The following is a 144,179-nucleotide window of genomic DNA, read 5'->3' on the forward strand; positions in this document are numbered from 1 at the left end:
AGCATGAAGGCTTATGAGTTTTCTCCAAAATGAATCTTAACCTCACACACAAATGAAATTAAAATAAAGCAAATTATTTAATCATTTTTATTACATTTCAATGCTTTCTTAAAATAAATATGATAATATATCAAACATACAGTGAGAAATAAAGTAGAAGAATGAAAAGCATGGTAACAGAAACATTCACTCATAACTTTAATACTTAGCACTTTAGAAATCATAAAGCCTTTAGTTATTTACAGTACAAGAAACCAGCTAGCCCTAAACACAATATATACAACAATGCAACAAACTACAATCTTTTTCTTCAAGGGGCTGAGAAGACTGCAATAAAACCTGCAGTTGTAGTGTTTTATTTTGTACCATATTTTCTCCTTTATACAACTTACCTTTTTTGTCTTTAGGTTTATGTAATAATTACACTTGTGTATTTTAGAGAAGTTTTTTTTTTTTCCTTTCTACTGTTCTATAGTGCCCTCTTCAGTACAAGATAACTATACATAAATCCAAGTAACACTTCCAAGTAAACATGTGCAAACCTAACAAATGCCTTCAGGCAATAGTGTCAAATCAAGATGCCATAGCAACCAGTAAACGATTAAATAGGCTTCAACTACAGAGCTCCAGATGTACACATAAAAATACAGGTGCTGAAGGAAATTGTAAGTGCATAAAGAAGGAAATCAAAATACAAGTTTACTCCCCAAATGATTTTATCTGCTGGAAAAACACTAAAAGATATTTAGGATCATAGCCAAAAGATTTAATATTTCAACATGAAAAGAATCCAAAGCTGTTTCATTTGATCAGACTTTTCAAGCAACAGCAACTCTCTGCTTTAAAAATTTTAAATAAGACAAAACAAAATTACTGTATCACCCTAAATTAATATTAGTAAAAAAACTGCACATACTCTGTTCAGAGCATGCTACTCCTTCAGAATAGAGACAGGACAAAGCAAATAGAATTACATGTCATGACAATAAAAACAGTAAAAGGATTTAAGATCTTAAGTGCACCATCTTATATGAGGAACGTGCTCAGAATGAAAATATCTTCTGCCAAAATATGTCTTTAATAAAGTTAACAAACATTAGAACACTACCTAAAACTTCATCAATGACGGTTTTCATTCATCTTGCCTATTAAGCAAGTACTAGTTTGTAGCACCTATGGTTTTTTGCGTCCTCATGATTGTGTTCCAGAAGTAGTCATCTACAAGTGTCATTTTAGACAGACTTTGCAATCTTTCAGTGCTTTTTGTTAACTAATATTTGTCAGTAAAATCTTTTTTTTCTGAGTCACATAAGTTGGGGATTTTTTTTTCATAAATCTGAAAACTGGAATTAAATGTTGGCAGTAAATACAATCATATATCATACAATTCCTCAAAAGAAAAATTAAGTCACCAAATAAGAATTTCTTTTTCTATATACATTCAGAAACTCATGACCCAAAAATCAATTCTCATTTCTTCCATTGCAAAGTGGAAGAGGGGAAGGCAGGAAAAGCAAATTAAATCATTTCCAATTTGTACCAATAGAGAACTTCAAGTAAAAGGAAATTCACTGGTTAAAGATGCACAGTCCCTCATTTGAAAACTTCAGTACACTACATGCACAGTCCCTCATTTGAAAGCTTCAGTAGTTAGCATGAAATATAACAGCAGATTTGAATCGTTAAAAAACACTGGCATTGTTCCTTCATTCTTTCTGACGTGTGTGTGTGTGTGTGTGTGTGTGTGTGTGTGTGTGTGTGTGTGTGGGTGGTTGGAGAGAGAAGACAGATTTTATCAAGAAGCCTCTTTAAAAAGTTTTACAGTTTTGCACATTTCGTACCCAAATTGAAGAAAGTGGTAAATATTCTTCTTTCAGCACAATCCCCTCAGATATTTGTCCCCCAAACCAATGTCATTTACGAGTCTGAGTCTTCTTTGGCACTGCTGGCCTCTTGGGTTGCCACAAATGGTTATGAATAGTGAGAGCATCCACACTGACAGACATGGTTTTAGCTGGAATCAAGTTAAACTGTTTTCTGTCTGAGCTATATTTATAAAGCTTGTCAATCATTTTCTTAGTGATGCTCTTTGGCCCAGTGCCTGTTAGCTTGTAGATTTCTTCAGTATCAGGGTAGTAGCAATAAAGTGCCCTAAACTGGCATCCAGCATCACGAAACAATATAATGTAGTGATTGGCATCACACTTCTCCAATTCCTAAATCAGAAAGAAACAGCAAAATTAACTATTTACAACAGTTAACATAAAGAGCAAAATTAGTTATATTTAGAGAGAGATAAAATAGATTACATATAAGCAAAGAAAAGTTATTTTTAAAGAGACAAAATGAACTTAGTTATCAAAAATGTTACCCATTATTTATGAATTCTATTTTTAAAAAATTAGTATAGTCCCTTGGATTTCAAACCTATAAATTTATAGTGTTTTAGAAGGCCAGTTAATTTACAAGGTTCAAATTGTACAATATCTACTACCTTGAAGAAATGTACAAAAAATTAAACCTAGGAATTATGCAGCAACCAGAATCAAGGAGCAAAAGAATTTTATCTACCATTTACTATGAAATTCTCCAGTAAACTGCTAGATCAGACCAAACTTAATCACAAGGACCTTGCAGTGGGTTAATCATCCTGTATTATCAAGACTCACTCCCATCACAAAAGTAATGGTTAAGTAATCTCCATATGATACTTTTAACTTTTATCATAGCAAATTATTAAGTGAGGATAAAAGGACTTTTCTCAGAGAAATTTTTTGGTTGAAGATAAGTTCTTTAAAATTAAATACTTCTGAAAAACATGTGCCTACAGTTTGTCAAGTATTTGGAAAATGGATATTAAAACCATTAAGATTCAAGATCCATTCTTTCTTTTACCTTTGTAGATTATTTGTCCAAAATTGAACATGATTCTTTTCTGAAGAGACAATTTCTTTCGCAATTCCCTACCGCTGTCAATGGAAATACCATTTCCCTAGGTTCAAAACCTAGAACTCATTTTTAATAAAACTGTCCTAACAATTCTTTTAAGCAAATTCTGAATGCTATCAAACTCATTAAAACATTAAGTACTGAAGATGGAGGCATGAGAACAGCCTTTCCTAGAAGTTCTCTCAAAAATATTCTAAAAACCTTAAAATCATGGCTCTAACTAAATTTTCAAGAGACAGAACCCATAAAAAGATCCAGTGAGGCAATTTTCCAGCCCAAGATAACCTGGAAGATCATGGGAAAGCTCTGTTCCCCAGGAGTGGAGGGGGAAACAGCACAGCTAGGAATATCACGCCAGAATGAAGAAGCTCCAGTCTTCCAGAAAAGCCCACTAGGTACCTGGGTCCCAGAGAACACCAGCTTCTGGCAGCAGAAGCAGTTCCTGACCTGCCAACACAGGAAACACCAAGCACAACTTGGAAGATCAGTGGGGAAACATCTGCCAAGGTGAGTAGGAGCCAGCGTGGCGATGAGTGTGGCCATGAGTGCAGCCACGAGCCATCAGCATAGCTGTGACACTCAGTGCAGCCCAGATTCCAGGAAATGGAAGCAGGCCTGGCAATTGCTTCCAGAGCACTCAGCCCACAGAGGGTAAGGGAGTGGGGGAGACTACTGAGATCTCTCCTCTGGCCCTGGGACAGGACTCTTGTGCTTTGTCCATATTCAGACCCTGGTCACAGTCTAGAAACCCCCACTACCATAGAGCAGGGACCCTCCTCACAGCTCCAGGGCAGAGGGGTGTGCTCGTGGTCATCCACAGACCAAAGCACAGACCAAGAGAGCAGTCAGAGCCTCTCATAAGACCTTGAAGGAAATGAGATCCTTGCAGGATGTCCCAATACTACTCAAAAGCTCAGGAAGCACCCCAAAACCAGGCACAGTCTGGGGAAATGAGTGAACAGAAAAAAGGAACCTGTCCATAGACAATTACTTTGGTTCCATGGAGGACCTACACATACACTCAGAAGATGAGAAAGTGACAGCTTCTGCATCTAAAGACTCCAAGAAATATATTAGTTGATCTCAGGCTATTTCAGATTTCAAAAAAGATTGTGAAAATCAACTAAGTAGAGGAAAAATTGGGAAGAGAAATTAGGTAGATGCAAGAAAAACATGAAAACCAAGTCAATAGCTTGGTCAAGGAGATCCAAAAAGATGCTGAAGAAAATAGCATACTAAAAACCAGTTTAGGTCAAATGGGAAAAAAAGCGTTCAAAAAGTTCAAAAAGGAGAAAAATACCTTTAAAAAAGCAGAATTGGCCAGATGGAAAAGGAAATAAAAACACTCTCTGAAGAAAACTCCTTCAAATGTAGAATGGAGCTAAAGGAAGCTGATTACTTTGCAAGTATAATCAAGACACAATAAAACAATATCAAAAGAAGAAAAAACTAGAAGAAAACGTGAAATGTCTTATTGATCCAAGAGAGACAATTTTAAAAATTATTGGTCTACCTGAAATTCATGATCAGGAAAAGTGCCTTGGTTTCATTTTTAAAGAATTTCTGGGGCAGCTAGGTGGCACTGGCCCTGGAGTCAGGAGTACTTGAGTTCAATTCTAGCCTCAGACACTTAATAATTACCTAGCTATATGGCCTTGGGCAAGCCACTTAGCCCCATTGCCTTGCATAAACCTAAAAAAAAAAAAATTTCTACAGGAAAACTGCCCTGATATCCTAGAAGCAGAGGGTAAAATAGAAATTGAGAGAATCCACTGATCTCCTATGGAAAGAGATCCAAAAAAAATCCCGGGAATATTATAACCAAGTTCTAGAACTCCCAAGTCAGAGAAAATATTACAAGCAGCCAGAATGAAACAATTCAAATATTGTGGAGCTGCAAGTCAGGATTACACAGGACTTAGCAGCATACACAGTGTAAGGACTTGTAGGGATTGGAATATAATATTCTGGAAGGCAAAAGAGATTGTATTGCAACAGAGAATCAACTACCTAGGAAAACTGAACATCCTCTTCCAGGGGAAAAGATGGACTTTCAATGAAACAAGAGAATTTCAAATGTTCCTGTTGAAACAACCAGAGCTGAACAGAAAATCTGACCTTCAACTACAGGACTCAGGTGGAGCATAGAGAGGGTGGATGAGAAGGGCATTTAATGATGATGAACTGTGTGTATTCTTGCATGGGAAGATGATACAGGCAACACTCATATGAACTTTCTCATTAGAGTAGTTAGAAGGAACATATGTAAACAAGGCATAAGAGCTTTATTTGAAGGTATAATATACTGCAAAAATGGAGTCCAGGGGTAAAAGGAAATGTACTGGGAGAAAGTAAAGGAGTAGAACAGACTAAGATATTTCATTTAAAAGAGTCAAGAAATAGCTTTTGCAGTGGTGTAGAAGGGGAAGGAGAAAGGGATTAAGGGAGCCTTCATTCTCATCGGAAAGGGCTCAGAAAGGAAAACAACATATATTCTTAATAGGGCATAGAAATCTAGAAGAAAAAGGCAATAAAGGGGATGGGGAAAGGGTGAGGGGATGTAGGGGATAGAGGACAGGGTAGATCATGGGAGAGGATAGTCAGAACACATTTTCTTTTTTACTTTTTGCAAGGTGGTGGGATTGGATGGCCTGTCCTGGACCACAGGGCTGGGTGGTTGCTGAGTCTCTGGCAGGGAATGTAGGTTTGGGGCCTCTTGGCCCCAGGGCCAGTATTCTGTCTGCTGCACCACTTGGCTTCCCCACAGCACATTTTTGAAGAGGGACAGAGTGAAAGGAGAGAGAAAATATAATAATTGGTAGTGGGGAGAAATGGATGGAGGGAATCACAAGCAGCAATGATAACTGTGGAAAAATATGGAAGTAACTTCTGATGGACTTATGATAAAGAATGCAATTCACCCCAGAGATAGAGCTGACGGTATCAGAACACAGACTGAAGTACATTTTTTTCTTCTTTCTTTCCCTTTATTTCTCATGAGAGTTTATTTTTGTGGGGGGGAGGGGGTATTATGTTCACTCCTACAACAAGACTATTTTAGAAATGTGTAAATAAAGAAAAAATATAAAAAACCTTAAGTACTCCTACTTGCTGTATAATTACAAAAAAGGCTCTTTTCTTCCTTTCCCCCATCCATCATGCCTAGACAAATTAATCTTTTGTCAAACTACACTTTTTAACATCTCTTCACCTATTCTGCCACTATGACCAAAAAAATTAATTTAACTACTCTAGATTTACATTTTTCTCATCTGCAAAATGAGAAAAAATCTCTATAAGGTCCCTTCCAACTCTAGTCCAGATTCATTTTGGCATTCGGATTCTTCCATTATCTTCTCCATTTTACCTACATAACCTTTATTTCTCTCACTGCTCTTCAGCATATATTTTGCTCCAGTCTAATCTGTCTCAACCCTATTCTCTTTACACATACACATACATACATACACACATCCCTCAAGATTTATTCTTACCTGTATACTTCTGCTCACTCCTCTCCCTTGTTTATCTAAGTTGCCCAAATCCCAACTCTCCCATGAAGCCTTCTCTGTCAGTTATGGCCCATATCTCTTCTCATTGGGCATTTTTTCACTATGTAGTACTTTAAATAATTCTTTTTCATTTGTTTCAATTTTATTCTCAAAACGCTGCAAATACACTGAACTTCAAGGGTTATATCACCTAGTTCTCCTTATCTCCTCATACTACTATTAGCATTAATAGATACTCATTGAATGTTTTGCTTAATTGAGTTAAAATATAAAAATAAAAATTTTTTAATGTTCTTTATTCTTAATAATGGATAATATGGTGGTGGACTGGGGGCTCAAATAAAATCCGCCTCTGACACATACTAGCTATTTGATTACTAGCAAAACACAAAAACTCTCGGAGACTTCATTTCTTTATTTGTTAAATGGGGATAATATTACTCATAGTAATTAAACCTCAAAGTGTTGTGAAGTCCAAATTTAATGTGTGTAAGGCACTTAAGAGAGTATAAAGTGCTACCTAAATATCAGTTATTTTTAGTCATCTGAGAGAATTTCCATTGAAAAAAGATCAGCTATTTCTATTCAATCCCTTAAATAAATGAAACTCAGTAATGGCACCACTAATACTTGCCTCTAGTATTGAATTCTTGTGTGGTTCATTTACTTTTCCAGCCAGACAGCAATGGGATATAGCATTGTGAATAATTGGTTTGTTTGACTTGCTGCTAGGTTCCTTAAAGAGCTTGGGACCTAGGAGAATATAGCAAAAAAAATTACACACACACACACACACACACACACACCCCCAAATATTGTGAGATATGCAAACAATAGAAAAAAATTAAAATCACTGTGCTTTGAATCAAACTGTGATAGAGTTAAGCATATGCTATTTTAGGCATTCTGAGAACCAAAGATGCAACAAGAACAGTAGCTGTTACAATTCCTTTCATTATATGGTAAAAATATAAATCATAAATTTTAAAATATAGTAGCAGCAGTCAGCAATTATGTCCCCCTCCCTTAACAAACAGTCACAAAAAAAAATGAGCATGAAACTGACACAAAAATATGCTATCAGTACATAATTATTTAGAACAAGTTACAATTAAATAGGACTTGCAAAAAAGATTTTTGAAGTAGGGGCGGCTAGGTGGTATAGTGGATAGAGCACCGGCCTTGGAGTCAGGAGTACCTGGGTTCAAATCCGACCTCAGACACTTAGTAATTACCTAGCCATGTGGCCTTGGGCAAGCCACTTAACCCCATTGCCTTGAAAAATCTAAAAGATTTTTGAAGTAAACAGATTAAAGTCAAGTACTGAAATTTTAAGCCTAAGTTCATTTCTTCTTCCACAGTTTAAAGAAAGAGGGTATTGAGAAGAGGACAAGTTTAGGATTTACTTTAAAAATTCTTATCTGGTAAAAGAACATTATAATCATGATATTTTCAATTAATGAGACTGAAATGACAAATATAATTTACTTGAAAATGCCAATAGTCTAAAATAAGGAATTTAAACCTTAATGGAATTTATATTCTTATTGTAGAAATATTCTGTACCTGTATATTCTGCCACAGATGCAATTGAAGATGCTGTAGAAGCATTTTCCCAATCTCTTTCTGTGTTCCTGCTAGGATTCCTGCTTAATATTGGCAACGATTCCATGGATTCAACTCTAAAATAGAAAGGAAAAAGAGAAGATGAAAATAATTAAAAATGTCATATTTCTTCTAGTCTTTGTTATTTTTCATGTCAATTCATTCATTAAGCTATAACAAGCTTCATTTTTAATACAAAAATTTCTTCCTTTAAGTCTTTTTTACTTACTTATTAATCACATAAGTTGCTAAATTCAAAGACATAATCATAGTCTGATTCCCCCTTACCGTTGGGAAGGAGTGCCACCAGAATGAACACTTTCAGGTTCTGTTGTTGCTGCTGATGCCAAAGACAGACTAGAGCCAGATTGAGCACTACTTAAATTATCAGCTGTTAAATGAGAAGGGAAAAAAAAAATTTTTTTTTTAAAGCTTGCAGGAGCATCTGTAACTTTAGATGAATTGTGAATAGGTACACATCTATACACATCTCCCCACAATTATAAATAATACAGCAAAAATAGCTTACGAGTTGAAGAACATTTGGTTCCTGAATCACTATATGACTCTTCCCGGTGAACAGATTTTGGCCGTGGTTTTTTTGCTTTTGATTTTGGTTTACCAAGTCCTTGCTCTTCTAAAATCTGTTGTTGTTTTCTCCTCAAATACTCCTGTTTAATAAGTTCTCGTCGAGCTTTTTCCTCTTCCTTTCGTATCCGGTCCTCTTCAGCTTTTCGGCTAGTAAAAAAAGTCAATTCCAAAAAAGAATCATTTGTTAGCACTAGTAAGAAGAGGCAAATTACCCAAATTCTTCCAGAATTATGTTTTTTTTAAAGATTTTTTTTTGGCAAGGCAATGGGGCTAAGTGACTTGCCCAAGGTCACACAGTTTGGCAATTATTAAGCATCTGAATCCAGATTTGAACTCAGGTCCTCCCAACTCCAGGGCCAGTATTCTACCTACTGTGCCACCTGAGTTAATTATATTTAAAAAAGACCTTTGGAAAAGTTTCACAATCTCTTCATCTAATATGGTCTTTGGTAAAGTCTGATTTTCTACAAGTGTTTTACACTCAATATAAATTTGCCATGAACAAGTATTAGGAGCCTACTTTGTGTCTTGATAACTTATTATTTTTGTTTCTTTCCACTTCCTTCCATTCTAACCTCAGAAGAGATAAAGAATAAACTGGTCAACAGTCTCTTTTTAGCAACTAATTAGTTATTCTGACACCAATTTCCCTTTCCCAAAACTTTGTATCACTGCTTTGGTTCTGTTATTTTATATTATTTGTAACTTCGGGCATAAGGCTTCACACACAACTATTTTATCACTAATGGCCAAAAGGTAATAAATGTGTCTCACCGGGCTTCATCTCTTTTCAGTTCAACTTCAGCCTCTAGCTGTTGCTTCCGTACACGAGCTTCTTCAGCTTTGCGCTGCTGTTTTAAAAGGAATGCAGCCCGTTTCTTGGCCAGTTCATCTTCAGCTTTTTGTTCATCCTGCAAAGTTTAACTTAATATCAGATATAACACACACAAACAAAACATTGAAACCAATAAAAAAATTTAAACTCAGCAGAAAAAATGATTTAAGCAGGCATCTAGAAAAATATACTGCTTAATCCAAAAACACTGCTCATTTTCTAATAGTAGACATAAAAATAATGGGGGAAAAAAAGCCCAATCCATTCATAAGACACCATTCAGAAGCTGAGTTTACTTCAAGTGATGCATTACTAAAATTAGATTGGTTTCAATGTAATAAGATATTATTCAAAACTTTTTCAGATAAAAAATAGCTCACAAAGGGACCTGATGACTAACCTAGAAACAATTTACAGGCCCAAACTGCACATATTAAGCCATATAACATTACACTAATGTTATTTTTTTTGCTTCTCTTTTAAAAAGATCTAAGAGCTGTTTATAGTATCTCAATCATTTTTAAAACATCACGTAAATAGATATTTTACAAAAATAAGAAAAAGCTCCCTACCCTCTCCCCAACTTCTTTACCCCCTTCTCCCTTTCAAAAGTAAATGAAAGTATGGGAGATAATGGAAAAGGTTTAAAAATATTTTCTATGTCCACCTAAATTCTTCAAGTAAAAGCTCCCTGGCAATACAGGCTTCTTTGGGGAAAAAAGAAAACTCTGGGTTAAAGGTTAAATGATAAAAGGATTATTCATCACCAACATGCAAAAATATTACCATCATGTACTTACCTTAAAGAAAAAGCCTACACCAGGCTTCTGATCACATTCACTAATTAAATCTAAAGAGCTATCATGGCTTTCCATTTCTCCTTCTTCATCTGGTGCTTTCAAATCTGAGAGGTCTACTTCAATGAGATTACCCTTGCTCCTTAGTGGTTCTTCTACAGGAACATTTTCTTTTCCTGAGACATCTGAAGAATTTAGCCCTGATTCATTTACATTATTATTCAAAATTTCCTTGCCCATTTGTTCAGAAATAATGTTTGCATCTTTGGATGCAGACAAAACAAATGTCCTCTGGTTACTCTCATCATGAAGCCTATAACTATCAAAGAGAAACTTTTCTTGAGAGTCATTTCCATGGCTTGTGGCACTTTCCAAATATGTTTCTGTGGGTGTTCTAGGATGATTATTAGGAGGAAAAGGTCTTAAGTGAGGAAGAGTCTCTACACTTGGTGTTGGAGTTTTAATACGAGCAGAACTCTGCTGTTTGTCTTTAGCAACTTTTAACTCAGCTGGTCGTGCAGAGCGAGGAGTGCGTCCTTGACCAAGGCGAGGGGGTTTACGATGACTATTCATTCCAGTTGGAGAGAGAGGCTCAACAAAATGAATTGATGGCTTTACCTTCTGGTCCTGGGAATTATTTCTAGTACTGGGTGTTGCTACTGTAGGAGATTTCATAAGAAGCTGCTCTTGTTGTTGAGAAATCTTTAATATAGCTTGCTGAAGTGTACTAATAGTTTCATTTAACTTTTCAATGGAAACATCACATTCATTTATATCTACAACTTCAACATTATCCTCTAAAAGAGCAGCAGAGAGCATTTTATTTTTCTCTAATTCATGTATAGCAACAGTGTCTTTTGTTTTGTGCTGGACGAAAGCCACACTTTCCTGTATTGTTACTTTTGTCATTTCTTGAGAGTCACTAAGGAGATCTTCTTTATCTTCTTCTTTTACAAGAAAATCTTCAGTTTTAGCAATTCCATCATCCAATTCTTCTCCATTGTGCCGAGAATATTCTTTTGAAAAGTGTTCTGGTTTAAGTGGTTGTGGAACAATGTCCGTCTTCCCCTTTTTAACTACATGAAGGAAGGCTGCTTTGCCCAACTTGAGTCGCTGCCTTGCGGACAATGCCTCCATTTTCTTCTTTTGTGCCTCGATTGCTCTGCGTTTTTCCTCCAACTGCATATGAAGTTGAACCAGCTCAGAAGCCAAGAGGTTAGCATGATCTTTGTTTTGCCTGTTAGGACTCTGCTCTCTCTTTTGTTTCCATGTAGTTAGTGGTGCTGGACAGCTCTCTGATGCATCAGGTGTGGTTTTCTGGGAACTGCTTGTACTAGACTTTGCTTCATAACTATTAATTCTTTGGAGTTTTCGTTCTGCAAAACTAGTCATTCTAACACTTCCACTAGCCATAGACACACTGCTAGCTTGAGAAATGGTACTTAAGCATGGACTTGAACGCCCACTTGCATCATCTTTATCTTCATGCTCCTTCACCTTCATGTCCTCTTGTAGCTTTGCAGATTCTTCTTCGCCAACATATTTAGTAATGACTACAGGGGGGCCCTCTCCAATTAAATCCTGTTCAGCTTCTTCTAGATCTAGAATATCTGAATCAGAATCTTGCCTAATTATAGTCCATGTTGTTTCTAGACCATGTAAATCTGTACTTTTTGCACTATCATTAATCCTACCTTCTGTATCTTCATCAGCCTTGGAAATATGAAGGAAAAAACCTTCAGCAGATTGTTCTTGAGATAATTGATCAAAACCACCACTAGCCAATGACCTGTAAGTTTCTAATGAAACCTCTGTTGATAGTCCCAATCCTATTGAATCAGTAGTAGTAGAATCCATAGCTGAAGGAAATTCTGAACTAGAAATTGGAGTAAAAGTCCTATTCATATCATGATCAACATGATTGCTATTAACTTTTTTCCTTCCCAGCAGCTGATGTCCTTCACTGAGCCTTTTAGATAAAACACTCCTTTGCTTCCCTTCTCCACATTCATCTTCTTTATTGATAATCTGTTTTTCTTTTGCTGGTTTAAGTACTGCAGGCATTAATGGCTCTAAAAAAAAACTATCAGGCTTACTTTCTAGGGATTCCAATTGTCTTTTAGGAGAACGAGAATGTGTCATTAAACCTGAGGCTCTGGAAGATGTACTTTGCAATTCTAAGTCACTACAGCTTGGAATTTCATCTGCTCTAATTATTGCAACAAGTTCTTCATCTTCATCCTCAATATCAACATTATTCAGCAAGCTTTTCCCATTAGTCTTGATAGATGTGGTGTGAGGTTGATTTTGGGGAGTGAGGCTAACAATATTAGATGCTAAACTGTCTTTGCTAATTGATCGAGCCAAACTAACACTATCACCAGAACCAGGATCCACATCACTACTTGTGGCATGATGAAGAGCAAATGGTGTTGGCTGAGACAGAGGCCTAAAAGAAGGAAGGAGGAAAAAAAGTCAAATTGTAATATACTTTGATGTACAGTTGACAGAATTTAAAATATCAAATGACATGGATATTCATTATGAATATAGGATATCTTAGGCTTCAAATCCTTCCCTCAAAGTAAAAGAAGGCCAGAGAAGGCCTCAAATTAGTGTAATCAACATGAGATTCCTAAGCCTTCTGAAAGCAAAAGCTATGCACATTTTTTTAAAGTTTATAAGATAAACATTTACCTGGGCCTTTTTTCTGGCCATGCAATGATTGCACCACGTGGCTGGCCATCAACTCGAGTTAATGAATTAGAACGATGACGCTGATCTACAATTTGGAAAAAGTGTACATTAACTTCACAATATGAAATATCTGAAATGCAAATCAATTCTTCAGAACATAAGACTAACTTATCAAAGCAAGAAAAATGGCCTATAAGCATAATATGTCCTTTTCATTTTAAGTCACAAAAAGAGAAGAAAATATTGAAACTTCAAGTCATATCATAGCAATTTAGAATGGGTTTTAATACAGTAGTAATACATGATACATTTGCACTCTTCAAATTCAACCCAAGCTGAAATAGCCCAGACTCCTTATTTTATAGGTGAAGAAACCAAAGCAAAGAAGGACAAAACAAAGAGATAGATTAAGTAATAGGTTATACAAAGCCACAGAGTAATCTAGTGGCAGAAGACAAGAGTCTGCAATATTTCCTCCTATTCAAGGTTTAATTAGTCCTTAAAATATATTAAGCAAAATATTCAGTACCACAAGTAAAATTCAACACTCAAAAGATTCTTTCTTAGCACAAGACATAAATTTTAATTAATTTTAAGAGATCAGAATTTAATGAAAATTGATCAAACAGAACCATGGCAAATATTGGCTATTTACATTTTAAAATATTGCTCTCCTTATAAAATATGACAAAGTAATAAACATCTATAAAAATTAATAAGAACAATTTATTCTTCATAAAAATATATCAACAAAAATAAATTCAAATTAATCACAATGAAAAATATCAAAATAAAGCTATATAATGAGAAGAAAAAGATAAAAAACAAAGTTTACCCTGAGTGTCCTCCCCCTGAATTGTTTTCTGCTGTTTCTGTCTCAATGGTAATAAAGGATGAGATGGGCTAAAGGCAGGACTCCCTTTCCCACTAAATTGGGGGGGGGGAGAGGGGAAAAAGAGAGAATAATCATTACTGTGAAGTTTTATTTTGAAATATAAGAGTAGATTAAAAAATGATGGCAAGAAATATCAATTCTTGTACTGTCACTTAAGTTGAAAACAAACATGAATATAAGCATGAGTCCCTATTTTCTTTTTATCCCCCTAGGTTTTTTTTTTTTGCAAGGTAATGAGGTTAAGTGGCTTGCCCAAGGCCACAACGGCTAGGTAATTATTAAGTGTCTGAGGCCGCATTTTGAACTCAGGTACTCCTGACGCCAAGGCCAGTGCTCTATCCACTGCGCCACCTAGCCACCCCATGCATATTATTTTAGTAATGAAGACTATATCTGGCTCTTGTACTGAAAAATGACTCAACAACAACAAATTTAATTTTTATCAACTCTAAACCTCTATAAACCTGTTTCCTCATGTGTAAAAGGCAGTTGGATTAGGCAATTGCCAAAGAAGATCCCTTTCAGCATTGGCTCAATTTATGGTTTTTGTTTTAAAGAAATCCTATGATTTGTATTTTCTTTTTTTTTTAGGTTGTTGTGTGTGGTTTTTTTTTTTTTTGCAAGGCATATGGAGTTAAGTGGCTTGCCCAAGGCCACACAGCTAGGTAATTATTAAGTGTCTGAGGCCGGATTTGAATTCAGGTACTCCTGACTCCAGGGCCAGTGCTCTATCCACTGCGCCACTTAGCCACCCCTAAAATAAAACTATTCTTAAACTTAATACATTCATCTACTTCCCTACAAACATACAACTTTTAGAAAAGTGACACCATAGATGGTTTCTACTGTGTAACTATAGAAGCTAAATATCTGTAAGTATAAAGCATGTTAACTTTAAAATTCTTTCCACTTTTTAAAAACATATAGAACAATAAGGGAGGAAAGTGTTCTAACAATCAATTTTAAAACCATTTAAACATTAAAATTAACTGCATTCAAAATGCTAACTAATCTTTCACATTCTTTCCTGGTCTTCCGGAATCCATCTGAGCTGTTTGGTTGACATAGGAATTGTCAATTCTACTGCTTCTAGTGAAATGGAGGACCATCAGGTCTTGTCATTTGACCTACCATTGCCTAAGGTTCTCCTTCACTGGATGCCTCCTACACCTTTAACATTAAAAGATTATTATGTAAAAAAAAAAAAAAAGTACAATAAAAATCAAGACCAGATAGGATCTCCTACATCCACCCTCCCCCCACACACTTGCACTTGACCTAATGATATAATTTAAAGAACCTCTGAGCCTTGTGATTCACCATTCCACAGCACCCATAGGATATCTGGCCATTTTCATTTACCTTTCAGTTAAGATTTCTTTTATATATTGTGTCCAAAAATAAGAAGAGATCCTAGAAAATAGATACGGTCTTTTTTTTTTATTTTTGTCTTCAGTATTTAGCACAGTGTGTGGTATACATTTTTGTATTCAGTCATTAAATGATTTGTTATACTGCTAGAGGACCTGACCCACATCATTTTGGCATGTTTCTTATAAATGAAATTTTAAAAAGTTTCAGGTAATTGCATAGATAGATCAAAGGTCCACCTTTCAAAGTAAAAGAGTTAATGGAATTATTTTCATTATGTACTGAAAGACATTAAGAAGCATCATCACTAAGTAATGAGATAGTGTTCATGATAAACATACAATATATAAACTGATACATAGTTAACTTCAATGTTAAGTACAATTTCAAGTACAAGAAGACAGGATAAAACTGCCTGAAAAATAAGATTCTAGAGGAGCGAAACTTCAGAGTTGTCTTGTATGCACTATTCAAGAAGAAAATGAAAAGATGAAGGACATGGCAAGAAATGAACAGTAGTCAGAAAATGGACTGACCGTGCTATTGTAAATTTATTCTCATCAAAGACAATACCAACATCTTTGAAGTCTACTTCAGAACTTGACATATTAAAAGAGAGTGATTCAATCAAGTCAAGTGCACATAGGAGAAAGCCCTTTGGAGGAGATACATACTCAATAATATTCAAGATTCAAAAATATCTTTATTTTTAATAAGTATCAACATGTACAAAGCAAAACAAAAATGTGTAACTAGTGGGGCTCAATTAATGGAGATACTGTTTTGTTTCTAATTCTGACCTATCATAAAAAGTATTTCTATAATATTTTGGAGCATATGGAGATCTACCAAATCTTTAAGATCTGCAGAGGTGATCAACAGGATGGCCTCACAACTTCAAATAAAAGTGCTAAATATAATAAATTTGAATTCCATAAAATAGAACTTGCTTCATTTTCCCTCACCCCCCCCCCCCCAATCACACATACATACCACTCAGCTACACACACAAGTCAATTCCAGAACCCCTTTACTATATAACTGGGACACAAGCAAATTATAAGGCCTGTGACTAGGGATCCCTTATAGTTTGAATCACTTCCAACAAAAAATAGCAGATCTTGATTCTGCCCACTCCCATTAAGAGAAGGAGGGATAAGGTAAGCTAAAAATATGCCATACAAAATGGTACAATTAATCAGACTAGAGAGGGACAGTGTTCGGCAAGTCAGTTGACTTCTGACCTGAGTAACCTCCGCAATCTCTGGCTACTGTACAATTTCAAAGAACTAAAAAAAAGAGTAAGTAGAGCAACACAAAGGATACTAGAAACTTTGGGAAGATTTGAGTAAAATCTCCAAGGGAAACCAAAATATATTAAGCAAACAGTATAATATGAAGAAAAAGTGAACCAGTACTTCTTGTTAAAAGACAGAAACTATTCCCTTCTACTTTAGTTACTCTTTTACCCAGCCACACTTGGTTCCTTTGCTGCTTCTTGAACATGACACTTGATCTCCCAACTAGGCCTTTCATTGCCTAGACTCCTGTGCCTAGGATGCTTTGCCTCCCTATCACTACTTCTGGTTTTCATGACTATCCAAGACTCAACAAAAATCCTACAATATACATGAAGCATCAGTTCCTTCCATATACACTACACATATTTTGTATTTTCTTTGCATGCTGTTACACATACAAACTCACCATAGAATATGAGTTCTTTGAGGGGAGAAAATAGGTTTTTGCTTTTCTTTATATCCCCAGAGTTAGCTTAGTGCCTGGTAGTGAGCACTTAATAATGCTTGATGCCTAACTGAATGAAAGAATTCTTGTTAGCACTGAGACTACAAAGACAAAAAAATGAAATAATCCCTGTCCTCAAGCAACTACTGCAAAAAATTACAGAAAGGTTCAAATAAAATTCATTCAAAAAAATATTCTACATACATTTGGAAAGCATCCTTGATGACAATATGAGAGGGGAACATTAGACTTTTACAAAAAAAAATTTCTACACAACTGAGTAAATGAGAACACAAAATCCCAATTCTGAGATGACAAAACTGAACTGAGGATAAATGACTTGACTCCCTAAATCAAAGATAGTTAAATAGATGATTACCAAGAAGTTGGAATATATTCAATCCTATTATGTAAAGCACAGTGGGTGTCAGGAAGCTAACAATAACAACAACAAAATAATTGCAACAACTAATGTTATAGCCCTTTAAGATTTACAGTTGTTTTTTTCCTTCACATTATTGTGTGGTAGGTTATATCAGTCAACAAGCAATTATTAAATGTGACTAGATGCCAGGCACTGTGCTATGAACAGAAAAACAAAAATGAAATTGTGTCTTCCCCTTTGGAAGGTCAAAATCTAACAAGGAAAACATGTTGTTATGAGCTCCACAGAGATTCTCTGGGCCATGGGCCCAAAACGGCCCAAATGGCACAGTTAGAAATTCAAGGTCCACAGGCGAAGGTCCCAGACATAGTTAAAATAATAATGAGTTAAGGAACAAGAAAATTAGTAGAAGAGTGCTTTTTTGTGAGGACTTGAAGAGAGGGAAGGGAAGTACAAATGTCTGTCTACAAAGAGGTAAAATGCCCGTTTCAAGTCCATAACTGAAAAATGACTGCAGGTAACTTATGGTCTATTGAGTGGGTCAATCAGTCAAGAAATGTTTATTAAATGTCTAATATATTGTAATATATTGTCAGGCGCTGTGCTAAATTGCCAGGGATAAATTCATAAAAGGCAGGCTTGGTTTCAATGACCTCACAATCTAATGCAGAAAGACAACACATCAAAGGAAACTTAAGAGGGTTGTGAACTCAGGAGTAAAGTGGATAACTCAGAGAACAGACATGTCCAAAGAAATGGAGTCTCTTCTAAAAGAATAAAGAGGGTGGGAAATGAAGATATGCCTGGTCTAAAAACCCTCTTTAAATGGAGGATATGAGTGATCTTTGCTTTGCCCTACTACCCTCCAAAGAGAAGGAAGCAGAAGAGACTGAGAATACTGATGAGATATGAGTGCCAAAGATCCACAGGATATTAAGTTTATTGATAATCAAGTTCTTGTGCCTGTGACAGAATCCAGTAATGGATAATTCTGATTGTTATAAAATTGAAATTTTTTGCTCAAAAACCTAATGCACGGAACTAAAAAAATTAGAGAAAGAGCAAATTACAACCCCCCAATTAAATATCAAAATAGAAATTCTATAAATTAAAGGAGAAATAAAATCAAAAGCAAGAAAACTATTGAACAAATAAATAAAACAAAAGAGTTGGTTTTATGAAAAAAAAACAATAAAACTGATAAACCTCTGGCCAATTTGATTTAAAAAAAGGAAAGAAGAAAACCAAATTACTATTATCATAAATGAAAAAGGTGAACTCACCACCAATGAGGAAGAAATTAAAGTAATAACTTGAAATTATTTTTCCCAACTGTATGCCAATAAATTTGATAATCTAAGTGAAATGGATGAATATTTACAAAAATATAAGTTGCCCAGGTTAAATGAAGAGGAAATTAAACACTTAAATAACCCTATCTCAAAAAAAAAGAAATTCAACAAATCATCATTGAACACGCTAAGAAAAAATCTCCAGGGCCAGATGAATTCTATTAAACATTTAAGGAACAATTGGTTCCAATTTTATATAAACTCTCTGGAAAAATAAGTGAAGATGGAACTCTGCCTAACTCCTTCTATGACACTAATATGGTGCTGATGCTGATACCTAAACCAGGAAGAGCCAAAACAAAGAAAGAAAATTATACACCAATTTCCCTAATGAATATGGATGCAAAGATCTTATATAAAATCTTAGCAAAGTGATTACAGCAAGTTATCACTAGGATAATACATTATGACCAAGCAGGATTTATCCCAAGAATGCAGGGTTGGTTCAGTATTAGGAAACTGTTAGTATAACTGACTGCATCAATAACAAACCTAACAGAAATCATACGATTATCTCAATAGATGCTGAAAAAGCCTTTGGCATAGGAATAAATGGATTGTTCCTTAGAATGATAAGCAGTATCTGTCTGAAACCATCAACAATCATTATATGCAATGGGGATAAGCTAGAGGCATTCCCAAAAAGATAAGGGGTGAAACAAGGATGCCCATTATCACCACTACTATTCAATAGTGTATTAGATATGTTAGTTCCAACCAAAAAAAAAAAAAGAAGAAGAAATTTTAGCTTCAGCAATAAGAGAAGAAAAATAAATTGAAGGAATTAGAATTGGGAAGGAAGAAACAAAACTCTCACTCTTTGCAGATGACATAATGGTATACCTAGAGAATCCTAAAAAAGCATTTTAAAAACTATTAGAAACAAATAGCAATTTTACAAGGTCACAGGATATAAAATAAACCCATATAAATCCTTAGCATTTCTATATATTACTAGCAAGACACAGCAGCAAGAGTTAGAAAGAGAAATCTCATTTAAAGTAACTTCAGGGGGCATAGGTGGTTCAATGGATAGAGCACTGGCCCTGGAGTCAAGAGTACCTGAGTTCAAATTCAGCCTCAGACACTTAATAATTACCTAGCTGTGTGATGTTGGGCAAGCCACTTAACCCCAATTTGCCTTGCAAAAAAAAAAACACCCAACAACAACAACCCTTAAATAAATAAATAAGTGAAAAAATAAAGTAACTTCAGACAATATAAAATACTTGGGAGCCTGCCAAGGCAGACTCAGAAACTCTCTATGAAAACAACTATAAAACACAATTGGGAAACAATTTTTCACAACTAGCATTTCTGACAAAGAATTCATTTCTAAAGTATATAGAGAACTGAGTTAAATTAAAAAAAAATACAGGGGCGGCTAGGTGGTGCAGTGGATAGAGCACCGGCCCTGTAGTCAAGAGTACCCGAGTTCAAATCTGGCCTCAGACACTTAATAATTACCTAGCTATGTGGCCTTGGGCAAGCCACTTAGCCCCATTACCTTGCAAAAACTAAACAAAAAACAACAACAACAAAAAAAAAAACCAAGCCATTCCCCAATTGACAAATGGTCAAAGGATATGCAGAGGCAATTTACAGATGAGAAAATCAAAGCTCTCCATTGTCATATGAAAAATTACTCTAAATCATTACTGAAATGAGAATTAAAGCATCTCTGAGATACTACTTCACACCTCTCAGATTGACCAATATGACCAGAAAGGATAATGATCAATGTTGGAGGGGATGTGGGAAATTTGGGACACTATTACATTGTTGGTAGAGCTGTAAACTAACTAATCCAACTTTTCTGGAGAGCAATTTGGGATTAGGTCCAAGGGGCAATAAAAATGCGCATACCCTTTGATCCAACAATACAACTATTGGATCCCTGAAGAGATTATGAAAAAAGGTAAAAAAAAAAAACATCACTTGTACAAAAATATTCATAGATGTTTGTGGTAGCAAAGAATTGGAAATCGAGTGAATGTCCAACAATTGGGGAATGGCTATAAAAATTGTGGTATATGTATGTTATGGAACACTATTGTTTCATTAGAAACCGGGATGGAATTTCAAAGGAGCCTGTAAAGAATCGCATGAACTGATGATGAGCAAGATGAGCAAAACCAGAAGAACACTGTACACTGTTAACAACAACATGGGGGTGATGATTAACTTTAATGGACGTGCTCACTACAACAGTGCAATAATTAGGGACAATTTTAGGATATCTGTGATGGAAAATACCATCTGTATCCAGAGAGAATTGTGGAGTTTAAACAAAGACCAAAGACTATTACCTTCAATTAAAAAAGGGGGGGGGCTAGGTGGCATAGTAGATAAAGCACCAGCCTTGGAGTCAGGAGTACCTGGGTTCAAATTCAGTCTCAGACACTTAATAATTACCTAGCTGTGTGGCCTTGGGCAAGCCACTTAACCCCATTTGCCTTGCAAAAAAAAAAGTTGTCTTATGTAATAATTTTGCTATCTCTAATATTTTATTTTTTCAAGGATAAGATTTTTCTCTCAACACATTCAATTTTGATCAATGAATAGCATGGAAACAATGTAAAGATTATCAGACTGCCTTCTGTGTGTGGGGGGATTGTAAAATTCAAACTACTAATTGTATATAATTGAAAACAAAATATTTATATAAAAAGGTAAAACATTAAGAAAAAGACTCTAAAGATAAAAAGTTAGAAGGGAGGGAAGATGAAATTGAGAACTAAGAAGACAGAGAATATGACTAAAAGAATCATTAAAGAATCATTTCAGTGGAAACATTAAAGGATATATTTATTTCTGTATTATGCAGTACCATGTGCTAGGACACAAAGTCTAAATAAATATGTATTTTTTAAAAAACATAATACCAAAGATAATAATTTTTAAACCACTCTGTTGATTCTATCAGTATAGGAAATTCAACAAGAGGAAGTTCCTCTATCAAAGCAGATTAGTAATTTTTTATGCAACTGAGAATCTAAAGACAGTTGCCAACAGATATGGCAAAGTTATGCAATTTGCCCAAGGTCACGTGGCCAGAGTTAAGTCAGATGATGGAATGAGAATGTCTTCCTGACTCAGAGGCCATCTACCACATCACATCTCAATAATGGAATAAAAACTATTAATTAATAAAAGAACAAAAGAAAGCAATACATACCTAAATTAAAACTTTAAAATGATATTTTCAATAATTAGTGTACAAAAACCACACAGTAAGTACAATCAGCAAATGAATGGTGATAATGATGATGATGATAATAATAATAATAATAATAATAATAATAATAATAATAATAACATTTTATGCCAACACTTCAGGATGGCAGCTAACTAAATGCTAAGGAAATAAATTGTCACAAATTATATTGTAAAAAATAGAAAAAAAGGGGAATTAAGGAAATATGTAATTAAAAATTATAAAATCAATAAAAAGAAACAAAAATGTTTAAAATTAGAAGAGTAGATAATCTAAAACTAAACAAATAAGTCTATAAAAAAATTTAGCTAACTTGGTTAAAAAGGTAGGAAAAGGAAATAGTCAAAAATTTTAAAAGGTAAAATCACAATAGAGAAGAAAAAGAATTTCTTGAAGATATTAACTATGATAAAACTGAAAATTCAAAGGAAATTAAGGATTATCTACAAAAATAAACAGATCATGAAAGAGATTTTAATCCAATTTCAAAAGAAGAAATGGAACTAGTTTAAATGAAATATACTCAAGGAAAATAGGGTGGGAAATCTAGTCCAGACAAATTTACAGGCAAAATACTTTAAGAATACCTATACTATATAAATTATGCCCACAAACTGGGAAAGAAAACATTGTTATATTCCTTTTAGGAGATAAACAGTTCTAATACCTAAACCACAAAGAAAAAAAAGAACAAGACTAACAACCAATTAATTCAAAAATTTTAAATAATATCTCAGTAAAAAGACTATAACAAAATATACCTAAATATATTTATTATGACTAAGTTTGATCAAATGACCATCTTTTATTAAGTATTTCTTATGAGACTGAAAAATGACTCCATATAAAGTTTTCTTGGAAAGAATATTGGAGTGGTTTGTCATTTTCCTCCTACTCATCTTAAAGATGAGAAAACTGAGGCCACAGGGTTAAATGACTTAACCAGGGTCATACACCTAAAAAATGTCTGAGATCAGAGTTGAACTCAGACAGATAATAAGTTCTCTGATCCTGGTCCAACACTGAGTCAACCTTGCTGCCAGATACTTTGCTAATGACTGGAAATACAAAGGCAACAAAAACAAGAAGCATTAGCTTACTTTCTAACTGAAAAAGCAAAATGTAAATAAATAGGCAAATACAAGATACATAAAGAATAGAAGGTAGGTTACATTAGGAAAGGGCTTAAGTATCTCAGAGGGTAGTTTTGCAAGGATGGTTAAACACTGATATGGCTGGGGAAAGGAGAAATTAGGTGGCACTGCAGACTGAGTACTGGGCAAGGAGTCAGAAGACTCATTCTTGAGTTCCAATCTGGCTTCTGACATTTTCGAGTAGTTATATGTCCCTGGTTTCATTACTTAACCTGTTTGCCTCAGATTCCTCCTTTGTAAAATTAGCTAAACAAAGAAACAGCACAATTTCTTTACCAAAAAATCCTAAATGGGATTACAAGTCAGACAGAACTGAAAAAAAGTGAACCACAAGGGTTAGGGATGATTTCATTGGTAGAGGGAACTCCCAGGAAAGGTAGTCAGTCAATAAATATTTATTAAACACCTGAAGTTAAGTCTGGGGACACAAAGACAAAAAAGAATGAGGGAAGAAAACAAAAAAGTAAGCAAAAGTTTGGGGAGGGAGAAGAGGGAAGAGTGAAAGAACATGTTAGACAATTCCAAAGTAAAAGAAAATCTCCCTCTACCAATGTTAACCATACCTTCTCTGGGTGTTCACAGTCTTTGGCAATTGCCTAGACCATTCAGTGATTTACTCAGTCACAACACTAGTCTGAGTCTTATCAAATAGTTGGAAGGATAGTAGTTGCTGCCAATAACAAAAATTAACTTACAAATTTAGGGCTATCATGATCTAGCAAGGGAATATTTTATAGGGCTAGACAAAGTAATTACTACACATTTAGTGAAAAGAAGGATGTGAAATCTCAAAGGTAGTAATAAAAAAAAAAGTAGGAATGAAGGGAGAAGGTATGGATACCTTAAATCCTTTGTAGAGATAGACTATCTGAGTATAGGTCACAGAATATCATTTCTGATATATTGGTTAGTTCCGCTTTAGCAATTTTTTCTCTCTCTTAGTATTTCTTATAAGTATAGTTGTCTGGGGGAGAAAAGGGGTTTTTGGAACATGTAGGTAAAATAAAAACAAAAGATAATAAAAATTTGTTTAAAAGAGAAACAATGAATATAATTGAGATAAATGAGAGATGGCATCAAATCGATATACAACAATTTAAGTAAAATAATTTTTTTAAAAATGCAATTAACTGAATATTATTAGGCACAAAGAAGAAATGAGTTACCTTCTTATTTCACTGGAAAAATGAGGGATGAGGGGAAGCATGAATGTGGAACATGACATTGTCAGATTCAGTAAAAACAGTTCTGTTGAACTACAGTATTTTTTTCCCTTCTCTTTTGTATTTTTTTGTTTTAAGAGAAGATTCATTTGAGTCTTGGGAAATGGAGAGGAATATAATCAGAAATAACAGTGATGTAAAAACAAAAATAGTAACAATTTTTCAAAGTTTTTAAAATAAAGATCAATGGTAACTTTGGAAAAAACAGTTTCAGTAGTGAGATAAGCCTAAATACTAAATTTCAAAAAGACTGAGAATGAAGAGGGGAAGAAGTGTAGGCAAAAGAAGTTAGACGATCTTTTCTAAAACAAGTATTTTTGAAAACCTCAAATATAGGGGCAGCTTGGTGGCACAGTGGATAGAGCACTGGCCTTGGAGTCAGGAGTACCTGAGTTCAAATCCGGCCTCAGACACTTAATAATTACCTAGCCATGTGGCCTTGGGCAAGCCACTTAACCCCATTGCCTTGCAAAAATCTAAAAAACAAAACAAAAAAAAAACCCTCAAATATGAGAACTAAAAAAATACTGGATTGCTACAGAAACACAAGTTAAAAACTATCCTCCAAAAAGGGTCTCAAACATATGTAAAGATCATATAGAAATTCTTGATAAATATAATCACAAAGAGATTTGATTCTTAACATCAATGGAGGCACGATACAAGGAGATGTATGTTTACCATACATGTCCTATGCTGAGCCAAAATGGGAGAAGGTGAGACAAGGATCTCTACTAAACTGTCTTAGCAGCTCTTTATAAATGACGTTGGGTCAAACTGAGAATTTCTCAATTACATCTGAACATCATAGAAAATTTACTCAAATCTAAAAATCTACACAGGAAAAAACAAAAGGATGTCAAATGATTTGGGCCCATTAACCAAAAAGAATTAATGGAACCTACTATGTATCAAGCACTGTCTAGGTGCTAGAGATACATAAGAGTAGTAGTAGTAGTAGTAGTAGTAGTAGTAGTAGTAGTACTAATAGCAGCTAACATTTAAATTAAGTTTACTATGTGGCAGATGCTGTGCTAAATGCTTTAGAATTCTCATTTGATATTTACAACAACTTTAGGAAATAGTGCTATTATCCCCATTTTACAGGCAAGGAAACCAAAGCAAACAAATTAAGTGACTTTAAGTGACTTGTCCAAAATCATATAACTAGAAGGATCTGAGGCTAGATTTGAACTTGGGTCTTTCCTGACTTCAGACCTAGTACTTCTATCACTGTGATGGATATGATGAGCTTACACTGTGACATTCAATTGGATAATCAGTCCACTGATTAGTACTGTTAGGTATTATAAATATATAATAAACAGGAATCTAATGATGAAGAGAAAGAGATCAAACCAAATTGCATTTGGGAAATTCCACAATGTCAATAATTCCAAATTTCTACCTGAAACAAATAATTTTACTTTTAACATTAGTATTCTCTTATTTGCAAGACTTCCTAGAACTAATTCACAAATATTCAAAAAAAAATTCACCTAATCAACCTCACAAGAAAGACCAAAAAAATGAACTGTCAGGCACAGTTAGGGGTCACAGAAGATAGAGCACTGGCCCTGAAGTCAGGAGAACTTGAGTTCAAATCCAGCCTTAATTTCTTAATAATTACCTAGCTGTGTGCCCTTGGGCAAGTCACTTAACCCCACTGCCTTGCAAAAAAACAAAACAAAAAAATGAATTTTCTAATTCACAGATTATGAAATAGTCTGGTTAGACAACCTACAGAGTTTACACATCAACATGCACATGTGGGACAGACAATACAAACTGACAAACTGGATTCAAAATTAAACAATGCAGCAGAAAGCAACAAACCAAAAACCCTTCTTCAATAATTCTAAAGTTCTTCCAGAAATAATAGTTCTTTCAATGTTTTAGTGGTATTTCTGTATGGCTTTGAAACAGATTACAATGCAGCAATGAAGAGACAGAGAATAGCTGTTCTAAAAGAGAAATGTTGAAGAATAAAAGAAAAGGATGTTACTAGGGAAAAACAAGATCAAAAAAGAAATGTTGCTCTCAGTGTTCTACTGAGATCCTTGTGACCAGAGAACAGTGAAGCATATTGGGTGGACCCCTTGTAATGGATTTAATAAAAGACATGAATAAAGTAACACAGGATGAATGGTTTGCAAACTACATTGTTGGAGAAAAAACACAAAATGAAGAATTCATAAATCCATCTGAATATTCTCTTGAGAATGTTATATGGCATCAAATAATGGAGCACAACATCCTCTAAAGCATCAAAATTTAGCAGCTAAAAAGTTTTCAGCAACTGAGATTTGTGCACAGGACATGTAATAAAGATATCAAAAAAAATTATAGGTAGGTAGCCTGACCATGTAATGCAAGAAAACGACAACAGATGGCAGTATAAGTATTGCAGTAGTACTCAAGAAATGTTAAAAAACCAAGAGGAAGTAGTATGGCCAAATAGGAAGACTGACATTAGGACATTTCTGGAAGAATATGGGAATTTCAGCTAATAGGGCAAGGATGGATTTCAATATGAACTCTTGGAGATCATACATTAATGAAGTCCAAAACCACTCTAATTCTTAAGTATTTCAATAATCCAGTGTATCTGTGATCCTACTGATAAGGATGCCCCTTTCAAAAATGCAGTTCACAATTAATCCATCTTTTATCATCCTGTATGACTCATACATGTTCTCCTGTAAATCTGCCATAGAAAAATTCATCCAATGTGTTAAGGACTTTCCTCTTTTTCTCTTGATATTGCAAGGTTATCTCTTAGCCTATATAATCAACCTTTTTTTCCCTAGTCATCCATTTTTCTGATGACATCCTCAACTACTTCTCTCACATAAAATTTTTAGTTTGTAATAAATTTCAGTTTGTTAATAACCACAACATGTCTCTTCATTTATCTTTAGGTAAAATTCAATTTCACTTCTATTTTGCTACAACAATTCTTAAAAACAAGAACCTTCTGCCTGTCCTCAAAACTCTGGTTTACATTGTCATTCACTTAGAGATGATTCAAGGAAATTTTAATCCTAGTGATGTTTGTATTTTATATACTGTTAAGTCTTGCATTACAAATTAAACTTTTAACTAGATTTTTCAATACTATTTCTCTAATCTTAAATCATTATTATAGTTTCCCCTCATACATGCAACACTTCAAAACAATTTCAGAAATACTACGAAAAGGAAAATAAGGTAGTGAATTATGAGGGCAGAAAGACAGACTTACGGATAGTCAGATTCTTCAGGGTGCAGGTAATACCTGTTACAAGCTTCTGGTGGTAGTTGAACTGGAGGCTGAATATCTGCTTGACTGGAAGTACCCGGGCTTGACATGAAACTTCGTTTAGTTGCATTGGAAATAGGAACAGGGGGACGGCTGCTTTTTTGATGCAAAACTGTTTTAGCTGCAGAAATATTTTATAGTAATATTAGATTATTTCAAATTAAGTAAATTAGCAAGAAAATACTATAAAATGCCATGCACTATGCAAAATGCTTATTTTAAACATAACTTCTCTTTGAAAAATGTTAAAACTCAGTAGCTGAGTACCATATATAGCCACAAAAACCTAAAATATCTTTGATATAAAAAATCAAAATTATACTTCCTACACAGAAGAGTAACAGAGACCAATCCTGACTGAACAAATTAAACTTGGTTAGCACACTTCAAGCTTGATTTCTAACTTTCCTTCTATTCAAAGGCTTAAATTGCTCTAAAACTATTAAAAGTAGAGGGTGGGGGAAGGGAAGTAAGACTGGGGGGAAAATTGTAAAACTCAAAATAAATAAAATCTTTAATTAAAAAAAACTATTAAAAGGAAAATATAGGGGCAAAGCCAAGAAGGCGGGACTCCCATGAACTCTCACCCAAACCACTCCAAATTCTTTTATCTTTTTTGCAAGGTATTGGGGTTAAGTGGTTTGCCCAAGGCCACAAAGCTAGGTAATTATTAAGTCTCTGAGGCAGAATTTGAACTCAGGTACTCCTGACTCCAGGACCAGTGCTCTATCTACTGCACCACCTAGCTGCCCCCAAATTCTTTTAAATAATGAATCCAAACAAATTCTAGAGTGGCAGAACCCCCCCCCCCCAAAAAAAAATAAATAAAACAATTTTCCAGTCTAAGACAACTTGGAAGATCCACAGGAAGGGTGTGTCACACTGGGATGAGAAAGGGCCCAGGCCATGCAGGAACAAAGCGATTCAAGCCATCCAGGAACAGATCATGGGGCACCTGGGTCCAGCTTTGGTTTCCACATCTCTCAGTCCAGGGATAGACAAGGACAATTAGGAAGTCAGCAGGAAAACTCTGGCACACTAGGGTGAGAGTAGAACCTAGTCCAGGTCAGGTCTCAGAACAAAATCAGCCTCAGGGAACCAGAAGCAGGCCTGAGGAGCCACCTATGGATAGCAAGGGAGTCAGGGGAGACTGCAGAGGTCTCTTTGCTAACCCTGTGGCTTTGCTCATACTTCAATCTAGGTCACAATCTGGGGCCCCAATTTAAGAATAAGGAGCAGAAGTACAACAACAACAGCAGAAGAACAGGGTCTCTCTCCTCATAGTTCCAGGGCAGAAAGCAGTGCATGTGGTCACCCACAGACCAGAGCACAGGCCAGGAGAGCAGTCATAGCCTCTCATAAGACCTTGAAAGAATTGAGAACTAGCAGGTCCTTGGGGGAGATGTCCCTGAAAACAGCAGCAAAAACCCTCAAAAGCTTTAGACAAGTGTGTCCTCCCCATCCAGGAAGTAGTGACTCACCTTAAAGAGTTAAAAATCAAGACATAACGTGGGGAAACTAGCAAACAACAGAAGGGATAAAAAAATCTGACCAGAGATAAATCTAAATATACACTCATAACATAAAAACGTCAAAGTTTCTGAAGACAAAGCCTCCAAGAAAAATATGAATTTGTCTCAAAAAAAAGCTCAAAAATATTTTTAAAAATCAAGTAAGGGAAGTAAAGGAAAAACAGAAGCGAAATGAAAGCAATGTGGAAAAATCATGTAAACCAATTCAGCAGCTTGGTGAAGGACATACAAAGAATACTGAAAAAATTACATCTTAAAAACCAGTTTGGGGGGCAGCTAGGTGGCACAGTGGATAGAGCACTGGCCCTGGAGTCAGGAGTACCTGAGTTCAAATCCGGCCTCAGACACTTAATAATCACCTAGCTGTGTGGCCTTGGGCAAACCACTTAACCCCATTTGTCTTGTAAAAAAAAAAAAAAAACAGTTTGGGTAAAATGGACCCAAAAAGTCAACGAGGAGAAAAAGGCCTTAAAAAGCAGAACTGATCAGATCAAAAAGGAGATACAAAAACTCTCTGAAAAAAAATAATTCCTTAAAATGTAGAATGGAGCTAAGAAAAGCTGATGACTTTGTGAGAAATCAAGAAACAATAAAAACCCAAAATGAAAAACCAGAAGAAAATGTGAAATATCTCATTGGAAATACAATTGACCTGGGAAACAGATCTAAGAGAGAAAATTTAAAAATTATTGAACTGGGGCTGCTAGGTGGCGTAGTGGATAAAGCACCCGCCCTGGAGTCAGGGGTACCTGGGTTCAAATCTGATTTCATACACTTAATAATTACCTAGCTGTGTGGCCTTAGGCAAGCCACTTAACCCTGTTTGCCTTACAAAAACCTAAAAAAAAAAAAAAATTATTGAACTACCTGAAAGTCATGACCAAAAAAAAAAAAAAAAATCCCAGACATCATTTTTCAAGAAATTCTCCAGGAAAACTACTGACATGCTAGAAGCAGAGGGTAAAATAGAAATTGAAAGAATCCACCAATCACCTTCTGAAACAGATTCCAAAATGAAAACTACCAGGAATATTATAGTCAAATTTCAGAACTCACAAGTCAAGGAGAAAATATTACAAGCAGCAACTTAAAAGAATCAATTTAAATATCTAGAGCTACAGATAGGATTTAGCAGCTTCTACATTAAGGAATTATAAAGGCTTGAAATGTGATATTCCAGAAGGCAAAAGAACTCATTAAACCAAAAATCAACTAACCAGCAAAAGTGAACATCCTCAGGGGACAGCTGGGTGGCACAGTGGATAGAGCACTGGTCCTCAAGTGAGGGGGACCTGAGTTCAGATCTGACCTCAGGCGCTTAATTACCTTGCTATGTGACCCTGGGCAAGACACTTAACCCCACTGCCTTGCAAAAAGAAAAAAAGCCACAAAACTGAACATCCTCTTTCAGTGGAAAAGATGGTCATTCAATGAAATAGGGAACTTTTAAATTTTCCTGGTGACATGACCAGAGTTGAACAGAAAGTTTGATCTTCCAAATACAGGACTCAGAAAAGCATAGGGTGATGGGAAGAGCAAATTATGATGTTGAACTATTTGTATTCCTCCATGGGAAGATGATACTGAAAACTCATATGAACCTTCTCATTTATTAGGTTAGTTAGAAGATGCATAATATAGACTGGAGGGAGATGAATTTTAAGGTATAATATATTAAAAAGATGGAATTAATGGGGGGGAAGAAATGTAGTGAGAAAGGGAAAAGAAGTAGAATAAGCTAAGGTATTTATTTATAAGTGGGGAGTGAGTGACTCACTCTCATTAGAAGTGGCTTAGAGAAGGAATAACATACACTAAACTGGATATAGATATCTATCTTAACCTAGAGGAAAATAGGAGAGGAAATGAAGGGGTCAAGGAGGAAGGGGGGGGAATGTAAGTGAAAGAAGAGAGGGAAGCTTGTGAGAGAGGATAGTCAGATGCAACACACTTTTGAGAAGGGACAAGGGTAAAAGGGGAGAGAGAACAGAATAAATAGGGGTGGGGAGGAATAGGATGGAGGGAAATACAGCTAGCAATAGCATTTTCAGGGGGAAAAAATATTGAATCAATTTCTAATGAACTTACAACAAAGATGCATCCATCCCAAAGACTGATGGTGAATGAATACAGACTGAAGCCTTTTTTTTCCCTCACTTTATTTTTCTTGAGATTTCTCTTTCTTTGTGTGTGTGTGTGTGGGGGGGATTATGTTTACTTTCTCAACATGACTACTGTAATAATTTCTTCATGGTTACACATTTTTAACCTATACCAAGTAACTTGTTTTCTCAATGAGGGGAGTGGGGTGGGAGGGAGAGAATTTGGAACTCAAGGTTTTGGAACTAAATGTTGAAACCTGCTTATGCATGTAGCTGGGGGGGATTTAAAAATAAAATAAATTTAAAAGTAGAAAATATGATATATACAACTATATGGTCTTGGGGATCATTCAATAGTCCACACCAAATTTATTAACCAAAGCCAAACAATGAAGGATTCTATTTGCTTTTACTGTCAAACATAAAATGAGTTTGGTCTTAAGATGAACACAAGACTTAAGAAATTTTCTCTTTTTGGGGGGAGGGTGGTCTTTTTTTTTCCCACAAGGGAACTTTCAATAAACAACTACTGAATGAATCAATGATTGAATGAATGAAAGAAAAACACTGGCCACCTGTCAAATCCTGAGCTAAGCACTGAGGACACAAATAGAAAAAGCCCATAAATAAGAATGTGAAAAACCCAAAAGTACTACTTGTACAATGACAAAATACATGCCCAGGGGGCTTTAGATTACATTGGGAAACCAGAAGTTAATGTCTAGGAATCTAGAGAGCAAAGAGTCACATGCCCTCCATACTCTGGGCAAGAGATCGTGAGCTAATCACTTAACATCTGTCTACTTCAGTTATATGGTTAAGTACAAGACCAGGTACAGTTAGGAAATGTAGATTTAGGTAAAATAGTAATTCAAAAGTCAAAGTCCCTTTAAAAAATCAAAGTAAGAAAAAAAGAGAAAGAAAGGCAAAGAATAAGTCCTTGGAGTTGCTGACCACTGACAGAAGTCAGCAAAAAAAATATCAACAAAGAATACATTGAAAAACACACAAAAAAAGAAACTGAATAACATAGATCACTTTCTGTGGCAGTAGGTACTCAAGTGAACAAAATGCTACAATAAAAAGGTTAAGTAGAATAGGAAAAAAAAATCATCTGGTTAAAAGCCTACTTGTAGTTTTCAGAGCAACAGAATGAGAATTCAAGGAAATGGACTGACTTTTCAGAGCAAAGCAACTCCTAAAGAAACCACTCAAAGGGGGTGGATAGGTGGAGTAGTGGATAAAGCACCTGCCCTGGAGTCAGGAGTACCTGGGTTCAAATCTGGTCTCAGACACTTAATAATTACCTAGCTGTGTGGACTTGGGCCACTTAACCCCCTTTGTCTTGCAAAAAGAAAAAGAAAAGAAAAGAAAAAGAAACCACTCAAAAATGCCCAAAGTACAAGTAAACAACAACCAAAAAAACACCAAAGCTCCAATCAATTTAATTCGTAGAAATTGAAAATTCTGGCAAAGTAATTTCACTTTACATTATTGCTCTGGGGAAGGGGTGGCGGAATAAGCCCACAGATTTCCAAAACATATTAAAGCATCATCATCACAAAACAAATTGCAAAAAGTCTAAATGGAATAGGTTTATGGAAAAAGTAGCAGTCATACTAAAATGCCTGCAATGAAAATAGGTTATTAATCTATTAAAGAGATTTGTCTTACTGTTTAAGGAAAAAAATAAATACAGATTTACACTTATAAAAACATATCTTTTTTACTTACCATCTTTTACTTCTTGAATATCCCTTGGTTGTACAAAATCTGGCTTTACATTCTCAAACCACCAAAATAATTCCGCAATAAAAACCATAAGATTTGGCTTAAAGAATAAAATAAGAATAAAGTAAGTAACTTATTTGAAAAGTAAGTAGTTTCCTAATATAATTATATTAAATAATAAATACATTTTTGTATTACCTTTAGCACTAAAGGAGCATACAACATGTCTTCTAAGGTGAGATAAAAGCATTTGTTTAGGTATTCATTTGAGAATTCTCTTAGAAGCTGAATATTGTATAAACTGTCAGCTATTGATGTCACTTCCTTCAAACATATATCTGAAGGGTAGAAACACAACTGAAATTTACTACAAAGAATGTTTTGTTTTACAATGTATTTCAATTATGCAATTAGTAAATTATTGTGATTTGAAAAATACAATAGAGACAATATTGAACAAGATTTAAGAATATTAAGAATTTTTACAGTAACAGTAAAACCTCTACAACAAAATAAAGCTTTCAAACTATATTCCACATCAGCAATTGCTCAACAGGAAAAAAAGGAACACAAACAAAACACATTTAGAATGTAAAAATTAATACTGAGAGAACACTAACAACCTCCAAGATTCCAAGATGAAGATCAAATTTTATTTTTCAATACTCATCTTCCTTGTATAAAGAAACTACTACATGAAATTCAAAGTGTCTTACATCTATTTCCTAAGTAAATCCAATCTTTTTTTATACATTTCTTTTAAAATGAAGAAAGCAAAGAATTCTTTGAATTCTCTCAAGTCAACTCAATGATGACTGGGAAATAATGCTTAATGTAAATAAACATAAAACTGATAACAGAAGAGGAGGCAAAAGGATGGCTTTGGGAAAAGTTACATGTCAAAATAAAAATCAGAAACAACTTTTCTAACATTATATTTATTTGTATTCCTAAGTACACACATTAAAACAAAATTCCTTTTGATAACGAAGAACAAAATTGTGAAAAAGAAAACATAATAAATCAAAAGGGTATTTGTTTTATAGTCTAAAACAAAATCATTTCAAGTAGCTGATTAAAATTTTATGGATAGTATATTATTTGATCAATGCAGTCCAATCTACACTAAACAAATTTTAAATGCTTTATTTTTAAGTCTTAAGAATTCACAGAATTACCAAACAGAATAGTAACAATGATAACAATTTCAGTTTTCTTATCTTCAAATTGAGGATAAAAATAATACCCACTTCAATCAAGTTGTTGTGAAGAAAACATTTTGTACAGTACGAAGTGCTAGATTAAAGCAAACGTATCATCATTAGGATCTCCTAAGGGATTTTTACATAAGTAATAATTTTAGCACCTCATCTTGTCTGTTTCCAAATAGAAATACCACTGCTTTAAAAATATGACTATAAATTTTTAGAAATTATGGAAACTTCACTTCCATATTGAGTTTTCTGTTAGAAACCAAAAGAATCCAGACATCTGCTGGGAGCCTATATACCAGGATCTATAAAAGTTTAATCCTCTGGGGAAACATATCTAGCCCATATCCTCTCTTAAGTGCATCAGCTGAGTCTTCTCAGAAAACAAGCCCATTTGTTGGGTAAAAATGCTAATCAAAATTAAGTTTGACTCTCCCATCTAAATCCATTGCACCTAATTTTCTTGAAGGAAAAAATATTCCTTACCATCCAATTTCATTTGTTCTGGGCAATAATAGTGTATCACAGCTAAAAGAGCAGCACCATCACTGCTATCTTTCATTAGGTCTTCCAGCAATGGAAAATATGGTAATTGTCTATTTGAAAGATGTTCTCGTCGATATCGAACCTGTATTTAAAGAGAAGAAAATTTGATTCTATATATAAGGATGGTATAAAAAAATGTTTATACAGATCATAACCTTCTATGCAATTTGACATAGCAAACACACAACTTATTTTCCACATTATTTAAAAGCAATCAGTTGCCTATAATATAAAACTAATGTTACTCAATCTTGAGATTGATCTCTCAAAGGCTATTGAAACACATGAAGCACAAAGAAGATTTAAAAAAAATTAAAGCATAGTCCAAATTACTTGAAACCTAAATCCCTTAAAGTTAAAATGCTTTTAAATTAGAAAATGCTAACAAAATATCAGCTATTCTTTGAATAGTAGCAAATAAAAGCATTAATATATAGTTCAAAAAGATTTTTAAACATAAGGGAAGTTCTTTAAGTTTTTTTTTAAGTTTTTTAACGTCTACCACAAGTCTACTACAAGTAATTACAATTAAGTAATAGGCATCTGAATCCATGGAAGAGTCCTACATGAAACAATTATTTTTCAATTTTCATCCACTTACATTAAGAAGAAATTAGATTAGCTCCAATACATCAACAACCTAAGAAACTGCTTTAGACCAAAGAAAAAACTGAATATGTTTATGAACATTAATATAATATAAATTTAAATTAGTGAAAAAACCCTACAAACTAAGAACTATTTTATTTTCCCATGTGATTCAGAATGCAATAATACCTAATTATTTTAAATGATATTTAAAATGTTATTGCTACTCCCAGTTCTCTACAATTCAAATTGCAGGTAATTTCAAGTTCTACAATAAAAATCACGAATTTTCTAGAAAAATGTAGTTTAACCAAAGAAAAAAATGGATATTTAGGTCTTTTTCACAAAAAAATAAAATATAAACATTATGAGAATTAATATGAAGTTCCATGTTTTAGACAATAAATCTGCATTTTAATATGGATTATAAATTGCTTTTCTAACCTAAAGCACGTTATAATCTAAGTAATGTGAATCATTCTTTCCCATGCAAGCATAATGCACAGATTCTATCATGCATTGTTTAATAGCATGCATCAGATCAGACTTACACACACACACACACACACACACACACACAACACAAACATAATTGTGATTAAACAAATTCATGCAACTCAAAAGATTTTATCCTCGAAAGAAGGATAAAAAGTGTAAACAAAATTAAGATACCTAGGTTAAATTAATAAGACTAGAATAATGTGGGATTTTTTTAATTCTCTAGACTTCTTGTAACTTAATGAAAAATTTTGGTACCTGTCAAATTATTCTAAGAAATATTTTTTGTTATAAAAGTTTTAATATTTTATTTTTTGCCTAAATACATGTAAAACCAATTCTTAAATTCTGAGTTCCAGATTTTTTCAATTCCTCCCTTCTCTGACCTTGAGAAGACAAGCAATTCAGCACACAATGATTTATCTGATGAAATGAAAATTTAGGTAGTTCTTTTATGTTTCCAATTTATATATAATCTTTATTTGAAATCTTACTACTTAAGAACTACAATTCTGAGTATTTCCTAAAACTGCTTATAAGTAAGTCTTTGGCTCTGAGGATTTAAGATAGGAAACATTCTTAAAGATTGTTACCCTAACAAGCAAGAATAAATATCATTACTAATGTGAATGATATTAAGAAATGTAAAATATACAAAAGCATTTAATTTCTATTTACAAATTCTATGGGAGGGGGGGCGGAGCCAAGATGGCCACAAGAAAGGATCAAGTCTTAGGCGCTCTCTGATAAAACTTCTAAACTGAGGACCCCAACTAAACTTTCGAGAGACAGAACCCACAGAGGGACCGAGAGAGGCAGTTCTCCTACTCAAGGTGACCCGGAAAAGAGCAGAAAGGCTCTGCTCCCCGGGGTCGGAGGGGTGGCCCATCAGAGAGAAAGAACTTCAGCCTCCCGGAGGCAGCCCCAGGGTGCTGGGAGCCCCAGCTCACAGCAGCGGGGGAGTCTCCTGAGCTACACCGGGGGGAGCACAGGGCACAAAGTGGGGAACAGTGGGGGACCTCTGCCAGAGTGAGCACATGAAACCCAGCCCTCAGGGCACACAGCCAGCAGCTTGGTCTTTCTGCAGCCCAGATCCAGAAACAGAAGCAGGCAGAGCCTGTAAGCAGGAGCCCCCAGGGCATGAGCCCATTGAGCTGAGGGAGGGGAGTGAAGAGGGAGAGAGACTACAGAGCTCTGTCCTCTGCCCCTGGAACAGGACTCTGGGGCTCTGAACACATTCAGAACCTGATTGCAGTCTAGGCCCCCCCATAGAACAGCAGGGCCCCCCCACCGTGGCCCCGTGGCAGAGGGGGGGTGCTTATGGTCATTCACAGACCAGGAGGGAGGACAGAGCCTCACACACTGAGACCCTTGTGGGAGTGTCCCAAAAGCTCAGGAAGCACCCCAAAACCAGGGCCAGGCTGGGAAAATGAGCAAGCAGAGAAATAAGAGGAAGACCATTGAGAAATATTTTGCAAATGAGCCCAAAAAGGATCAAAATACTCAGTCTGAAGATGAGGAAGCACAAGCTCCTGCATCTAAAGACTCCAAGAAAAACAGAAATTGGGCTCAGGCTATGATAGAGCTCCAAAAAGACTTTGAAAATCAAATGAGGGAGTTGGAAGAAAAACTGGGAAAAGAAAGGAGAGAGATGCAGGAAAAACATGAAAATGAAGTCAGCAGCTTAGTCACGGAAATCCAAAAAAATGCTGAAGAAAAGAGCATGCTAAAAACCAGCTTAGGTCAAATGGATAAAACAATTCAAAAAGTTATTAGGAGAAGAATGCTTTAAAAAGCAAAATTGGCCAGATGGAAAAAGAGATAAGAAAACTCTCTGAGAACAAATCCTTCAGACAAAGAACAGAATTCAGGAAGATTGATGAATTTACCAGAAATCAGGAATCAATACTTCAAAACCAGAAAAATGAAAAATTAGAAGAAAATGTGAAATATCTCATTGAAAAAACAACTGATATGGAAAACAGACTTAGGAAAGATAATTTAAAAATTATTGGAATACCTGAAAAGTCATGATTAGGAAAAGAGCCTTGACATCATTTTCAAAATTACTATAGGAAAATTGCCCTGATATTCTAGAAGCAGAGGGCAAAATAGAAATGGAGAGAATCCACCAATCCCCCCCGAGAAAGAGATCCCAAAAAAACAACCCCTAGGAATATTACAGCCAAGTTCCAGAACTCCCAAGTCAAAGAGAAAATATTACAAGCAGCCAGAAGGACACAGTTCAAATATCGTGGAGCTGCAGTCAGGATCACACAGGACTTAGCAGCAGCTACATTGGAAGCTTGTAGGGCTTGGAATAAAATATACTGGAAGGCAAAAGAGCTTAGAATGCAGCCAAGAATGAACTACCCAGCAAGGCTGAATGTCCTCTTCCAGGGAAAAAGATGGACTTTCAATGAACCAGGGGAATTTCAAATGTTCCTTTTGGAATGGCCAGAGCTGAACAGAAGGTTTGATCTTCAGATGCACGATTCAGATGAAGCATAAAGATTGGAGGAGAGGGGGGAAATATGAGGGACTTAATGAGGATGAACTGCATGTATTCCTGCATAGAAAAATGACACTGATAATACTCATATGAACCTACTCAGTTAATAGAGCAGGTAGAGGGAGCTTTTATAGTTGAAGCACAGGAGAAAGCTGAATTTGAAGATAAAATATGGTGTAAAAATGGAGTCAATAGAAAAAAAGAAATGGAATGGGAGAAAGAAAAAGGAGAGGGGGAATAGGCCAAGATATTTCATATAATAAGATTTTTCTTTATTACAATGATCTATTGCAATGATATGGAAGGGAGAGGCAAGGGGGAATGAGGGAACCTTTGCTCTCATCAGAGGTGGCTAGGAGAGGAAACAGCATATATACTCAATGGGGTATAGACATCTGGAGTAAGAAGGAGGGGGGGGACGGGGGAAGGGGGGGATATGAATGAAGGAGGAGAGGATGGACCATGGGGGGAGAGTGGTCAGATATAACACATTTTTTTTTTTACTTCTTGCAAGGGGCTGGGATTGGAAGGCCTGTCCAGGACCATAGGGCCAGGTGGATGCTGGGCCTAAGGGGTGGTAGGGGGGCTCAGGGCCTTTTGGCCCCAGGTCTGGGGATCTGTCTGCTGCGCCACTCAGCTACCCTACAGCAGCATCAGAGTGAAAGGAGAGAGAAAACATAGTACATGGTAGTGGAGAAACAAGAAAGGAGGGAGTTGCGATCAGCAATGGCAACAATGGAAAAATATGGAAGTAACTTTTGTGATGGACTCACCATAAAGAATGTGATCCACCCATGACAGAGTTGTTGGTGTTGGAACAAAGACTGAAGCACATTTTTTATTATTATTATTATTATTATTTGGGGGAGGGTGCAGGGCAAATGGGGCTAGGTGGCCTGCCTGGGGCCACATAGCAGGGTGATCTTTGGGTGTCTGAGGCCGGATTTGGACCCGGGTGCTCCTGGCTCAAGGGCCAATGCTTTGTCTGCCACCCAGCCACCCTTACTATTATTACTATTTTATTTTGGGTCTTTTTTTCCCCTTCTTTTTGGTTTTTTCAGGGCAGTGGGGATCGGGTGGCTTGCATGTCATACGGCTGCGTGATTCCTGGGTCTATGGGGCTGGATGTGGGCTCAGGTGCTCATGGCTCCAGGGCTGGTGCTCCATCCATTGCGCCACCTGGCCATACCTACAATTATTACTATTTTTTTTATTTTAATTTTTTTCTCTCTCCCCTTTACTTTATCACTCAAGCAAGTCTATATTCATGGGGGGGAGGGGGTATTTCACTTACTCTTAAACAAGAATATTTTATTAATGTAAAAAAACATTTGTACAAAATGAGAATAAAATAAAATACAAATTCTAAAATAATTTGGCACAAATAGGAATTTGGCAAAACAAACAAAAAAAAAAGGAAAATCAAGCTGAGTACAGGCAGTCTACAACTTAGTAGATGCTATAAAGTTCATTTTTAATTCAGATGTTTGGAATTTTGGGACAGATTCCTTAAACAGAAATAAACCTTCCCATAGTTTGTGTGCCAGCTATCACACTATTTTTTAATATAATTATTTGCATACAAGTTTACTGTCCCAATAGATTTTGAGCTCCTCAAAAACCAAAGACTTTATCTGAAAATCAGTAAGGATGTGTATGTATATATGTATACCTACCCACATCATAACATAGAAATGCTACTGTATTTTGCTACAAAATTCAGGAGTAAAGATTAAAATTCAAGAAAGTGTCAAGCATTCAATGATCTGGCAAAATTCCGGAATCGATTGTTAAAAAATAGAAGTGAAAAAAAAAGCAGGGTCACAAAGTTTGCAAATTCATAAATAAGAAGTAATGCCAGTGTAAACTCATTTTTTTCTTTTCTTTTAAAAAGGTTATTATTAATCCAAAACAAGGGAAATACTAAACAAGTATACTTGCCCTACATTTTAAAATCTACAAAAATCATACTATTCTTGTGGATAAAATGAAAAGCACAGTTAAGTCAATCCAGAGCAGACTCAATAAGTAGTAGCCATCAATACCTTTATCTGATCAAGTCTTCAGAGATCCCCCTAGTCTTATGCTATTTAAAACTGCAGCAATGACTAGGCTGAAGGCTTAAATGGAATGCTTAGTAAACAAATATGAGACACAAAATTAATAGGCTAGGATGGCACAGGTCAAACTTATTCTTGATTTCCAAAAATCAAATTCCCAAGTACAAATGAGAAAAGTATGCTTAAATAAGTTTGTCTGAAAAAGATTCAAGCGTGTTGAGAGGGTTCCAATATCAGTGAGTAAACAGTGACAAGATAGACAAAAAACTAAGGCAACCTTGGGTTAAGAGTAGCCATAAGTGTCTAAAGGCATCATGTGAACAGATCCAATCTGTAATGTTTGACCTCAAAGGTTTCAGAGAGGCAGATTTAGGCATGGCATAATGAAAAACTTCTTTTACAAGTTATGCAAAAGTAAAATAGGATGCCTCTTGAGGCTTCCTCTTTTTTTGTTGTTTTGGTTTTTGCAAGGCAGTGGAGTTAAATGACTTGCCCAAAGTCACACAGCTAGGTAATTCTTAAGTTTCTGAGGCCAAATTTGAACTCAGGTCCTCCTGGACTCCAGGGTCAGTGCTCTATCCACTGCTCCACCTAGCTGCCCCTCCTGAGGCTTTCTCCTCATTTGAGATCTTCCAAAGGACAGAGAGATGTGTTCTGATATGGAAGGCCCTTACAACTCTTGATAAATTGTGAATTTAGTCATCTTTTTAAGCCCCATTGCGTTTTAATTGGTTTTTGAAACAATTTTCTCACAGAAGAGTCAAATGATTGCTAGGCATTTCTAGCATTTTGGCAGAGCTAATTCCCTTGGTACCAAGTCTTTCAAATGATCGTACAGCTAAAATACAGTCTAAGGACATATTAGAATGATTTCAAAAGTGGGGAAAAAAAACCCATTCTCTATAATCAACTAACAATGACTACCTTAATACCCACTATTTTTAAAGAATGTCATTTTTATATAACCAGATAATCTATTATTTACATCCAGTGACTGAACTCCATACTGGAAAACAGTATGAAAGAGAACAACAAAAAGCTGCAAATTAAAAAGCAGGAAAAACCTAGTTCGGTGGCAATCTACCCTGCTTCAATGTATAGCTTAGGAAAACAGCTTCAGAATACTATCTAAACAAAGTATACATCTCTCTAATTTTCAGCTGGATATTTAGCCTTTTATCATGATGTTACTGAAAGTGTTCATAAAAATAAACAGTTTAAAAATAACAATATAAAATAGCATTCTCAAATGAAATATAACTTGTTACCATAAAATTATTTTACATATTACAGAAGCTGAATTTTATGTCAAAGCAAATTATGAACAAGTAAACAAATTTGTCATGGTTTTTTCTGTTAAATACTTTTTAATAAAAGCAATCATTTATGTTTAAAAGCCATGGAAATCTGTATAGTGACTGGTGTAAAAGTAGTTCACTTACAGGTACTAATTTCCAATACCATTTGGAAGGAGACTGCTCAGGAAGCAAGGAAAGGAAGGTAGGAAAGGAAAGGAACATCAGCAGATCAAGTAATGATATTTGAATGCACTTAAGTAAGGCACATTTTGCAATTACTACCAGTTAAACAAAATTGTTAAGTTTTTGGTTGAATGAATTAAATATTAGAAAATTTCAGTTTAAAATCTAGGAATTAAAAAACTTTAAACCTCAGTGCCTCTTTACAAATCCAATAATATGATCTATACTTGTGATTTTATTATAGCAAATTTTAAAAAGGGTTCATATCTGAAAGGAAAGACCAATTCAAGCTACATATTTTTATCTTGGTCTTTTTAAATACAAGAGAAACTGAGGCATATTTCCATGTTAAGAACATTACATTGTCTAATAATGAAAGTGAAGTGCACTATAAGAAATATATTTACATAGATAAGGGTAGAGGAGGGAACAAAGGGTTGGGTCATATAAAGTATTATTCAATCCTGTAGAACTCCCATACTCTTTGAACCTCCTCCCTCTGCACCCAAACCTAATTCTTAATTCACAAACAAATATGCTCTAATAAAGAGGGATACAAATCAAACATGTCTATTTCCCTCTAAGTCATCTCAGAATTCTGAATTTTCAAATATTCTATTTGTTCCTCCTCTTCCATAGTACTCTATATTATGATTTTACCTTTCTAAGCAAGGCTAAATTGGAACCTCAGACATTTCCCCTTACCTCCAAAAAAAAATGACAATTTCTATTGATTCTCCCTCCATGATTATCTCTCATTCATGCCCTCTGGTCTACTCCCAGTATAACCACCCTGGTTTTATGCAGCCTTTATCTCTTCTGACCTAAATTATGTGTGATAAAGACCATTATCTATTCTACATCTCTCATCTATCCTCCATACTGTTAGTCACATAAACTCCTTAATCCTAATTGCCTTGATCATGCCACTTCTTTACTCACAAACTTAGAGTGATTTCCCATAGTCTACTGGACTTTTTAGTTAAACTAAGCTCCTAATTCAAACATTATGAATTCTTTCACTTCTGGCTGAAGCAACTAGGTGGTTCAAAGGATATACAGTTGGATACAGAGTCATTTAGATCTGAGTACAAATTTGGCCTCAGAAATTTACTAGATGTGTGATCCTGGGCAAGTCACTTAAGCTCTATTTGCCTTAATCCATGTATCTTTACCATGGAAACCCAATGGACTGGAGCAGTCCAGAGGATCACAGAGTAGGATACTACGGAACAACAAATTTCTAATTTCATTCTACCTTTCTTATTTTTTTACTACTCCATGTTCTAGTGAAACTCTCTGTATCTCCTACTCTATTGACGCCATTTCCATTCATTTGCTCCCACTGTCCCCTACATATGTACAGAGTGTACTTTCTCCCTCAATAAGCTGTTGTCCCTCCTGATCCTGTTGCCATGTACCTCGAAGTTCCCCTTCCCCATTCAGCTAGTACATCCTCCATAAAGCTTGCAAGATACCCATACACTCAAACTTCCCCCCCACAAGATTATCTGCATCCTCTAATTTATCATAATAATCTACTTGACCTACCCTTTGCATTTATTCCAATCTTCCTTTTATCAGTTACATACAAATAAAAATCTTTACCCCAAAGGTTGCAAGTTCTCCAAGCCAGAATTTATATCATATATACCTTTTTACCTATAGTTTATTACACATAATAGACCCTTAATTCTTTACTGCATTTACTTGAATTCAGCAATTTCACCAGTTTATTTTTAGTGAACTAAGGCAAAAGGTAGACTACTATTACAAGATGAAAGTTTTTGTTTGGGGCTGTTGTACTTGATAATAATTCTAAACTAATAAGTTTTCAGAAGTTAAATATAGATTTTTATTACCTTTTGGTGAGCAGGGCTCTCTAATAGCTGCTGCTTTAATTTTACCTCTTTCTCTGTTATCTCCCTCATTTTCAAGTTCACCTAAAATAGTGAAAGGAAAAAATACATAATTTAAACTTTCTTCTGATGCTATAATCATTATCTTGTTTACCTATCCATATATCTAGAACTTAACATTTCATTTATTCTTAACAGATAGCTCTTAAAATCATGTGCTATTATTAAATAATTTTACACATAGTCATAAGACTATTTGGATCTAGAACATTATAACCATAATAGTGACAATTTCTCTTTGAAATTGAGAAGTAGTTTTTTTTCCCCTCCTTTCTTTAACAAAGTGAAACTGTTAATGCTACTAATTCTAAGGTCTATGTAATTAGAGGTCAGGTTATGAGGAGAAAGGTATATTTCTCACTCTACAAGTAAGGACAGTTCAAGTTCTCTAGCAGAATATTTTAAAGACATTTTATTTACTTTGATTAACAACAGATCCACAATTCACTCAGGATATTTTAAGAACCAAGAGACACTAATACAGCTTCAAAGAACTGACCTTATTAATCCAGAAAACCATTGCATCCTCCAGATCATATGGAAGCTCTTTTGAGGCACTGAATGTAGAAAAGCGTTTGACACTGGCAACTACTTTTTCAATGCTGATCATTTCTATAGTGTAGGCCGTCATTAAAGCATCAATCATAGCCATATGTGAACTCTAAGGAATGGATATGTAAAGTAGGTAGTCACAATTTCATTCAAAACACAAATCTCTTAGTGTTCCCAATCTAGTTCTTTCTCAAAATCCTAATTGTGACAAAGAATTTGACTCTTTTCTACTTACAAATTCTATTTTCATATTTCTCCTATTCAATTTTTATTTGAAAAATTTAGGCCAAAGGCTTATTTCATTGGGAGATATATTATGCTAATCATTTTTAAATAATTCCATGAATATTTACAAAATACCAGTGACCAAAAATAATCATCCATAAAATCTGTGTACAAGAAAATCATCAATATAGTAGATATAAAATAAGAATTCCTGTGTAACCTATATCCTAGTCTAGTACTATCACATAAATCATACGATTGCTTTTGCTGAATATAAAGGGAAAGTAACCCTGGATTAGTATAATCATTTGTTTTAGAACAAAAACGCATCCATTTGACAAAGACATAACATTTCTAAGATGTTTGATTCAAAAATACATGATTTAATTGCATTAAATCATATCATTCTTGCACTTGCTTTTATACAGCATCCACAATGATAAAAATGTCTTAAAACAAGTCACTGCCTTTTTTCCATTATGTGAAAATGAAAACAAATTTTAAGAAATTTTAAACTTACTAAAAAAACCTTTTTTGTGCAAATTCAAAATTTTAATATCTTATTTAATACTTATATAATGTTTACATTACATTTCACTTGAATTTTGAAAGTTGCTGATGAGCTGCTGACTTAACTAAATTACTTTTTATTCACTTAGTCAAAATATGCAGAGGCAGTTGCACAACGCAGGTATGCGATGTAAAAGTCAATCCTGTTTCAAGAGATCAAAATATTAAAGAGAAAAATTCAGTGCATTTCAATTCAGATCACCAGAGCCCAAGGGAATACTATCCCCTAAAAAACACAACAAACAGCCTAAGTTCAGAAAGTGTTTTAAATTCACTAGTACTCACCATTTTTATAGGTGCACAACTGAGGTCAGATTCAGTCACCGGTGTGTCATCACTCTCTATTACATAAATTCCTTTTCGAGACAAAGCCTGAACAACAGACTGATGTCCTTTTAATGCTGCTACCTGGTCACCTTTCAAAATGAGGCTACAGACCCGACAATATAACTCACTGGACAGCAAAAGCTTGATGACAGGTGGTTTAATATGTTCTTGCTCATACTGATCTATGTAAAACGGATCTTTTAGATCTTCTGGGATATTATCTGAAACAAAGAAAATAATAAAGGTAATTAAATTTATACAAAAAAGCAAATAAGTAAAATCTCATGGATCTGCTCATCTAAAAGAAATGATATAAGGGTTAAGTATCAGTTTAAATGACTTTAATGAATCATGGAATTACAGCTAAATGACTAACAGTATAAAATATAATTGAGTTTTTAAATGATTTTCATAAGATTTCAGCATTATATAATAGACTATTTTCTAAGAAAAATACCATTGTTAATAAAATTAATACTTATTTTCACTAATGCTTTAAAAATATTTTACTAAATAAATATTTTCCTAACACTTATTAAACATTATAACTGAAAAAAGCAGAAAATGGACCAACAAGATAGTGAAAAGTAAATGGCTCTCAGCATACGTTAGTATCACATAACTGAGGCCCACTATGGCTAATCAGACCAATATAAGCTCAGGAGTTCTATCACAGGTCAGGCTTAAGTAGTTCATGTGAATATTTACATATCTCACATTCTTTTGAGTTACTTTAATTCTGTATAAGGCCTTTCTTTGATCCAGGTATGTCATGCTGGTACGTCCTAAGGCAGTGTCTCCCATAGCACTTAATCAATTCCAAAGTTCTTCAGAGAAACCTTAGGAGTGTCCTTGTATCACTTCTATTGCCTACCATGTGAGCACTTGCCTGTATGAGCTCTCCATAAAATAGTCTTTTAAGCTATTCATTTGGCATTTGAACAATGTGGTCAGTCCACTAGAGTTGCACTCTCTGCAGTGGAGTTTGAATGCTTGGCAGTTTAGTTTGAGAAAGGACATTAGTGTCCAAGGTGATCTTCAGAATATTCCCAAGATAATTTAAATGAAAGCAATTCAGTTTCCTGGCATGATGCTGCTAAACTGTACATTTTCACAGGCATAAAGCAATGAGGTCAGCACACAACTATGTAGACATTCAGAAACCTTTTTCTCGGGGGCAGAGCCAAGATGGAGACAAGGAGGGATCGAGTCTTAGGCGCTCTGTAATAAAACTCATAAGCTAAGGACTCTAACTAAACTTTCGAGAGACAGAACCCACAAAGGAACCCAGTGAGGCAGTTGTTCTACTCAAGGTAACCTGGAAAAGAGCAGAAAGGCTCTGCTCCCTGGGATCAGAGGGGTGGCCCGCCAGAACGAAAGAACTTCAGCCTCCCAGAGGCAGCCCCAGGGAGCTGGGAACCACGGCTCACAGAAGCAGGGGAGCCTCCTGAGCTGTACCCCGAGGAGCACTGGGCACAAAGTGGGGGAACAGAGGGGGACCTCTGCCAGAGCAAGCATGTGGAGCCCAACCCTCAGGTCCTTCAGCACCCCAGATCCGGAAACAGAAGCAGGCAGAGCGGGTAAGCAGGAGCCTCCAGGGCATGAGCCCACTGAGCTGAGGGAGGGGAGTGAAGAGAGAGACTGCCGAGCTCTGTCCTCTGCCCCCTGGAACAGGACTCTGGGGCTCTGACCACATTCAGCTCCTGATCGCAGTCTAGGCCCCCCGCACAGAACAACAGGCCCCCCCCTGACCTCAGCCCTGTGGCAGAGGGGGGCGCTTAGGGTCATTCACAGACCAGGAGGGAGGACAGAGCCTCACACACTGAGACCCTTGTGGGAGTGTCCCAAAAGCTCAGAAAGCGTCCCAAAAGCTCAGGAAGCACCCCAAAACCAGGGCGAGGCTGGGAAAATGAGCAAGCAGAGAAACAAGAGGAAGACCATTGAGAAATATTTTGCAAATGAGCCCAAAAAGGATCAAAATACTCAGTCTGAAGATGAGGAAGCACAAGCTCCTGCATCTAAAGACTCCAAGAAAAACAGAAATTGGGCTCAGGCTATGACAGAGCTCAAAAAAGACTTTGAAAATCAAATGAGGGAGTTGGAAGAAAAACTGGGAAAAGAAAGGAGAGAGATGCAGGAAAAACATGAAAATGAAGTCAGCAGCTTAGTCAAGGAAATCCAAAAAAATGCTGAAGAAAATAGCATGCTAAAAACCAGCTTAGGTCAAATGGATAAAACAGTTCAAAAAGTTATTGAAGAGAAGAATGCTTTAAAAAGCAAGATTGGCCAGATGGAAAAAGAGATGAGAAAACTCTCTGAGGAGAACAAATCCTTCAGACAAAGAATAGAATTCAGGGAGATTGATGAATTTACCAGAAATCAGAAATAAATACTTCAAAACCAAAAAAATGAAAAGTTAGAAGAAAATGTGAAATATCTCATTGAAAAAACAACTGATATGGAAAACAGACTTAGGAAAGATAATTTAAAAATTATCGGAATACCTGAAAGTCATGATCAGGAAAAGAGCCTTGACATCATTTTCAAAGAATTACTATAGGAAAATTGCCCTGATATTCTAGAAGCAGAGGGCAAAATAGAAATGGAGAGAATCCACCAATCCCCCCCACCGCGAAAGAGATCCCAAAAAAACAACCCCTAGGAATATTATAGCCAAGTTCCAGAACTCTCAAGTCAAAGAGAAAATATTACAAGCAGCCAGAAGGACACAGTTCAAATATCGTGGAGCTGCAGTCAGGATCACACAGGACTTAGCAGCAGCTACATTGGAAGCTTGTAGGGCTTGGAATAAAATATACTGGAAGGCAAAAGAGCTTAGAATGCAGCCAAGAATGAACTATCCAGCAAGGCTGAATGTCCTCTTCCAGGGAAAAAGATGAACTTTCAATAAACCAGGGGAATTTCAAATGTTCCTTTTGGAATGGCCAGAGCTGAACAGAAGGTTTGATCTTCAGATACAGGATTCAGGTGAAGCATAGAGATTGGAGGAGAGGGGGAAAATATGAGGGGCTTAATGATGATGAACTGCATGTATTCCTGCATAGAAAAATGACACTGATAATACTCATATGAACCTTCTCAGTTAATAGAGCAGGTAGAGGGAGCTTTTATAGTTGAAGCACAGGAGAAAGCTGAATTTGAAGATAAAATATGGTGTAAAAATGGAGTCAATAGAAAAAAAGGGAAATGTAATGGGAGAAAGAAAAAGGAGAGGGGGAATAGGCCAAGATATTTCATATAATAACATTTTTTTTATTACAATGAGCTATTGCAATGATATTTGGAAGGGGGGGTAGGCAAGGGGAAATGAGGGAACCTTTGCTCTCATCAGAGGTGGCTAGGAGAGGAAACAGCATATATACTCAATGGGGTATAGGCATCTGGAATAAGAAGGAGGGGGGAGCAGGGGGAAGGGGTGGGGATGTGAATAAAGGAGGAGAGGATGGACCATGGGGGGAGAGTGGTCAGATATAACACATTTTCTTTTTTACTTCTTGCAAGGGCCTGGGAATTAGATGGCCTCTCTGGGACCATAGGGCCAGGTGGATGCTGGGCCTAAGGGGTGGTATGGGGGCTCAGGGCTTCTTGGCCCCAGGACCAGGGATCTGTCTGCTGCGCCACTCAGCCACCCTACAGCAGAGTCAGAGTGAAAGGAGAGAGAAAATATAGTACATGGTAGTGGAGAAATAAGAAAGGAGGGAGTTGCAATCAGCAATGACAACAATGGAAAAATATGGAAGTAACTTTTGCAATGGACTTACCATAAAGAATGTGATCCACCCGTGACAGAGTTATTGGTGTTGGAACAAAGACTGAAGAACATTTTTTGTTATTATTATTTGGGGGAGTTTGCAGGGCATATGGGGCTGGATGTCCTGCCTGGGGCCACATAGCAGGGTGATCTTTGGGTGTCTGAGGCCGGATTTGGACCCGGGTGCTCTTGGCTCAAGGGCCAATGCTCTGTCTGCCACTCAGCCAGCCCTACTATTATTGCTATTTTATTTTATTGGGTCCTTTTTTTTCTTCTTTTTGATTTTTGAAGAGCAGTGGGGATCGGGTGGCTTGCATGTCACACGGCTGGGTGACTGTTGGGTTTACGAGGCTGGATGTGGGCTCAGGTGCTCGTGGCTCCAGGGCTGGTGCTTAGTCCATTGCGCCACCTCGCCATACCTACAATTGTTACTATTATTAATTTTAATTTTTTTCTCTCCCCTTTACTTTTTTCGCCCAAGCAAGTCTATATTCATGGGGGAAGGGGTATTTTGTTTACTCATAAACAAGAATATTTTATTAATGTAAAAAAACATTTGTACAAAATGAGAATAAATTAGTTAATAGTAAAAAAAAAAAAGAGAAACCTTTTTCTCCGTCACTTTCCTTCAGAACCTGCCAAACCCTGACTAAATCTGGCAATGTGTGGATCAATCTCATTATCAATGGATATATCCTTAGAAAGTATACTCAATGATGGATCTGATGGCACCATGCCTTGGTGGAGCACCTGAGTTTTCTTGTTGTTGTTAGGCCAAAATTTGCATAAGCAGCAGAGAATCGATTCATAATCTGATAATTTCTTAGCTTGAGATTATATTGATGTACAAATATCTGAACTGAAAAATCACACACCAACTCTCCCTCCACTTTAGTCTTGGTTTGTAGCCTTTTCAAGTTAAATTTACCATCAGTGCAGTAGTTGACCTTGAGGCTTAATCATCCTCATTGAAGGTGTCTAGCAACACTGCTGAAAACATCATGTTAAAAAAGCATGAGAGGCTGCCATGGCGGGCCCGGCGTGCGGTGGCGGCAGAGCCAAGGCCCTGGACCTTCTGCGCTCCTTGCCGCGGGTCAGCCTGGCCAACCTGAAGCCCAACCCTGGCTCCAAGAAACCGGAAAGGCAAAGACAGGGTCGGAGAAGAGGTATAAAATGTGGCAGAGGACATAAAGGAGAAAGGCAGAGAGGAACCAGGCCCCGATTAGGGTTTGAGGGAGGTCAAACTCCATTTTATCTTCGAATCCCAAAGTATGGATTTAATGACGGTCATAGCTTTAGACGTCAGTACCATCCTTTGAGTCTCAATAAACTACAGTACCTGATCGATTTAGGACGAGTAGATCCTACCCAACCTATTGATTTAACCCAGCTTGTGAATAGAAGAGGGGTGACAATTCAGCCACTTAAAAGGGATTATGATGTACAGCTAGTGGAGGAGGGTGCTGACACCTTTAAAGCTAAAATTAATACTGAAGTACAGATGGCTTCAGAGCTAGCTATAGCTGCAATTGAAAGAAACGGTGGTGTAATTACTACAGCATTTTATGATCCAAGAAACCTGGAGATTCTTTGCAAACCTGTTCCATTTTTTCTTCGTGGACAACCTATTCCCAAGTGAATGCTTCCACCTGAAGAATTGGTGCCGTACTATACTGATGCTAAGAACCATGGCTACCTGGCAGATCCAGCCCAGTTTCCTGAAGCAAGACTTGAATTGGCCAAGAAATATGGTTACATTTTACCAGATATCACTAAGGATGAACTCTTCAAAATGCTGAGTACTCAAAAGGATCCAAGGCAGATTTTCTTTGGTCTTGCTCCAGGTTGGGTGGTAAATATGGCTGAAAAGAAAATCCTGAAGCCCACTGATGAAGACCTCCTTAAATACTATAGCTCATAAATTCTAAACTCAGGGGGGAAAATAGTCTCAGGAACACTGGGAAGCCTATTTTTTTTTTTAGATTTTTACTAGACAGTGGGGTTGGGTGGCTTGCCCAAGGCCACACAGCTGGGTAATTGTTGATTGTCTGAGGCAGAATTTGAACTCGGCTACTCCTGACTCCAGAGCAGGTGCTCTATCCACTGCTCCACCTAGCCACCCATCTTTTTTTTTAAGTAAAATCAAAATAAAATGTCTGAGAAACTGTAAGGAAAAAAAAGCATGAGAGCAAAGCAAACAAGACTTGCTTCTTTCCACTGGTTACTGGGAAAGCACAAGAGAACCATTCATTATCCAGATCCAGGCAAGTGTGGCATCATGAAATTGATGTGCAATTAATATTATTTAAGTAACCAAAGAATTTCTGGGTCTTGCAATCTACCCCAACCACTGACTCTTAGAATTCTCAAGCCTTTCCAACTTCCCTGTAGCTGAACTTCCTTTGATGTGTTCTCTGCCAGGTAAAGTGTTGAGTTCCCCTGGAAAGGGACAGTCTCAGTTTTTATGTTTGTAATCACAGCACTTAGCACACTGCACATAACTTGGTACAAAGTATGAGTTTAACAAAAAATATATAGAAATTAGAATTGCATCAAGACTAGGTGGTGACACAGTGGATAGAATGACATGATGTTTGTGCCTGGCCTGAAATAGAGAGGAGTCATATATCTGATTTCTAATTTTGGTTACCAAATCTGATCGGATCAGATCAGAGCAGAGCAGAGCAGAGCAGAGCACCAGCCCTGAAGTCAGGAGGACCTGAGTTCAACTCCAACCTCAGACACTAACTGTATGACCTTGGAAAGTCACGTAACCCTGATTACCTTGATCCAGGGCCATCTCCAGTCATCCTGATTCATATCTAGCCACTGGACCAGAATGGTTCTGGAAGAGAAAGTGAGGCTGATACCTTAGCATAGCAACCCCTCACCCAAATCTGATTCATGTGCATGTCTTGGCATCACTTCCCTGATGTCTTCCTCAGGAATGAAGGACAAACATCATTGGATACTTACTAGCTGTGTAAACCTGGGCAAGTCACATTTGTAAAATGAAGTGGAGAAGGAAATGGGAAATCACTCCAATATCTTTGCCAAGAAAAACCCAAAAGGGATCACAAACAATAGCTGAAATGACTGAAATAATTGAATGACAACAAAAAGTGAATGAAAATGAGCTCCACTCAATGTAAAACTCTGTAAAAATAAGAGTAGAATAAGAGTAGAGATCTGTAGTCCCACTCAACCCTAAACAATTTCAATAGTCAAAGGTTATGCATTCAGTGGGAACAACATAATAGGTATATACTTTTAGGGGTACAGTGGCCTCTATTCCTTTTAGAGATCTACTTTACAATCTCTTTTAACAAGAGAGAATTAAAACTGAAAAATCAAATAGGAAAGGGAAGAAGAAAGGGAGAAACTCCATCAGGGCAAAGATTGAAGTCATTCAAAGAACTTTCTCAAAGACAATCCAGTTCACTTTTCTACTACTACTCAATTTTGGCCCTAGCTCATTGTGCATTTGCAATGTTTGACAAAATATGTTAGACAAACTCTACAAGTTGCCCATCCAGTCACTTATCATACTATGAATAATATTCCATAGGCATTCTTCACCTATTCAAGATTTACATGGGTGATTATTTAGACCATGTTCTTAAATGTTATAGATCTCACTGAAACAACTCTGTGAAGTCCTAGGGCTTGATAGAATCATTACAATGTCTTATCTACAAATAGGAATTTTCCTCACTAAAGTTAAAATCTTAAACAATTCCTTCTTTGCCTATTTTCCAAGACTGATTTTTTTCTGTACTACTTCGCATTTAGCAAAATTATTTCTATATATTTTATTACACCTTACTTTTGTTGAAATATCATTATTATGTTAAATGACATTTTTTTAGTGTTTATAGATGGGGTTATATCACAAGTTGACATCACTTTTCTGGTCCATTTGTGATGTAAAAATTATTTTTCAAAGGGAGGGAAGGGGAAAGGCAATAGAACAAGCAAATTGATCTCAAAAGTGGTATTAATACTTGAAGTGATCGCAACCCCAAGAGCCTATAGAGACAAAACTTTTATCTATCTTCAAAATAGGTCTGAATTTTTATAGGACTAAGGTTCAATTCTGACTACCTATGCAGATAATACTTTCATGAAAAAAAAAGATGTGGATTTAATACTGACAAGTCATTAATAACATTAAAGAATAAAGTAGTGTACAGATTATCATATAAATATAAAGTTCCAAAACAGCTGAAATCTTTTAAAAATCAATGATGTTAATTGTGATGTAGCACTTAAAGATTATGAAATGCTCTCCTCATAATTTGTTTTATCACTCCTCCTATTTTATAAATAAGGAAATTGGAGTTAAAATAGTTGATTTTCCCTATCATCACATAGATAATAAATGTCCAAAGTAGAAAATGAAAAAGGATCATACAAAAATATTTATAGCAGCATTTTTAGTTGTGACAAAGAATTAGAAACTCAGATAATGCACATCAATTGGGGTTGAGTAAGTTATATGAATAAAATGGAACACTTTTGAGCTGTAAGAAATGATGAAGAGGATAGTTTCATAAAAACCTGAAAAGAAGTATTACTATCAACTAACGCAAAATAGAGAATAAAAGGACTAAGATCATTTTTTCAGTAACACTAATATTGCAAAAATAATCAACTTTGAAAGACTTAGTAAATAACTGATCAGCACAATTACCAACCACAGTTCTAAAGACTCAAGATGAAACATTCTGTTCTTATTTATATAGAGAACCAGTAAACAAATTAGAGCATAACCTCTTATTTTTTGGAGGCTAATGTGGAAACTTGAACTGCAAGAGTGTACATATTTTCAAAGGATTTTCTTTCTTGCTTTCTCAACAGGTGGGGGAGGGGCAAAAAGAAGATAAATCAACTGAAAATAAAACTAAATTTTGAAAAATAAACAAAACTCAAGTGGTTTTTCAAATCCAGAACTTCTAAAATCCAGCATTTCATTCACTGTCAGGCTAATGAAAATAGTAACGCACTTGATTTCCAAGGGATTTCTAATGAAAATATAAAGACTACCCCTTAATATTCAAAGTTATTCCTCATTTAAGTCAAAGCAATTTTTTCAATTTAAGCTAGTTTCTTTTTTCCTCAATTGAGTTGAAAAGTTGAGGGCAGCTAAGTGGTGCAGTGAATGAGCAGCTAGGTGGTGCAGTAAATAGAGCACCAGCCCTAGAGTCAGGAGTACAGGAGTTCAAATATACAACTTCAGACACTTAATAATATTGCCCAGCTGTGTGACCTTGGGCAAATCACTTTAACCCCACTGTCTTAAATAAATAAGTAAAAAAAAAATTTTAATTTGATTTAAAAAAATCATCTTTTGAAAAATAACCAAAGAAGTGAATCTGGAAAGTTTGAAAATAGTTTCATTCTTCATCTTTTGAACAGGCAAAATAACCCTAATTCTGATTTCTTTACATATCCCCAACATCAAGGACTTCTAATTTCATTTGTGAAGGAATTCACTTCACCATCACAGATCATAATTTACTCATATCTTTGTTATTGTTCAGTCGTCGCAATTGTGTCTTAACTCTAGATTTCATTTTGGGTTTTCTCAGCAAAGATACTGAAATGGTGCCATTTCCTCCTTCAGTTCATTTTATAAAAGAGGGAACTGAGGGAAACAGGGTTAAGTGACTTGACCAGCAACTTAGCAGTCATAAAAGAACTGCCTAAAATTTGAAAGAAATGATTTGGCCCATGGTTACATTGTAAAAAGCTGGCTATGAACAAAGGTGAATGCCCACAGCACTCTTTCCACTATATCATGCAACCTTATTTATTTAAACCTTAGACTATTTCCTTAGCCTATGAGGCATTATTTTCTAAGCTTTGAAACATTAGCATAATTTAACTCTAGTTCTCCACAAATGCCCAAATACATTAAAACCTCAATATGTAGCTAATTCAACCTGCATAAATTAAAAGACAAAAACAAAAAATCTCTACAGTGTATTATAGCAAGTAGCAAGGAACTGATTATAGATTTTAACCTCTAGTGAGAAAAAACTTACTAAATTTCAAAGCAGTACATTATACTTTTGGATAACTATATAATGGAAATGTTTTTCCTTACATCAAAAGTAAATCTGCCTTTCTGGAACATCTTTTCATTCACTGTTCCTGTGTACATCAGTCACCAGGAGATAAGCAGAACCATACAACATCTAAAAAACTTCATGAAGATAGTTACTATGGGGCAGCTAGGTGGTGCAGTAGATAGAGAACCGGCTGTGGAGTCAGGAGTACCTGAGTTCAAATCCAGCCTCAGACACTTAATAATTACCTAGCTGTGTGGCCTTGGGCAAGCCACTTAACCCCATTGCCTAGCAAAAACCTAAAAAAAAAAAAAAACGATAGTCACTATGTCCTCATCTCAAGTGCTACTGGTCTTTAAGCTAAAAATCAACAATTTCTTTAACTAATCCCTGCATGTCCTAACAACACACCATCTTTCTTAATCAAAAGAAACCAAGACAGTACTATGGATATATACTGACAATCCACAGAGTACAATAGCATTAACACGTACCTAATTCTGAAAAAAAACAACCATTTTTCTTAATGTAACCTAAAATCACAAAATATTTTTGACTGCCATATCACACCATTGGCTCATATTAAGTTTATTATAATCCACAAAAAATACCAGATGATTTTGAGACAATACTAATCAACCAAAAATCTCCTATCAACTAAAGTGTAAACTTTTACATTTATCACCATTAAGTTAAATCTTAAATTAGAATTGACTTGTTGAGTCTGTTGAGATCTTTTTAAGTCTGTCATCTAAAATGATGGGTGGTTATCATGGAGGAAAAAAGCTAACTTTGGGGATAGTAAAAATTTAGATTGAAGTCCTGCCTCTGAAATGTATTGGTTTTACTTCTTAGTGTTTTGGGCAACTCCTTTAAACTTTTAACTTTCACTTTGTAGAGGAAACTTCTTCATCTGGGGGGAAAAATCATAGGTTTAAAGCTCTATTTCTATTCAACCAATGTATTAGCTACTTATTCCTTCTAACTTTGTTATCTGCTAATAAATACAGCACATGCAAGGATCTAATTAATTTAATTGTCAAAACCTAAAAGAACTATTGATCAAAAAATTGATCCCTTGGATGGTTTTATGAAACTACAAAAGATGCCACTATAATTATTTTGTTAAGAGTTATGAGCTTTCAGGGGCGGCTAGGTGGCACACAGTGGATAGAGCACAGGCCCTGGAGTCAGGAGTACCTGAGTTCAAATCCAGCCTCAGACACTTAATAATTACCTAGCTGTGTGGCCTTGGGCAAGCCACTTAACCCCATTTGCCTTGCAAAAAACTAAAAAAAATTTTTTTTAAAAAGACTTATGAGTTTTCATTCTGACATTAACCGCCTCCCCCCTAAGTATATACTTAAATATTTTTCTAACAGTTTTAAATTCTCAGAATGTTCAAACTAATTCAATTTCACTAAAAGTGCATTAATGTGTTTATCTCCCACTGAACCTCCAGTATTTACTATCTGCCAAATGGTGAATGTTAAAAGTGATACTTGAGAAAAGTGATACTTTTATCAATGATTTGAGCCATTTTTTAACATGGCTATTAATAATCATTCTTCTTTGAAAGACTGTTCATATCCTATGTATTTTGATTGTCAGGCTTTTCATATAAATATCTAATTCAGACATTTTTCTTCTGATAGTTTATTCCTAGCATAACTGATTTTATTTGTGCAATATATTCAATATGCTCAAAAGGATCTAAGATCTATTTAATAATGTCAAATGCAGATCCCAAACTATTCCTGAAAGCTCAATTTGTATGATTCTTTTTCATGTTCACCACAAGGTCATTATACGCTGGAGAATTTTCTCAAATTCTTCTGAAATCACAAGGGAAACACTGGAGCACTTTGGATGTCCATGTGTCATTTCTATACATCATCATAGGACCAACTCATCATCTCTTCCTATCATAATCATTTGATGAAATATTTTATTCCTATTTTTGAAATTCTTTATTGGCTACATGCTACAGCCTGCTCACACATCAAGTATTATTCTACTGCCTTCTGAGTTTTTTAAATTTTAATCCTTCAGAATCTGTTACATTCCATGTCTCTATCATAATGCAATACCAAAAAAAAAAGTTTGAAAAAGTAGGGTTTCTACTTTGATGGGAAGCTTGGGATTATTAAAAAAGAGCTCTGCAATTTCTGGAAGGCCATCTAGTCTGCTCTTCTCCTGTTTAACTCTGATAATTCATTGCAGTTTTGAAATATCTGGTACAGATAGGCATTTTGATGAATAAGCATATTTTTGTTCACTTAAAAACCTTTATAATTTTATGTAAATTGAACCTCAATTTTATTTATTGGGGGGGTAATACCATTTCTCCCCTGTATAGTTCTTAATTTTCCTCCTTAACCATAATGTGAAGAGACTTTTCAATTTCCTGTTTTTATGGTTTTAATTGAAACTGATCATGACATGTGAAAAAGATGTTGGTCTACACCTTTTTTTCAATCTACTTTCCAATTTCCTTAGTTTTTGTTGAGGAGATAGCTATTTTCCCAGTAGTTTCTGTTCTTGAATTTATTGAATACTAGGCACATATGTCTATGTTCAATGTCTTCTAGGTCTTGCTTATCTATTTTTTTCCACCGATCATTTTTTAAATCAGAACCAATTTTTTATTAATACTTCATAATACAATTTTGAATCTTTAATTCATTTTTCATATTTCCTCTGAAATCCTTAACACATTCCCACTAATTTTGTTAATACTTAGTCTAGTTCTATAAAGCTTATCTTCATTTATTGCTGACAGTGCAGAATCATGAGTATTAATGCTGACAGTGCAGAATCATGAGTATTAACTATCTCTAGGTTTCTGTTTCTATTACATAAGTCCTCAATGAGGGTAGGTACTATCATTCTTTTTTGCTCATATTATATCTCCAAAGCTTAGCAGTATCTGGAACTCAGTAAACATTTATAATAAATAGTTGATCTGGGACATCTTACACTCTTTCACACACATGTAACTGTACTTCTAATGCCAACAGGTCCAGATCAGTTATTCAAGAAACTGGTTTCTAGACCTTAATCAGCTTAAAATGACCATTTATAAAATAATTCCTAAAAATTCAAGCAGGTAGCAGCTACAATTTTTTCTGATCCTCAAAAAAACATCAGTGATGGTATTGTAGAAAAGTAATTCAAATGTTAAAAATATGGGGAGAAAGTCACTCGACTTTAGACCTCCATTCTGAAATGAACTACTCAAGTTTTATGAAAGAATAAAAACATCTAATCCACTATGTCTACATAGTCCCAAAACAATGCTTCACAACCACAGACACCTTGACCTTGGACATGTAATTGGAATGAAAGCTCTCAGATTTTGAGGGATTTAAAAATCATGAGCCTAGATAAATTCCCCTAACCATTCCAATTCCTTTAGAGTAAATGAGTGATGTATGTGGTAACTTAGCTTCCACACTAGGGATAGGAAAATTAAGTCCATGAATTTAGATAAACAGGAGATTTAGCAAAGAATATTCTTTACAGACCATTTTAAGTAGGCCACTTCAAGTCTACAAATCTACACTCATATAATAGCTAGCATTTATAAAGCATTTTACAAATATTAATCCATATTATCCTAATGATCTTATTATTCCCATTTTATAGATGAGGAAACTGAAGCAGAGGTTAAGTGACTTGCCTATTGTAACTGTGTCAGAGACTCTGGTCTTCATGACTCCAATAAAGTCCAGAGCTCTCTTCTTTGTTTATCGAGTTGTCTTAGTAATGATACTGGGGCAGTTCTGTATATGAAGGTATAGAAACTTCACTTTTTTTTTCTTTACACAGGAAATTTCACATAAATCTTGCATTATGGATGGTGACTGGTAGACAGCAAGATGTCAACAGATAGTCCAACTTCTAGATCTCTTGGGATCTATGAGAATAGTAAAGATTGAGAGAATGGGACAGGAATATTTCTCACTTGGTTTCTTAAGAACAGTGATGTGGAAAGGTCTTATCTATGCCAAATGCTGTGATCTATTTGAACCCAGAAGAATATTTTCTATTTGAAATCATAATTAGGAAAAGAGGGATCTCAGCTGGTTTGGGAGAAATGGGGTATAAAACTAAAAGAAATAATTATCATAGTTTACTAGCCAAATATAATACAGATCTTAATCTTCCCAGGAATTTCAGGTAAGCTTACAAAAATGACTTTGAATAACTCTTTCAAGTGAGAAATTAAAAGATATATAGAACTGATTATTTTCTCTCTTGAGATTCTAAATCTAAATGCTAACTCAGATTTATGGTGGGGAGAGGGAGTGAATTACACTTACACTCTATCTCCTTCCAGGTCCCCCTATGTTGTCTTCCATTATTAGAATTTAAACTCTCTTAAGACAAGGACTATGGTTTGCTTACTTGCATTAGTTTCTTCAGTGCTTAGCACAGTGTCTGACATATAAGTATTTAACAAATGCTTTACTTACTATATTAATCACCTTATTACTGGGCCACAATCAATAAAACTTTAAAATGATGTACAAAAATATTTCAAGCTCACTGGTTCAAAAGCTTACAGAATTCAAACTCTTTCCTTTTTTCAAAAATTAGGGCATTCACCAAATCTGTGGAACCCCTCACATTCTCCAAAGATCTTCTATATCATAGATGTAAAATCAACAATTACAACTCAATTCTTCAGAACTGTGTAAAATAATCTGCTCAGGCCTGATAACAACTCAATGAGGAAAGCTAGATTCTGTCTCCTAACTTATCTTAGTTTTCACTCCCTAACTTTGTTCTGTTCAAAGACAACTCTCCTTGGAAAAGAAAAAAAGCAAAATAAGAAGTTTAACAGTTCAGTCTTCTCACTATTGTCTGTTATCACCATCCCACCCCTATACTTGAATTCTCTTGTTTCAAACCTAACTTTAGTCCTAAGCATTCATCACCAGACAGTTTATGCTGGACTTTAATGTTACTGACACTATTTTTATATGACTGTATTATTCTTATATTATTTATCCTTAGTTACTTGTTCTTGCTTTCACATCTTCTATGTCTTTTTAAAATCTGAATTTGTTTCTATATCCAACAACCTCTATAGTCAGCACCACTCTTTCCTCCCGTTAAAATAATTTCTGTTGGTGCTTCAGTTTACTTCTGAGAGCTTCCCAAGTCAAATGTCCTTCAAAATACTAGGCCACTGGATCCTATCTATCATTTCTTTGAATTCTCAAAATTTAGCATAAACATCAGATAATGTCTAGCTTTCCTCTTTTTGAAACACACGTTGTACAATGTAATTGTAGCATTGCCCCCAAGGTTTTTGTTACTTCCACCTCAACAACCAGTTCCTCCTTTTTGGTAAGAATCAAGTCCAAAATAGCAGTTGCCTTGTTGCTGACTAAAACCACAATCATAGCAAGTCACTAATTTACCAGTTCATCTGATTTTGGCAGAGAAAAAAAATGTCAGTAGAGAAATGCCCAGAAAGCTGAAGATCCCTATCACTACAATATTATGCTTACATACAAGTCTCAAGATCTTTTTTTTACAAACTCATCATTTCCAATCTTTATTTTTTTTATTTTTTTAGTTTTTAGTTTTTGCTAGGCAATGTGGTTAAGTGGCTTGCCCAAGGCCACACAGCTAGGTAATTATGAAGTGTCTGAGGCCAGATTTGAAACTCAGGTAACTCATGACTCCAGGGCCGGTGCTCTATCCACTGTGCCATCTAGCCACCCCTTATTTCCAATCTTTAAAGGAATAACTAAGAGACTAGAAATGCATTCCTTGAGCCTTTCTACTTTCTTTTCTAGAATGGAAATCAACTAGAACTCTGTATAACTAGAACATCAAAATGTCAAGAAATGTTCAACTAGTTGGGAAAATTGGGGGGGGGGGGTACTACAGGGCAAATATAGTCTGAAGAGATCTAATTCATCCTATCTAAATTCCAACATGGAGCAGTCACTAAAGGGCAACAGTCCCAACTGTCTGGACAGGATTAAATTGGAAAGTACCAAATTAGGGAAAGGTCCAACTAGAAATACCTGGGCATGAAACAAGAAGAACATGAGAGGCCTATCCCTAAGCCAATAAAACAAGTGAGGTGAAAAGGAAAAATGAACTAACAAAAACTACAAAAAATTTTTGAAGAAATGAAAAAGGCATGAAAGGAAAGAGAACCCAAAATCCTCATTTAAAAAAAGTAAAAATCACAAAAAAAATTTTAATTAGTGTAGAAGTAAATAAGTTTTTAAAAAGACTAAAGAATTGCTAAATAACACTAAAAACTAGTTCTCTGAAAAGACTAAAGTCAATAAAACTTTCACTGACTTAATTAAAAAGGCAAAAAGACTTTATTTTATTATCTAATCAACAAGATAAAAAATCAACAACAAAAAATTTTTCAAATCATCAAAACATTCTGTATATAACTATTTGACAACAAAACTAAGATTTCAAAATAAAAAGGGGAAGATCTATAAAAATATAAAATAGTCAAACAAAACATTTTAATAGGGAGTATAAACAATTCAATTTCAAAAAACAGAAATCAAACTAATGTAAAGGAAGTGTCATTAAGTTCTTTTTAGTCATGTCCACTTCTGTGACCCCATTTGGGGTTTTCTTGTCAAAGATACTATAATGGTTTGTCATTGCCTTCTCCAACTCATTTTACAGCTGAGAAAACTGAGTCAAATAGGGTTAAGAGACTTGCCTGGAGTCACAGCAGAGCTTGTAAATATCAGAGGTCATATTTGACCTCATGGAGAGAAGTTTTCCTGATTTCAGGACAGCGTGCAACATCTAAGAGCCCAGAAAAGGAATTACCTAAAGGGAAAAAGCCTGATCCAAACAGAGCGCCACGTGAACTTTTATTAAATATTTAAAGAACATTAAACAATAATACTCGTCATTCCCCCCAAATTGAGAAAGCACTCTACCAAAATTCTTTTTTGAGAAAAATTTACCTAAACCACATTAGAATGAGAACTATCAAGGTCATTATCACTATAAATAAATTGAAAATGTTTTAAATAAAATCTTGAAAAAGAAACATCATATATCCAAAAAATTATTCAATATGATGAAACTGAATTTTAAGCAGGTATGCAGACTTAATAGGGAAATACTTAATGCAATTATATTAAAAAGAAAAGCATCAAGGGCAGCTAAGTGGCATAGTGGATAAAGCACCGCCTTGGGAGTCAGGAGTACCTGGGTTCAAATCCGGTCTCAGACACTTAATAATTACCTAGCTGTGTGGCCTTGGGCAAGCTTTAAAAAAAAAAAAAGAAAGAAAAAAAAAAGAAAAGCATCCCAATCACATTATTTTTGATAAATGGCAGAAAGCTTTTAAAAAAAATTTATGCTAAAAAAAAAACTACAAAAAACACAGAACAGTCATGTTAAAAAGTGCTATCTAAAACCTAAAGCTAGGGGGCAGTTAGGGGGTGCAGTAGATTAGAGCACCAGCCCTGGAGTCAGGAGGACCTGAGCTCAAATTCAGCCTCAGACACTCTGTGACCTTGGGCAAGTCACCCCCATTGCCTTGCAAAAAAAAAAAAATAACTTAAAAAATAAAACCTAAAGCTAGCATTATTTGCAATGAGCAATAAATGTAGGAGTAAATGCAAAGGTACCTAGTTTTCTCCAATGGTGCCTGACACCAGGACTGTTAGCAATAACTACGAGAAAGGCATAAAAAAGAAAGGCATAAACATTAGCAAAGAGGAAACAAAAGCCAATATATAAAATACTCAATATGTAAATTGGTCCAGCCATTCTGAAAAAGGAATGTGGAATTATGCCCAAAGTATCACTAAATTGTACATATTTTTGATTCAGCAATACCATTAATATGCCTCAAAGAAATCAAAGAGAAAAAAGATCCATATGTACAAAAATATTTACAGTTTATAGCAACTTTCTATTAGAGCAATGAACAGGAAGGAAACAGGAGGTTCTCATCAACTGGGGGACAGATGAAAAAAATATGGTACAAAGAAAGAAATATTCAACTCACTCTGTGCTAAGCACTTTACAAATACTATCTCATTTAATTCTTCCAACAACATGGAGAGAAAGGCACTATTATTACCATTTTAAAATTAAGAAAACTGAAACCGAGGTTAAAAGTCACTTGCACAAGGTTAAGTGACTAAGGCTGAATTTGTGCTCAGGTCATCCTGGGCTCCAAAGAACAATGTATGCAAGGATATCACAAAAACAACAACTTGGAAAAAAAACTTAAGAATTTTTGTTCACTGCAGTGACTAACAACTCCAGATATAACATGCTACAATCTACTGATAGAGTGATGGGATTCAAGGAGCTGAAAAATGAGATGCACATTTTTGGAACCAGGAGATATGCATGGATTTGCTTTGCTCAATTATGATTATCAGCTATTTCACCTGCATCCATACTTCCCCTCCCCTTTATAGTAATACACAATACAGTAGCCTGACATGCTACAATTCCATCACACAGTGATAAGTCTGCCTGAATTCATTTTTCAATAACATACTCTCATTACCCTCCTCCATTCCAATAAGTCTGAACCCCTCTCAAACTATCAACTTCAACCTCCTACTCCAAAGCTACCTACCCAACTCTTCTACTGTGCTTTCTGGAATGCCTCCTCCAAAGGTAACAAACCTTAAAAAACAAAAACAAAAGAAAAAAACCATAATCACCCAAACCCTTTCCTTTCTCTTTTTATATTCTTGAACTCAACAAGAACTGGTTTACATCCTAATAAAACTACCTGGACCACCTTTTTTGGAAATGTTTGGATTGTACTTTCACTCACATCCCCTGCTCCCAGTAAAAGAGTTGAAATATTTGCTATTTGCTCTCCTGACTGCTACTTCCAATCTCCCTCTTTACCACCATCACTCAGTAACCTTTCCTCTTTTGAAGTTCAATCAAGATTCTGGTCCCCTTTCCTCCTTTGATGAATGCAAAGTCTGATGCACAAAACATTCTCATTCTCATTCTCTCTCTCTCTCTCTCTCTCTCTCTCTCTCTCTCTCTCTCTCTCTCTCTCTCTCTCTCCCTCCCTCCCTCCCTCCCTCCCTCCCTCCCTCCCTCCCCCTTTCCCAATTCCTGCAAAATGCCTGTTAATTATTTTCTTATTAAATCTACATACCTTAATTTCCAGCCAAGATGGTGGAAAGAAGACAGGCACTGTGCTAAAGTCTCTGGGTTTCCCCTCAACATGAAAAAAATCTCTTCACGGAAATTTGATTGACAAAATTCAGGAAAAGAAGGTAGGAGAACAATACCTACCTCAAAGTCTGTCTCAAGGGACTGTGGTGAACTGGGAGCAGAGAGCCGGAGAGGACGAGGTGAAGGCAAAAACCTTAGCTGTGTAGGCTTTGGTGAGTGGCGGTCTGAGGACCAACTTTAGCCATGGAACCTTTAGCAGGGGGAGCAGAGGTCTGGGGAGTCCCAGTGGTACTGGAGGAGGAGTTCCAGCACAGAGAGTTGCAGAGCATACCTAGACATTGACCCAGGGATAGGGGCCTGAGTTCCATACTTTTAGCAGCACACTTTTCCCAGAACAAACTCAGCAACAGTTTCCCCTCCACCCCCCTTAGGCTCGGTGTGGGCAGCAGAGCTCCCTAAGCCAAAAGAGCAGTTAACTACCACCCCCAGGGCCCAGCTCATTGTTCCAGGACAATTCAGACCCTGCTGCAGAGGGTCTCAAAACACTCCAGAGAAAGCAACCACAACCAGAGTCCCCTAATGGCAGGCCTTGGAATTACTAAGCCAAATGAACAAAGCCTCTAGGGTAAACAAAAGCAAACCTCTAAGAGCCAACCCTTCCTCCAACACAAGATCCTAGGAAAATGAAGGAAGAGCAGTTAAAGGGGGGGAACATGGAGAAATACTTAGACGAAACAGTTCCTAAAGAAGAGAAATCTAGAACTTCTGAGGAAAATATGAATTGATCTCTAGCCCAGAAGGGCTTCCTTGAAGAAATCAAGAAGGAATTTAAAAATCAATTGGAAGGGGGCAGCTAGGTGGCGCAGTGGATAGAGCACTGGCCCTGGAGTCAAGAGTACCTGAGTTCAAATCCAGACTCAGACACTTAATAATTACCTAGCTGTGTGGCCTTGGGCAATCCACTTAACCCCATCTGCCTTGAAAAAACTAAAAAAAAAAATTCCAATCTACATTGTGAACCCATAAACAATCCCAGAAGAGGGAACAAGACTTCCCTAAAATCACATTAGGAATTAGAAGCAGAGGGGTGGCTCGGTGGTGTAGTGGATAAAGCACTGGCCCTGGAGTCAGGAGTACCTGGGTTCAAATCCAATCTCAGACACTTAATAATTACCTAGCTGTGTGGCCTTGGGCAAGCCATTTAACCCCACTGCCTTGCAAAAACAACAACAAAAATTAATTGGAAAAACTGGGAAAAGAAACTTGAGAAAATTAACACGTTGCAAGACAAAATTAACATCTCGCAACAAGAAAACAAATCCTTGGAAAATAATTGGACAAATACAAAATGAGAATAATTCTCTCAGATCCTCAATTGGACAAATGCAAAAAGAAAATAATTCACTCAAAACTACACTTGGGCAAATAGAAAACTCCTTCAAAAATAAAATTGACAGGGGCAGTTAGGTGGTGCAGTGGATAGAACACCGGCCCTGGAGTCAGGAGTACCTGGGTTCAAATCTGGCCTCAGAAACTTAATAATTACCTAGCTGTGTGACCTTGGGCAAGCCACTTAACCCCATTTGCCTTGCAAAAAACCTAAAAAAAACTAATTAAAAAAAATAGAATTGACCAATTGGAAAAAGAGATGCAAAAGGTAAATGAAGAAAATTCTTCTCTAAAGAAAAGAATGGAATCTGTGAAACTAATAACTTCAAGAGACAACAAGATTCTGTTAAACAAAACCAAAAAAGCAAAAAAAAAAGAAGAAAACATAAAATACCTCATTAGCAAAACCACTGACCACGTGAATACATCAAGGAGAGATAACCTAAGAGTTATTGGTCTTCCTGAAAACATCAAAGAGAAAAAAAAAAAAGCCTGAACTTAATATTACAGAATGTAGTGATGGAAAACTGCCTTGATATCATGGAACCAGAACTATTGAAAGAATACATCAATTCCCTCTAGAAAGGTATCCTAAAATGAAAACACCAAGGAATGCTGTGGCCAAATGCCAGAACTATCAGATAAAAGAGAAAACCCTGCAAGCAGCCAGAAAGAAACAATTTAAATACCAAGGAGCCACAGTAACGATCACATAGGACCTGGCTGCATCAACATTAAAGGATCAAAGGACCAGGAATGAAATATTCTGAAGAGCAAGAGAGCTTGGAATGCAGCCAAAAATCTGCCATCTGGCAAAGCTGAGCCTTTCTCTTCCAGGGGAAAAAAAATGGACATTTAACAAAATGGGAGACATCCAACATTTCCTGATGAAAAGACCAGAGCTAAATAGAAAATTTGGACATCAAATAGAAGGTTCAAGAGACCACATGAAAAGGTTAAAAAAAAAACAACAAACAAATTGCTATATAATAAGACGAAACTGGTTATATACCCACTTGGGAGAAAGATTCTCGTAACTCTTGAGAATTGTAACTCTATTAGAGAGAATATACTTAAGCCAGAAGGGATGGACACTCACAACTTTTCTGTAACTCAGAATGCTTTAAAAACAAGACCTCCTTAAAAAAGGGGGGCAGTAAGGAGAAGGGAGATTGGAGGGAGACTAAATGGGGTAAATCTCTTTACATCAAGAAGTACAAAACACCTAATGTAATAGAGGGGAAGAAGGAAGGAGGTGAGAACCACCTGAATCCATATCATCAGACTTGGCTTAAACTTAAGACACACTTAATCAAGTTAAGAAACGTATCTTACCTTTCAAGCATTAAAAGGGAAAAGGGGGAGGGGGGACGGGAAGGGGGAGAAAAAGGGAAACTAACAGAAGGAAGGGAGGAAAGGGGAAAGGGAAAGGGGAAAAAAGGGGAAGGGGGTTGATATAAGAGGGCAAACACAGTGAAGGTGGCGGTATTCAGAAACAAAACACTGGGGAATATGGATAAAGGGAAAAAAAGAGTAAAAATACAAACAGAAGGAAGATAGCATGGAGGACAATAAAGAATAATTATAACTTTGAATGTGAATGGGATGAACTCTCCCTTAAAATGTAAGCGAATAGCAGAGTGGATTAAAAACCAGAATCCTACAATATGCTGCTTACAAGAAATTCATTTGAAGCAGAGAGATACATATAGAGTAAAGTAAAAGGTTGGAGCAAAATACATTTTGCTTCAGCTGAAGTGAAAAAAAGCAGGGGCAGCAATACTTATCTCAGACAAAGCAGCTGCAAAAATAGCATTAAAAGAAATAAGGAAGGAAACTATATCCTACTAAAAGGTACCATAGACAATAAAGTAATTTCAATACTAAATATGTATGCACCCAATGGGACAGCATCCAGATTCTTAGAGGAGAAGTTGAAAGAGCTACAAGAAGACATAGACAGCAAAACTCTACTAGTGGGAGACCTCAACCTCCTGCTCTCAGAGTTAGATAAATTGAATCATAAAATAAACAAGAAGGAAGTTAAGGAGGTAAATAGATTGTTAGAAAACCTAAATATGATAGACCTATGGAGGAAATTGAATGGGGCTAGAAAGTAATATACTTTTTTTCCTGTAGTACATGGCACTGACACAAAAACTGACCATGTACTAGGGCATAAAAATCTAATGATCAACTGCAAAAAGGCAGAAATAGTGAATACATCTTTCTCAGATCATAATGCAATAGAAATTATATGCAATACTGGGCCAGGGAAATATAGACCCTGAACTAATAGGAAACTAAATAACTTCATTTCAAAGAATGAGTGGATCAAGCAACAAATTATGGAAAGAATTATTTCATCCTAGATAATGACAATAATAAAATGACATACCAAAACCTATGGGATACAGCCAAGGCGTCTATCAGGGGATATATTATATTTTTAAATGCTTATATGAATAAATTAGTGAAAGAAGAAATCAATGAAGTAAATATGCAACTGAAAAAATTAAAGAAAGAACAACTTAAAAAACCCCAATTAAATACCAAATTAGAAATTCTAAAAATTAAAGGAGAAATTAATCAAATAGAAAGCAAGAAAACTATTGAACTAATGAATAAAACCAAGAGCTGGTTTTATGAAAAAAAAATTGATAAACCTCTAGTCAATTTGATTAAAAAAAGAAAAAGAAAACCAAATTACTTGTGTCATAAATGAAAATAGGGAACTCACCACCAATGAGGAAATTAAACTAATAATTCAGAATTATTTTGCCCAACTCTATGCCAATAAATTTGACAATCTAAGTGAAATGGATGAATATTTACAAAAATATAAATTGCCCAGATTAAATGAAGAGGAAATTAAAAACCTAAATAACCCTATTTCAGAAAAATAAATTCAGCAAGCCATTTTTGAACTCCCTAAGAAAAAATCTCTAGGGCCAGATGGATTCACAAGTGAATTCTATCAAACATTTAAGGAACAACTGGTTGCAATTCTATATAAACTCTTTGGAAAAATAGATTAAGATGGAGCTCTGCCTAATTCTTTCTATGACACCAATATGGTGCTGATACCTAAACCAGGAAGAGTTAAAACAAAGAAAGAAAATTATAGACCTATCTCCCTAATGAATATAGATGCAAAAATCTTAAAATCTTAGCAAAATGATTACATCAAGTTATCACTAGGATAATACATTATGATAAATAAGATTTATCCCAGGAATGCAGAATTGTTTCAATATTAGGAAAACTGTTAGTATAATTAATTATATCAATAATATACCTAACAGAAATCATATGATCATATCAATAGATGCTGAAAAAGCTTTTGACAAAATACAGCACCCATTCCTAATAAAAACACTAGAAAGTGTAGAAATAAATCATTTGTTTCTTAGAATAATAATCACTATCTATCTGAAACTATCAACAAGCTTTATATGCAATGGGGATAGGCTTGAGGCATTCCCAATAAAATCAGGGGTGAAACAAGGATGCCCATTATCACCACTACTATTTAATATTGTATTAGAAATGTTAGCCTCAGCAATAAGAGAAGAAAAAGAAATTGAAAGAATTAGAGTAGGAAAGGGAAAGACAAAACTCTCACTCTTTGCAGATGACATGATGGTATGTCTAGAGAATCCCAAAAAGTCATCTAAAAAACTACTAGAAATAATTAGGAACTTTAGCAATGTAGCAGGATATAAAATAAACCCTCATGAATCCTCAACATTTCTATATAAGATTAGCAAGATACAGTAGAAAAGAGCTAGAAAGAAAAATCTCATTCAAAGCAACCTCAGAAAAAATAAAATACCTGGGAGTCTACCTATCAAGGCAGAATCAAAAACTTCTTGAAAACAATTATAAAACTCTTCTCATACAAATAAAATCAGATTTAAACACCTAGGCAAACATCAACTGTTCATGGACAGGTCAAGCTAATATAATAAAAATGCCAATTCTACTAAAACTAAACTACTTGTTTAGCCCCTACCAATAAAAATTCTAAAAAATTATTTTAATGAGTTAGAAAATGTTGTAAGTAAATTTATATGGAGAAATAAAAAGTCAAGAATTTCCAGGGATTCGATGAAAAACAGTGCAAAAGAAGCCTTACCAAATCTAAAATTATAAAGCATCCGTCCTCAAAACTGTCTGGTATTGGCTAAGAAATAGAGTTGTGGATCAGTGGAACAGATTGGGTGCAATAGCAGGAAATGATTATACTAATCTACTGTATGATAAGCCAAAAGAGTGCAGCTATTACAATAAAAACTCTCTCTTCGATAAAAACGGCTAGGAAAATTGGAAGTTAGTATGGAAGAAACTTAGATTAGACCAACACCTCACACCCTATACCAAGAAAAGATCCAAATGGATACAGGATTTAGACATAAAAAACAACATTGTAAGCAAACTAGAAGATCAAGGACTAGTTTACCTGTCAGATCTATGGAAAGGGAAACAGTTTATGACTAAGGAAGAGAAAGAGAACATCATTCAAAACAAGCTAGATAATTTTGATTACATTAAGTAGTTTTTGGATAGAAGCTGGAGGCGGAGCCAAGATGGCGACAAGAAAGGATAGAGTCTTAGGCGCTCTCTGATAAAACTCATCAGCCAAGGACTCTAAACTTTCGAGAGACAAAACCCACAAAGGGACCCAGTGAGGCAGTTCTCCCACTTAAGGTGACCTGGAAAAGAGCAGAAAGGCTCTACTCCCTGGGGTCGGAGGGGTGGCCCGCCAGAGGGGTGGCCCTCCAGAGCGAAAGAACTTCAGCCTCCCGGAGGCAGCCCCAGGACACTGGGAAGTCTCCTGAGCTGCACCCCGGGGAGTACCAGGCACAAAGTGGGGGAACAGCAGGGGACCTCTGCCAGAGCGAGCACATGGAGCCCAGCCCTCAGGGCACACAGGAAGCAGTGTGGTCTTTCAGCAGCCCAGAGCTCGAAACAGAAGCAGGCAGAGCCTGTAAGCAGGAGCCCCCAGGGCATGAGCCCATTGAGCTGAGGGAGGGGAGTGAAGAGAGACTGCAGAGCTCTGTCCTCTGCCCCTGGAACAGGACTCTGGGGCTCTGACAAACATTCAGATCCTGATCGCTGCCTAGCCTCCCCCCCATAGAACAGCAGGGACACCCCACCTCAGCCCCATGGCAGAGGGGGGGCACTTATGGTCATTCACAGACCAGGAGGGAGGACAGAGCCTCACACATTGAGATCCTTGTGGGAGTGTCCCAAAAGCTCAGGAAGCACCCCAAAACCAGGGCCAGGCTGGGAAAATGAGCAAGCAGAGAAATAAGAGGAAGACCACTGAGAAATATTTTGCAAAAAAGGATCAAAATACTCAGTCTGAGGATGAGGAAGCACAAGCTTCTGCATCTAAAGACTCCAAGAAAAACAGAAATTGGGCTCAGGCTATGACAGAGCTCAAAAAAGACTTTGAAAATCAAATGAGTTGGAAGAAAAACTGGGAAAAGAAAGGAGAAAGATGCAGGAAAAACATGAAAATGAAGTCAGCAGCTTAGTCACAGAAATCCAAAAAAATGCTGAAGAAAAGAGCATGCTAAAAACCAGCTTAGGTCAAATGGATAAAAGAGTTCAAAAAGTTATTGAAGAGAAGAATGCTTTAAAAAGCAAAACTGGCCAGATGGAAATAGAGATAAGAAAACTCTCTGAGAACAAATCCTTCAGACAAAGAATAGAATTCAGGGAAATTGATGAATTTGCCAGAAATCAGGAATCAATACTTCAAAAGCAAAAAAATGAAAAATTAGAAGAAAATGTGAAATATCTCATTGAAAAAACAACTGATATGGAAAACAGACTTAGGAAAGATAATTTGAAAATTATTGGAATACCTGAAAGTCATGATCAGGAAAATAGCCTTGACATCATTTTCAAAGAATTACTGCAGGAAAATTGCCCTGATATTCTAGAAGCAGAGGGCAAAATAGAAATGGAGAGAATCCACCAATACCCCCGAGAAAGAGATCCCAAAAAACCAACCCCTAGGAATATTATAGCCAAGTTCCAGAACTCCCAAGTCAAAGAGAAAATACTACAAGCAGCCAGGACACAGTTCAAATATCGTGGAGCTGCAGTCAGGATCACACAGGACTTAGCAGCAACTACACTGAAAGCTCGTAGGGCTTGGAATATAATATACCGGAAGGCAAAAGAGCTTAGAATGCAGCTAAGAATGAACTACCCAGCAAGGCTGAATGTCCTCTTCCAGGGAAAAAGATGACTTTCAATGAACCAGGGGAATTTCAAATGTTCCTGTTGGAATGGCCAGTGCTGAACAGAAGGTTTGATCTTCAGATACAGGACTCAGGTGAAGCACGGAGATTGGAGGAGAGGGGGGAAATATGAGGGACTTAATGATGATGAGCTACATGTATAGAAAAATGATACTGATAATATTCATATGAACCTTCTCAGTTAATAGAGCAGGTAGAGGGAGCTTTTATAGTTGAAGCACAGGAGAAAGCTGAATTTGAAGATAAAATATGGTGTAAAAATGGAGTCAAGAGAAAAAAAAAGGAAATGTAATGGGAGAAAGAAAAAGGAGAGGGGGGGAATAGGCCAAGATATTTCATATAACAAGATTTTTTTTTATTACAATGAGCTATTGCAATGATATGGAAGGGGAGAGGCAAGGGGGAATGAGGGAACCTTTGCTCTCATCAGAGGTGGCTAGGAGAGGAAACAGCATATATACTCAATGGGGTATAGACATCTGGAGTAAGAAGGAGGGGGGGAACGGGGGAAGGGGGGGATGTGAATAAAGGAGGAGAGGATGGACCATGGTGGGAGAGTGGTCAGATATAACACATTTTCTTTTTTACTTCTTGCAAGGGGCTGGGATTGGAAGGTCTGCCCAGGACCATGGGGCCAAGTAGATTCTGGGCCTAAGGGGTGATATGGGGGCTCAGGGCTTCTTGGCCCCAGGACCAGAGATCTGTCTGTTGCGCCACTCAAGAGACACTACAGCAGAGTCAGAGTGAAAGGAGAGAGAAAATATAGTACATGGTAGTGGAGAAATAAGAAAGGAGGGAGTTACAATCAGCAATGGCAATGGTGGAAAAATATGGAAGTAACTTTTGCCATGGACTTACCATAAAGAATGCGATCCACCCATGACAGAGTTGTTGGTGTTGGACCAAAGACTCAAGCACATTTTTTATTATTATTATTATTTGGGGGAGGGTGCAGGGTAAGTAGGGCTGGGTGGCCTGCCTGGATCTTTGGGTGTCTGAGGCCGGATTTGGACCCGGGTGCTCCTGACTCAAGGGCCAATGCTCTGTCTGCCACCCAGCCACCCCTACTATTATTGCTATTTTATTTTATTTTGGGTCTTTTTTTTCTCTTCTTTTGGGTTTTTGCAGGGCAGTGGGGATTGGGTGGCTTGCATGTCACACGGCTGGGTGATTGTTGGGTCTATGGGGCTGGATGTGGGCTCGGATGCTCGTGGCTCCAGGGCTGGTGCTTTTTCCATTGCGCCGCCTGGCCATGCCTACAATTATTACTATTATTCCTTTTTAATTTTAATTTTTTTCCCTCCCCTTTATTGCCCAAGCAAGTCTATATTCCTAGGGGAGGGGTATTTTGTTTGCTCTTGAACAAGAATATTTTATTAATGTAAAAAAAAAAATTTGTACAAAATGAGAGTCAAAAAATAAAATTAAAAAAAAGAAGTTTTTGCACAGCCAAAACCACTGTAACCAAGATAAAAAAAAAATGTAGTAAATTGGGAAATAATTTTTACAACTAGTATTTCTGACAAAGGACTCATTTCTAAAATATACAGAGAACTGAGTCAAATTTTAAAAAACACAAGCTATTCCCCAATTGACAAATGGTCAAAGGATATGCAAAGGCAATTTTCAGCTGAAGAAATCAAAGCAATCCATAGTCATATGAAAAATTGCTCCAAATCATTACTTATTAGAAAAATGAAAATTAAAGTATCTCTTGAGATACCACCTCATACCTCTCAGACTGGTCAATATGACCAGAAAGGAAAATGATCAATGTTGGAAGGGATATGGGAAATCTGGGACACTAATACATTGTTGGTGGAGCTGTGAACTCATTCAACCTTTCTGGAAATTTGGAATTATGCCCAAGGGGCAACAAAAATGTACATACCCTTTGATCTAGCAATACTACTACTGGGTCTATCCCCTGAAGAGATGATGAAAAAGGGTAAAAACATCATTCATACAAAAATATTAACAGCAGCCCTGTTCACTTGTACAAAAATATTAATAGCAGCCCTGTTTGTGGTGGCAAAGAATTGCAAATCAAGTGAATGTCCTTCCAATGATCAACTTCAATGGACTTGCTCATTCCATCAGTGCAACAATCAGGCACATTCTGGGCTATCTGCAATGGAGAATACCATCTACATCCAGAGAAAGAATTGTGGAGTTTGAACAAAGACCGAAGACTACTGCCTTTAATTTTTAAAAATAAAGTTATCTTGTTATGTAATTCTGCTATCTCTTATACTTTATTTTTCTTCCTTAAGAATATGATTTTGCTCTCATCACATTCAACTTAGATCAATGTATACCATGGAAACAATATGAAGACTAACAGATTGCCTTCTGTGGGGGGGGGGGGGGGGGGTAGGTAGTGGGAGGGAAGCAAGAGTAGGAGAAAAAAACTGTAAAACTCAAAATAAAAAAAAATCTTTCTTTTATTTGAAAAAAAAATCTGCATACCTGCTTTAACTTCAACATCATATTGAATAATTTTGTATATATAGCTGATATCTCTTTTTTCAAGATTTTATAAAATTCTTCCATGTTTTTGGAAGATTTAAATGAGATAGTATTTGTAAAATGCTTAATATACAGTGGGTTAAATGGTTTTTTCTCTCCTTTCTCCCTAACTGCAATGTACAGGTACTCCCCCAAATATCCTAACCTCACAGTTCTTCAAATTACTCAATAACCATGACCTAATGTACCTCCACCCTACCTCAGCTAAACAGAGATGGCTCGTCATATGCATTATTTTGCCATTACCTAGACGTGTTCCACTTTAATTTCACACATTCTGAAAGTCCTTTATCTGATCATAATTTGTTATTACAAACATCTCTCCTGCTCTGAAACCCCTAACCCTACCCTACCCTGTCTTGGTCCTCACCTTCAATTCTTCCAATTCTCAGTTATTTTCCCAAATCATTCTATTCACACTAACTACAATCTCTTCCCCTCCCCATTCTTGATCTTTGGCTAAACAAGTTTGATATCACATTAAGCTCTTCTCTCAAGTAGCTTGCCCTGTATGTTAACAAAAATCTTGTCCTGCCAGGTTTCAGCCTTCGATTACTCCTACCTTTAGGTAATAATAACAGCAGATTGAGTGCTGGGGCGAGACAGAAGACTCAAGTTCAAATTTAGGCTCAGATATTCATTAGTTGTTTAACTCTGAGCAATTCATTTAACATCTGTCTGCCTCAGACTCATCTGTAAAATGGGAAAAATAATAGCACCTACCTCACAGGTTTAAGACGATCAAATGGAATAATATTTGTAAAGTGCTTGACATAGAACAGGGTACATAGTCAACATTTAATAAATGAGGTGTTCTCTTTTCCTCCATCACCTCCCAATTCCTGTTAAACAGCAAGGCAACCCCTTAAGGTCTTCATCTATTCTCTCCCACTCACCAATGACTTTTCCAAAGCTTTTTATCCCTCCTCAAATCTGCCATGACTCAGCCACACTCCAACTCTCTCAGCTAAGATCAGATATTTCACTGAAAAAAAATTGAACAAAAAGCACTCCCTCTTTTCTCCAGTTCCTCATTTTACATCATTTATATGCCTTCTGCAACTCTCTCCCCCTTTCACCTATTTCACATGAAGAGTATCCTTCTCCTTGTTAGGGCAAACTGCTCAACATGCACAAGTGATCCCCAGCTAATGGATGGAGCACTGGTCTTGAAGACAGGAATTCAAATCCCATCACAGACACTAACTCTTACTAGCTGTGTGACCTTAGGCAAGTCACTTATCCCTGATTGCCTTGCATCCAGGGCCATCTCTTGATGGTCATCTTGATAGTCATCTTGATACATATTTAAATGGCCACTGGACCCAGATGGCTCTGGATGAGAATGTGAGACTGGTGACTTAGCACAGCACCTCTTCACTCAAATCCAATTCACATGCTTGTCATGGCATCACTTCCCTGTCATGGTCTTCTTGAGAAAAACCTTTACTTGACCCAGCTCTCTCAGTTAGCTGGCCTTCTGTATCTCTCCTCCCTTTTGTGACTCAATTCCTTGAGAAGGTCTATAATCAGTGTCCCTACTTCCTTTTTCTCTTACTCTCTTCTTAAATCTTTTCAGTCTGAGTTTTGACCTTATCTCATCATTCATCTGAAATTGCTCATTCCAAAATTATCAATCTTCACCCTCTTGATGTCAGTACAGTCTGTGACACTGTCAATCACCTTTTTGTCTTTGAAACTATCTTCTCAGGGCAGCTAGGTGGTACAATAGAGCACCAGCCCTGGAGTCAGGAGAACTTGAGTTCAAATCCTACCTCAGACACTTTAACAATTACCTAGCTGTGTGATCTTGGGCAAATCACTTAACCCCATTACACCTTGCAAAAAAACTAAAAAATAAAAAGAAACCATCTTCTCTCTAGATTTTCATGACATTTCTTTCCCTTGGGTCTTTTTTTTTAGTTTTTTTTTTGGCAAGGCAAATGTGGTTAAGTGGCTTGCCCAAGGCCACACAGCTAGGTAATTACTAAGTGTCTGAGACCGGATTTGAACCCAGGTACTCCTGACTCCAAGGCCGGTGCTTTATCCACTACACCACCTAGCCGCCCCCCCATGGGTCTTTACTTACCCATTTGACCACTTCTTGTCTATTTTCTTTGTAGATTTTAAGCTCTTTATGCTTATGAATCTCAAATCTATTTATCCATTTATTACCTACTGTCTCACATCTCCAATTATCTACTGGACAACTCAAACTGAATATTCTATAGGTATTTCAAATTTCACAAGTCCAAAACTGAATTCATTATCTTGCCACTTTTCTCAAGTCCACATCTGTTCCAAACTTTACTATAACTGTCAAGAACACCATCCCTATGGGATTTCAGAGAATCCTGGAAAAACTTGCATGAATTGATACTGAGTGAGATGAGCAGAACCAGAAGAACACTATACATCCTTAACAGTAACTTGGGGGTGATGATCAACCTTGATGGACTTGCTCACTCCATCAGTGCAATAATTAGGGACAATTTTAGGAGGATCTGTGATGAAGAATACCATCTGCATCCAGAAAAGAACTGTGCAGTTTAAACCAAAACCAAAGATTATTATCATCAATTTTTAAAAAATTCATCTTATGCAGTACATAATATTTTTTAAGGATATGTTTTTTTCTCTCAAAACGTTCTATTTTGATACATGGCCATCATGGAAACAAATGTAAATATCAGATTACCAGATTACTTTCTGTTTGGGGGAGGGAGAGGGTAGGAAGGGGGAAAAAATTGTAAAATTCAAAACCTTGCCAATAAATGACAGAAGAAACTACTATTTTGTATATAATTGGAAAACAAATAAAATATATTAAAAAAAAGAACACCATCCCTATCTTCTCAGTCACCCAAGCTTGAAACCTAGGTGTCCAATTCAACTTCTCACTCTTCATCACCCTCTTTAAGATCAAATCGGGGGCAGCTAGGTGGCACAATGGATAGAGCACCGACCCTGGAGTCAGGAGTACCTGGGTTCAAATCCGGTCTCAGACACTTAATAATTACCTAGCTGTGTGGCCTTGGGCAAGTCACTTAACCCTATTGCCTTGCAAAACCTAAAAACTAAAAAAAAAAAAAAGATCAAATCAGGTGCCAAACCTTGTCTACTGTACCTTTATAACATCTCTTACATAAATACCCTTCTCTCTTCTGATACTGTCACCACCCTGATGCAAGGCCTCAGCCCTTCCATACCTGCCCTATTCCAACATCTCCTCTCAAGTTCCTCCCAACATCTGTCCATTCTCCAACTCAACTGTCAAAAGTGATCATCTAAAATCACAGATCTGTTACATAAAGTCACACCCATTCAATCAACTCCATTAACTTCCCATCACCTCTGAGTTCAACTATAATAAAATTCTCTGTTTGGCTTTTAAAGACCTTCACATTCTGACCCATCCATACCTTTCCAGGCCTACACCTTATATTACACTCCACATATTCTATAATCCAATGACAATGATCTTTCTTTGCTATCCCTCCTATAAGAAACTGCTATTTCACCATACCTGGAATTCTCTCTCTTCAACTTTCTTTCTGACTTCCTTTATGTCTGAAGTGAAATCTTTCCTTCATCAAGAAGCCTTTCCTGATCTCCTTTAATGATAATGCCTTCCCTCTGTGATTTTTCTCCACCTCTCTCTCTCTCCCCTACCATGTGTGTATATACATATATGTATGTGCATGTATACATACATATTAAATACATATATACCCATCTGCATATATACATTGTTTATGTGTGTACATATACATGCATATATCACATATAAACACACACAATCCAAAAACCTACTTAAAACACTCGCCACTGGCCACTGTTAAGAGGCAAAAGTACATTTCTAACTACAAGAGTTAAAGCCCAGGGCAGCTAGGTGGCTCAGCAGATAGAGCACTGGCCCTGGAGTCAGGAGTACCTGAGTTCAAATCTGACCTCAGACACTTTCTAATTACCTAGCTGTGTGGCCTTGGGCAAGCCACTTAACCCCATTGCCTTGCAAAAAAAAAAAAAAAAAAAAAGAGTTAAAGCCCAAAAGCTCTAAATCCTCAAGGACTGGTTGCCCTCAAGGCTAGTTGCAAAGAACAGTGGAAAAAGATGTCAAGTTTCAGTGAGTATACCCAATAAGGCCTCTAGCTTGGAGTAGAGCAATGGCTGTATATAGCTTTCCCAATGCAACAAAATCTCTCTCTGTAATCTGGATTTGGATACTTTGGTCAGCACTGATGTATAAACAATTAGTTATCTAATATATTACTGATATATCGTATGGTCAAAAGTGAATCAATATGAACACAATAAAATACTGGTTTTGAAAATCTGAAAAAATTTACACATATTATTAATGGCATTAAACAGATATGTGACCTTATCCATTGATAAGATGATAATGACCTGTCCTACTGAATCTGGAAGGGATCCTGGAAACAAAAATACTTTGAAAAGTATAAGCTGCCTCTTTTTGTGGAAACAAAGAATCAGAAACTAATGAGATATCTACCAACTGATCAAGTTGTGGTAGATGACTGTGATGGAATACTGTTATAAGATAGGATGAAGGAGATGATTTCAAAAAAACCCAGCAAGTCTTACATGAACCAATACAAAAAGAAGAGACCAAAACTAGAAAAACACTGTACACGGTAACAATAGTATTGTCAAAACTTAGTTTTTTTGATCAATTCAAAGATCCAAGACAATTTTCAGATTCAGGATGAAAATTGCTATTCATCCTCAGAGAGAGATAAGTGGATTAAGAGTATAAGAGTTATATAAGAGTGTAAGATTGAAGGATTTTTTCCTACATTTTTTTTGCTTTTTGCTTGAACATGGCTAATGCGGAAACATGTTTTGTATCACTTTATATACATCATACATATACATATATATGCGGTATCATATTTCTTGCTTTTTTAATGGGGAGAGGGCTTTAGAAAGAAAAATAAATTTTTTTAAACTGCTACCCAAAAAAACTGATCAAGAATTATAAAGTCATTAAAACTGATCATAGTAATAGTTTTTGTTGTCCATACATTTATGCCTCTACGAAGTATCATCTTCATAATAAAAGCATATGATTAATCTATCTTTTCCAAACATCTTTTGAATTGCAAATATAATTTTGAAATCAAAATGATTAACATCAAACAAAAAATTCTCTATCAAGCTTCTGCCTACAGTTTACTCTTAGTATTATACCATAATATAGTTGAGATTCCTTAGAGTCCATGCCACTTAACAATATTTTAGGTTAAACAATATCACAATAAGGCCCAGTCAATATTCTCATTAAGACAACTTGAAAAAGTTCAATAGGAATCTATCTGCTAAATGTACTGATATAGAACTGCAAAAATAGTAACATAAAAAGTGGATCATTCTAAACAACCATAACTATTCATATACACAATGAAAAGTACAGTGATTTTTTTAAAAAGCCAGGATGTTCTCTAGATTGAGAAAGAAGAAAATATTCTAAATAAATTTAAAGTTTGAAAATTGTAAAGAAATTAATTTTTTTACAAAACACCATTATCACAAGTATCTTAACAACCTATTTATCAGGTATTTGTCACATATCTCATTCAATCTAGTGGTCAAATATTCCCCTAAAATCAAATTTAAAACTATCTGCTTTATTAAAGGCTTTTTGAATACACTCAGAACAACCACAAATTTTAAATATTTTTTTACATGTCCACATATGCACATGTTACTATTTGGATGTACAATGACCTAGGTTATTCTTTATCTAGTTGTCTTCTAATCATTCTCACAGAATTGTAGATATGATTTACTCTGAAAAGACAGTATGATGCAATGAAAAGAATACAAAATTAATTACTAATAAAGTATAACTTATTGATATTTAATTCAATGCAATTTTTTAATTTTTTTAAGATGATGCTTATTTAGTAAAATTAATCTCTAGCTAGTAGTACTATTTCAGGCATTCAAACAAAGGGAAGTAAAATATTCAGACATTGCGGAATATATCTATGTAACTATCGACTACAAAAGAAACAAGCTAGATATATGACCTTTACTAAGTCTCTTTATTACAAATGACCCTCAGAATGCATCAATAAAATGAGGAAGTTAGATTATATTATCTCTAAAATCCCCTCTAAATGCTATAAATCATGTTATTTTTCACAGCTTCCTCTATTTCTTGTCATATAGATTCTCCTATTTTCCCCACAATAGTTCCCAAAATATAAGTCATTTTGAGGTAAAGAATAGCAGTCATATATACATATATATGTACTATACACACACACACACACACACACACACACAAATTTGTAAATTGGTGAACTGCTTGCATTTGTTGACTGATACAGCTTATTTTTCTCTAATCTCTTAATTCAGAGCTCAAAAATTCTCAGATGTCACACATCGTACAGTGCCTTATATTTTTAATACAACTCTTACCCCAAGAAGGGGTACAAGGGCAAACCTACAAAGAATGTTGGGGGGTTTTATTCATGCCCATTCACATTTTAATAATGTGACAACTTAAAAAGAAATCTAAAGAAACAAAAATATAGTTGGCAGGGGAGATATTCCTAAAGACATCTTGGTTTTCTCAACTACTGTACATATACTTGCTCCAGTTAATTCCACACAGAGGAGACAGATTAGGTAGGATAGCAAAAAAGGGAAGCAACTTCCTCCCATAATTCTATATATGACCCAGGAAATGCCTTAATCAGATGTGCTTTGCTTCCTTTTTGGGTGGTTTCAAAGAATCTGTTTAGAATCTTTTACAAATTCAGTGTCTATAATTTGGATCTCAATCTGTAATTAGGAATCAATGTACTACAGGAATAGATTTACTTTCTTTATTTCTTTTGAATTTCTTCTAGAAGCTGAATAATAAATCTGGTTCCCAGTCCCCAATAAATTAGCAGTCAAAAGCTATGAACAGATGTTAAAAAATAATTGCAAACTATAAACACCATTTGAAATTGTAAATGAAATGCAAATTGTTTTACTTCATACTGAAAAATGGATGTAAAAAAAAATCATAGAAGTCAAAGGACCACAGGAAAATAATACATAGTACCAACATATTGATAGTGCTGTGAACATGTCCAACCATTCTTAATAAAATACAAGAAAAGTGATCTATATCCTTTGAAAACACCAAATGCACTATTGGGCATATATTCTAAGAATCCAAAAACAAAAAGACAGAAACAAAGATCTAGTATGTATCCAAATATCCATAGCAAAGGACTTCGTATTAGCAAATAATTACAACTGTCAAATGAGAAATAACTGAAAGAAATATGATATACTAACTTAATGGAATATTACACAGTAAAAAAATATGAATATGAGGATTTCAAAGAAATATATGAAGATCTGTATGAATTAAAGCAGAGCCAAAAGAATAATTATTACAATCACTACAACAATCACTGTAAGATTCCAAAGAATAATGAAAAATATCATCCTATTCATGGTAGAAGTATATAAGTACTAGGAAAGAATGCTGTATTCCTAGGAGTTCTTATCATCAGATATTTGCCCTTTTGTGGGGCAAGAGAGTTTAAAGAAATTCAATCTAGAGAAAGCAGAGGTGATCTTTTTCTGGAAATAACTATAATGTAAAGTCAAAAGTATTATCTAGCTCCTAAATTAAAGGTATCTTCTAAATTCCAGCAAATCTTTAGGAAATATCTTCCAAGTAAATCATGTCCCTATCACCTACACTGCTACAGTCTCCTAAGTAAACTCTGACTTCTGAATTCACTAAACGTATTTGCCATACACATGATACCTAAAACTCCTAGTCCACTAACTCCCTTCTGGTTATATTAATCCTTTCTCTGCTTTGTCTAGCCAATAATCAGCCACTTCAACTCACTAAAATTCCTTTGCCTGCAGATCTTTAAACAAGCTCCATGTGCCTATCAATAACTACTTAAGGCTCCTCAAGCATCTGTCTTCCATGTTCCAGATCGAAGTCCACAAAGATATAGGAAATTGTCAAAGAGGGTCACAACAGAACAGATCAGGTAGGATTTGAAAGTCATACCCCTAAAGATTTTTAAACTTTAATTGTCATGATAAATGTAACTTAAAATTACAGAATATCAAAGCAGAAGAGACGACTTTATAGAAGCTTTCTTGCTTTATCACAAACTAAATTTATATGCCATATAGAATAATTTTCTACCGATTTTCTAAAAAGCAATACAAAAGTATCCCTCATTGTATCACAAGCAGTAGTATCTTAGTGATACTAGTTCTAGTCCTGTCTTCAGAACAAGTTCACCAAAGCAAAAGATGCCTTCAAAGTATTAGTTAAATTGAATGGCTGCTGCAATCCCTTCCACATTCCAAATTTCATGATTCTGTGAAATTCACATTCTCTGAGCTCTAACTCTAAAACCCAGATTATACTGTATGAAAAACTTTTTCATTATCTTACTGATCCCCTAACTAGCACACCTTCAGAGTAATCTCTTAGCATGTGTATAGAGATATATGTGTGTGTATCAGAGATAATGAACCTTTTTGATGTCATGGACTGCAAATATCTCCTCAGAATATTGTCTTTAGAAGTATAAAATAAAATTCAATAATTGGATCCCTTGGTAATGCTATAGTGTAATAAAGTTATCTAAGTATTATGAAAACAACATAATAACAATAATAATAGCACTCATATTGGGCCTACTATATGTCAGGCACTGCACTCTAACAAATAATTTTTTGATCCTTACAATGACCCTGGGAGATATTTGTTATTATCCCTATTTTACAGATGAGGAAACTGAGGTAAAGAGAAGTAACTTATTCAAAGTCACAAAGTTAATTAAGAACCTGAAGCTCAATTTGAACTCGTCTGTCTGACCTCAAGGTTGGTAAGATACCCAGAAATCCAAACTAGGGAGTCCTTATCTGAAAGATATTTTTTTCCATTATCACTTCAACAGAGATGAAATGTCAAAGATAAATGTCAAGTACTGTAATCTTAAGTAAATCATTTAACCTCACTGAGTCTATTTCCACAGGTATAAAATGAAGAAAATGGATTGGGTTCAATTCTAAGATTCTACACTAATTTTCACATTTAAAAAATAGGACCCTGGTCATCTATTATATACCCATAAATATAATGCTACTAAAATATGAAAAGATGAATAAATTATAAAGTTAACCCTTTGCCTCCAGTCTATAAATGTCAATGCTTTCCAATTTAACAGGAATAATTTTTCATCATCTCTAATGTTCCCTTTAAATTTGGAATTATCTCAAATGTCATGTGCAGTTAAAGACAGTAAAGCTTTGGGACACTATTATACACAGCATATTAATTCACTATCAAAAAGACTTAGGAGGGGCAGCTAGGTGGAGCAGTAGATACAGCACCAGCCCTGGAGTCAGGAGTACCTGAGTTCAAATCCGACCTCAGACACTTAATAATTACCTAGCTGTGTGGCCTTGAGCAAGCCACTTAACCCCATTGCCTTGCAAAAAACCTAAAAACAAAAAAAACAAACAAACAAAAAGAAAAAGAAGAAAAGGAAAGGAAAGGAAAGGAAAGGAAAGGAAAGGAAAGGAAAGGAAAGAAAAGAAAAGAAAAGAAAAGAAAAGAAAAGAAAAGAAAAGAAAAGAAAAGAAAAGATGAAAAACACAGGTAAAACACCAACTTTTAAAAAAGGAACAAGATCAACTACTCTTAGCTATCACATTAATAGTGAACAAAAACTAAATGAAAAGTTTGTGTAGACCATATGCTAGATATAGAGGTTAATCCAAGGCATTAGAAATGACAGAGTTCCATTGTAGTCCTTAGTATTTACTACAAATGACAAATGCACTGTTAGCAGAATGTATACAGAAATAATGACAACACAAGAGATTTTTTAAAAAGTGCCACGCTCAAGTTGGTCTTCCCATAGAATTTAACATACATTCAACTAAACAGCAAATAAAATAACTTAAAGATAATTGTTCAATTTCTTCCACTACATAACTTTCTAACAAAACCTTTGCTACATTCATATAAAACGATATCATAAATTTTTTTTTAAGTTCCAATTCAAAGGTCCAAATCTAAGTTGTATAGAGAACTAAAAAAGCTAAGGATGATTTTCAAAAACCACCAAAAAAAGTTTTCAAAGAAATTTACAAGGTACTATGAAAGGTTTCTCCCAATCATTGAAACAACTGAAATCTAAATTTGCCAGCAATAGGTAATCTCACATACCAAGATAAACAGTAAAATAATATGCAAAACATAATATAGGGAGGCTAGGTGGCGTAGTGGATAAAGCACCAGCCTTGGAGTCAGGAGTACTTGGGTTCAAATCTGGTCTCAGACACTTAATAATTACCTAGCTGTGTGGCCTTGGGCAAGCCACTTTACCCCATTTGCCTTGTAAAAACCTAAAAAATAATAATAATAAAATAATAAAAATAAATAACATTAAAAAAACATAATATAAAATTCAAACTGAATCCTAAAATTCTAAGTTTTTTCATCAGTTTGAATTAGTCTCCCTCTAATTTATAAAACTGCAAAAGAAAAAGTTCAATTTTACCAACTCCTTTTCTCAAATGTAAGTATTATTAAATTTCAGTCCCTCTATGGAAAAAGATTTCTGAACAAGCACAAATAAATAAAAAAAAAACTATGTGCCTATCTTAGGGTACTACCAAATGACATCAGTCTTATGCTACAATAAATATGACAATTCAATCTAGGACTGCTAAGACATTCTCCATCCTCCTCCTCCTGGCTCAGATTTCATTCATTCATTCATTCAATAACTATTTATTAAATGATTATTGCATTCATCCCATTCCTTCATTTTGTAACAACACTACAAATGTCTACCTCTTAGCAAGTTCAAAATATATCAGCTTTAAGAATATTGTATTAAATTCTACAAAGATTAAGAAGTATTTCCTGATATCTGATAATGGAAATAAAATTATACAAATTAATGCAAAAAATAATAAAAGATTGTTATTCAATATTATTCATATTATTCAATACTGAAATGCCAACAAATTCCTATGTTAAGTGCTAACACTAAATGGAAACATTAAAATTCATTCTGTAGAAGGAAATGGGAGAAAAATGGGAGAGAAAGGTTTTTCAAACAAGTATTTAAATCTGCATGACATGCCCAGTTTAGTTAGGTATTCAAATGTATTAGTCCATAAAGATACATGAGTAAGGAAAACAAATCATTTTTCCCATCTCTAATCTAATAAGTTGAGTCATTTTCAGTAGCTTTAAAACAAGCAGTATTTAAAAATAATAAATAATGAAGGCATTTTGAAACAAAATAGGGTATTTAATCCCTACAACTTACAAAACATGTTTGTCCTCATGACTAATAACTGTAGCTGTTATACAAGATCTCAATTCCAACTGTTGAAATATTGTCACACATAGAATGCTAGTTCATCAAGTTTTCAAAACAAGATTACAGTTTTTTAAAAATCCAATGCATATATTCTTAGCATTAAAAAGGAAATATTTTTACTAAAGCAAAAATATTTGTCAAAAAATCTAGATCTGAAATTGAGACATAAAATTCCATATTTAGGAGTGGGGGAGGGGTTATCTGTTGCTTTGTGCTTCAGACTCTTAACAAATGAACTTAAATTCAACAATGTTGTACTTGGGAAAGGGAGTTGAAGACCTATGGTTTCTCAAGTGTGAAGAACTCCCTCTTTATAAACTTCCTTCGTCAAAACAGATAATAACTCTTCTATAATATATAGTCTTGAGTTGCCTAAAGCACTGACAGATTAAATGACTTGTTCATGATCATACAGCTCTGTATGTTGAAGCCAGGATTTGAACCCAGTCCTAACTCTAAGCACCACCCTCTATCCGTTTGCCTTTGTGAATAAAAATGCTAAATTAAAACAGTCTGAATTGGATTTAAGAATAATTTGTTCAGGCAAGTTCTAAGAACATAAAGTCAGTATTGATCTAGTAAGGAATTAGCAAACTGTACTTCAAATTACAAAGTTGTCTTTGTTTCCCAGAATAATGAAAGTTAGTTATTATGAAGAAATGTTTTAATCTATCTAGTGATGGAAGTATAGACTATTTTAACTAAATATTCCTCTTAGTTTTTAGAATTTAAGACACTTTAGAAAAGTTGTGTAATTCCCTTTACAAATTCCTGTGATTAAAGGAATTGTCAATCCTGTACAGTTGCTACTAAACATTCCCTCCCTTCTGTATTTCAGGATGAAGCAAAGAAATTTGTTACTTAACAAAAAAATGCATTGTTATTTTTGAATTATTCAATGATTCAAAACATCCAGTGTTACATTTTTCAAATTTCAGGGCATCAAACTCTGCCAAACTTAAGGTCTCAAAACTCATCTATCAAAATCACTAGCCAAGGAATAGTGTTTAAGACTAATAGAGGTAAAAAAAGGACTCAAAGCTAGTAGGTAAATTAACTGACAGGTCCTTTATAGAGCCATTCTTGTTCAAGTGAATAGATTTTGCCACATAATGCACCGACAATAGACTAGGCTACATGCTGATGAGCTTCTTCATCTTCCCTGTGTTTATTTTTGCATGGGATGTGAGAAAAGATAACAATCAATATTGATATAAAGAGGTATCATCAGCTTTCATATTATTTTAAAAGACAGGATAATGATCAGAAGTCATAACAAGAAAAAAAGGAAGAGAAAAGAAATTTTTTGGAAAATAAATACTCATACCTATTCCATAAGCTTTAGCACAAATCCATTGTAGATTAGCAGCTATTTTTGCCCTGGCTGAATCATAGAGCTCAGAAGGGACAATTTCAACAGCGCTGTCTGTCAGGGCCTCCATTTTTCTCCTGGTGGTATCTCCACAAGCAGAAGCATCGACATCCACCATCTGAAAACAAAAAGAAGATAAGAGTGAAGTCAGAAAATCAAATTCGGTAGTAAGTACCTTCAACCTAAAAAAAAAAAAAATATATATATATATATATATATATATATATCAACTCTACCATTCCATTCAAATACACTGGGTTCGATGCCATAGGCTCTGCTAAATCTAATTTTTACACAAACTGACATTTGCTTACGATTAAAAAAAAATGTACTTGGGTGAGATAAAAAAGGGAAAAGGTATAGATCGAGATTGGGAGGGGGAACCTCAAATAACCCGCCCGATATCGAATGCCGGCATCTGGGGATTCTGCGGTACAGCCACCTTGCACTGCCATTGTATCAAGGAGCATTTTTTGCCAGGATCATCTCCATTGTAAGAGGCACAGCCACAAGGAAGCCCACCACGCATAAAGGTGGGAGGAGGAGCCGCGGGGGGAAGACACACACACACACAAAAAGGCTCGCGAGGGGCTCTCTACCTGCTCCTTTCCCATTAATGAATAAGCCGCTGCTGTCCGCATCCCGATCAAACGCACATCTTGGGGGGCGGGGGCCGCCTTCCCGGCAGGGGCCGGCCCCCCGCGGCGCGCGCCGAGGGATGATGGACTCGCCCCCGCCCCGGCCCCGGCCCCGGCCCCGGCCCCGGCGCCGCTGGCTCCCCTCCGGCCGGGCGGACCCCCGGGAGCCTCCCCGCCCCCGGCCGCCGCTCCTCACGCCCGCCCCGCCGCCGAGGCCTACCTAGCAACCCGTGCCGCCGGGGCCGAAGCGCCCCGGGGCGGGCGCGGCTGAGGAGGAGCAGACGCCGCGGTCCGCAGGGGGCGCTGGGAGAGCCCGGGCCGCGCCGGGCCGGGGGCCGGGAAGGGCCGGGCCGGGCCGGGGGGGGCGCTGCGAGGGGCCCTCCCCGCCTCAGCCTCCTCACCAACCTTTCACAGCCGCCGTCTTCGCCGCCGTTGCGGCTTCATCTTGAGGCCGCCGCCGCCGGCCGAGGCCCGGGAGAGGCAGGCGGAGAGCGGGCTGCCTGATGGGGCCCGGGCGTCCGGGGTAAATGGGAGGACCGGCGGCGGGGGGGCGCGCGCCGAGAGCGCGGGGCAGGGAGCGCGCGGCCCAGGCGCTCGCGCACGCGGATCGCGAGCCGCCGCTCCGGGCCGCCCCCAACGGTGCCACCGAGAATGGGAAAGCGTTAGGGCCGTTGCGCAGGCGCCGTGCGGACCGCGCAGGAGCTCGCCAACCGTCGTCGTCCTCGCCCTCAGGCCCCCTCCCCTCTCCTTTCTGCAGGTGCCTAAGTGAGCCAAGCGCCTTCCCCAGAGTCGGTATCCTGCAGGCGGCTTGGCAAGTCGGGCCTGGAGATGAGTGTATCTCAGGGGCAGAAAGGCAGGAGCCCGCCTTGGGAAAGAAATTATTTTGAAGGGTGGAGAAGGAAGATGCCCTGCATCTCCCTCGGCGAGCTTGCCCTCCCGCCCCCTTTGTCTTCTGTCTCCCGCCAAGGCCTCTGCCTTGGACCCAGCCCTTCCAGTGCTTCACAAAATCAGAATTGGCTAGCGGCAAGGGTCGTCGGCAGCCATCGAGTCCAATAAACCTGGGGAAAAATATCCCTTCAGAACATAACCAGCATTCGCCTGAAGCCCTCCAAGGCCCACTACCTCCTAGCAAGGCAGACCATTTCCGCTTTGGGATAACTTAGTAGTTTTTCCTTACAAGCCCAAATTTGCCTTTCATAATATCTGACATCTGGATAAAATTTAAGAGATTATCTAGTCTCTCAATTTACAGAGGGGAAATGGAGCTAAACAAGGGAAGTCATTTTCCCTTAAGACAGTAAGAAAGAAGACTAACAAGACTGATTGCCTTCTGTGGGGGATGGGGGAAGCAAGAATGCGGGAAAACTGTAAAACTCAAAATTAATAAAATATTGGGGCGGCTAGGTGGCACAGTGGATAGAGCACTGGCCTTGGGAGTCAGGAGGACCTGAGTTCAAATCCGACCTTCAGACAATAATTACCTAGTCGTGTGGCCTTGGGCAATCCACTTCACCCCATTGCCTTGCAAAATCTAAAAAAAAAAAAAAATTAATAAAATATTTCTAAAGGAAAAAAAAGACAGGGGCAGCTAGGTGGCATAGTGGATAAAGCACCGGCCCTGGAGTCAGGAGTACCTGGGTTCAAATCCAGTCTCAGACACTTAGTAATTACCTAGCTGTGTGGCCTTGGGCAAGCCACTGAACCCCATTTGCCTTGCAAAAACCAAAAAAAAAAAGAAAAAAAGACAGTAAGAAAGCTAGGAGGCAAACCCAGAATTGTTCACTCCAAATCCATTACCCTCACAGCTGTGTCTCTGTAGGTCATAGGATCATAGATTTAGAGCTAAAAGGGGCCTTTCTCACATTTTTGGTCCAATCTCATTTCAAAGGTAAGGAGTTTGAGACACAGTAAATGATTGACCCTTGCACATTGTCCAGCCCTTAATAATTAAGGTTAGTCATTATGAAGTATTTTTATCTAGTTAAGGAATTATAATGTTATTATAATCAAAACTATCTCTTAAGGTTTTAGAATTTAACATACCTTAGAGAAACTGTAATTCCCTTTACATATTCCTGTAATTAGAACAATTGTCAATCCCATATAGTTACTAAGTGGTAATATTTCCAGCAGACCTAGATCTCAATGAAATGATAGCAGCAGCCCCTGCTTAGAAATGAGCCACTGTCCAATGAAATGTTCCTTGCTCAGGGGACCCTTTAAAAATCAAATGCTTTAATTGCTTTCCATTTAAAAGATTCTAGGCTTGATTCTGCAGAGAATACAAAGGGATCTTATGCTAGTGAGTGTTCCCTGTTTTGAAACTTAGAGCAAAGGACAGAGTACATGAGCCATATGAGGAAATTGTACATTAGTTCTTTACAGTTTAGAAATTTTAATTCTTCACAATTTAGAAAGCATTTCCCAGAATTGGAAATACCTGTCAGTTGAGGAATGGCTGAACAAGTTGTAATATAAGAATGTCATGGGATATTATTGCTCTATAAGAAATGATGAGGCGAATTTCAGAGAAACCTAGACTTACATGAACTGATGCTGAATTAAATGAGCAGAACCAAGAGAACATTGTACACAGCAACAGCAACATTGTGTAATGATCAGTTGTGACTGACTAGTTCTTCTCAGCAATTCAGTGATCCAAGACCATTCCAAAAGACCCAAGATGGAAAATGCTATACAAATCCAGAGAAAGAACTATGGAGTCTAAATGCAAATCAAAGCATTTTTCATGGTTTTTCCCTTTTGTTCTGTTTTTTTTTCCTTTCACAACATGATTAATGTGAAAATATGTTTATATGATTGCACAAATATAACCTATATCAGATTGCTTGCTGACCTAGAGGGGAGGGAGAAAAAAAATTAGAACTTAAAAATCTTATAAAAAAATGAATGTTGAAAACTATCTTTAAGTATAATTGGAAAAAATAAAATACTATTTCCAAAAACAGAAAGAGAGAGAGAGAGAGAGCATTTTCCTCACAAAAGCCCTGGGAATTAGGCAATGCAAGTGTTGTTATCATATGGAGCATTCACTCCTAATTCAGGGTATCTTCTAGGAGAGTGCCACATCTTAGGAATAAGGTCAGCATTTACTTACTCAGACCCTGACTAGAACCCCTTTAGACTATCCCTCCACCAAAGTCTACCTAATATTTACAGGACACTAAAAGGCGAAAGCTCTAATCTTCCATCCTAGGGTTGACAAACTCCTGTCCTTATGATTCCCTTATCAAAGTCATTATGTAATGTTGCTAGAAATTCTTTTCCTCTGTTCTGTCTCCTAATATCTTTGGTTCTATTAACCTTAGACCTACCCATTCACAATCCCTAGCCTCCTGTCTTTAGTTTCATTGTTTCTTCTGGAATACTCAATATATTGTTAACAAACTCCCCCAAACCCTAGTTCTTTTTGCCTAGTTCTCTTCAGGCTCACAGAAAGCTTACTCTTGAGAATATACCATAACACTTGACACCCTTCTCAATTGCAAGAGCTAGGTTTTTCTTTCAAGTGCCCTGACTCACTGAACCTGGAGGAAAAGTCTGACTACCTCTAGATTGCCATTACTACTTCTTAAACCTCTCCCTACTATAATCATTTTTCAAAATCTCCCTCCTTTTGATTCAGGAGACAGAAAATATCATGTTGGACTTGAAAGTTGCACCCTTTGGAACAAGAAGGACTGATGGTGGACTGTCACCCATGTGCAATGAGTATTGTTTCAGTCACTCCTTGGAAGTCCAGCCTATTGGAGCCAGATGCTAAACCACTCCTCAAGTGCTACCCTTGTCCAACCCATGATGGAAATGCTTTTAAATGAGGGTCCTAGAAGAGAAGCCTTTTCTTCCTTTTTTTCCTTCCCCTTATAGGATGGCCACTTTCTCCTAAACTAGAACCATGTGCTCCCAGCCTAGGCCCCTGGAGAACTATGGCCTCTATTCCATGTGGCAAGACTCCCTTGAGTCTAAGCCAGCTCTTATGGCTGTTTTTCCTTTCTCCTTTCTCCTCAGGCACTGTCACCTAAAATTTTGTTGTTCTACTTACAAGCAGCTTGTTGTGTCTTCAGTAAAAAAGGTTTTAATCTGTGAATTTTGCAGGCTTGTGAAATTAATCCTGAACTATTTCAATTCCAGGACTAATAGTGAATTCTTTCACTTTCACAAGAGTTCTTAATCTTTAATGGTGACATCAATTTCTCTAATAGCCCTTTGAGGTTCATTCCATCTGCCTATATCACTCCTTTCCATATGCTGTCCACTCATTCATGGGTTCAACTTCCCCAAAAATTTATTTCCCCAGATTCAAAATACTCTGTGGGTCTGCACTCATAAAACTATAACATGAGAACCCACCTATGTGTTTAACTTTCAGTAGATTAAGATAGAGGACCACAATTAACCTAGAGCATCAGCATTTACTAGAGTAACAAAGTAATTTTTATGTAGAGTTCTTCTCAAAAACTCTAGGGCATAGAACAGTATATATCTTAAACTCAATGTGTCCAAAACTGAACTCATGTTTCCCCAAACACTCCCTGTCTCCAAACTTTCTTATTATTGTATGGGATAACACCATCCTCCTAATCCCTCAGATCTGAAATCTAAATATCATCCTACATGCCTCACTATCTCTCACCTCCCCATATCTAATCTGTTGCCAAGACCTGTCAATTTTACCTTTGTAACATTTATCTCAACTATGCTCCCTTCTCTCCACTGTGCTACCACTCTAGTACAGGCCCTCATCACCCCATACCTAGACAATTGTAATAACCTTCTGATGGATCTTAACCTGCCTACCTTAAGTCTCTCCAAACTCTAATTCATTGTCCATTCAACCACCAAAGTTATTTTCCTAAATCATAGATCCAACCATGTCTCTTCTCTTAATCAGTAAAATGCAGTGGCTACCCTTTGCTTCCAAGATCAAATATAAAATCTTGTGGCATTCAAAAATCTTTATAATCTATCCCCCTCCTATTTTTCCAACTTTTTCAGACTTCATATTCTTCAAACCAATGCCCATAGACTTCTTGTTGTTCCATGAACAAGACATACCATCTCACTGATGTGGAAATTTTCTCTGGCTATTCCCCCATACCTGTAATGCTCTCCCTCTTCATCTCTACCTACTGATTTCCCTAGATTCTTAACTAAAGTTCTATCTTTTACAAGAAGCCTTTCCAAATCTCTCTTAATTCTAGTGCCTTTCTTGTTTATTATTTCCTATATTTTTCTTGCAGTTCCTTGAGAGCAGAAACTACTTTTTACATTTTTATTATCCTTAGATTTTTAGCACAGGACCTACTCATTGTAGGCACTTAATTGTTTATTGACTACTAGGATCTTTCAAGAAGAACTAGGATTCCCACCCAAGGAGCAAATGAGAAGCCTTTCAAATTTTCCTCTCCTTTGAGCTTTCAACCCAAGTACAAAAGAACTCTCTTCCAAATACAATTTCCTCCATTTTTTAAAAAAGCCCTCAGATAGGTTCTAGGTAAAGTCCTTAGGCACTATTTCTGACTCCTTTATATGCAAATAGCCCTCTAAAAGCCTAGCAAACATTCTCCCTTTTTTTTCCCCAAAATTCTGTGCTAGCTCAATAAACATCCTTCCTCTCCATTTCTACTCCTGCCCTGGTATTTAGGGATTTCATTACACATTGATATCTCCTTAAACACCTTGGCCATCCAGTTCATTAAGCATCTTAGTACCTGTGGCAGAAGAAATATTGAACAGAAGTATGTTCTATAATTAACAGTTTGTCTATGCACTGACCATGTCAAATAGTTAATCTAGTAACCTTACATTAACATTGACCCTCATCTCATTGTCCAAGATGTGGGATTGTTGTTGTTGATGGTAGTGGTTGTTTTTGTGGTTGATGTCCCATGACATCAGGGAGGTGATGCCATGACAAGCAAATGAATTGGATTTGAATGAGAAGGTGCTGTGCTAAGTCACCAACCTCATTTCTCCTCCAGTGACCAGATAAGAATCAGGAAACTTGGGGAGGCTAGGTGGTGCAGTGGATAGAGCACTGGCCCTGGTGTCAGGGGTACCTGAGTTCAAATCCGACCTCAGACACTTAATAATTATCTAGCTGTGTGGCCTTGGGCAAGTCACTTAACCCCATTGCCTTGAAAAAAAGAAAAAAAGGAATCAGGACACTTAATCAAGATAACTGGGGATGGCCCTGGATTCAAGATAATCTGGTTTTAAGTGACTTGCCCAAAATCACTTATCTAAGTGTTAAATTTTGATATTGAGGCAAGAATTGAAAACTCAGATCCTCCAGGTTTCAGGATTGGTACACTATCCCACTGCACTACCTAGCTGCTCCAAGATGTGGGATGAGATTTAGTAAAGTACCATACCCCTCTCTCTGGCAAGAACTCAGGGTAATCTCTACTCTGGTCACAAGACAAACCCCTAGCCTGAATGAATTGAATCACACCAACCAACCAAATGATTGGAGGCTTGAGTTGCACAATTATGTTTTATTTTAGTGAGGGGTTTACTGTTTAAGGCATCCTTCTCACTTGCCTTTATGGGGAATTGAGAATCGATCCATCCCAGGGCCTGATTTTTAGGAACCAGGATTATTGGTGACGGTCTGCCTACTGAGGGAGTCTCTTGGCCTTATATGATTTTGATTCCTCCCATATCAGTGAGGCAACTTTGGCACATCAACAATTCCAGACAAGCATTAGCCTGTGTTATATGATAATATTTGACAACCTGGTACATCTTAACCTGTCACTCTTTAAGCTAAATGTGAGTATGGACTTTTCTCTTACCTTCCATCTTTGAGTTGTGTTGGTAGGAACTATGATGGTATTTGATCATCTTTGAACCTCATTTGATAACCTGGTACATACTAATCTGTTATTCATTAAGTTAATCATCAGTGCAGTCCTACTCAAACCTTCCATTTTTTAGTTGTGGTAGTTCAACTAAGATGATGTCTGATCATCAGCTCAGCGAATGCCACCTGAACTGCAAGGGGGATGGGAGATAAAGGTGAGGCCCTTCACAAAGAAAAGAGAATTCTGTTTAGGGCTACCACAGATTAAGTCTTTAAGCTACTACCCCCTCCTCAATTTGTCTGTAATTACCTCATTTTCGCTTTTCCAATCTATGCATACCTAATTAACTCATCAACTCCCCACCCCACCCATCCACCTTTTTAAAAAAATTTATTTATTTTCAATTTTACAATTTTTTTCCCCTAATCTCCATTCCCTCCTCCCAACCCCTACAGAAAAGAAAGAACAGAGTTTTGGGGTATATTTACAATTAAGGATTATGATATGGAAAATGATCCAGCAAAGCAGATTTAGAAGAAGTGGTTGGAAAAATAGGAGGATAACCAAGAAAAAGCAATATCTTATAAATCTAGAGAGAAGAAAACACATTCTAATAGAAGGTAGTCAAAAGTGCCAAATACAGCAGACAGGTCAACACAGTCAAAGATTGAGAAAAGGTCATCAGGTTTGATAATTAAGAGACCACTGGTAACTGAAAAGAGGTGAGTAGTAAGTGAAAGAAGTCAAGATAACAAGGTACAAAAAAGAATTTTTTAGGAGTTTGTTTATGAGAGGAGAGTTTTGAATGTTAACAGTAAAAGAATGGCATGGTCTAGTAACATTTTAGAAGAAGATATTTAACATTAGAGAGGAAGGACAAACAATTGAAAGTAATCTACTGGAGAAGCAAGAGGAAATAGAATTAAGACTGCATATAAAGGAGCTGGTCTTAACAAGATGGGTAAACATCTCATGAGAAATTAGAGTCAAGGAGGAAAAAATGAAATATATAGAGAAATGATTTCTATTTCCTCAGTAAATTGTGGAGGTAGTCTCAAATTAAGAGGGAAGGAAGAAGATATGATGTGAAACCTGCTGTTCTCAAGTCATCTTCATGTCATCTCTCTTCCATAAACCAGGCTTTCCAGTTCCTACCTTGGTCCTTTGTGGGAAAAGTTCTTCCTATGTATCCCGATCCATACCCAAGATGTGGACTGCTGCCAGCTTCATGAAGTGTGCATCTCCTTTCCCTTATTGTTTTACCTTTTTGAAATTATAATTAAAACTACCATTCCTGGAAAGGATATGGACAGTAGAATGAAGATGGCATAAACTCATCTAACATGGCTTTTTTTTCTTTTTCTTGCAAAGCAATGGGGTTAAGTGACTTGCCCAAGGTCACACAGCTAAGTATTAAGAGTCTGAGATTGGACTTGAACTCAGATCCTCCTGACTTCAGTGCTCTATCCACCTAGCTGCCCCTTCCCATGTCTTTTCTACAACAACTTGGAAAGCATATCAGACTAAATTTTAATTGAGAAGGTTTAAAAAAAAGTCACAGTGAATCATTTTTCCAGTCCAGGGCAACTTAAGGAGATAGAAAAGTCTGTGAACTCTGGTGCAGGTGTTGCCCAAGAGCACAGCAGTAATGGAAAGAGTGGCAGCTATAGCAATAATGGGGAATATTTTTGCAACTAGGGATAATAAGGGATCTGAGAATGAATACTAGAGCAAGAAATAATAATGAGAGCTGTGGGAATCCCTGAACTAGATCTAGCAGCTGAATTGCATGCCATCTGGTAAATTCACCTGTTATCTAGTTCCAGATTTAGTATATAAGGGAATGACTCTGAGCATAGATTCTACCTGAGCACTAAATATAAAACAAAGTCCAGATAATTAGTTACATGGCTCTGAGCATGGGCGTAGAGTGGTGACTTGAGTCTAATCTTTAGCCAAGCATATAATTCTACAGTGGAGAAACTAAGGCAGAAAACCAAAGAGGAGCCAGAAATTAAGTTGCTATGAACCTTTAGAAGTGAAGATGGGAGGAAATTGACTTTGGGGAAAGGGCACTTAAAGATCAATCTATATGGGAGTTGTTTTGTGAAGAACTCACCAATCTCTGACTCAGAGAAGGTAAAAAAGGCTTAGACTTAGGTTGCACAACAATTCGCAAACTACTTCACAAGTTCCCAAGTTAGGTCCTGTGGAGAAGCAGCTATATAGTGAATTTCAAAAGGACATACTGATTAGCAAAAGTTGAGGTTAAGAAGGGTTAAAGTGCTTAAAAAAGGAAAAAATTTAAAAAAAAATTTAAAAAAAGGAAAAAAGAAAGGCAAGATGCTTAGATAAACATAGATTCAGCTGCATGGAGCTTGGGTAGATTTTTACTTAAATGCATTTCCATGGTGGGTGGGTCAAGGGTGGTGCTTGAGGAGTGGTTTAGCACCTGACTCCAAGTATTCATCAATGCACATGCCACAAGGATGGTCCCTAAGGAGAAGACAGCACTCATAGCACCTTTCTATGTACTGCATCTTCTCTTGCCCCAAAAGGCAAGACCAAAAAGTAAAAAGTTTGAATAGCCCCCACAGCACAGTTCTGTGTCCAGAGTTGCCCTGCAACAGATCTTAGTAGTCTTACTGGGACTCAATCCAGCAATAATCTACTGGATCAAACTACACCTAAACCAATAGACCTAACTCAGTATTGGGAACTTACCTCTACAACATCTCCCTGACCAATAAATAGTGGTCAATAAACAGACTTTTCCCCAGATCATATCCTTTGGAAGTCCTGAAAATTTGCAGGTCCACAAATTGAGATGTGAAAACAGCTGAAGCTCAGATATTCCATCCAGTAGACAAAGCCTAATACTTAAGTTAAAGTCCAAAGTTAAGAAGTAGGGTAGAATTATGAGCAACTTTTTTTTTTCAAAAAAATAGATCTACAGTAACGAAAGGGAAGCTGAAGACACAAATGAAGAAAATAATGACTTGAAAACATCTACAAGCAAAGCCTCAAAGAAAAATGTAGATGACACAAAGCCAGAGAATTCTTAGAGTAGTTAGAGATTTTTTAAAAAGTGCAAAAACTTTTAAAAACCAAATAAAAAAAGAGGGAAAAAATATGGGGGGAATGGACCATGAAAGAAAATTATGAAAAGAGAATTAACAGTTTTATAAAAGGAGTACAAAACATTGCTAGGAAAGTTATTTTTTTTATTTTCTAAAAATTAGAATTAGTCAAAAAAAAGGTACAGAACATTACTGAAGAAAATAACTCTTTATAAATTAGAATTGTCCAAATGTAAAAAGGTCACAAAATATTAGATAAAATAAATAATTCCTTAAAATTAAGAAAATTCCTTAAAATAAAAAGAAAATTCCCAAAATAAAGAAAAAATTCCTTAAAGATTAGAATTAGCCAATGGAAGCTAATGACTCTATGGATCATCAAGAAATAATAAAACAGGGACGGCTAGGTGGCGAAGTGGATAGAGCACTGGCCCTGGAGTCAGGAGTACCTGAGTTCAAATTTGACCTCAGGCACTTAATAATTACCTAGCTGTGTGGCCTTAGGCAAAGCCACTTAACCCCATTGCCTTACAAAAAACTAAAAAAAAAAAAAAAAAAAAATCAAGTTGGCCTGAAAAATAAATCAAGAAATAACTTAAAAATCATTAGACCACTTGAAGGCATGAACACAAAAGAACCTTGACATATTTCAAGAAATTATAAAGGAAAACTGCCAGATATTTTGGAACTAAAGGGCAAAGTAGAAATCAAAAGAATCCTCCAAAAAAAGGAGGGTTACCTCCTAAAAAGAAGCCCCAAAATGAAAACTCAGGAATATAATAATCAAAAATCCAGAACTCTTGGATCAAGGAGAAAATATTACAAGAATCCAGAAGGAAAGATGTACCACGAAACTGTAGTTGGGAACACATAAGATTTAGCAGCCACCACTAAGAAAGAATGAAGATGTAATGTGATGTTCTGGAAGGCCAAAAGATCTTAGATTGCAGTAGGTTATGAATAATTTGTACAGCAAATACTTAGTATAATCCTACAAGGAAGAAATGAACTTAATGAAATAGGAGGTTTTTCAGTAATTCCTGATGGAAAAAAACAGCTGAATAAAAAATTCAATATTCAAACACAAGATACAAAAGAAGCATAAAAATGTAAACATGAGGGATTAAACAACATTTTAACTATTTACATTCTATTATGGGGAGAGAATACATGTAACTTTTCAGAACTTTATCATCACCAAGAGTCTAGAGGGAGTCTTAGAGGGCCTGAGTTGATTCTATTATGTGGGAATCATCTCAAAAGAATAAGCAAGGACAGTGAAGAGGAATACACTTAAGATGGAGGAGAAAAAGAATGGGGGGAATTATTTCACAATAATTGACCATAAATTAGGTCAAACAAATGCAGAAAAGCAGAAATATTAATGTATCTTTTTCTGACCACAATCCAATAATGATATTTAATAAGCATTTGAAGCATAGGTTAAAATTAATTGGAAATGGCTTAAGAAGCTATGATATATCAATGTTATGGAATACTATTATAAGAAATGAGCAGCTTGACTTCAGAAAAGTATGGAAAGACTTGATTGAACTGATGCAGAGTAAAGTAAGCAAAATAAGGAGAATATTATACACACTAATAGCATCATTGTGAGATGATCAGCTATGATCAACACAATTCCTCTCAGCAGTTAAGTGATCAAGGGCAATCCCAAGAAGCATAATATGGAAAATACCAAAAAAACTATGAATTCTGAATGCAGAGTAAAGCTTCTATGTTCACTTTTTAAAAACTTCTTTTATATTTTTTCTTTCTTCCTCATGTTTTTTCTCCCTTAGTTCTAGTTCTTCTTTCATAGATTGACTAATATAGAACTATGTTAGATGTGATTTTTTTTTGTACAACTAAATCAGATTGTTTGTTGAAATTCAAAGAGGGGTGGGAAGGGAGGGGTTGGAAAAATATGGAACCTGAAAGCTTACATAAGTATGAATGTTAAAAACTCTTTGCATGTAAATGGAAAATAAGTAAGCAGTTATAAATTGAAAAAAAATTGGAAACTAAATACCTATTCTTTTTTTTTTTTAGATTTTTCAAGGCGATGGGGTTAAGTGGCTTCCCCAAGGCCACAAGGCTAGGTATTTATTAAGCATCTGAGGTTGGATTTGAACCCAGGTACTCCTGACTCCAAGGCCGGTGCTCTATCCACTGCACCACCTAGCCGCCCTAAATATCTATTTTTAAAAAATGGATAGGTTAATGAACAAATCATAGAAATAATAGTTTTATTAAAGATAATGACAATTAGGAGACAATTTCCAAAATTTGTGAGTTGTAGTCAAAGCAATATTTAGTGGAAAATTTCTATTTTTTAATGTTAATATTAGTAAAAGAAATTGTAGATCAACAAATTGGATATGCAAGTAAAAAGAAACTACCTAAATAACAAATTAAAGACTTCCCAATTAAAGATCTAATAGAAATATCAGAAATTAAATGAAATGAACAAAACTGAAAGTTTTTTAAAAATTGAACTAATAAATACTAGTAGCTAATTTTAAAAAAAACTAGAAAAATCATTTGATTTAAAAGAATAAAATATAATTGCTGGTATCAAAATTTTTTTTAATGACTTCACAACCAATGAAGAGGAAATAAAAACAATTATTCTATTCCTTTTAATTTCTTATTTTATCTTTTCTTATGATATGCTAAGACTATTTTTTAAGTTTTTGAGTTCCACTTTTTTCTACTACCCTTTGTTCCTTCCTCCCTTCCCATATCAGCAAACAATCTGACGTTGTATATGAACAAATGTATATGTACAATATATTTATATGTATATGTAAAATATGTTTATTTAACATATGTTTAACATATTTTCATATTAGTCATGTTGTGAAAGAATCAGAACTAAGGGAAAAAAACATGAGAAACAGCATAAAAGAAGGGTACATAGCATACTTTAAGAAAATACTAGAAAGCATGAGAAAAAATAGAACTTTCTTCAAATAATATAGTATAGCTGCCTATCTTATAAGGTGAGCTAGGTGGCACAGTGGATAGAGCACAGGCCTGGTAGGAGGATCCAAGTTCTTTCCTGTCTCAGATACTTTTTTAGCTGTCTGACCTTGGGCAAGTTACTTAATCCTGATTGTCTTGAATCCAGTCCTCTCCACATCCTGATTCCTATTTGGCCACTGGAAGCAGATGGTACTGGAAGAGAGAGTAAGACTGATAACTTAGCACAGCATCTTCTCACTCAAATCCAATTCATGTGCTTGTTAAGGGATCACCTCCCTAATATCATGGTCTTCTTCAAGAATGAAGGGAAAATATCATCATGAAGTAGTATCTAAGACCAAGACCAACCATTAGCTCTAATCAAGATAAGCTAAAAATCTTGCCAGTAAGATCAAGGGTGAAGCAAAAATGTCCATTATCATCATTACTATTCAGTATTATACTAGAGATGTTAGCTAAAATAGCAAAATAAAAGAAATTGAAGTAACAAGCTACTGCAATTAGGAAACAAAACTCACTTTTTTTGCATATAATATGGTTTACTCAGAGAACCTTTTAGAATTAACTAAAAAACTAACTGAAACAAATTAGGAATTTCAATAAAGTTGTAGAAAGGGAAATAAACCCAAACATCATCAGCATTTCTGAATATTACCAACAAAATCCAGCAGGAAGAGATATAAAGAGAAATTCATTTAAAATAATTAGATAGTATAAATTACTTGGGAATCTACCTGCCAAGACACACAGACAAACTATATAAACACAACTACAAACCCTTTGCCCAAAAATAGAAAGAACTAAATAATTAAAGAAATGTGAATTGCTCATGGTTAGATCAAGTCAATAAAATAAAAATTGCCATACTATATAAATTGATGTACATAATTCAGTTCTATACCACTCAAATTTCCAAATGACTGACTACACTATAGAATTTGAAAAAAATAGCAAAATTCATCTAGAGGAACAAAAAAGTCAAAAATATCAAGGAAATCAATTTTTAAAATGAAGGGAACCTAAAAGTACCAGATCTCAAGCTATAGTTATTACAAAACCATCATCACCAAAATAATTTGATACAAGGTAAGAAACAAATTAGATACAAAATATACAGAAGCAAGTACAGTAATCTAGTATTTGATAAATCCCAGATAATGTAGCAAGAACTATTTGACAAAAACTGCTTGGAAAACTGGAAAGTCATTTGGAAGAAAGATAAACTCAAAATGGGCGCATAATTTTGACAGAAAAGATGACTTTAAAAGTAAATTAGTGGGAAAGGGAAGAATTTGCCTGACAAATCTATGGTTAGGGGAAAAGTTAATGATCAAACAAGTGATTAAGAGATTCACACAAAGCAATTAGATAATTTTGATTAAATAAAAATTAAAGTTTTTACACAAATAGATCCAATGCAACTAAAATTAGAAGAAAAACAGAAAATGGGATGGGGAGGAGGGTAAAATTCTTTGTAGCAATTTTCTCTGATAAAGGTTTTATTTCTAAAATGCATAGGAAATTTATAAGAGTAAGAGACATGAATAATGAAAAATGGACAGAAGACCAGTAAAAGGATTTTGGCATTTTTGATTTGTGGGTAAAATCAAGAGTACGATTTCAGAGGAAGAAATCAAATCTATCAACTATATTAAATTTTCTACTAATAATCAGAGAAATTCAAGTTAAAGCAATAATGAGATTCCACCTCACATCCAACAAATTGGCAAAGATGACAAAAAAAGGAAAATGACAAATACAGTAAGGGATATGGGAAAACTAATGTATTGTTGGTGGAACTATGAACTATGTTTTCCATTGTGGAAAACAATTTGAAACTATGTCCAAAAGACTATTTAATAAACTATGCATACATACCCTTTGATCCAGCAACGTTAGTAGATCAATATCTTGTGGAAATCAAAGAAAGAAGAAAAGGACCTATGTGTATAAAAATGATCATAGCAGTTCTTTTTGTGGTGGCAAAAAGAATTAGAAACAGGAGGATGCTGTTTTCTGGGGAATGGCTGAAAAGTGATGATATTTGAATGTGATAGAATATTATTGTTCTGCAATAAAAATAGCCAACAGCTAGCATTTATATAGTACTTACTATTCCAGACACTGTGCACTGTGTTCAGCGCTTTATAATTATTATCTTAGTAGATCCTCACAATAACTCTGAGGGTTAGGAGTTATTATTATTATTATTATTATTATTATTATTATTATTATTATTATTATTATTCTCTTTTACCAATGAGGAAAACTAAGGCAACTAGAGGTTTAATAACTTGCCCAGGGAAACACAACTAGAAACTATCTGAAGTCAGATATTGTTGATGGAGCATAGTGTCTCTGATTTAAGATTAAGAGGTCTTGATGGTGAAAGAATTCTGGATATAGCCCTGGAGTTTTAAAGCCACTCAGGATTTACAAGTATACAAAATTTACACATTAAAACCTTTTCTCTTCAAGGAGGAATTGCAAGCACCTAGAGAACAGGGATGAATAATAAAAGACTAGGGAAGGTGAGAGAGAGAGAGAGAGAGAGAGAAAGAGAGAGAGAGAGAGAGAGAGAGAGAGAGAGAGAGAGAGCCAGAACTGACAGGGCTGAGACTCAATGGAGTCTGCATGCCATGAGGGGAGTCCAGGTTAGACTTTATAGTCCAGCCCACTCCCTGGACAAAGAAACTGGAGAATATGGGCAAGGAAATCCCTCCCCCCCCCACATGATTAAAATCAGATATAAGACTATAAACTGTTGGGGGGGAGAGATGAGGTGAGATTGCAAATTTACAATGGAACAATAGTAGTCAATTTACATCACAAGTGCAGATAACATTTTCTTACTAGACCATTAATTCTTCTATAATTCTCCTTCTACATAATCCACACTCAGAATTTGTGTAAAAGATTACAAAATTTGTTTCCAATTCTAATTCCAATTACTCCCTGTATCAATTTGACCTCAGGTCTTCCTGACTCTAGTCCAGCATTCTATTCATTGTTCAACCTAAGTATCCCTCACTGTAAGAGATAATGAAAGGAAAGTTTTCAGAAATGCCTAGGAAAACATGTATGAGTAGATGCAAAGTGTGGTGAGTAGAACAAGTGAACAATCTACACAGTAACTACAATACAATTGTAAAGACTTACTCTGTTCAATACAATGACCTACCACTAAAAGGTTCCGATAGAGAACTGAAGGACTCAGAGAACAGATATTGAAGCCTAAATTTCTTTTTCTTCCTTTACAAAAAATAAACATGGCCAATGTAGAAATTTGTTTTTACATGATTATGTATTCTTATTTGTATATGGTTTTGGTTTTTTTTTTTTTTGCCTTCTCAGACAGAGTCAGAGACAGAGACAGAGACAGAGACAGAGAGAAAGAGACAGAATTTAGAGCCAAAAAAAAATTTGTTTCTGTGCTTTAAAAATAAAAAGATATGCAAATCGATATGCCTTAATACTTCAGTGATTTTTCTCATCAAGTGAGTTCTCCCTGATCACCATTCCCTTATATGTATAGTTTTCCCTTATTAGAATCTAAGCTTCTTGAGGGCAGGGACCATATTTTTATATATGTATCTCCAGAACTTAGAAGATGCCTAGCTTGTAGTAAGTGCTTAATAAATTCTTTTCCATTCATTTGTTCATCGAAAAGAAAAGAAAAAGTTGGAAATATCTTCTGTGGGCAATTAGAAAGATTATCCAAGAAGAACAAAAGGATTGTCTTGCTGAGATGATGTAGTTGAGGTCAGATATTGCAAAAGTATAGTGGAGTCAATTTGGTTGGATGATTTCATCTCTTTTCAGTGGTAAGTAAAAGCAGAGAAGTTACAAGGTAGATGTAATCTAGGGTTGGAGTTTGGAGGATTAAGCAACTAAAGATCAGTGAGGCAAGGTATCCCAGAATAGATTGTAAAGCTGTAATAGTTAACATTAGTGATGAGACAGGAAAGAGAGGAGAATGAGGTCAGAGAAGGAGCAGAATGTTGAGGGAAGGAGAGATTAGAGCTTATTTATGAGGGGTAAAACATAGTGAAAAATGGAGTTATAGTAAGTTGTGATCCAATAAAAAGATTTTGGCATTTTTAATCATTGAAGTGGAACAGTTGTGGGTAATTGCAAAATCAAGAGTATGGGGGGGCAGCTAGGTGGCACAGTGAATCCACTTACACCACCTAGCCGCCCCACAAAAGGGTTCTATTTTTCAGAGCTTTGCCATTCCCTGGTTGCTCTCTCTTAATAGAGTCCTACTCATCCGTTGACTCCTTCCCTAATGGCATCTGGTGAAAAAACAGGGATGTGCACTTGGACCTTCTCCCTCTATGACTGACATGTGGCCCACTGAAAATAGAAATCAAATTAGAATGGACAAATTCGTTTATTCTTTCACTTTAGGTGAAGGAGATTAAACCAGAGGCTTCAACCTTCTGAATTTTTAAAGTCAGGTAAGCAAGCTTCCAGGTGTCTAGGAGGCCATGCCAGGTTTTTCAGCCAGTTCAGTATCAAAGATCTAGGGAGCAAGGACCATAGGGAACTGGTCCAGAGATAGGACTAATCAGGCAGTAATGACAGACTTGAAAGTGGACTTGGTAGGGCCAAGACTATATAGAAACTGTGCTGAGTGAGCTCACTCCTCCCATAAATTGATATAGGAGAGAATGTGTCCCTGAGCTGTGAGTGAGAAATATTTACACTTTTGTTCTTTATATATTTCCAAAGTAAATATCCCTTCATAGAAGCCAATTTTTGTTACATGGTTAAATAGAACTTATAGGATAGTCACTTGGGAAGAAGGGTATAAAACAGGTGTAAGATTCTAACTGATGACATTAGAGAAAGCTCTCAGGGGGCCCCCTGGGAGAGTGGTCCCAGAAAGTACTGACTACCCCCAAAATATTCAATGTAAATTGGAAGTGAAGTCAGGGGCAAGGCACTAGCAGAGGTTGGGGGATCTCAGAATTAGACTTCCAGATGAAGATGGGATTTGATTTGAGGAAGGAAGTGAGAAGGTATGTTTGAGAGAAAGTATTCCAGGAATGAGGGACAGACAATGAAAAGGCACAACATAGGAAAATAGAATGCCATGCATAAGAAATAACAAAAGTAGACCAGTGTAACTAGATCATAAAGTGTATGGAAGAAAATTAAGTATAAAAAAGATTGGAAAAATAGGAAGGGACCAAGTTGTAAAGGGCTCTTAAGTGTCAAACAGAAGATTTACTATTTGATCCTGGAGTAATTTGTAGAAAGTTTATTGAGTAGTGGGAGAGTGACATGATTAGTCTTTAGATTAATTACTTTGGCAACTAAGAGGAAGACAATTGGAGTCTGGAGAGACTTAAGGCAGGAAGCCAAAAGGTTATAGTGATAGTATAGGCACAAAAATGCAACTACATAGGTAGTTCTGTTCACCAACCCTCTTATTATTAAAATTAAATGAGGCATAAAATAAGGAGTCATATGCTTGGCAAAGGTAATAGCAGCCACTGTCGCAAAGGATGTCCTGTGTTCAAATAAAAGGTAGATTCCTTATCTAACATCTTCATATCTGGTGCTTCACATATCTCTATTTATAAATGATAATCTGGACTGATTATATCAAGCCCCAGAATATGAAAAAAATCTATCATTTGGACTATGACATATAAGTAGATTGTCAGTCTATAGAGTTAGTGCATATATTATATTAAATATATATAGGATAGATAAAAGTAGTGGATAAGAGACAATAAGGTTCAGAATTAATAAGGAGGGGTGGCTAGGTGGTGCAGTGGATAGAGCACCCTGGAGTCAGAAGTACCTTGAGTTCAAATCTGGCCTCAGATACATAATAATTAACTAGCTGTGTGGCCTTGGGCAAGCCACTTAACCCCGTTTGCCTTGCAAAAAGAAAAAACCTAAAAAAAATTAATAAGGAAGTAAAAAGTAGACTGGATTACATTTGGGAAATTACATTTGGGAAATTAATGATCCAGGTAGTCTCCCCAAAACAAAAATCCATCTTTTTTAATAATCTTCCAGGGACAATTGTTGTTCAGTCATTTTTTTGATTTGTGTCCAACTCTCTATGACTCCATTTAGGATTTTCTTGGCAAAAAAACTGAAATGGTATAACATTTCCTTCTTCAGTTCATTTTTACAGATGAGGAAACAGAAGCAAACATGGTTAATTACTCGCTGAGGGTCATATAGCTGGTATATGTCTAAAACTAGATTTTGAACTCAGGAAGATGAGTCTTCCTGTTTCCAGGACCAGCACTCGACCCACTGTACCACTTAGCTACTCAGTGACACTATGGGATTTCAAATCTTTTTTTTTTTTTTTTTTTTTTTTTGGTTTTCTTTGCAAGGCAAATGGAGTTAAGTAGCTTGCCCAAGGCTGGATTTGAACTCAGGTACTCCTGATTCCAGGGCCGGTGCTCTATCCACTGCACCACCTAGTTGCCCTCGGGATTTCAAATCTTAAAAAATAAAAAAATCACAATTTTGAAAGAATCAACATTTTGGGTTCTTAAATGACAATGAAGAAATTTATAGTAAGTACAATCTGACTGTAGTGTATTTTCTTTCTTTTTTTTAGGTTTTTGCTAGGCAATGGGGTTAAGTGGCTTGTCCAAGACCACACAGCTAGGCAATTATTTAGTATTTGAGGTCGGCTTTGAATTCAGGTACTCCTGACTCCAGGGCCAGTGTGTAGTATATTTTCAACAATGATCTATTCCCATTTTAAGTGGATCAGAGAAGTAATGTGACTTGCCTATAGTCACACAAGTAGTAAGTGGAAGAATTTGCAACTTACTCTAAGCCCAAAGCTCTTATCTATCTTGTCATCTCTATATGCAGGTAAGGCATTCCATGGAATAGCATATATAAAGTTTGTGATGGGGAAATCAGTAGGATTGTTTTACAAGGGGAAAACATTCATGAAAGAGAAAGGAAGAGAAGAGAGAAGAGGCAGAGAAGGTCAAGAGTACAGAAGGCTAAGAAGTTTTATACATTGTCTTTCAGGTCATGTGGATTTATTGGAGGTTTTTGAGAGGACTGGATGATGTGAAAAAGCAATGTCTGGGGCAACTAGGTGGTGTAGTGGATAGATCACCGGCCCTGCAGTCAGGAGGACCTGAGTTCAAATGCGGCCACAGACACTTAATAATTACCTAGCTGTGTGACCTTTGGCAAGTCACTTAACCCCATTGCCTTGCAAAAACTTAAAAAAAAAGAATACATTAAGAAAAAGCAATGTCTACTTGAAAAATCAGCTTGCCAGTGGTGTGTAGGAAGGATTCCAAGGGAGAAGATTAGAGGTGTCAAACTGCACAATCACACTGAAATAGCAATCTGTAGGAAGCAGCATCCAAGAAACTGATATGAATGAAATCATCCTCAAGGAGCCTTCATTAGAGCTACAAGCCAAGACCAAAGTGGAGGGAGTGTTGGTGCATGATCTTCTGTTTGCAGATAATGCACTCAATGTAGTCTCTGAAGCTGAGATGCAAGGAAGTATGGTTTGATTCTCTGCTGTTTGTGCTAATTTTGGTATAAAAAATTAACCAAGAAAATACAGGTGCTCCATCAGCCAGCACCAGGTGCTCCATCAGCCAGCACCACACCATCCATATGTGGAACCATCAATTACAGCAAATGGAGAAGTTTTGAGTGCTGTGTACATATTCATTTACCTTGGCAGTGTCCTTTCCAGAGAGGTTCACATTGACAATGAGGTTGACACTCACATTGCCAGAGCTAGCTCAGTATTTTGTATTTGAGAGGCTCCAAAAGAAAGTGTGAGGGGGGCAGCTAGATGGCACAGTGGATAAAGCACCAGCCCTGAAATCAGGAGGACCTGAGTTCAAATCCTATCTAAGACACTTAAAATTACTTAGCTGTGTGACCATAGGTAAGTCACTTAACTCCACTGCCTTTGTGCAAAAAAAAAAAAAGTGTGAGAGAGAAGAGGTATTAGACTGACTACCAAACTGAAGGTCCACAGAGCTGATGTGCTGACTTCATTGCTGTATTATGAAATCTGGAGGATCTACCAGTGTCATGTCATGAAACTGAATTGCTTCCAATTGTATTGTCTTAAGAAGATTCTAAAGATCACCTGACAGGAGAAGATACCAGACACTGAGGTCCATTCTCCAGTTAAATTGTCAAGCATTCCAGGATTACTACAGGACATCGAGGAGCAGCACAATGGAGGAGTGAACTGAGTTTTTAAGGAGGAAGGGGAGAGGCATGCGGGGGTTATAGAAAGGGATGGAGATGTGTTGATGAGAACGGATATGAATAAAGAGAGATGAAGGGTGGAAGCTAAAAAACACAATCCCTTCAGGTTAAGGTTGGGGTCCATTGTTTTAGTGGCTTGTTTTTTGCCTGGTTAGAGCAAGGTACTTTACTAAAAATTCATTGACCGCTCATAGCTTGGACAATGGGATGGGGCAGAATACATGGTCTGTACAGAGGATACAGATTAACAACTATAAAACATTTCTCTGACCAATTCCACCTACTTCAACACCTTCTAATTGTTGGGATCCATCGGGGCTCTTTTTTGGGGCCCTATTTTCTTTTTCCTCTTCACTTGTTGATCTTATTATCTCTTTGCTCATGATTTTCAAATCTACCTACCCTTCCCTAATCTCTCTGCTGAAGTACAGTCTCACATCTCCAACTACCTTTCAGACATTTCCAGCTGGATAGCTAGACAGACATCTCAAATTCAATATATCCAAAATAGAATTTATCTTTCCCCCTAAACCTTGCCCTCCACTCTTAACTTATCATTATTGCCAAGGGTACAAATTTCTCAGGCTCAAACCTTAGATGTCATCTTTGTTTTCCTCCTAACTCTCACCCCCCCATATTCAAGCTGTTGCCAAGGTCTATTCATTTCACCCTTGCAACATCTCTTGAATACACCTGTTTCTCTCCTATGACACTGGCACTACTTTGGTGTCTCATCACCTCACATCTGGTCTATTGCAATAACCTGCTGGTGAGTCAGCCTGCTTCAAGTTACTTTCCACTCCAATCTATTCTCTATTCAACCTTCAAAGTGATTTTCCTAAAGTACAAGTCTGGCCAACTCCCTGCCTATTCAATAAATTCCAGTGACTGCAATCACCACAAGGATCAAATAGAAAATCCCATGTTTGGTATTCAAAGTTCTTCATAACCTAGCTCCTCCCCACCACCCTCCATCTTCCCAGGCATCTTACATCTCTCTCTTCCTACCATGTAGTTATAGATTCAGTGACATTGGCCACCTTGTGGTTCTAAAAACAAGACGTTTCATCTCTTGGATCTGGTTATTTTTTGCAGCTGCACCCCATGCCTAGAATGCTCTCTTCATCTCTGCCCATGACCTTCCCTGGCTTCCTTAAACTCTCACCTTCAAAAAGTCTTTCCCAATCCCTCTTAATTCTAGTGCCTTCCTTCTTTTAATTATTTACTATTTATCCTCTACACAGTATGTCTGTGCAATGCTTCTCCCCCATTAGAATGTGAGTTCCTTGAAGGCAAGGACTGTCCTTTGCCTATTTTTCATTTCCCTAGTGCTGAGCACAGTACCTACACATAGTAGATGCTTCATAAATGTTTATTGTCTGACTTTTTAAAAGCTAGAATTTAAAAATAAATATTTATCATTCCTTTGGGCTTTAGAAAGACTAAGAAAAATTATTTAACAGTGGAATAGATTACCAAGAGAATTTAAGAATTGTTCCCTCCCTGCCTGTTGACCAGTCCAGGTTTTGAGGGAGAGGGGAAAAAATGAAAAGAGGAAGAATCTGAAAGGGAAGATGAGAGAAAATAAAGTGATTTCTTCCTCCTTGAATTTTTCCACACTCTACAGTAATCTTGTGTACTTCTCATATTCTAATTTACCTGGCATTTGCATTTGCATGTTAATATCTCCTTTGTGGTCCATACCTTGAGGGTGAGGACCATTTCTTACATTTGCAGCTCTTCAATTAAGTACTACACTCAGTAAGCAGCTAATAAACAGTTTAATGAAGAAATGAATAAAACAAAGGTTGGGATGATAGAAGATTAGAGGGGAACACTTTAAAAGAGTTTTTACCTGCTTTGAAATAGAGGCATGCAATCAAAGTAACCACTGAAGCTTTGTTTCATCTTCCAACCAAAACTCAGTAATAAAATAAGATCAGTGCCCTGTGCCACAAAATTATAAAAGAAATAATAATAAAAGAAAAACCAGTAATTTTAGAGTCTCCAGATCAGGACATCAGTAGTTATTTGTTATATATTTATTCTGACAAACATGAGTCACATAATTCTAATGCTCAAAGAAAGTAACATATTTTCTTTACTATCTCCTATATCGTTTTATAGTCTGGTGGACCTTAATAATAATATTGGTCTTCCTTGTCTTTTTTCTAATCTTTCAAAAATGGGGAAGATTGCATTTTAGTACAGAAACTTGAATCAATGTTCTCAAAACTGAGATTTTCAATCTCTTGAAAAGTCTGCACTTGCTATGTATCTAAACTAATTTACTTAATTATTTCATTTGAATGTCTGATATATGAACTATACATGAACTATACATATGAACTATACATAAACTCTTTAAAATTGTTTTAAAAATTGTTTTAAATAAAAGAACATAGACCATAAATATAGAAAACAAAAGTAGAAAAAATTCTCATACAGTAGGGAAAAGATGATTGCCAGAAACTGAAATTATGTAAAAGTTGTGATTGTTGCCTAAAGCTCTGAAAATATTTAATTTACACAAAAATATACAAGATTTTGCTTAACAAAACAACAACTTGTCTTTTTTGCACATGATGACTAGCTTAAATGAGAATGACTACTTCATATTTTTGGTTCCCATTTCACAAATATGTCATTTCTGCTTTTCTTACTTCCTGAAATTCCCATGAATTCTCACTGACCATTTTATAAAATACATAGTAGTTCAAAATTTCTTGAAAATAGCAAAATTATAGCCATTCATAGAGGTAGGATATGTTGTTTAATCTGCAATGCCTACATTATAATCTTATTTGCCCATGATTATGTCTCTCGACCATAAACTTATTTTAACTCTGCCACAAACAGAAAAAGGTCATTCAGGCCTGACTGAAATTTAAGACTCTTTCAAAGAGATCTATAGGTAATGTAACAATGAATTTAACTGACTAGTTCAGTCAAAACCAGAACAAAAGAAGTAAGCAAAATAAAACCACAACCATAATATAACTGTTAGAAGGTCATTGTGAAATTTTTTTGACTTTGAGTTAAAAGAGCAGAAAAGCAATGGAAATAGATTTTCTGGACATTCTGCTTACTTGGAGTCCTGAGTCAATCCAGAAGGTTTTTCATAGTTGCAAATGATTCCCCAAATTAGAGATGCACTAGTTAGAACAAGTTCTAGACAAATACACATCTATATAAGCAATAAGTCCTTTAATATCTCAGCAATATATAAATATTTGAACCCATAAATTAGATGTTTACAGAGGATCCTGTCAAGGAAAATGTATAAAATGAATTGGTATACCATAGTTTTTTAATGTATTTCTTTTGGTATTATAAATAACTAGAAAAAATGGCAAAGTTTTGAAATCACATTTTGTGAAGTTTGAAGCTTTTTGTTCTTTTCATATATACATATCTATATATATGCATATATATATCATTCAAATGAACATTGAATTAAGTGTTTACTGTGAGCAAGATCAATGTGTGAGACTTAAGACAAATTCTTCACTTTACAGACTAGTATTGTTTTACAGTAGATTTATATCCCTATTTCTTAACTATCTTTGAATACACTATGATATCTCTGATGCTGACGCACATGCAATAGATCCTTAATAAATTCTAACTGAACAAATGAATAAAAAAAACTTCATCCAAGTTTATGGTGTTTCTTGTGAAACCCTTATTTACTCAGAAATCCTTATCCCAACCCACATTCACACTAATGGATTAGATCCTCAGAGAACTGGCTAGGTACCTTTCTCTCAAGATTCTAGAGACATCTGAGGGGTTGGGGCATATCTTTCTAATGCTATTGATTGAATCTCCAGTCTGGTGCAAAAGAAAGAAGACATAAACATGAGTGGACCCCATGCCAGACATAGACTTTCCAAGAGGCCTTCTATTTATCATTTTCAAGGAGATTTAAAGTATGTTGCTTGTCCTGAATTTGAATGTGATATTTTCCTTAATCACAATGGTCCAGCTTTCTGGATGTAATTCCCATATTTGGATATTCACTTAGTAATTATTATATAATCAATCTGGACGTTCAGTCTTTATATGGAATCCAGGTAGCTAGATTATACACCTGGTTCATATGATGATATATGTCTCAGATTTGGCATGATGCAGGCTTTCCAGGCTAGGGGGTAGACCTGGTGGACAGTGGACCATGCAGACAGCAGGGGAAGCAGATTAGTAACTTAGGGGACTGATAAGTAAACTTGAGCTATGCAAATAGATTTGTGTGGACTTGACCCTATAGCCTCCTGCTACCAAGGCTCTCCAAACTTCCACAGCCTTCCTTTGGTCTCTCTGAATAAGGAACCTGCAAAGCAACAAGGAGAAGGAGAAAAACCTCTAGAGCTCCTGCATTACAATTAGTGTACTTGGCAGGATTTGTTTAAGGCCAAACTGTCATGGAAGTGCAATTGGCAATGAGGATAGGATTTGTTTGAAACATTCAGATAAGGACTTGCATTTAACTTAGTCTCCATAGGATCAGACTTACAACAGGTGTGTGCGTGCGTGTGTGTGTGTGTGTGTGTGTATGTGTGTGTGTGTGTGTGTGTGTGTGTGAGAGAGAGAGAGAGAGAGAGAGAGAGAGAGTCTCCTCCTTACCCAGGGGCCTCAGCAGTTCAATTTTTATATTCAAAGACAAAACCATAGAGGAAAGAATTCAAGTTGCCCTTGTAGGATTTTGTATATAAGCACTGTTATGGCTCAGCAGCCAATCAAAAACATATTCTCAACACATATAAGTAATTCTTCAAAGACAGTTCTTTCATTGACCAGTCTCTCTGTCTATTTAGTTTATAGTCATATAGCATATAAATATTAAAAACATGAACTTTTGCAGCAGGTAGTATAATTTCAGGTGAGCCAAAGATCAGTGAAAAACATATGGTTGATGTAAATAGGTTGTAGAAGATTATCAATCATGACTTGTAGCATTAAAGACATCTTCAAGGGCATATATGACCAGAAAAAAAGGGTAAGCCATCTGGTCAATATAGCAAGAGGGAGGAATAACAACAGATGGACAATCTAAATGTTATACTAATACTTCTGACTATTATAAAGAACTAAAGAAAAATCTCTAACATGTTAGATGAAGCATCCTTGGAAGATTTGCAAAATACATGCACAAGTATTATACAAGATAAAGAGGATTAGACAGGTTATGAGATATATTTGTAGAAGAAATAATATACAGATGAAATCACAGTTCCATTTTAATCATTTTTATAAATATGAGTGAATGGTTATTCAGATAAGCAAAAATAAAGACAGGAAAATCTGGGAGCAAAGAATAATCTGTGTCTTTCAGATTCCAGGATTAACTACTTTTTTTCCTTATACCATAATGATACTGGTTGCTTTATAATTTGGGGATTCAGGGCAGTAAATATTATAATATTCCATCAACTTTCATTCATACAAATAGACTGAATCAACAGAAATGTAACTTCTCAGGTTCTAGGGGTTAACATTGTGGTTGACTATCCTGCTACTGTTCTATTATACTATTACTCTTGAACTCTCTTACCAGGTGCTTTACATTAACAATGAACCAAAAAATCAATTCTTATAAAAGGTATTTACTCATATTGCAAAGCAAGTAGCATCAAAATAATTGCCCAAATAAACTTGGTATGATTTTTCCCACAAATATCATTACATCTTTGGGAAATGTACGTTTAAACTTAGAATAGTAATAGTAAGAAGTCATATGTGACAAACAACTGACAATTCCTGATTCTTCAAGTCTGACATCTTTCTTTTTGTGGGGTCCTTCTAGAGCCCCACTTAGCTAATGAAGTGTCACTGCTGGTTGCTTATCTCAACTGGTTTCCCAGAGTCCGATATCCTCCTCAACTTGATTCTCATTTTTTGAAGTCACTTCTGTCTTCTTTGTATATGTGTCTTTCTAAAAAGTATGTGTCCCTAAAGTCAAAGAAGGCGTATCTCTGTGCTGTGTAACTGCAATGCCAGAGATCAGTAAACTATGGCTCACTGGAAATAATTTGCCAACTCTAGTTTTATATCATCTCCTTGATATTTTAAAGTTGTGACTTTAATTTTCCTCCTCTTCCTCTGACCTACCCTCTATTCTCTCCCTTGAGGATTTCCTCCATAGGCACTCCTGGGGTTGCCATTTTCCAGCCTCAAGCTCTCAAATTTGACTAAAAGATATATACATTCACACACACACACACACACACACACACACACACACACACACACACACCTACAGATATATGTATTGTGTATACGTATCTATACATGCATACATACAGGGAAGCTAGGTGGAACAGTGGATAGAACACCAACTCTGGAATCAGGAAGACCTGAGTTCAAATCTGGTCTCATTGACACTTTTTAACTGTGTGACCTTGTGCAAGGCTCTTAACCCTGACTGCTTTGAATTCAGAGCCATCTCCAGTCATAATGATTCATATCTGGTCACTGGACCCAGATGACTCTGAAGGAGAAAGTGAGACTGTTCACTTAGCACAGCAAACCCTCACTGAGATCCAATTTACTTGCTTGTAAGAGTATCACCTCCCTGAAATCATGGTCTTCTTTTAGAATGAGGGACAAACATCTTGATCATCATCATCATCATATGTAGGCATGACTAATTCTGTGTCTAAGATTAGCTCTTTATTCCAAAATAAAAGTTGCATTCATTTAATGACCAAGGTCTATCCTTGCATATCATTGTGATATAATAGTAATACTCCTTAACATCTTTTATATTCCTTCACATTTTGTGATTACATTCTGGGTTTTCTGTGATTACATCAACTGAGGTAGACAAAAACCCCATCTCTGCTCTCTTACACTCTTCCCACAGTTAAATACTTACTACCTATATTAAATCAACCAGAGTATCGTTGCCAAAGTCAATAGTCACAAATTCTGGATAGCTCTCTAGTCATTTTGGGAAATTCAGGTGTTGGTCTTTCAATTGCTTTACATTGGACAATTTCTTTAAAGTCCACAAGATACAATTCACAAATAACTCATAAATTCACTTTCTTCTACAAGAATAAAAGCATGATGATAAATATAATTTAATAAACAAATATTATTTAATAATATTCTCCTAGATATTCAATTTTCTTGGTGCTTGCAAAAGTCTTTCTTAATACAAAGACAATGAAGAAAAGAAAAAAGGGAAATAAATCATACCTTCATCCTCAAAAGGAAATTTTGATCCCTACAGAATTCCAGAATACATGGGACTTAACCAAAAGTATTAGGAACCTAGAATCTACTGGAAGTTATTCCTTAACCTTTCAGGTGAAAAACCAAAGTATTTGTTTTCCTGCTTATGTAACAATACAACAATAGCACCAGGAGGCAGGGGGTGCTTTGGCCCTTTTTCTTTTACTGAGGGACACCTTTGTTCAAGACTCAGGCAGGTACCAAGCACTACAACACACTGCTACTGGACCAGATAGGACTGGGTTACTTGTCTTCTCCCATTTGCCCTGGACCTACATGCTCAGATTAGGTTTAATCCTAGGGTTAACATTTCCCTGGGTTCCTGAAATATATAAAGCACCTAAAATTTCTCCAGAGATCCCCAGTGCAGATAGGAAATCCAACTTAAATCCAGACTTACCCCTTACTAAGAAAAATAGGCCAGTATTAGCTTAAAAAGGAAAATAAACCTAGAAAGAGCTCCAGAGAGGTTGTGAATTATTACTCAAGGTTTAAAACAATAAGAAAAATCTTAGCCTATGCATCTCTGTAGTTGTAGTTCATAAGGATTTCAGACAAACTCTTGACTCATATCACAATAAGGCAAGAAATTTAGGTTTGATTAAAAGTAAAAAAAAATGGGAAAATATGGTTGAGCTTCCTCAGTGATATTTTTCTTGAAGACCATGACTTCAGGGAGGTGATGCTGTGCTAAGTCACCAGTCTCACTTTTTCCTCCAGAGTCATCTGAATCCAGTGGCCAGATAGGAATCAGGATAATTGGAGATGGCCCTGGATACAAGATAATTAGTGTTAAATGACTTGGCCAAGGTCACACAGCTAGTAAGTATCAAGCATCTGAGACTGAATTCAAACTCCCATCCTCTTGATTCCAAGGCCAGTGCTCTATTCACTGCTCTATTTAACTGCCCATAGCTTCCATAGTATGTTCTAGGCAAATTTCTAGGATTCTAAAGATGCAAAATACTTTCTGATCATATTAGTTTCCATACTTGTAATACTTACAATAGTACAGTTGATATTAATATTTAAGCATTCAACCATCCAAAATATACTCTCGAATTAGAGTCTATAAAACAAAATAAAAATGCTAATATTCTTTATTGAATGTTTGCCAAGGTATACAATATGGAGAATTTTAGATGTAGAGGTCCTGCATATGCACTGGAGATTCATATATACCCTGGACCAATCTCCATCCCTTCTGAAATAATCCTACAAGTTTCATTCATATACCCAGTTTGGGCCACTAGAAGATAGCTGCTATCTCAGGATGAAGGGTTATAATCTGTGATATTGCCTTTCCAAAATTATAGTGCAGTAGATACCATTAGTCTTAGCAAAGACATTTACTTGGAAAGAACAGTCTGTCTATCATATAAATGTAAGTGTAAATGCTAACAAAAAATTATAAGTATACAGAATGAAGAGATCAAAAAGAGATAATGAATAACATTAATTTAAAATCTATTTTCTTTTATAAAAATATTTAATAGTTCAGGTTGAATGGTTTTATTTATAAATTTATTTGTTTAGTTGTATTGATATTGGGAGTATTAGTCAGCAAGTACTTATCAAACTTCTACTTTGTGTATTGCTAGACACTATGCTCAGTACAAATGATAACGTCAAACATAAAATAGTTCCAGCCCTCAAGGAGCTCACATTTAATGAGGAAGACAACGTTCAATAACTAGATACATATAAACTATATTCAGAGTAGATGAAATATAATCTCATAGGGAAAGTACTAGTTTGGGGAAAGGGATGTGGGATAAGGCCTCCTAGAGAAAGGAAAGTTTGAGTCTAGTAAGTTCAAAGGTGGAGATAAGGAGGAAGAGCATTCCAGACACAGGGGCATAGACAGTTCAAATGCATAGAATAGGGAAATGGAATGACCTGTGTAAGGAACAGCAGCCAATGGAACAGCAGCCATTCTGGAACTGTAGGAAGATACTGAGATATGAAGGGATTTTATTGCCAGACAGAGGACTTTTTATTTGATTCTGGAGTAATAGTGAGCCACTAGACTTCATTGAATAGGGGAGAAAAACATGGTCAGATCAACACTTTAGAAAAATAACTTTGCCAGTTAAATGGAGGATATGTGGAAATGAGGAGATTTTTAGCAGTCTATTGCAGTAAACTAGGCAAGAGATGATGAGTGCCTGCAGGTGGTGGCCATATGAATGGAGAGAAAGAATCATACTCAATGGCTGTTTTTAAAACAACAGCTAAAGGGAAAAACCTTCAGTAAACCAATTAACAAATATTTATTTAGTATGTTGATACTATATACCCAGCCCTGAGTTTGAGAAGTAAAAAGGCATGTCTCTGGTTCAACATATTCGTGATAAACTATTTCCTTAATAACTTTTCTTATTCATTTTGAACTCCAAATGAATGAAAGAAATTAAACTTCAAGCTATTTTACAAGTGCTGAAAGGAAATAAAAGGAATGAAACATAACTGAAACAAAAACTGACAGTTTAGAAATGAATTGTATCAAAAAGCAGATATTCCAAGGAGACTGGGTCTAAACAATGTACAGTATTTGGGGGGGAGAGGGTTGGGGGATAGCAAGTGTTACGAAAAGAGCCACTGAAAGATGTACACACCCACAGTGATGAATGGTGATGAGAAGAAGGAAACTATCCCTGTGGAAGATGAGTTTCATGTGAAAGGGCAATAAATGACCAGTTCCTAGAAATGAATTCTCAGTTCTCAAACATGTCATATTGCTACAAATGATGAACAATAATTTGAAGCCATGAATGTAGGAGCAGAAATAATAATACTGTGGCTATTTGTAGCTAATGCAATCTGTAAAACATGAGACAATCTTGGCTAACATTCTCTCAGTGGAAACAAGTATAGCAAGTTAAAGGTACACCTCCCAGTTTAAATACAGGGTTTGCACCCCTTGAGAAAATTTTGGCTATGTCAGCATTCCTAGGGTATTATGTGGTGCAGAGTGCCTGATACACCTCTTAATCATCCAGTCAGGACTTTCACTGAGCACCAAGCTTTGTTTCTTTGAGAGACTCATCGCCCACCTGAGTCAATCCATCACAAGGCATTAGTGTGCAGGGAGCCTTTGTGGTGCAATTCACACCATCCCTGGAAAACAATGACAGCATAGAAGAAAGAGGGAGAGGACAAAGCAATGTCAGGTGAGCATGTGGGTGGTTAGGCAAGTTATCCAAGTACTACTGAATGCACTTAGCAATATCTATTGATAGTGCTGCCAAAATAAGGACATTATACTTTTTCCTGTAGCTATTTGCTTGATAGAGTATTGCATTAGCATTAACCATGCCTGCCCCATGAGCTTTCAGAGTAATTTCAGAGTAATTTCCTTCTAAACATTGATCCAACATTTCTATCTTCTTACCTATCTGAAACCATAAGGTCTCGCTTAACTTTGCTATAAAAGATTGTTCTAGCATCAACTTTCTTATACATATCACCACTACATTTATAAAACTAACAACATTCCACATCCCAAAATGAATATGGAGAAATGCATAAAATTTATTTCTGATTAAAAGCCTCTTCTATTTTGTTGTTAATGGTGATTGTAATTAAAAAGAGCCCTAGATTCAAAGCCTGGGTTTATTACTTCTGTGAACTTGGACAAGTCACAGCCTAAATTAGACTTATTTTTTTCTATTGTTAAATGAAAGGGTTAGAATAGAAGATCATTGATGTCCCTTTTGGCTTTGTGACCTGTGACCTTACTAATATGGATTTCAGTATAATATTGGCATAGAGAAGATTCTTCAGTAGAACAAATAACGAAGTTAGATGGGGAAGGGAAATTCAACCATTCCAACCTGCAAACTCACTTTGAAGCATTCTGAAACACTTTTGTCCTTTTGAACTATTGACATATAGTCATAATCAAGTTTTAAATTGACATTAGGGATGGTGAAAAGGCTGGCCCAACAATACTTTTAAATACAGGTTGTCCTGAAAGCATGTTTAAACTATTGAGATCAATCAGTCAATAAACATTTATTAAGCAGCTACTCTGTCAGGCTCTGTGCTAGGGATACAAAAAGAGGCAAAAGACACTCAAGGTGGTTACAAAACCAAGGGATGTGGAGGAACATGCAAACAAATATATACAAAGCAAGAAATATACATGATAAAGAGGAAATGATGAAGGAAGAGACTGGAATTTAAAGGAATTAGAAAAGTCTTCATGTATAAGATGATATTATAGCTAGGAAAGGGAAATCAGGAGGCAGAGTTGAGGAGGGGGGAGCATTCTGATGGGGAAGATACAAAGAAAATACCATAACCTGAGATGTGGGACCATCTTGTTCGTGGAACTGCCAGGTCAGTATCACTGAATCTATAAATTTGAGATTGGAAGAAAGATGTAAGAAGACTAGAAAGATAGAGGGCAGCCAGATTATGAAGGACTTTAAATACCAAATAGAGCATTTTGTATTTCTTCCTAAAGGAATAGAAAGTCATTGTAGTTTATTGGGTAGGTGAGTGACATGATTGGAACTGTGATTTAGGAAAATCACTTTGGTGACTGAATGGAGGATGGAATGGAGTGGAGAGAGGCTTGAGGCAGGCCAACCCACCAACAGGCTATTGCAGTAGTCAAGGTGTAAGATAAGGTCTGTTACCAGAGAGGTAGCAGGGATAAAGGAGAGAAAGGGAATTTTTGTGAAAAATGTTGTAAAGATGAAATTGGCAGGTCTTGGCAACAGATTGGATATGGGGAGGGTAAAAGAAAGTAAGGAGTCAAGTATGACATTTAGGCTTTGAGCATATGGAAACAAAAGGGGGGTAGTGCCCTCATTAGTAATGGGGAAGTTAGAAGCAGGGACAAGGTTTAGGGGAAAAAATGAGTTCTGTTTCACATCTTGAGTTAAAGGCATCTACTGGGCATCCAATTTGAGATGTCTAAAAGGTAATTTGAGATGTAAAATGGAGATAAACAGAGAAGTGAGGGAAGAATTGGTAGATTTGAGAATTTTCAGCATAGTGATGATAATTAAATCCATGGGAGCAGATGAGATCATAGCAGGGGAGAAATTGTGAATTCCTCAATAGAACAGATAACAAAGTCAGAGAAATATCATGATCTTTTTGTATTAGGACTGTGTCTTGTGACTTTTTCTCTACTGTTGAGGTACTGTACTGTTCTGAATTGGCTTGGTGACTGGCCATGTGTGTTATGTGACAAATAAAACTTATACTTGAAATAAAATATATAAATTTGCAAAATATAAAATACCCAGATAAGTAGAATAAATGTAGAGAATTTATACAATCTGATCTCAGAAAAAATACATTGACCTGCAAAATAAATGACCTGCAAAAGAAAAAACTAAAAAAACCAAGGCTAGATAAATTAACACATGAATTCTTTCAGAGAATAATGAACTCTAATATAATATAAATTGTTTGAAAGTATTAAGGAAACTTTCTGACACTTTTATTTGGGATCTCATATATTTTTGCTATGCTACCAACTGCAGTGGAATCCAGTTCAAATAATTTTTTCCCCAAATACATTTGGCATAGCTTGGTTGGGCAAAAATCTCATGGAAGTTGAATTTCCCACTGAGAGGACATATGCTATAGTCTCAGAGGGCCAAAGTCACGCTTCTTTTATAGATGGAATAGGGGTCTGCTTGCTTAATTTGCTTATTTACATCTCCCTCATTATTATCCCTTACTCTATTGCTCTCAGTAAGATTATAAACATGAAAGGAAAATAGTGTTGGCTCATATAGTAGAAATTTATAAAGCCTGAGAAAATGACAAGAGAATTTCATATTTTAATTTTACATTGAATGTTAATTGATTTATTATAAACTACTGAAATTTCAATGAAGGTCTAATTTTTAAATCAGGGATAGTCAAGGAGATCTGACCTTAAGGAATTAATTAAAACCATTTGCCTAGGGGCTGCTAGGTGGTGCAGTGAATAAAGCACCAGCCCTGGAGTCAAGAGGACCTGAGTTCAAATCCAACCTCATACACTTAATAATTACCTAGCTGTGTGGCCTTGGGCAAGTCACTTGCAAGTCATTGCTTTGCAAAAATCTAAAAAAAAAACCCCACTTGCTTACAGGCAATATTGGCTAATTTCTAGAAGGAAGAGAACCATAATAGAAAAAGTACAGGAGTAAGTAGAAAGGATAATAACAATGAAACTGAATGCTGGTGTAAATCAAGGACTTGGCCCCTGATGTTACTCCTCATATAATGTTGCCTCCTATGCAGCTTTTAGGAATCTATTTCAAATGAAAAATTATTTAGTCATAATTGTTCTAAAGCCTCAATTAAGAAAATATCTAACATTTAGATAGTTGTGGGGTTCTCTGTCTTTCTTTACATTTTTATCTTTTTTTCTAACAAACTCCTAGCCTCTTTACAATTGAGGTAAAGTTCAGTTTAACTAGAAATATCTGGGCAATATTATAACATTATATTATGGTATCTGGAGATATATATAGGCACCAGGAGAAGAAGTTGAGGAAAGAGACTAACTTTTCTTGGGACATCCCTGGGCTTGCATCTGTTGCTCTTAGATGCTGGTAGAACCCATAGCTGTGATCAGTGGTTCCTTTTTCAGTCTTACTTTTGTTTCTCAGTGGTATGTTAGAATGTCACACTTCTTTCAACCTCTCAAATTTATCCTTTCTCAACACTCTTGATAATTTATATATGATCTTCAGGGCAAAGTCAAGTTTTCTCTTCCTGTATGAACAAGATTCTCAATTCAATGCACACTTATTCTAAGGTCTATGGGCCCTAGCACAATAGGTAGAATGTCTCATCCTTGAGTCAGGAAGACCTGAGTTCAAACCCGATCTCAGACATTTACTAGCTGTGTGATCCTTGGCAAGTCATTTAACCTTGTTTGCCTCAGTTTCCTCACCTGCAAAATGAAATTGAAGTTTCTTTTTTATCAAGAAAATTCCAAAAGGGGTCCCCAAAAGGGGATATAACTGAACAACATTAACTACTAAGACCTATGAGATTGATTGGGTATTTTTATCTCTTACTTTAAGGAGGGAAAGGAGATGAGAAGGCTGAATAAATTAACCACCCTACACTTGCATACCATAATATATAGGTATTTAAGATAAAGCCAATTCAAAGTAACATTGTGGAAAAAAAATACCAGCAAATGGGGGAACCAGGATACTCCATTGAAGACAATCCATTTCTTAGTATTTATATAATCTACTCTGGCTAACTCTTAGATCAATACCTACAAGCATTTCTTCTTCTCAACAAATCAGTTTTTTTGTGTTAGATTCTTTCTGGAAAAAAAATTTGACATTATATTGGAAACTCTATGTATATTTAGGCATGTTATAAAGAATGTTACTCAAATGTGTGCTATTGGGAGGTTCAAATGGTTTTAAATATATATATATATATGTATATGGGTTGAAATTTTGATATTTATTATATGATTGAATTAGAGAATTCCTCAATTTTCACACCTCCAAAAGTACCTTTTTGAGGAGCGGTTTTAATCTTTAGATTAGAACTTTTATGGAAAGTAAAATAGTGTCGTAAAAAAATTTTACAAAGTCGAATTATCTTGTCTTCTAGTTCAATCCATGATAAAACATACAAAAAAAATGCATCACTGCTGGTAAATATGGATGGGAAATTTGGAGTCCAAAAGAAAATTTAAGTAAATTAATAAAGAACACTTAAAATTTGAAATTTTTTTATTTTTCAAGGATCAGAATAGTTACTGAATGATAGATATGGAAAAGTCTAAGAGAATTCAATTCCCAAATATCTAACCTGTTAGAATTAAGACAAGTATTTTGGCTTGAAGACTATTTATCTAAAAAGTTACTTCTTCTTGGGCAACTTTAACTTACTGAAAAATCAATCAGAGAAATCTATGTTTCTGTAGAAAAGCTAGTAAATTGCTAGTAACTAAAATCTGAATAAAAGAAAAATGCAAATTTTTATTATACTTTCTAAATATTATCAGAATGCAATGAATAATTGATGAATAGAGAAAAATGAATAAATGTAACTTGTAGGACTTGTCTTCCTTTCTCCTGTTTTGGGTAAAGGAATGATTTTCTTTTCTTTTCAGAATTCATGGGAACAAAGGCAAGGGAGACACATCCACCCTTCAAGTAACCTCTTCTGTACAGAAATAGTAGGGGTACTGCCTAGGGGTCCTCATATTTCATGTGTAATTAAACAACACAAAAGATGTTCTACATTGACTGACACTACAAAACTTTCCCCAATAATGATCTAACTATGCAAATATATTGTCCATAAGAAGGAAAGCTAGTTTTCTACTAATATCTTGAAGAAATGTTCTTTTGCCAAACTGCTTTATAGCTCAGGGGTTCTGGGATTCTATAGCCCTAATTAAAGAGTTGTAGTGTTACTATTGAAACAGTTAAAGTCCTTATAAAAGAAATAATTATTTACCTCCCTGTTGTACTTAGTAGTGGAATTCCCAAGTGCCATATATAACTTTTCCTGGACCTTGCCCTATAGGGAATTTAGTCTATTTGCCTATTTTAGCATTGGTTTTCATGTTGATTACATTCCACTTAGAGTGATTTAGAAAGATTATAAGAAAGTTATCCTAATATGGTAGGAAGTGAATCACTAGAAAGAGAAAATATATTCTAAATATAATCATATTCTTAGAAAGTGAATGAGAAATACATTGATGAAAAAGAATTCTGATTGAGACTTAGAAATATTGAAAATGTGTTAAAATACTTTATGTTATGATAATTCATCTAAAAGTAAATGGTTACTATGTTAAGTTTTACTGATTGTATAAGTATTTCAATGCCAAATTTTGAATGATAATTAATTTAAAAAAGAAAGGAGTAAAATCAGACCACTGAACTTTCAAAAACCCTTCTTTACATACCCCATTCAAGATCTATGGAATACAACTAATTTTGAATACTCTTTATATACTCTATGTTATGCTACTTGTTGTTCCTCACATATGTCATTCCATCTCCATGTCTTCACACAAGCTGTTCCCTATACCTAGAATGCATTCCTATCTTTGCCTATGAAAATTCTGAGTTTGGTGTTCAGCTTATGTGCCACATCTTACTTGAGGCCTTTCACAACTACCACTACAAAATTGGGGGGGGGGGCAGTTAGGTGGCACAGTAGATAGAGCACAGGCCCTGGAGTCAGGAGGACCTGAGTTCAAATATGACCTCAGACACTTAATAATTGCCTAGCTGTGTGACCTTGGGCAAGTCACTTAACCCCATTGTCTTGCAAAAATAAAAATAAAATATCACCACCCCTGTTGCTAGTGCCACTCCCCCAGTTTTCTTTATGTATATATTTTGTATTCACTTGTGTGTGATATCTTCTATTAGAATGTAAACTCCTAGAGATCAAAGACTGATTTTTTATCTATTTGCTTCTTTTACTTTTATATCCCTAGTGACTAACATAATGTTTAAAACATAATGAGTTAACAGGTAATTGTAAATTGACCAATTGATTTATTAAATATTAGCTATAAAGAGAAGTTGCATGGTCTAGGGCATAAGACAGCGTACAAAACTAAGAGTCCTGCATTTTAATTTAGTATCTCTATCCAATTAACTGAAACATTGAGCTAGAAATCTTAGAAATACCTTTGACTGCTCTTTTCCCCCTACAAATGCTGTTAGTCACCAAAGCCTAGTAATTTCTTCCATCATAATGACTGTTTATATGCCCTCCCTCACCATTTTTATTGTTACCTCCATGGTCTAGATTCTTATCGAATTATACTTGCACTATTGAAATTGTGTCCTAGCTCAACTCCTTAATATAGAATTTTTTTTTTTGCTATAAAGCCTTCTCACTATCTGAAGGAGAAAGTCCAAAATCCTTAGTCAGATCTTTTGGATCCCTCCTAACCTCTTAAAATATATGTCTCACAACTTAATCTCTTCCAGACCAACTCAACAGTTACTTACTGACCCAACTTAGAATGACTTCCTTACTTCTCTTGTCCTATCTAAAACTCACCATTCCTTCAAGGTTAAGCTCATGTTTCATCATTTCCATGAAATCTTCTTTGATCATCTCAAACCTTGATAATCATGCTCTGTGGTAAATTCTTTCATACTTTCTGTCCCATGGGTCCTTAATGTGGTATTTAATATCTTTGCTTCATGTCCATGCCCTGTCCACTAATGAGACTTGAGTAACAAGGACAGGATTTTATATTTGTTGGTACCCCCATGACCTAACAGAATTCTTTGTAAACTCTGCCCACAGTACATTTTTATAGAAGATATTTACAATTAAAATCATTACCTGTCTTCTTCATAGAAATTTTGGGAATATATGGCAGCCCAACAAACTGACTAGTAAATATGTGACTCTAAATGTCAGATTAAGTAGCTTTTGTTATTTTGTAGACACAATGTGATGCGATGTTTGTCTTTCATTCTTGAGGAAGATCATCAGGGAGGTGATGCCATGACAAGCACAAGAATTAGATTAGAGTGAGGGGGTGTTGTGCTGTCACCTCACTTTCTCCTCCAGAGCCATCTGGGTCCAGTGGCCAGATATGTATCAGGACAACTTGAGATAGCTCTGGATGTGAGGCAATCAGGGTTAAGTGACTTGCCCAAGGTCACAAAGCTAATAAGTATCAAAGATCTAAGGCTGTATTTGAATTCCCATCCTCCTGACTCCAAGGCCAATGCTCTATTCACTGCATCATCTAGCTGCCCCACTAGGCACAAAAGGCAATCTTTAAAGACTCTTAAACACTTTACAAACCTTTAAAAGGTAGCTGTCCTTAATAATTCTGAGATCCTCCAAAACCCAGTCCAATTGAGGTCTTAGATTTTTTCTGTTAACTTTCAAACATTTGTCCAACTGATTGTATATGAGTAGATCATTTATTTCTATACATACATGAAGAAATTTCAAGATTCACTTGGTATTTCATTGTTATAGTATCAGTCCCTATCACTGAATATTATCTTTTTTTAAGGTTTTTTTTTTTTTTGCAAGGCAGTGGGGATAAGTGGCTTGCCCAAGGCCACACAGCTTAGGTAATTATTACGTGTCTGAGGCCAGATTTGAACTCAGGTACTCCTGACTCCAGGGCCAGTGCTCTATCTACTACACCACCTAGCTGTCCCTGAATATTATCTTTTAATTAAATGCTTTTTTTAATTAAAAGAAAATAGATGACCTAGAAGGCATTTTTGTTGTTGGTGCTGAGTCACTTTCAGTCATGTTTGATGTTTGAAACCCTCATTTGGCATTTTCTTGGCAAGTTTGGAGGAGTTTCCCATTTCCTTCTTCAGCTCATTTAACAGATGAGGAAACTGAGGAAAACAGGGTTAAGTGATTTGCCCAGGGTCACATAGCTAGTTAGTGTCTGAGACCAGATTTGAACTTAGGTCTTCCTGAGTCCAGGTCTTGTGTTCTTCTCACTATGCCATGAAGCTGTTCCTGAAAGAGACCATAAGGCAAATATTAACCCAAGCAAGACCAATTATCAAAGTGCTAATTGGGGGGCAAACATCCTGGATGAATTTTTCTTCACTTTTGACTTCTCTGAAACTATGGTGAAGATCACAATGTGTTAATAAAAAAAAGAGAGAGAGAGAGAAAGTACAGAATCCTGTATTTTAGAACTAAAGAATCCATAGATACCATTTCTCTAGCCCAGGAAAGCTTAAACTGATACTTTTGAACTCAGGGTTTTTTTTACCTTTTCTCAGTATTTTGGTAGTTATATTTCCATATCATTGGGTTCTTTTGTAATCTGATTTATTTTATTTTATGCATTTAAAATTTTTATTCTGAGTAAAGGTCCTTAATAGATTACCAAAGAGCTCATAAGAACCTTTACCCTCTTTATTTTATATAAGAAGAAACTTCCCAAAGTGAGAATGACTTGCTAAAGGTCACATAATGAATTAGTGACAGAGCCAAGATTAAAAGAGAGCTTCATTCCTAGTAGAATTCTCTTTCCTCTCCATATCCGTGTCTCCATATACTTTCTAAAAATTGGATGATCCTGCTGCCTACCCTAAGCCTGAGACTACTTTCCTCTTCCCTCCTCCTCCATCCCCTTCAAACAAGGAATGGTTCCACCTGGTAGACAGGATCTGTTACCAATGTTCAATTAGAACCTAAGGTTGATTATATCAACTTCCATAATTCACAGTCTTTCTCTTCCTTATGGCTAGTAATTTCTTATCCCCTCCTCCTTTTATCGTTGATCCACAAGCCCTCTGCCTATTACTCTGATTCTCCACACTCTCATCACTATGATATACTTCATCAAATGAAGTGTTTTTAAGTACTTTGCAAACTTTAAAGTATTACATAAATATCAGTTAATATTATTAAGCCAACTCAAACTTTGCCCTCTCTTGTTCTCTACACTATTCTGCCTGCCCTTTCCATTTGTGCCTTTTATAAATCTCCATATTGTTTAAAAATAAAAACAAAGTAACTTCCCTTCATCTTCAAGTTTTTCTTCTTCTTCTCCTTGCATTTTCTGGTATTAACTGAAATCTAGCTCTTTCCTGAAGCTACCTCCCACAGGAATGGTCATATTGCAGACTTCATTATCATCTGTAACTGCCTCAGTACCTTGAATTCTGAAATTCCCCTCTCTAATGATGATCTTTTTTTCTATATGAACCCATAACTATGTATTTTCTTCTGCACAGGACCATAACCATCAATCCTATCAATCTCTTAACCCTCCCCCCTTCTCCCAATAGATCTCCCCACTTATATCCTTCCTTTTCTCTCTTATGAATATAAATTCTACAATTTAAATATTCTTAAATCCGTTGTCTCCTGAAATCTGTATAAACAGCTGATCCTTAAGCTTTGGGTGTCTCCCACTTTGACATTTCTCCCTTCCCTACACACTATCTGCTTTCAACTAATTCTAAGCTTCTAAATACTGTTATAGGCCTGAGAAAAATACCAAAAGGTGTGTCATTAAAAATTTACCAGTAAGTGAATAACGAATGCATTAAATCTTAGGAATAAGAAGATAAGAAAGCAAAACAACCTCTGTCTCCCCCCCCAAAGTTTACAGACTAATAAAGAAAGAAACCATATAGAGGGGAACAGTAGTGTATAAACAAGTTGGTGTGGTTTGGCAGAAAATGAAATGGAGGCACTATTCCAAGCAAGATAAGACAGTCACTCACTTAACCAGAACCTGGAGTGGTCCAGATTTCAAGGTTTAGATAGAAGATGAATAAGGGAGTCAAGGAGGATGACTGAAATATAGGTAACATGTTATCTAATCTTACTTGGTCCCTCACTACTGCTTAGCAATCCTTTTATCATCTCTGATTAATTCAGCATCATGTTCCTCACAGTGACTCTTCCAACCATTTTTTCTCTCTTTTTTTTTTTTTTGGTTTTTGCAAGGCAAGCGGGGTTAAGTGGCTTGCCCAAGGCCACACAGCTAGGCAATTATTAAGTGTCTGAGACTAGATTTGAACCCAGGTACTCCTGACTCCAGGGCTGGTGCTTTATCCACTGTGCCACCTAGCTGCCCCTATTTTTCTCTTTCTTATAGCTTCTATTGTTGTTGCTGTTTGTCCTTCATTCTGTAAAAGGATCATGACATCAGAGATATGATGCCATGACATGCAAGTGAATTGGATTTAAGTGAGAGAGGACTGTGTGAGCAGTCTTACTTTCTCTTCAGAAGGCATCTGGGGTCAATGGTTAGAAATGGATCAGGATGACTGGAGATGACCCTAGATTCAATGGAAGACCTAGGTCTTTTAACATTAAGGTCTTTAACAGGTCAAAGTTTGAGTAAGGTAGCAACCATTCAGTGATTAAGGCTAGGTAACCAAAGAGGAAGAGAATGGTCTCTTTCCTAGCCAAAACAAAACAAAACAAAGCAAAACATCTATCTGAGAGGGGTAAACCCTCAAGAGTTTCTGGCCAAAATAAAAACAATTGTTATTTCTATTAAACAACTAGGGTCCAAACTGTGACCAAGTTGGACTTGGCCTGGGACCTATTGTGATCAATTGATTTATGTTTAAGGCTTGGTCTCTAAGAAAGAAATCTAGTCCAAGATTTCTAGTAAGGTTTCAGTGTTCAAAATTTATATTCCTTTGGGCATAGATCTACTGTTTTGTGAGAGGATAGGTTACTTCTAGCTCCACCCAAATTACCCACTCTCCTATTCTCCACAAATGATTTTACCTTCTACTTTACTGAGAAGATTCAGGCTGCTGTGAGCTCCTTCATCTACTTCCTCCGTGCATCAAAAACTGCTTTACTTGTCCACCAGTCCCCTCCTTTTATTTTTTTTTTAATCAGGTCTTAACAAGAATACCTGCCTTTTGTGTCTTTGATCCCATCCTCTCTAGTCTCTTCTGGGAGCTCACTCTCAACTGTCTCCTCTTTCCTCTCTCAACCCCTCTCACTGTTTACTACCTCCTTAATCTTATTTACCATCCTATCTTTCTGCTTTTCTTCCATCTCCACCCAAGTACAGGTACTTTTAAAGGTACCATCCTAGGTCCCTGACTCTGCATTCTCTACCCTCTCTTTCTTCTTTCTTTTTTTTAAGGTTTTTTTTTTTTTTGCAAGGCAAGTGGGGTTAAGTGGCTTGCCCAAGGCCACACAGCTAGGTAATTATTAAGTGTCTGAGACCAGATTTGAACCCAGGTACTCCTGACTCCAAGGCCGGTGCTTTATCCACTATGCCACCATACCCTCCCTTTCTTGATGATCTCATCTGCTCTCCTGATTTCAATTGTCACCCCTTATGCATCCTGTTTCACACTTGCCTGTATTTATGTTGTTCCACCAAACAGGACTGGAAGTAGTTTTTTGAGGGAAGGAATTGGTGTTACTGTTCACATTTACATTCTTAGCATTTAGGATAATTATTTTTTCATTTTTTTGTCCCAGAAACTATGATTTCATCATTGTGGGGAACTCACACTGAGGAAACTCTCTCTCTCAATATAGATTTGCAGCTGTTCTTAAGTTTATCATCTTAGACAATTGCTTGGGTACTGAGAATTTAAGTGATTTGTCCAATGCCAAATAGCTAGTATGTGGCAGAGACAAGACTTGAACCCAAATCTTCCTCTATCCACTGGGCCTTCCTACTTCTCACCTTGTATAGGGCACAAACTTAATAAATCTTTGTTAAAGATCCTCAATTTTTAAGAGCCCCTAAACATGAACCAATCAGTCAGAAGTTCTCAGTGTGGTCAAAAGGGAGGTTCCCAAGAAACCCTGGAAAAACAAACAAGTTCTAATTTCGGGTAAGGGAATGAGATAGAATGCAAATCTTTCTATTGGCCCATACCAAGGACCATTTTTAGAAGAAAATGAGAGCCAAACCATACAGAAGGGCCAAAACATTCTGTTAAGTTTGTTTTTTAACTTGTCTTTGCTGCTTGGGAAAGAGAAAGGTCAAAATTCTGCAACCACGCTTTCCCTTCTCATATTGCATTAAGTCATGATATCCCAGAGCCCAAAGTCAGAGTTAAGAGAACCCAGATTTATAAACAATATGCCTGAAAGAAAAGACTGAAGGTTCAGTAAAAAAAATCCAACTAGAAGAAAGAGACTCTCCCATATGAAGGTTGAAAGTAAAGAGGACTCTTTACCAAACATTACTTTTAGTAAACCAGTGAACTCCAAGAAATAAATGATCTTTTCTAGGAACCTGGAGAAGGTCACCTTGTCTGAGGCTAATTTTACAACATGCTATTGTAAAAAGAGCATGTTGAAACAACAGTTAGCAAAAGCATTTTTATTTACTACACATATGCTCATTATTTTTGCTTAGGGGCTCCTCTTTATTGGTCAGTTTGGGTTTTTTTTTAATTCATAAAAGGTGACTTTTTTGCTTAAGTACTCATAATTTATGCTTTTGTCATGGCTGCCAAACACTGAAGGAATATAAAAGTTTAGAATTAAATATAATACTCCTGATTCCATTCAATAAACATTTTTCCCTGCTAATCTATGTTAGGCCCGGGTTTATTTTAAGCTGGTAGCTTCCTTCCAAGCAGTTTGAGTGCCATCTCCCTTAGAAGGCATCTCCTGATCCCTTTGGCTCTATCATTGCTTCTGTTGTTAATGTTCTCTTGAGATTACTTTGCTTTACCTTGTAAAAGTGTAAAAGTGTATTGTATGTACTGTGTTCAACCTCCTTCCAGAAGGTAAGTTCTTTGAGGGCAGGAATTGTTTAATTTTTGCTTTTATATTTTCAGTGCCTAGAATAGTTCCTTGCATGTTGTTGGTCTTAGTTTGTGTTGAATAGAATTCGACAAGGTTTAATTTCCAAATTAGCCTTTAACCTTCAAAATATCAAGATGTTTTGTTATGAAAACTCTATGAAGGTAGGCATAGAAAAAGGCCTCCAACTGAGAGCAGTATTTACAAAAGCAACTATGTAGACCAGGGGTTCTTAACAATGTGCATTTGTCCTCTTGAAGTCTGTAGATAGATTTTAGAAATTAGATAGGAATAAAATTTGCATCTTTGTTTTAACTAACCTTTTGTATTTTAATTTCTGCATTTAAAAACATTATTCTGAGAAAGGGTTCATAGGTTTTACCAGACTACTGGAGGGGTCCAGAACACAAAAAAGAATAAAGAACCCCTGGTACAGATAGTGGGATTTAAAAAAAATTGGTTTTGATTGATTCAAATCCATTCAGGAGGCAGTACCCCTTCTGGTTTTGTGCTTCAGGCAAAAGTGTTCACAGTTGCAGTGGACACAATGGGTGTAGTGCCATTATCTATGACACTTCCTTCCTAAGGGGTTCCCTCTGAAAGAAACCTTAAATAGTCTTCTATGAAAATCTGTCAAATAGTTTAAAATTGACATAGATATCAAAGCAGGGACATTTATTCTTCCACCTCCTAAAAAGAAATAAATTCTCTTAGTGCAGCTTTTTCCCACTCACTATATTCTCTCCTCTTCCTCAACATTTAATACACATCTGTAAAGTACTCAGTCACTCTTGGGTGAATTGAACTGAAAACTTGCATACTTCTCTTAGACATGCCCTTCACTTGATAGAAACTAGCTTTTCTACCTCTTCCTGTCCTTGTTTCCCACCTTCCTAAATTAGCAGGCAAAAGGTGTAGTCATTGAAGTTCCCCGAGTTAGGAGGCTGTGTATGAACACACAATGGTCCTATTGAGAACTCTCAGGATGATTTTTTTTCTAATTAATCCCCAAAGCTTAAGGTCAATTTTGCCAGTAGTTTCTCTTTTTTTTCCTGATGACACCATGGTATATTTCTAATCAAGTTTTTTTGTCTGAATATTTTCCAGATGTCATAATTTAAAATAATAGCTTTTATCAAAGAGCAATGTTTTCTGGACAGTATGACAGAATGGATAGGATGCTAAACTTAGAGTTGGAAGATCTAGTTTCCTATTTTACTTTATATTATCTATGTAACTTTGGGCAAGTCATTTAACCTGTCTCAGACTCAGTTTTCTCATTTACAAAATAAGAATAATAATAGTTCCTCCCTTGTAGGGTTGTTGCAAGGATGTAGTGAGCTAATACATTTAAAGCATTTTTGCAACCTTAAAGCGCTATATAAATGTTACTATCTATGGTAGTAATGATAAAATGTATGATACTATTCAAAGGTACATATTAAGTGGTAAAATGAAAAATAAAATTAATATTTTTTTCTCTGCACGCATCTGGTAGACCTTTTAAACATAAGCAGCATCTAACCTTACATCTGATCCAGAATCTTTGCTTGTAAGAGATACACAAACAAAAGATATTTAAAGACTACTATATATATATCTGTGAAAGGTTGCATTTTCCTTAATATTAGAGACATTCTAATAAATTATAAATTAGTCCCTCGTTTTCTTTCTAGTGTGCAATTTAAAATTACTAGGTTTCATCACCTAAATTCTTAAACTGCCCCAAACCGAAATAAGTCAGAAAACATAGTATTTTTGAGTTAGAAGAAACCTGAGAGATTATCTAGTTGAATGATGTCAAACTCAAAAAGAAATAGATTCCACTAAACCATATGTAAAAATTCCTGAAAGCTACATATTGACTTAGTTTTAAAATGTAATATTGTTTGTATTTTATTGTATTTTTATTTATTTTGATAAATATTTTCTAATTACATTTTCATTCACTTTAGTGAATGTGGGCCACATATTTGACACCTCTGAATTATCTACCCTCCGGGCTAAATTGAACATTAGGAAATTTAACCAGGGAGGAAAATTCATTGATCTTAACTAGTACTTGAAATCCATGATAAAGTTGGAATTTCAACCTGTCCCCCCAGTTCTACAAACTTTGACTGTAATAGATCCATCATTCACTATCCTACTTCATTCACTCTTTTTGCAGCTTATACTAGACTCTTGTCCATCAGCCAGGCCTGCCCTTATCCTTCTTAGCACAGAGCATTTACTCAGGTCATCATCCTGTGTATATGGTACACATGAGACTGCTACTTTCTTCATTTTTTGAAATATTTGGCCTTTCTTTCAGTATTCAGGGACCAGAAAGAACACTTGATTTAGAGTTTTAGATCCTGAATCTGTCATTTACTCTCTATGTGAACTTAGGTAAAGTTATTTCATATCTCCAGGTCTCAGGTTTCTCTTCTGTAATTCTCTTCTGAATTAGAGAACTTCTAGGTGGTGTGGTAGATAGAGCATAGGCCCTGGAATCAGGAGGACCTGAGTTCAAATTTGACCTCAGACACTTAAAAATTACTTAGCTGTGTGACCTTGGCCAAGTCACTTAATCCCACTGCTTTGCAACACTCCCTCCTCCCAAAAGATATCTTCCTAAAAAAAAAAAAGATATCTTCCTAATCTAAATTTATGACCAGTGAACAGAATATCAGTCCTGGAGTCAGGAATTTTTCTTTGTTCAATTAGGACCTCAGACACTTACTAGCTGTGTGATTCTGAACAAGTCACTTAACCCTAGTATATCTTAGTTTCATCTATAAAATGAGCTGAAGGAAGAAACGACAAGCCACTCCAGTATCTAAGCCAAGAAAACCCTAAATGGGTTACTGAGAGTCAGACACAAATGAAAAATGACTGAACACCAACAAGATGATCCTATGACATCCTACTTTGCTAGTTCTCTCCCTTCTCAAATTCTTTAGCATTTTGCCAAGAATCTTTCCTGTGTGTATAAACACCTGTACCATAATTACTGGGCACATTTTCCACTAGATTGTAAACTTCTTGAAAGCACGGTGTGTATTGTGTCAATAGCTTTGAATCCTTAGAGTCTAATATAAATCCCTAGTTCTCTGCAAATAATAGGTGTTTAATAAATGGTCATTCAGATGGAAAAGAAACTGATTGACCTAGACTATTCTGTTTTTGAAACCCTTCACAATTTAGTTCTAGGTTACCTTTCCAAGTTTATTAGATATTACTCTACTTCTCCACAATATAGACAAACTGATAACTCCCTATTTTTCATATATGATATTGCATCTTCCATTTCCATGGCTTTACCCAAGGTTACTTCCCATTCCTGGTATTCATGCTCTCCTTAATTCCATCTCTTAGAATTACTAGCTTTCTTTGATAGCTCAAATGCAACCACTAAATGAGGCCTTTCTTTATCTCCCTTCCCCCAGAAGTTTTCAAGCATCACCCTATATTCTGGACAGTATTACCTTGTAATTACTTTATATAGACTTTTAATTTTATGTGAACATATTATTTCTTCAATCGAATCTAAGCTCCTCAAAGGTATGAATAATTTTGTTCTTCTTTTGAATGCCTAGCTCCTCCCCAATTTAATAAATTCTTATTGATTGGTTGGTTGATAATAAATATATCTTGACAGATGCGTCAAAATTAAATATATTGCTTTCATCATTGAGGCAGGAAAATATAATTGTATAACAGGGGTCTAGCACATTTTAGTCTCTTACAATATTATCTCTTATCAGTGATTGAAAGCATCCCAGAGTTCAACTGAAAAGAAATAGCCAAAGAGACTAGATCTGTATCTGATTCAGGCCTTTTTGAAAATATCTGCAATTATGGCTACATGGCCAATTAAAAAGATCTCTCCTACCCATGTAGTTAACAGAACAGAACCAGTTGCAGAATGCCTAAGCATTCACAGTCTCTCCAAGGAACTTCCATAACATGTCATCACTGCTCCTTCAGAAGAACGTACCCCAGATTCTTGCTCATGGGGAACAGCATCAGAGTTGTTTTTCCAAATAGGTCAATCCCTATCTCTAAATGGACCAGGCTTCAATTATTCTCATGAAATGATTCACATACAATTTTTCAACATAGAATTCTAATCTGCCTCCAAATAGGTCAACTACATAATGAATTCTGAAGATAGACCCAGGGCAGTCAAGTATTATCTGCAGAAAGACCAACAATCTTAGTTTTAAAAGGGCTAACATGGCTATGCTTCATAACATAGTAATTCACTATACAGACAATGGAACTTATATAATGTATGATTCAGAAATAAAATGTATGACTCTGAGAAATGAGTGAGTATGCAATACTTGGTGATTTTCTCTATAATTCTCAACAATACATTTTAATAAATGGAAAGCTATTTTTTCTCCTATTCAAGTGATATATCCAGCATGCGGGACTTGGGCCTTAAACTCAGGGCATTGTGTTTAAGGGAGGAAGATGTTTCCTCCCCATAGAAATCTATTGCAATTTGTGGTCAACTTCTAGTCCTCAAGTGCCAGAATTTCCAATTATGATTTCACATTTACCGCCATATACTCTGCTTCTGCCAGGTTTGTATTTTCTTTATCCTTTAGCTCAGCTAGACTTCTTTTATCTAGGAAGGGCTCTGCTGCATGCTTATGGGCAGGTAGGTGGTGCAGTGGATAGAGTGTGCCTGGCCTAGAGTGAGGAAGACTCATCATCTTTGGTCAAATCTGACCTGAGTTCAAATTTGACCTCAGATATTTATTAGCTGTGCAATACTAACTAGGCAAGTCATTTAGCCTTATTTGCCTCAGTTTCCTCATCTATAAAATGAGATGGAAATGGAAATGGCATGTCATTCCAGTACCTTTACCAAGAAAAACCCCAAATGGTCACAAAGAGTCAAACTCAACTGAAAATAATTGAACAACAAAAACAGTCTGAATCTTTATCCTCAGAACAAATTTCATATTCACAAAAGTCTACCCTGTCTTCAGGTGCCTTATACCTTTGAGCACAACTGATTGCTGAGCACACATCTGTAAACTTAAAAAAAATCAATCCTTCCCATACTTTCCCTTCATTCAACTTCCTTTCTTAACCCACTCCTTTCAAGAAATCTTCCCTAATTAATTCCACCCCAATGGTCATAACTCAGTCCCACATTTACTTAGCATCAAATTATCTTTATTTGTGTTGTTTTCTAAATGTTCTTAAGGTCTTATTTATGCAAATAAGTCTATAGAGTTATGAAATTCATTTCCCCTGAGTCACAAAAGAAAATTTCTTTGTAGTCAAACTATACAAGTCTCAACTATACTTTAAATTCCCTAAGGCCCTTCCATATGCTTAATAGTGGTCAGAATAAGACTTTGGCCATCTCTAGGACACAAATAAACTAGAGTTAAACTTCTTGGTTTCATTAAATAGCACATTGCTCTAGATACCTATTAGATTCCACTATCTTCTACTGATATGCTTTCCACCTGATAATATGCATGAGTTTGGAAAAACACTTGGGATTTCAATCAAAATTTCATCTTGGGGTGGCTAGATGGTGCAGTGGGCCCTGGCCCTGGAGTCAGGAGAACCTGAGTCCAAATCCAGCCTCAGACACTTAATAATTACCTAGTTGTGTGACCTTGGGCAAGTCACTTAACCCCCTTGCCTTGCAAAAACCTAAAAAAAATTCATCTGTACCATTCAAATATATAGCTATGTCTTCTTCAAGTCTTATCCATTTTTGAAATAGAAAACTCAGAGGAGTGATTATTTCTCAAAAATTACACATAACCCCAGGATTATGACTTGATACTAAACTAGAAGTTTTCTAAGGGTAGAGACCACTATTATAACTAAATTGAAATGAGGATGGTTTTACACTAGGGTCCTGGCTAGGTAGTGCAATGGTAATAGGGTGCTTGGTCTGGAATCAATAAGAACCTGAGTTCATATACAGCCTGGGATTCTTAATAGCCTGTGTGTCCTTGGCCAAGTCACTTAACTTCTGGCTGCCTCAGTTTTCTCATCTGCAAAATGGACATAATAATAGTACCTATTTCCCAGGACTGTGTGAGAATCAAATGAGAAATTTGTAAAGCAATTACCATAGCACCTGATACAAAGTAGATGCTTAATAAATCTTATTTTCATCTCCCCATTTTTCCTTATAGACAGAGTTCTTCAATGTTTTATAGACACTGTTCTATGGTGGCTAGGGCAACAAATTCCCTCTTCTAGCCTGACCCGAGGCTTCTTCCATGATCCTATCACCATATCTGTTTTCCAGAGTTACCTTTCTTGATTGCTTTATTTTCCCCTTTTACCTCCTCCTGGATTTTGGGGATCACAATCCATGCTGCAGAGCTCAATTCCAAAGATCTGAACCTCTAGATTGTGTTATAAGCTCTGGGGACTCACATTGTACCTTTCAAAACTGATCCCTAGGCAGTAGATAGAGCACTAGCCCTGAAAGTCAGAAAGCCCTGAGTTCAAATCTGCCTCAGACACTTGATACTTACTAGCTATATGACCCTGGGGAACCTAATCTTGATTGCCTTGCCTTAAATCCCCCCCCCCCCCCCCACCAAATGATTATAAGGGATATTAGCACTTAGTGGCTAAAATAGCATCCTGAGGGCTTTTCACATCATGACGCTCTTCTCCCCACCTGGCTCTCATTCCCTTTTTGGCTTCCTCAGAAATGGTGCCCTTGGCCTCTCCCTATGGGGGTTGGATTCTCTGACTTCTCCAACAGGGAAGTATCCCAGGGTTTTTCTTTGGCCAGTCACAGTCACTTTCCAACTGTGTTTGTCTTGATACCAGAATTTTTAATTTTATCTCTATCTGAAACTGTCTTATTCTCTTTACATTAGCCTCAACCATAAGCTCAGTGACCTGTACATATTAGACACTTAGAGGTTTATTTAACTGAACCAGACAGAAGAGATAAACCTTGGTGGGGGGGGGGGGGGGGGGCGGGTCACTTGATCTTTTTAAAATAAGTTGAAAATTTTACTTTAGCTAATGACCTATTTCTTCAAGGATCACCGTGGTCACTCTTAGTACTTTCATATATAATCTGATGGTCAACTAGGTGGACTTTAACCATTTTATTATACCATTATTATTTCACTCAGATGACAATTTGAATAACAAAAACTTACTAAAGGTTCCACAATTACACTGACTTACTTGCTATTCTCCCACACAATGCTCCATCTCCCAACACTGTGGGAACTCTCTCTCATACCTCTTTTGTCACATGTTCCTTATAGCTTTCCTGTATTTCCTTAAGACTCACCTCAATTTGTTCTTTCTCAGATCCCAAAGTTGCTAGTGCACTTTCCTCTGAGATTACCTTCTGTTTCCACTCTATGTGTCTCATACAGGGATAATTTATTGTACTTTATCTCTCCTGTTAGAATGGGAGTTCCACTATGCCCAAAGAACAATGCCACTACTAGGTCTGTATCCCAAAGAGATCATAAAAAGGGGAATGTATAAAAATATTTATGGCAGCTCTTTATGTGGTAGTAAAAATTGGAAGTTGAGGGTTGGGATGCCCATCAATTGGGGAATGAATGAACAGGCTGTCATATATGAATGTAATGGAACACCATTGTTCTCTAAGAAACAATGAAAAGGTGAATTTCACAAAAACCTGGGAAAAAAGTATATGAACTGATGTAAAGTGAAGTGAACAGAACCAAGAGAACATTGTACATAGTAATAAGCAAAATTGTGCTATTATCAGTTGCTCCAATACAACGATCCAAAGCAATTCCAAAAGACTTTTAATGGAAAATGCTATCCACAATCAGAGAAAGAACCATGGAGTCTGAAAGCAGATCAAAGCATACTATTTTCATTTTTTTTTGTTTTTTGTTTTTAATGGTTTTTCTCTTTTGTCCCAACATGACTAATGTGGAAATATGCTTAACCTGATTGTGCATGTATAGCCTATATCAGATGCCTTGTTGTCTTGGGGAAGAAGGAAGAGAAGAGGGAGGAAAAAAATTTTGGAACTCAAAATCTTACAAAAATGAATGCTGAGGGGCTTCTAGGTGGCACACCTGCCCTGGAGTCAGGAGTACCTGGGTTCAAATCCATCCTCAGACACTTAATAATTACCTAGCTGTTTGGCCTTGGGCAAGCCACTTAACCCCATTTGCCTTGCAAAAAAAAAAAACGAATGTTGAGGGGCCAGCTAGGTGGCTCAGTGGATAGAGCACTGGCCCTAGAGTCAGGAGGACCTGAGTTCAAATTTGACCTTAGACACTTAATAATTGCCTGTGTAACCTTTGACGAGTCACTTAACCCCATTGCCCCTTAAATAAATTTTTTTTTAAAATGTGAAAAAAAATGAATGTTGAAAGTTATATGTAAATGGAAAAAAATACTATTAAGAGAGGGGAAAAGGGGAGGCTAGGTGGCACAATGGATAGAGCACTGGCCCTGGAGTCAGGAGGACCTGAGTTCAAATTAGACCTCAGACACTTAATAATTACCTAGCTGTGTGGTCTTGGGCAAGCCACTGAACCCCACTGCCTTGGAAAAACTTTTAAAAAAAGAGAGAGGGAAAAAAAGGAAGGTGGATTCCTTGAGGATGGAGACCAAGTTTTTGTCTTTCTTTGAATCCCCAGGGCTTAGCAAAGTTCCTGCTACATACTGAGTGCTTAATAACTGACTGAACAACATAAAAAGTTATCAGCAGGTTAAAACCTATAGCTGTTGAGTTTATAATGAGTGCTGTAAAATTACAATTACTGTATCAGTAAAAGCACATTTGAGTTTCATGCATTTTATATTTTACATCATAACCTATCCAAGCCAATCTTTTTTTTCGAAGGGGGGGACAGCTACATAGCCCTACAAATAGCATATTGACCTTGAAGTCAGGAAATTCAGACTCACCCCTTGAGGTAATAGTTTATGACCCTGAGCAGGTTACTTAACTTCTATTTGCCTCAGTTTCCTTATTTGTAAAGTGGGGATAAGCGGTTTTAGCACCTACTTCACAGAGTTCTTGTGAAAATCAAATGAGAAAACATATCCTAAGTTTTGTGTAAATCTCAAAATAGTGTATTATACTATCGATGATGATAATAAAATAACAGAAAGCTAACATTTAGATAACATTTACTATGTACCAGGCACTATGCTTAGTGATTTGACCATGATTTCACAGCTAGCATCTGAAGTGATATTTGAACTCAGGTCTTCCTAACTCTGGGGCAGCTAGGTTGTATGGTGGGCCTGAAGTCAGGAAGACTCATCTTCTTGAGTTAAGATCTGACTTACCACTTAAATAGCTGTGTGACTCTGGGCAAGTCACTTAACCCTGTTTGCCTCAGTTTCCCCATCTGTAAAGTGAGCTGGAAAAGGAAATGGTAAAACACTCCAATATTTTTGCCAAGAAAGCCTCATAAGGGGCCATGAAGAGTTGAACACAGGGGTGGCTAGGTGGCACAGTGGATAGAGCACTGGCCCTGGAGTCAGGAGTACCTGAGTTTAAATCCAGCCTGAGACACTTAATAATTACCTAGCTGTGTGGCCTTGGGCAAGCCACTTAACCCCAGTTGCCTTGCAAAAAAAACCTAAAAAAAAAGAGTTGAACACAACTGAACAACAAGAACTTCTTGACTCCAGGTCCTATATTCCAATGGCCTCATCTTTAAAATGGGGATAATATCTACTTTTCAAGTATTCTCTTAGTTTCAACAGATGCCACAGTATTGTAGCTTGCTAGAACTAGAAGTTACTTCTAAAATCATTTCATCCAACTGGTTCATTTTACAAATAAAAAAAAGATAGGAAGTTATTTGCTCCAAATGACACAGGAAGTTAAAGACAGAACAAACAGCAGAACCTAATTCTCCTGTCTCCTGGACCAATTACCTTTTTCACATATAAATGTTAGGTATTGCTACCACCACTACCATAAAAGACAAAAAAAGTACATTTAACACCTTAAGAGTCAACTTTACTCATCTACTAGAAAATTATCTACTCTAAATTCTATCCAGCTAATCCCACTATTCTAAACAAAGATGTGAAAAAGTATTCTTATCAAACGAAGGCTAAATAGTTCACATCTGAGCAATGGCACAAAATAAGAAAGTTTCTAGATCTCTTTGGGTCAGATCTTCCTAGGAGAACTTCAATATTTAGTTAGAAATTTGAGTTGTCTGAACATTAACCATATTCAAAGTCATATAGTTAAATCAAACAAATATGTCTTAGATTACCTACTCTATTATGCTTCATTAGTAGCATGAGAAGTTGATAGTTAATATAATTATAGTTGACTTGGCTATTACTATTCATCATGCTGTCTTAGAATGTAATAACTTAATATGAGGAAGTTAATTATTATTGCTGTTAATAATAATAATAATAATAATAATGTAGAGAATATAAATGAGCATGAAGTTCTGGTCCAATAATTAAGTAGGCAAAGCTAAAAGTCAAATATCTCGCTCAGTAAAAAAGGGGGGACCTATATGCCCAGAAATATTTATAGCAGTTCTATTTGCAGTAGTAAATTGAGGGGAATGGCTAAAAAAATTGTCACATATATTTGGTTTTGGGTTTTTTTTTTGAGTGTGACACATTTTGTTCATGATTTATTTTATATTATTACAATAATTTTGTTATAAGAATAAACATAAACCCCCTCCCCCCACAAAAAGATGAGAAACCTCAAGAATAGTAAGAGAGAAAGAAAAAAATGTACTTCAGACTGTGTTCAAATTCCAATGGCTCTGTCTCTGGGGCTAGTTGCCTTCTTTATCATAAGTCCACCAGAGAAGTTGTGTAGCATACATTTGTAATGGAATATATTATTGTGCTAAAACAAATGATGAGTAGGATGCATTCAGGAAAACCTGGAAAGACTTAAATGAATTGATGCAAAGTAAGTGAGCAGAGACAGGACAACATTGAACATGGTTAAAGGCAATATTATACAGTGATCAGCTATGAATGACAGCTATTCTCAGCACTACAATGATTTAAGATAACTCTGAAGGGTTTATGATGAAAAATGCTATCTAGCTCCAGAGAATGAATTCATTCTAATGAATGAATTAAAACATACTTTTTTTTACTTTTTCTTTTTTTTTGTCTTTTTCTTTCACAACATGACTAATATGGAAATATGTTTTACATGATTAAACATGTATGACCTATATCAAATTGTTTACCACCTCAGGGAGAGAGGAAGGGAAGAAAGGAGAGACAGAATTTGGAATTCAAAAATTTAAAAACAAATGCCAGAAATAGTTTTTACAGTACAATTTAAAAAAATACTCTTTTAAAAAAAGAAAAACATCTGAAAAGACTATCATTCATACTCCATTCACCTTAAATCAAAAGACAAGACCTCTGAATATTTGTCACAAATCCAGGGAAAAAGAAACCTCAACAATGCATTACAATAATGTGCATGTCTAATCTCCATATTTTCATAC

General features: G+C 36.1%; 1 protein-coding gene and 1 pseudogene across 4 annotated transcripts; one reads left to right on the forward strand and one right to left on the reverse strand.

The window, feature by feature from the left end:
* Window positions 1-1,723: 1,723 nt before the first annotated feature.
* CAMSAP1 (calmodulin regulated spectrin associated protein 1) lies at window positions 1,724-88,709 on the reverse strand. 4 transcript variants are annotated; one of them, XM_074210674.1, is made up of 18 exons: window positions 88,524-88,709; window positions 87,436-87,598; window positions 45,443-45,705; window positions 44,310-44,471; window positions 43,754-43,834; window positions 34,693-34,834; window positions 33,194-33,333; window positions 32,999-33,095; window positions 27,574-27,751; window positions 13,822-13,913; window positions 12,987-13,071; window positions 10,293-12,738; window positions 9,432-9,568; window positions 8,596-8,804; window positions 8,355-8,457; window positions 8,028-8,143; window positions 7,096-7,214; window positions 1,724-2,216 (listed from the first exon to the last, which is right to left on the reverse strand). In XM_074210674.1, exons 2-18 carry the CDS (start codon window positions 87,596-87,598, stop codon window positions 1,914-1,916), a joined length of 4,836 nt encoding a protein of 1,611 aa, XP_074066775.1. In that variant the 5' UTR covers window positions 88,524-88,709; the 3' UTR covers window positions 1,724-1,913. The 4 variants fall into 4 exon arrangements, with proteins under 4 accessions (XP_074066775.1, XP_074066776.1, XP_074066774.1 ...); XM_074210675.1 differs by lacking the exon at window positions 88,524-88,709 and adding an exon at window positions 88,339-88,390; XM_074210673.1 differs by lacking the exon at window positions 88,524-88,709 and adding an exon at window positions 88,080-88,141.
* Window positions 50,284-51,185, forward strand: LOC141505136 (large ribosomal subunit protein uL15m pseudogene; annotated as a pseudogene).
* Window positions 88,710-144,179: the final 55,470 nt, after the last annotated feature.

Source organism: Macrotis lagotis, chromosome 1 (assembly GCF_037893015.1).
Source record: "Macrotis lagotis isolate mMagLag1 chromosome 1, bilby.v1.9.chrom.fasta, whole genome shotgun sequence".
In the NCBI taxonomy this organism is placed as follows: Eukaryota; Metazoa; Chordata; class Mammalia; order Peramelemorphia; family Peramelidae; genus Macrotis; species Macrotis lagotis.

Bases quoted from the DNA above. Each gene is read 5' to 3' on its own strand.
- CAMSAP1 (XM_074210673.1), bottom strand. From the start codon at position 88,121: ATGCGGACAGCAGCGGCTTATTCATTAATGGGAAAGGAGCAG. The intron at 87,599-88,079 runs GTAGAGAGCCCC...TTTTGTTTTCAG, and splicing joins CATTAATGGGAAAGGAGCAG to ATGGTGGATGTCGATGCTTC. The intron at 44,472-45,442 runs GTGAGTACTAGT...TCCATTCCTTAG, and splicing joins GTTGTGCACCTATAAAAATG to AGTTCACATATGGCTATGAT.